This window comes from Prionailurus viverrinus, chromosome D2 (assembly GCF_022837055.1).
Source record: "Prionailurus viverrinus isolate Anna chromosome D2, UM_Priviv_1.0, whole genome shotgun sequence".
Lineage (NCBI taxonomy): Eukaryota > Metazoa > Chordata > Mammalia > Carnivora > Felidae > Prionailurus > Prionailurus viverrinus.
The window spans coordinates 79,358,208-79,500,989 of NC_062571.1; the positions used below are offsets into that span (position 1 = coordinate 79,358,208).

Sequence of the window (142,782 nt, forward strand, 5' to 3'; positions counted from 1 at the left end):
AATCTCATGCTCTGTGTATGTCTTTTCGTAAGATGTTCAAAGGCATATTTGGCTCTGACCATCAATAATAATGAGGCCACAGTCACGATGACCACAGACTCCACCAATGGGTCCTATCCCAGCATCCGGTGTTGTGAAGAATGTAACTTGAATGCCAACTCGAACCCCCTGCCACCGTGATTCTGTGACGTAACCAAAAGACCTGGACTTGGCACAAAAATCTTCATTCGCGGTATTTCTTTCTTGGTAGAAGTCATTATTCAAGTCAGGTTCAAATCATGTTTACATCATGTTAGGTACCACATATTTCTGTACTTTTGAATAAATATGCAAGAGAAAAATAATCCTCTCTGCCTCTGGCATTTTTGTTGTTGGTCATGTACTTAAATTACTTAAATTTGTGTAGTAGTCACTTGGGGACTTGGGGCGAGTAAACTTGTAATATTCTATTGCAGTATAAGAAGGAGAGTTAAGAGTAATAGAGAAAAAGGCATGTTGCCAGTTGAACAAGAAGGGATGTTGTGCCAGATGCTTGGGGTGGAAAAATAAAAGCATCTGGAAACTAGGTTTAGACTAAGCTTCCCAGCATCCTAGGCTCAAAGGGAAACACAGCATCTCTGAATGAGAAACTTTTTCCTGGTACTTAATTCTGCTTGGATCGTATTACACGGAGCCCTCTCCTTGAGACTCTGAAAAAAATGGACATCCTCCTTTGGGTTTAACCAAGCCTCAGAACCAGTTTTCAAACCCTGGCAGGTGCTAACATCTGAGGGCACGCCGTCAGTCCAGACGCTGATTTCTTCCAGACCCCTGGGCACTATGTTGGCTCCGAGGACGTAGGGTTTCTGCAGGGCGATTCTCTCCCACAGGCGACAGCAGACGCTTCTCATGGAGGGTACCAGGGCCACAGCAAGGTCCTCGGCAATGCAGGACCCTGAAGGTAAAGATGGGTGAGACGCCTGGGGGCAGAGCAGGAGCCACGGATGAGGCACAGGGATAGAACCTGGGCCAAGGCGGGCTCACAGGCTTACTCCCGGTAGTCTGGGCTCCAGGCCGCTTTCTGCCACCTTGCAGGCATCAGGGGTTAGTCACAGGATGCGCACACTCGGCAAAAGAAGTGATGTGGGTGAAAGTCCTTGTGGGTATGACTTACAAAGAATTTGCTACAGAGAAAACAAGCCCCTGTAGCCTGCACGAAAGTTCAACTCGCTAATTCTGAACCCAAGCTGCTCCCCGTTCCTCTGTTACATCTCCAAACTTCATCACTGCCAACACTCCCAGGTATCATTAAACGTGGATTGCCGGGAAGGTACTTTTAGGACATAAAATGAAAAAAAAACCCAGCCTCTCCCTAAACTGCCTGCAACTGAATTTCTTTGCAGGCTTTCCGGCACAGAGCCAGAGCATTCTAGCTCACAGAGCCAGAGGGACCGGAATGGGAAACGAGAACCTTTCTGAGGGCTCACAGAGGTTAGGTGGTGGAGACAACTGGACTTGGTCTGGGTGAAGGTGAGCGAGGTCACAGAGCCAGGCCCTGGGATCTGATCTGCCCTGACTTGCAGTGGAGAACGGAAGTCACTTCTCCCTGAGTGTAGTTTCCGCTTCAGTTACAAAGTGGTTGGAGCCACTGGAGCCACTGAGCTCCACTGGAACTCAGAAAGATACTTCCCAACACACCGATGGTAGTGAGGTCAGTACCTGAATGTGGGTGATTGAAAGAGCCATGTTAAAATATTGTTTTTGAGACAGCACGAGCAGGGAGGGACAGAGAGAGAGAGACACACAGAATCCGAAGCAGGCTCCAGGCTCCGAGGTGTCAGCACACAGCCCGACGCGGGGCTCGAACCCACAAACTGCAAGATCATGACCTGAGCCGAAGTCCGTCGCCTGACCAACTGAGCCACCCAGGTGCCCCAAAATATTCTTAATAGATCGAAAGAATTTAACACAGGGTTTGTTCTTGTGTCTTGAGTTTACTGCTGTGTTTGAATTCAGAGGTTTGGGCGAGCGAAGCTATGACCAGATTGACAAAATTCATCTAGGGCTCATTGTCCATGACACCTAATAGATTCCAGCCTTTCTGTTAGGCACTTATTCCGGACATAAGACACAGTTCCCGCTCTCAGGTGCTCAGAAACACCTCTGAAAAGAGAAAGCCCACAGAGCACCACACCCTCCAGGATTTATCAAATAGAGCAATCAAGTCACGTTGGGCATTGTGGGGCCCAGGACATGAGGCGATCAGTTCCAAAGGAAGTAGGCCCTCGACCTGGCTCCTTCCCAGGGACAGCGCTCATGCAGGCCACATCTGTGGCTTCCGTGGTGCATTTTCTCCGCCACACTGAAGCAGCTGGCTTCACGGGCTGGTGGAGTGGCCTTTTGAAGTCTCAATTACAGCACCAGCCAGGTGGCCGTACCTTGCAGATCTGGGGCAAGGTTCTCTAGAAGGCTGTGGATGCTCTGAATCTGGGCATCCAGTCTGTGGTACTATTTCTCGTAGAGTCAGGATTCCCAGTTCAGGAATCAAGGGCCGGAAATGGGAGTGGTGCCACTCACCATTCCCTCTAGCGCTGTTAGTTACCCCTAGCAAAATAAATTTTGTCTCCTGCTCCCACAACTTTTTTGCTCTGCTGGCCTAACCGGAGGCCTTAGCTCCAAGGAAGGAGCACTTCTACTGGGACACATGACAGTGATTCCCCTGACCTGGAACTCAGGACTGCCACCACGGGCTCCTCGTGTCTTGGAGTCAACAGGCCAAGAAGGGAGTCAACGGGGGCCTGGCTGGGGTGACTGATCCAGACTTCCAAGGAGAAACCAGACTCCACAGTGGAGGTGAGGACTATGTGTGAAAAGAGGGACATCCTTCAGGGCCCCTCTTCATAATACGAGGCTCCGTGATTAAGGCCGATGGCAAACTACAACAACCCAATCCAGCCAGGATGACTCATGGCCTAGATCCTTCGGGAATGAAAGCTGGTGGCATTCTGCGGGGTAAGGAATCACAACCAGCTGAGGTTCTTGATGAAAGCAGAGGGAATACAGAACGAGCAGTTATACCTAACTACCTGCTACTACCATGGGACCAATTATAGAAACAGGGACTGTAATTATGATTATTTCCTCCTTACCTGTTATGAATACACTGGTGTGTATACACATACACGTATGGACATATGTATACATATACATAATATACACATATCGAGCAAATGTCCTTGTTTTCTTTCCTCTCTCATTCCCATTTCATATAACATGTATTGTCTTCGAGTCAGTGTCTAAGTAGTAGTTAAAATCTTTTTTAAAAATCTACTTTATTTTATTATTATTTCTCAATTACTGTTTATTTTCGAGCGAGAGAGCGCAAGCAGGGGAGAGGGGCAGAGAGAATCTGAAGCAGGCTCCATGATCAGGGCAGAGCCTGACGCGGGGCTTGATCCCATGACCCTGGATCATGACCTGAGCTGAGATCAAGAGTTGGGCTCTCAACCGCCTGACCCACCCAGGTGCTCCGTAAGTGGTATTTAATTTTATATTACAGTATTTCAGTTACGGGATATCAGGAAAATAATCAACATCACTCAAATATTTGCGTCCTCTTCTGGGGAAGGAATTCGTGTGTTTTCCCTCTGCCAGTGTCCCTCTCCTCCTGGAGGAGGGACCCTAAGGCTCTCACACGCAGTGATGGCAGTTCAGGGAGCTAGGAGATCGCATCCGTAAGAGAGAGAGAGAGGTGCGCTAAGAAAGGCCAGGGGTGGGGGTAGGAGTGAGGATCTGTGGACACAGCTGAGGGTAAGCAGCCCTTAGTGACCAGATGGGTCCTCACCACATAGGCATGCCCCCTGCTCGCTCCCACACCAGGACACCACTCCCCACCTGGTATGTGGCCGGCCCCAGAAGTCTCTGAGCTGACAGGACCTGGTTGAGTGTCCAAGCTCCTTGGGAGCACCACTTCCCCATGTCACAGGTGCTGGTCTTGCCACTATGGCACCGGTGTGAGGCCAAATGCTTAGTCCAGGGACCTCGCTAGGAATGGCTCCCCTTGAGTCACAGTATAGGCTTGTGTCCTCCCCAAGAACCTCAACATCCTAGAGCCCAGTGATGGGTTCTGGGCTGCAGGACAGTCAGGATATCACAGAGGGTTGAGGGCAACCAGAAAGGGTTTCCACCTAGAATATCCGGTCTCTGCCTACCTCCACAGAAAATTCTGTAAAAATTAGTCACATCTTTCTCCTGCTCAGCCAGTTCCAACTGAACTGAGAATAAAATCCAAACTCCTTATCTGACCTACAGGTCCTTCATCTTTTCCTCATTATCTGCCTCTCCTTACCTTCCCTGCCATCGCCTTCCCTTCAGTGACACCCACCACACTGGCCGACCGCCCTTATTTTGTGGACGTGTTAAGTAAGCTACTTGCTGCTTCCTCGGGGCCTCTGGACTTGCCCTTTCTTTTGCCTTCATGTACCCCTCCAGCCCAGATCACACATGACAGCCTCCCCCTTATCTCTGTGTTTGCTCAGATTTCATCTTCAACATGCACTCCCTGGCCACTCTAACATTGCCCCGCCCCACCCCCACTGAGGCAGTCACTCTCTAACCCCTCGTCCTGCTTTATTATACTCAGAGCACCTCTCACTATTTGAATTTTTCATTTGTTTTTGTCTCCCCCACTTAGAATATGAGTTCCATGAAGGTAGGGCTGTGTCTCTCATGTTCAATTCAGCATTCTCAAAACCTAAACTATTAGCTAATGGATATCTGTTGAGAGAAAAAAAGAAAGGAAGAAAGGGAGGGAGGTAGGGAAGGAGGGAGGGACAAGGAAGGAAGGAAGGAAGGAAGGAAGGAAGGAGGAAGGGAGGGAGGGAGGGAGGGAGGAATGAAGAAGGAAGGGAGGGAAGAAGGAAGGAAGGAAAAAAGGAAGGAAGGGAGGGAGAAGGAAGGGGAAGGGAGGGAGGGAAAGAAGGAGGGAAGGAGGGGAGGGAGGGAAGGAGAAAGAAGGAAGGAAGGAAGGAAGGAAGGAAGGAAGGGGAAGGGAGGGAGGGAAATAAAGGAGGGCAACTCTACACTCTCATACACTTGTTCTTGTTCATACACTTGTTCAAGGACACCAGGATTCCTTTCTATCGTCTGCAAAATAGTACTTAAGGGACTTTAATTCCCCTACTTCCGGCTCTCGGGACATAATGGTTTAAAATTCCTGGCAATTGAACCTGGACTCACACTTTCTTTTTCCTCCTCATCCTGTGTCATCGCTCTCCTTGCTGTCAGCACCCTGGCAGGCATCTGGCAACACAGCTGGAACCAGAGTATGCCCGGGTGCCACACTACCTGCCTCGCCTGGCTGATCCTTTAGAATCCAAAGGCGTTCATTTTTAGAGAGGAGCAGTGAAGGCTTACGATATCAGCGGTGCTACCTGCTTCGTGATCTGAACAAATAACAGGGCGAAGGAAGGCTCAACTCTAACTCGGTGCCGTGATGAATTACTCAGTGCCTGCTGCGGGCCGGGGGCTGGAGATCCCCTGCGAGGAAGTTTTTAGCTGGGAACTTTCTGTAAGCTTTCCAGGAATGAGCCGGAGAGGGAACACTCAAGTTGGGGCTTGCTGATAATACACCAGTCACACAGCTGCTCCATTCCCACATAAATTTAGTCCTTGGCTGGTCACACTGACACATTTCCCTGAAGGTGGCCAGAGGGCTCATGCAGCCAGCCGGTTATGAAACACCGAGAAGTATAAAAGCCTGCTAGCCCTCTGGGCTGTTTTTCCCCTGACAGAGATGGAGGCTGTGAGCAGGCTTGTCCCCTTGGCCCTTTTCATGGTGCCGTGTTTGGCAGAGTTCAACTGGACCCAGTCTGAAGGTAAGAAACTTGAACGAGTTTTTCAATCAACACAGGGATATATTAAGAGGCACCTGCCAGAGATTGTTCGTTTTAAAACCTTCTGTTGCTCTCAACATGGAAAAATAGTACTCATATATATTTCAGGGGGTACTAAATTGGTACCAGTTTATTCTAGATGATGTGACAATATATATAAAAACATAAAAAAAATGATTCTACCAAGTGTTTTACTTCTAAAAACTTATCTTTAAAGAATTAATATCAGTACTTCCCAAACACTTCCAAAAAACAGAAGAGGAAAGAATACTTCCAAATTCATTTTAGGAGGTCAGCATGACCCTGATACCACAGCTAGACAAGAACATTCAAGAAGAGAGTAGGGGTAACTTTAATTATATCAGACAAAATAGATTTTAAGTCAAAAACTGTAACAGAGACAAGAAGGTCATCACAATGAAAAGATGAGTTAATTCTTCAAGAGGATATAATAATTGTGAATATATATGCACCCAACATCAAAGCACCAAACATATAAAGCAAATACTAACAGATCTGGAGAAACGGACTACCATACAAGAATAGTAGTAGAATTTAATACCTCACTTTCAACAATGGATAAATCATCCAGACAGAAAAGTACTAAGGAAACGTTAGAACTGAACTACGCTTTAGACCAAATGGACCTTACCAACACATACAGAGCATTCCATCCAAGAGAAGCAGATACACATTGTTCTCAACCACACATTGAAGATTCTTCAGGACACATCATACGCTCGGTCACAGAACAAGTCTTAACAAATTAAAAAAGACTAAAGTCACATGGAATTTCTGGCCACAATGGCACGAAATTAGAAATCTATAATAAAGGAAAACTGAAAAATTCACAGAACTATGGAAATTAAAAAACACAATCCTGAACAAGCCATTGGTCAAAGAAAAAATCCAAATGGCAAGTAAAAAAATACCTTGAAATAAATAAAAATGGAAACAAAATATATCAAAATTTATGGGATGCAACAAAAGGCAGTCCTACTAGGGAGGTTTACAGTGATAAATGGCTTCATTATGAAAGAAGAAAGCTCTCAGATAAAGAGCTTACCTTTACATCTTAAGAAACGAGAAAGAGAGGGGTGCCTCGGTGGCTCAGTCGGTTGAGCATCTGACTTCAGCTCAGGTCATGGTCTCGCAGTTCATGAGTTCGAGCCCCTTGTCAGGCTCTGTGCTGACGGCTCAGAGCCTGGAGGCTGCTTCGGATTCTGTGTCTCCCTCTCTCTCTGCCCCTCCCCTCCCCACCTCTGTCTCTCTCTCAAAAATAAAATAAAAACATTAAAAAAAAAATAGAGAAAAACAGGCTAAACCCAAAGAGAGCAGAAGGAAGGATGTAGCAAAATCAGAGCAGAAATAATAAAATGGAGACCAGAAAAGATCAGTGAAACTAAGAGTTGGGTTTTTTCCAGTTTCGTTGCTGTAACTGAGATACAATACTGTGTACAAGTTTAGGATGGATGGCGTAAGGATTTGACTTACATATATGGTGAAATGATTATGGTAAGTTTAGTTAACATCCATCATCTCATATAGATGCAAAAAAAAAGGGTTTTTTTCCTTTTGATAAGAACTCTTAAATTTACCTTCTTAGTAACTTTCATATATACCATATGGCATATGGTATATATGAGAGTGTTAACCAGAGTCATGGTGTTGTACATTACATCCCTAACACCTATTTATCTTACAACTGTGAGTTTGTACCTTTGGACCACCTTCCTCCAATTCCCCCTCCCCTCACTCCCACCACTGGTACCCATGAATCCAATGTCTTTTTCTTGAAGCTCGGTCCTTCCTTCCTTCCTTCCTTTCCTTCCTTCCTTCCTAACTTCCTTCCATCCTTCTTTCCTTCCTCCCTCCCTCCCTCCTTCCCTTTCTTTCTTCTTTTTCTTTCCTTTCCTTTTCTTTCTTTCCTTTCTTCCTCCCTCCTTCCCTTCCCTTTTCCCCTTCCCTTCCCTCCCCTTCCCTTCCCCCTACCTTTCCCCCTTCTCTTCCCTTCTTTTAGATTTCACATATAAGTGAGATTATAGAGTATTTGTCTTTCTGTTTGACTTACTTCACTTAATATAATGGCCTCAAGGTTCATTCATGTTGTCACATACGGCAGGATTTCCTTTTTAAGGCTGAATTGTGTGTGTGTGTGTGTGTGTGTGTGTGTGTGCGTGCACGCGCGTGTACATCTATTCATCCATCGATGAATGCTTATGTCATTTCCGTGTCTTGGCTATTATAAACAGTGCTGTTATGAACATGGGAGGGCAGATTCTCTTCAACATAGTATTTTTCTTTCCTTCAGATATATTCCCAGAAGTGGAATTATTGGATCCTTTGGTAGTTCCATTTTTAATTCTTTGAGGAACCTCCATACGGTTTTCTACAGTGGCTGCACTGATTTACAATCCCACCGACAGTGCACGAGGGTTCCTTTTTCTCCACATCCTCACCAACACTTGTTATTTCTGGTCATTTTGATTTTAGCCATTCTGACAGGAGTGAGGTGATACCTCATTGTGGGTTTGATTTGCATTTCCCTGATGATGGGTGATGTTGAGCATCTTTTCATGAGTCTGTTGTCCATCTATATGTCTTCTTTGGAGAAATGTATGTTCATATCTTCTGGCCATTTTAAAATTGGATTGTTTGGGGGTTTTTTTTGGTGTTGAGTTGAATAAGATCTTTTTTATTTTTTAGGTAGGCTTCATGCCTAGTGCAGAGCCCAACACAAGGCTCTTGACCCTGAGATCAAGACCTGAGCTGAGATCAAGAGTCGGATGCTTAACCTACTAAGCAACCTGACTATGCCTCTTCATAAGTTCTTCATATATTTTGGATACTAACCCCTTATCAGTATGTCATTTGCAAATATCTTCTCTCATTCCATAGGTTCCATAGTTTTGTTGGTTGTTTCCTTTGCTGTACAAAACCTTTTCATTTTGATGTAGTCTTAATAGTTTATTTTTGCCCTTGTTTCCTTTTCCTTAGGAAACATACCTACGAAAATGTTTCTATGGCGATGTCAGAGAAATTACTGCCTATGCTCTCTTCTAGGAGTATTACGGTTTCAGATCTCACATTTAGGTCCTTAATCCATTTTGAGTTTATTATTCAGCCTTAAAAAAGGAAATCCTTTAAGGAGCACAGAGTAGTATGCAGAGTTGCTAAATACTACATTGGTACATCTGAAACTAATGTAATGCTGTATGTTAACTATATGGAATTAAAATTAAAAAAAAAAAAGAAAGAAAGAAAACCTGCCATCTGCAGTAACATGGATAAACCTGGGTGATGTTATGCTAAGTGAAATAAGCCAGACACAGAATTACAAATGCATGATCTCACTTATATGTGGAATCTCAAAAAAACTTGAACTTACTGTAACAGAGTAGAATGGTGGTTACCAGGGAGTAGGTGTGGGGGAAATAAGAGATGTTGGTTAAAGGGTACTAATTTTCAAGATAAGTACTTAATGGGTACTAACTACCAGATAAGTTCTAGATTCCTAATGTAGAGCATGATGGCTACAGATGTCTATACTGTTTACTTAAAATGTGCTAAATACATAGATATCAAGTGTTTAATGGGAACTATTTGAGGTGATATGTTAATTTGCTTGAGTTGGGTAATCATTTCACAATATATAGATATATCAAAACATCATGTTGTACAACCTTAAATACACACAATTTTTATTTGTCAATCATATCTTTAAAATAACACCTACAAAACAGTAAGTATTAAGCTACACGGCCGTATGGGGATCCGAGGCAGGAGGTGAAGACCCACAAAGCCCTGGTCCTGCAACTCAATGCCATGAGGACTGTACCTGGACACTTGAAAGACCAGAACATGAAAGCATCAGACTCACCTTTCCTGCTTCAAGTAGAGACTTTGGTCTTCTAAAAAGGATGGCTGAAGACTCTGGCCATACTGACAAATCTCTGTGGAAAGATGTCAGCTGCGCCCAGAAGTTGTGGTAGGAAAACCCACAACCCAGCTGACGATGGGAATGGCTGACAGCCCCTGACCGGACTGTGCTCCCCGACTGGCTCACATGGAGGCTGAGAACTTGTCTCAGGTCACATAGTAAGTAGAATGATCAGCATTAGTACCCGGCTAGTCTAGTTCCAGATTCTAGGCCCTGAAACACTAAACTTGGCAGTTCCAGACTTTGCTGTGCATCACTCAGCAGGGGAGTTTCCCAAATCCCAGAGGCACAGGCTGAACACTGTGCAGTTAGCTCAATATTCTGGGGGTGGTGGGGAGGGAACCAGGTACCAGTGCTGTTTTTATTTTAAATTTTTTATTTTCACTTTTTTAAATGTTTGAGAGAAAGACAGAGAGAGAGAGGAGAGTACAAATGAGCGGGGGAGGGGCAGAGAGAGAATCCCAAGCATCTCTGTGCTGTCAGCACAGAGCCCAAGGAGGGGCTCGATCTCATGAACCATGAGACCATGACCTGAGCTGAAATCAAGAGTCAGATGCTCAGCCAACTGAGCCTCCTATGCAACCCCCCCCCCTAATTTTTTATTTTGAAATAAATATACACCCACAAGCGTTTTCTAGAAGTGCCCAGGTTATGGCAGTGCGAGGCCAAGCTGAGGACGGGGCGCTGCCCTACCAGACTCTCTCAGGGCTTCGTGAGAACTTCCCCAGTTAATCAGTCCTCTCAACAGCCCTCTGGGGTGGATGCGATCTAATCCCCACTCGGCGGGTAAGAAATCCCAGAGAAGTCACTTCACGTGCCCAGAGTCACGGACCGATACAGGCAGCAGAGGGACCGGATCCCGGCACCCTTGCTCCAGCGCCCCTACGCTCCCCCTCTGCCCGTGGTTCTAAACCGGAGAGTCTCAGAAGCGCGGGAGGGTTTTGCAGAAGCGCGGCTGTGGGACCCTGGGCCCAGATTCTGACCCGGACGGGGGTGGCCGGGGCCCGAGAACGTGCACGGGTAACAACTTCCCAGGTGCTGCTGGTGAGGTCAAGGTGCCACACTTTTGAGACTCGTGGCCTTTCACCAGGGAAGTTGGAATTCACTTCTGTTTGGCCCTGAAGGAAAAAAGAAGGGGCGCTTCCGTATTTCCCAGAATTCAAGGGCTATTAATTAAGAATCACATACATTATCCCTGATGTGTCGAGAAAGAGAGGACGGCAGCGGGGCAAGAGCGAGGGAGGGGGGACGAACATTTCCCGTCTTAGACACTTCTGTGTGCCGGGCCTGTGCCGGTGCTCCCTGTTCAGATGATTATAAACCTCCCACAGGATAAGACGAAGGCTGTGATATCCCCATTTGCAGAAGGGAGAGTGAGGTGAAATCCTGAATAGCTCAGCCAAAGTTACGCAGCAGGGAAGGGGCTACGGTGGAAGAATTCAGGTTTGTCTACCCTCGCGGTGTTCCCTCTAAGCCATCTTGCAACTGTGTCAGGATTCGGGGGCCATCCGGAGAGACCCTGTCAGCATGGGCAGAGGACAATGAATCATCCGGGTCTGCCCTGTCCAGTGCAGGGCACGGACCGTCCTTATGGATGAAGACCGGGGGATGTGAGGGAAGGAAGGGGCGTCTCGGGAGATGCTACATGTCCCTTACCGTGAGCGAGGCGGCCGTGGAGGAAGAGTCGCTTCCCGTTTCTACGGCCTTGGGTTCCAAATGTCAAAGGGGATGAATTCTAAATAAGAAGATCCCACCCCACGGTTCGCACTGGGGCACGAGGAACAGGAGAGATGGAGACGGGAAGGAAAGGAGTCCTGGACCCGAGTCCCACCTCCCCCCTGACTGTACAGGATCGCTGACAAAGCAGTTCAGTTCCCTGAGCACTTGTGAAGAGACAGTGGATGCTGCGTGGTTGACAAGAGCGGTGGTGATGGTGGCTGTTAATGGTGGAGAGGTTTCGATGAGAACAGGTGTTTTACTACTTTGTAAAGTGTGATGCTAATGTGAGCAGTGGACCACTTTCCTAGTGAGACATGTTTCTCCCGAATGTCAAAGGAAGTAGGAACATATAGCTATACGTGTTGTGAATGTCCCACAAATCAGAAAAGACTAGAAAAAGTGATAGGCAAATTCTCCTGTGACCACGGTCAGAGCGTGTTCCACATGCTGTATTACCTCTGTAGTATATAAAAATGAGTAGCATGGGGCGCCTGGGTGGCGCAGTCGGTTAAGTGTCCGACTTCAGCCAGGTCATGATCTCGCGGTCTGTGAGTTCGAGCCCCGCGTCGGGCTCTGGGCTGATGGCTCGGAGCCTGGAGCCTGTTTCCAATTCTGTGTCTCCCTCTCTCTCTGCCCCTCCCCCGTTCATGCTCTGTCTCTCTCTGTCCCAAAAATAAATAAACGTTGAAAAAAAAAAAAATTTTTAAAAATGAGTAGCGTTATCTAAATTAGCCCTTTTTTAATTTTTTCTACAGAGAGCACGAGTAGGGAGAGGCACAGAAGGAGAGGGAGGGAGAGAATCTTAAGCAGGCTCCATGCCTAGTGTGGCTTCTTGGGGGCGGGGCTGGATCTCATGACCCTGAGATCATGACCTGAGTCGAAATCAAGTCGGACGTTTAACCGCCTGAGCCACCCAGGAGCCCCTAAATTAGCCCTTATTCCAAAGGATAAATTCACCAAAACACTGAATGAGTGTGAAATACCCCGTTTCCATAAACATACAACATTTTTGGCAAAGATTCACTGAAAATAAAACTTTACTGTTTCCTTGAGACTAGTAATTTCCAAAGTGGATAGGTTTATTTTTAAGGGCAACTAGATCACTCTTGAACACACATACGATAGTTATCATACGTCTGCCAGAGAGAACCGCAGCCCCCTTGATTCACACGCTTTCTTCCTTCAATGCAGACCGCAGCGCTTCACACCGGAAACACACGAGAGAAGGCCTCTGGCAAGAACCTGTATCTACTCAGGAAAGGAGGGGACTGTACACTTTCTGGGTTTACTGAGATCAAACAGGATGAATTCTCTCAATTTACCTCAAACGCTAAGTCTAAAGTAATAATCCCAACAAGGAACAGGCCGGTTCTGATGTTTACTTTCTACCTACTGCTACACTTTATTGAAACAGATAATAACGGCCCCGGTGCATACGTACCCACGCCAAACACAATGCCTCAGCCGTTATCCGAGCATAAACACCACCTGATCAGTGATCTGAATGAAAGGCTTTTAAGTCTTAGGTATCTAATTTTCCATGAACAATCAATTAGAAAAAGAAAAATCATCAAATACTCTAAGCATTCTTCTTCATACTCCTAAGACCATAAAATAAGCCCTATGATAAATAAAAAATGTACTTCTATCAAAAACATTATACAACACAGACTCATGGATTGCATTAAAAATCCTTAACATGTTTCAACACTGAAGCCAGAAACACACATACATTTCTGTCAGAGTGAACAAGACTGTAAACAAAAATAATTTATAACCCTATCGTGTTGTTAAATCTTAGCGCACAGTACCGGATTCACAGTAACAAGGAGAGCTAAAATGAACACTGAGGTCACCGTACGTCAGATGGTGATCCTCAAATGCCATTAAATACTTGCCTTGAACTTGTGGGGTTTTGGCTTTCTAATAAATACGTAATAAATATCTGTAGCGCACGGTCCGTGTCGAGCACTTATCTTTCTCCGTTTGAAAGTCTTTCCCCAGAGTCCCACTGTCGGAGGGCCATCCCGGCGGGTGGGGGGCAGGGACTCTGCAGCACGTCCATCAACAAAGCCATCTTTGTATCTATGTGCTTCTGCAGTTTATGTATCCGCTGATCAATGTAGTCCACAAGCTTCTTTTCCATCAGTTCCATATTTTTAGTAAGGACCTTTTCCAAGTAGGAGCACACAGGCTGCTCTTCCGTGCTACAAATAAATTAAAACACACACACACACACACAATATAACAATGATTCCTGATGTCATCACAAAAGCAACCAAACTCTACTAAAACAAGCAGCCAACACACATTGCCGAAATCTGCCTCCACAGCTGTGCTGTCTTCGTACAACATATTTCCAGGTTCCAAAAATACACATGGAACAGGAAACCACGACCCTGAGTGCCCAAAGTATTCTGAATCTTTAATTCTTTAACCATCTAAGCATACAACTGAAATGAGAATATAAAAATGAAGAGAATTTCTACCCTCAAAGAAGAAATCTTTATAAAAGGTCTGGAATCAGCAAGTTGTTTAACACTCCTGACACTGGGGAACAGTGAGTGGCTCAACTGGTTGGGTGTCCGACTTCAGCCTAGATCATGATCTCACCGTTCCGGAGTTCAAGCACTGCATCAGGCTCTGTGCTGACAGCTCAGAGCCTGTTTCAAGATCTGCGTCTCCCTCTCTCTCTCTGCCCCTCCCCCACTCGCACTCTGTGTCTCTCTCTCAAAAATAAATACTTAAATAAAGTCATACAGTCGCGCATATACTAAAAATACAAAGTCCATAATTTTCTGGAATGTCCTTCATTACGATGATTTGTAACTTTTTATGTAAAAACACATCTATCACCCTGCACCAAATGTTCCTTCCCAGAACACTCTCTTCTTTGTGAAGACTACATAACCCCCGCAACTATCCTAACTTGGCATCCAAGAAAATTCTTTTCCTTTCTCTATAAAATTTTGAAAAAGGTTAGCTCATTTCGCATTGACAGAGCTGAGAGGAATGGAGACATTCAATCTCACCTGGCCCCAGAGCAGTTTTTAATCTCAACTTAATTTTTTTTGGTTTGCTTTGTTTGGTTTTGTTTGTTTAGCCACATCACATACCAACTAGAGTTCACTGATGTAATCTATCAACAACTAAAGAATAATGGTTTTTCTCCTTACCGAGAATCCTTACTAAAAAATATTACTAAGTAATAAATATCCTTACTGAAAACCATACTTTTTTTCCAATAACTTGCTAAACTCCTCAAATTTCAATGCTATTGGAGACTTTAAGAAAATTTCAACCAATAAAACTACCTCATTTTACATGTGAAAAAAATCTAAGCCACAAGATTTAACCAGTAAGGCAAAAGAGTTAAGCCAGAACTATGACCGGAGTCATGAATTTCAGTCTAGCGCAATATCCTGACACATTACATCAACATGAAGGATGGGGAAACATACCAAATACTTAGCCACCCATTCATCACACCAAGGCTGCAAAAAAATTAGAATTATGAGATCAGCAGATAAGGGTCTGTACACTATAAACGATTATAAGCTTTAAAATGTCATTGATGACCAGACTAAAATTAGCCTATGGCAAACAAGATCTACAAAGAAAATCTACTATGATGACTCAGTGATTATAATCAGGCACAAATGTTTATATTATGGTTTCCACGGCCCCTCCCCATTTATACAGATAACTTTCTACTCCAACCCTTATTTGATGCTTGTACCCCTTCCATAAAATGCCTAAGAAGTGATCAACATCTTCAGTTTTAGACCCCTCTTTAAAAGTAATCCATTCTCCCCTACAGAATATTTATTCCCTATAAGTATGTTAATGTGTAAAATGCAGAAGCTGCTAAAATGACCTCGGGAAACATTTTCAGGCAGTAGTTAGTGAAACAAATGTTTTCCTCCAACTGATTCTTCCACCTATGAAATCTAAATCACACTTGCCTTAAATACTTACGCAACACCAGTAATGTCTCCACCAGCCTTAGGGACGGTTTCCTGCCACTTGGTGTTACGTCCCACGCGGAGATGGCTAACGTGACTACATAAACTCTGGAGAAAAGGCAGCAAGTCAGAGTTAGGTATATTCGAGTTGTCACTTGCTTTCTTTGGTAGGAGAGAAGAAACCGCATTTTTGAGGTCATTCTCAAGAAGAACATGGCTTGGTGACACAGTTTTATACTCTTGGAGGCTCGTAGCCTTTCCGCCACCGGGTGGCTGCAGACTTTGATCGGTGCAAGCTTTCAAGTCTTCAGTCACGTTTCCAGAGGTCAAGCCGGTTCTGAAAGGAAAAGGCGTGGACGGGGACTTGTCTAAGGCCCCCGAAGTAGATGATGACTGCAGGTCAATCCCACGTCTGTAGCCAGGATTTCCCAAAACCGACTGAAGCTGCTCGCCAACGGGAATACGATTCTGAGCAAGGTAAAGAAATACACGTCTCTGTTAACAGTCATGACAGCTAACTTTGGGGGTAATGACTGTGAGGCAGGCAACGTGCATTCTTTCATTTGACCCTCAAAACGTCCACACGAAGCAGGCTACGATTACTACCCCCATATTGAGTGGAGGAGACCCAGGCTAAAGGTCACTTGTCTACGGTAACACAACTGGTTAAGTGGCAGAACCGGGCATGAACCTGGGCCACCTAACTCCACAGTCCAGGCTTTTAATGATTTCTCCGTAGTTTCTCCCTAAAGGAAATATTAAATATCACCATGCTTGGTAAAACTGCATTAACATTCACGTCTCCGCTACAAAGGCCTCCTTAATTTACGGTAATAAAATATACTACTCAACTGAGTCACGATAATTGATAGTTTTCTTAGAATTGAGTATCATCCATCAAGTTTCACATATAATAAGCTAACCTAAGGAAATCTACTACTAGCTTATCACAAAAGACACGCCAGATAGCTTACATGCTCTAAGGTACTGATGATGTTCCATCGGTACATTTGTGACATCTACAATGACTAAAATGAGCAAACTTTTTGGCTATGTCTGCCTTAATGATTTGCGGCCTCAACTGGACTGGTGCTATATTATTTCATGACAAGATCCTGGCTCACTTCTGTGATGAGGTTACATGATCTCCCATACAGGGCCTGTTTGTGCCGCACTCTTGGATTCTTCCTCAAGAGAAGAGCAGAACTACCTCTAGCGAACTTGACTCTTAAGTTTTAGGGCTCTATCCTAAATTCAAAATACAGAACTCTATTACACACTCTTATCGGGGGTATCATCTCATACTTACTGTTGCTCAATACCCGGTGAAAGAGAATGAGAAAAGTATTATTAAGGTTAGCTAAAGAAACTCAGTATATACATCTTCCAGATATTCTAAAAAAATGATTCCTGGATCATGCCAACCCCAAACTCAATTCAGTCAACAAATATTTACCAGAAATTGACTTTGTGTTTCAGGCATAGGAAATGAGACAGTGAACAAAACCAATGAAAATCACTGACATGTGGAACCTATAAGGGAGTAGGAAACAATGGAAGGAAGGAAGGGAGAAAGGAAGACAATATATCATGTGGACAGAGACAGTGATAAATACTTAGGGATAAACAATGCAGGAAAGGGGAATAATGAAAGCCAGAGAAGATGTAGGAGTAGGGGAGTCTCCACAGAACTTCTGTTACTGAAGTGAAGAAATACTCTAGAAAGAAATGTGTTCTTCTATTCAATCCAAGTTTTGAATAAGCCTTAAATTAAATTATTCCAAGAAGATGAACTGTATACAATTATGTTATATAACTACATGCATATTATATATACAAATTATGTGTAAGTTTTATATAAATTTGTATATAATTGCATGTAATTATATGCAATATAATTTTTCTATATTTTGTATAGAATTACATACATATTATATATATAGCATACAATTATACAAATGTATATATATAAATTACGTATGTAATTCTATACAAAATTTTTAAAGTAAACAACTCTCCTCTGATGGAAACGAGCTTTACTCAATCATGATGACAAAGCTAAATGATTTTTGGTAGCACTATAACAGAGCAAAAATACCTTAATGACAGAAAATTGAAAAGTCTACATAAACAGCAGTGAAATCAACGTCAAAATTGCATATGACAATTACTTTGGCAGAAATGTTAATTATAAAAATCCAAATGTTAATAAGGTATTTGCTATGCAAGGTTTTCTTTTCTGATATATCAAATTTTGACTATAAGAAATTCACTGATTATAAAAATTCATATTTTTTTCAAATAAAAGCTCTTTAGGTGATTTACCTTTCCTCTTTGTATTAACTATCAAGGAATTCAGAGATAAGTCTATGTGGCAGTGCAATAAATAAACAAATTTTAAGTGCTAGTGGCTATTCTATTTCCTGTCGTTTGATTTCACTGAATTCTTAATTTTCTTGTACATTGGCCTTACAAGGTACAACAAGCCCTTTTAAAAGCAGGCAGAAGGGGGTGCCTGGGTGGCTCAGTCGGTTAAGTGTCCCAACTTCAGCTCAGGTCATGATCTCATGGTTCATGAGTTTGAGCCCCGCGTCGGGCTCTGGGCTGACAGCTCAGAGCCTGGAGCCTGCTTCGGATTCTGTGTCTCCCTCTCTCTCTGCCCCTCCCCTGCTCATGCTCTCTCTCTCTCGCTCTCTCTCTCTCTCTCTCAGAAATAAACATTAAAAAAATTTTTTTAAAGCAGGCAGAGGGATATGTATGAAATAATTTCTAACAATGGATCCATGTCATGTATATGGAAAACAATTACAGAGTAGCCTAAAAGAACATGAAAGCATTCATGTAGAATTATGTCTATACATATATATGAATATGCAAAAAACTATTGTGTATACATAACTTCATATATGCACATGTATATACCTCCAGGCTTGTGAAAAGTTGTTTATCTCTGAATATCCTGTCAGATATCTGAAAGGATTGACTAACTTTAGTTATCACCTTGAAAAAGCAAGAAAAAAAGATATTTGTATTTCAAAGGTGAGAAAAGTAAACCGTGTAAATCTTGCACACCTGAATTTGTTCTTCGAGAAAATGGGGCACACCCTTTCACTCAGGTAACATTAAATGAAAACTACATGCTAGGGCACTTTGATATAGTATCCCATTCAATTTTTCCAAACGGTAAAGCAAAAACAAATCAAAGCCAGCAAATTTGAACTTCAAATGTAATGAAATAAAATACGACTTTAATAAAACTTTCAAGAACACAAGCAACCCCATAGCCCAGGTGAAGCAGGGAGAGGCGTAGGACTCCTAACAAAGCTTCCCAGGTTGTTTCTTTCCCCTTCAGGACAGGCCCTGCCCAAATTAATGTAGGAAGGTGTGTGCGGTTATACAACTTCCATAGAAGGAATAGTTTTGGTCATGAAACATCCCTACTTCATTTATTTATTTTTTAAGATTTTATTTTTAAGTCATCTCTACACCTAACATGGGGCTTGAGCTTATAACCTGAGATCAAGAGTCGCATGGCTCTACCAGCTAAGCCAGCCAGGAGCCCCAAAATATCCCTCCTTTATACTCAACAAATAGTTGATACATGACAATAGCTTACATGACATTTTCCCGGGAGACATTCCATAGACTCTGGTTTGTTAATAATATGCAATCCTAGAAATCCAGGTATATCATGTAAGAATCATCCCATAAATAGAGCCTCTTCACTTGGAAGAAGTCTTTTATTAGCATGTTTAAAAGAAGATTTAACTGGATCACTTTTTGTCTTCCCCAAATGTCCTCATATACAATGATTTAGTGGGGGGAGGGGGGAGGGCACAGCATGTGTGTTGGATGGAAGGACGTGCACATATTTCTACAAGTACAGAAAACTCCAGGATACACACCAGGCAGGGAACAGAAATGAGAGCTGGGAAAGCACTTTTATGATTTACTTAATGCACTTTTTGTTTAATAATATAAATTATTGTCCAATTGGCTAAAATACAGTGTGTAAAGTGTGCTGTTGGTTTTTGGGGTAGATTCACGTGGTTCATCGCTTACCTACAACACCCAGTGCTCATCCCAACAAGTGCCCTCCTCAATGCCCGTCACCCATTTTCCCCTTTCCCCCACTCCCATCCACTCTCAGTTTGTTCTCTGTATTTAAGAGTTTCTTATGGTTTGCCTTACTTAATTTACTTCTGAACAGATTGAAATTCAAGGCAAAGAAAACATGTATCTTTGGAATTAAAGAAAACTTAAAGACATGGCCAAAAAAAATCTATTATCCATGTTATCCCTTTTTCCAAAGCTAAGTTTTGAAAACATAAAAATTGGTCCATGAGCTGACTTTAATTCCTTAACCCTCTCTGATGTTTCCAAAGTCTTGCACACACAAAAAAATTTCTTCTTGTTTTTACATTTTCAATCTCTGTCTCCATAGAATCCTTGTCCTCAATCATTTGTTTTTAAAATATACTATGCATAAGACTCACCAGAGGATGCCTGCTTGAAATACTGATTCCTGGAAACCACCTTCAGAGTTTCAGGTCACCGGCGACAGCCAGTAATCTGTATTTTATAAATATCACAAGGAATTCTGATACAGGCAAGTTCCTTATCTCTACCATTCTTCAAACAAACCCATATTACCCTGGGACCTCAACATTCCAACTACCCCCATTTAGTGCCTAATCCCTCAAAATCTGGTTTCCACCTCATGGTTATTCAAACTGACCCCTGAAGATCTCTAAGGAGTACTCAGTTGATAATCCAAATCCTATATATCGTATACTTATCTGAAGCCTTAATCAAGACAGACCAGGTGCCTGTTCACATGAAGCTTACATTTTAATGAGATAGACCAATATAAAAATAACAACAAAATGATCAAGAAGGCTCTGATGCAAATATGATACAGATTTGGAGGAAAAAGCTATTTTAATTATTTAGTTTTCAGTTTAATTTTTATTCATTTTGAAAGAGAGAGAGAGGGAGGGAGAGTGTACACGCACGGGGAAGAAGTGGAGAGAGAGGGAGAGAATCCCAAGCAGGCTTCATGCTCTCAGCACGGAGCCCGATGTGGGGCTTGAACTCATGAACCATGAGGTCATGACCTGAGCCAAAATCAAGAGTCAGACGCTTAACTGACTGAGCCACCCAGGTGCCTGGAAAAGGCTATTTTAAACTGGTAGTTGGGGAAGGTCATAATAAGGATGTAACATTTAAGCTGGTATCTTAATAAAAAGAAAAAGCCAGATTTGCCAAGGTCTAGGGAAAGGGCTTCTGGAGAAAGAGAAAAGTTAAGAGTGCGAAGGTCCCGAACACATCTGAGTATCTGAGGAATACACACATCAGCATGTCTGGAGCAAGGTGTCCAAGGAAGATTTGTAGGAAGGAGATGAGGTTAAGGAGTCCAAGACGCCCAGATCTTAGATGCCAAGGTAAAGAATCTGGGTTAATTCTGAGTGTGAGAGAAGCAGTCAGAGGGCTTTACACAGGGGGAAGGACAAGTCTGATTTACCCTTTGAGATTATTCTGCTTGCCCTGTGGAGCATGGACTGTGGTGGAGCAGGAGGCCCAGTCAGAGACTTCCTGCGGCATCAAGGTGAGATAATGGTACAGGAGAAAGAAAAGTATGAACCTGGTATTTTTTTGAACCCCTCCTTTCCAAGGTTCCTGTGATCACCATCAACTTTGCTAGTCTCCCTTTCTTGCCCATTGTGTCGGTGACACCTGTACTAAATGAATATTGGTTGAGAAGCCTCGCTGGCTCAGTCAGTTAAGCATCCGACTTTGGCTCAGGTCATGATCTCATGGCTCATGGGTTCGAGCCCTGCACTGGGATCTGTGCTGTCAGCATGGAACCCGCTTCGGATCCTCTGTCTCCCTCTCTCTCTGCCCCTCCCCCAGCTGCATTCTCTCTCTGTCTCTCTCTCCAAATAAATAAACTTTAAAAAAATAAATAAATTACTATTGGTAAATCTCGCGAGAAACGCACAAGTTGTTTATTATACTATTTGTTTTAAACTTTCCCATGAATCCTATGATCTTAGCAGTATTATCACTTAGATTTTGAACCTGGGGAAATTTATGTCAAAAAGATGAAGCAACACCAATAGCACAAGTACAAATGTCAGCACCAGAACCTGCCATCAGGTCTCCTGACATCAGGTCTTTCCTGCTGCTACTCGGTCGCACCGCTGGTCTTCCGCTCTCCTATTCCTTTTCCCTCTCCCTGTGTCCTTCCCAAACACAGCTACTCCTCATGGACCCTTCTTCCTTGCTCTGGCTCTCTCTTCATTTCCTTCCCCACCCTCTGCTGGGGTGCCCCTCGCAAACCTCCCTTCTGCTTCCCGCCACAGGCACTGTTGGATTCACACCCATGACTCAATACTCCCCAAATCAAACTTCCTTTCTCCCAAGTAGCCTCCTCCCTTGGGTTCCATTTATACTGTTGGGAGCCCCATCTTCAAAACCTCAATTTCACTTTTAACTCTTGTATCTTTCTCCAGCGACACCAATATCAAGTTAGCTGTCAAGCCCTGACGGCACCGTCACCTTAGCAACTCACAACCCAGCATCAGGTTATACGTCCAATTTCAGACCCTCCTTAACTCTCACCTGGATGAGGGCAGGAACAGGCAGCTGCTCCCCTTGGGGTCCCACATCCTACTGATTCACCGTACCCTCTCATTCCTCTTATGTATAGCTCTGGGTTCGAATTTCCCAAAACACAGGCAAAACCACCTATGAACTTTTAAGACAGCATTCAAAGCCCCCTATGATCCGGCCCCAAGCCCAACTCCCCCTACCACTTCTTCACCCCAGAGAAGTGAACTTCTATCCATTTCCTAGCTATATCCCGTTCCTTCTAGCGCTGAAGAGTTAATCCATGTTATTTTCTCTCCCAAACCGCATCCCTCCAAATTTACTTGCCTGGTCCCCTCCTTCTTTTCTAAAGGCCTAGATAAAATGAGACTATAAAGATCCTTAAAGATAGGCTACAGACTAATCTTTGAACTTTCTAAAGTGCTCAAAAACACTGCCTCACTCACTGAGAGGGTGCTTAATAAATATTTGCTGAATGAATGAGTAAATTCATGGAAAACTGTGAAGATATGTAACAAAAATATTTTGGAAGAGGGTAAGTCCATAAAATGTTATTTTACAAAAGTAAATAAAGGTACGCATTAAATCAATGTCTTTTCAAAACATTAAATCAGGGGCGCCTGGGTGGCGCAGTCGGTTAAGCGTCCGACTTCAGCCAGGTCACGATCTCGCGGTCCGGGAGTTTGAGCCCCGCGTCGGGCTCTGGGCTGATGGCTCGGAGCCTGGAGCCTGTTTCCGATTCTGTGTCTCCCTCTCTCTCTGCCCCTCCCCCGTTCATGCTCTGTCTCTCTCTGTCCCAAAAATAAATAAAAAATGTTGAAAAAAAATTAAAAAAAAAAAAAAAAAAACATTAAATCAATCTTTTTCAAAGAAAAAGCCACATCAATACATGTCCTTAAAAAAGCCACCTTTTTGAAATTTTTAACAGTTATCTGGAGAGAATGCATTTCTACCTACCTGCTGCTGAAATCTAACCATATCCATCAGTTGCTGAGCTCCAGGTGACAACTTTGACCCCATGGACTCCATGATAGTCTGGACCCTCCGGAGGTCTATCCTTGATCCTAGAGCAGGAGAGCTTGTTGAAGAACTGGCTGAAACCCGCCTCATGTGTACCACAACTTTACTGATGAACACACACTGCTTTTCACCAAAGGAGAGCAACTGTTACAAAACAAAGATGTTCCAGAAAATAATGATATTAAACAATAATCGCTATTCAAGGTGACTTTTTAACATAAACTAGCAACAGTGATGTATTTAAGAAAACAAAACATTAAATACATTTTCATTTTTTAAAGTTTTCCTGAAAATTGTAGTGGTCAGCACTTCTAATTTATTATCAGGCTCATAGGAACTATTTATATAAAACAGTATCATTTGAGGGGTGTCTGGGTGGCTCAGGGTAAGCATCCAACTTCACCTCAGGTCATGATCTCACGGTTTATGAGTTCAAGCCCCGCATCCGGCTTTCTGTTGTCACCATGGAGCCTGCCTCAGATCCCCTCTCTCTCTCTCTTTCTGCCCCTCTCCCATTCTCTCTCTCAAAAATAAATAAACATTAAAAAAAAAAAAGATATCATTTCAAACTGAAAAAATATACAGAATAGCCAAAAGGGACTATAATAAAGTTCCATTCACTTAAATTAATGAATAAAAATAAACTATGCCAATCTGAGAATTTAACATAGCACAGCTAGCTATAATACTATTTAATACAAAAGCACTTCCAAAGTATTTACTGAAATCCTAAAAATAAGTCAGTCTCTTAGAATTTAGAATTATAAGGGAAAGTTAAAATGGTCTAACATAACCTGCTAGTTCACACACAAAAATGATGAGGTCAGGGGTGATTTTCTGACTTGTCAAAGGGCTACCCAAATTAGTAAGAGCAAGCTTGGAACACAGCCCTTCTGGCTTCTCTAGTAGCATCCTGCTCAACACTTTATGCTGCCTCATTTCATCCATGTTTCTGAACCAAAAGACATTTTATGTGTGATATGGACAACACAGTAGCACGTGGAAAGGAAACAGAATCAGACAGAACTGGGTTCCATGATGACTCTACTTAGAGCCTGTGTGACCCTGGGAAAAGGCGAAAACGTGAATCAGGAATAAAACGAGGAAGGGTAATAACAATGATTTCACATGTTTGTTATGAAGATTAGGTGTTAAAGTTCCCAGTACCTACCACTGAGTAAGTGCTCAAAAATATGCATCAGGAACCATTAACTTTCATATGTTATTGCTCCAGAATAAGCTCTAGTAGGTGTAGGATCTCTCTAAATCAACCTAGCCTTTGCACTCCCACAGTTTCCAAAGAACAGTTACAAAAAGCACTTACCTTCAGAGACACACATAAAACCACATGTAACATAAAAACGCAAGTCAAACCAGACCCATGATCCAAGCACTTTGGGTGTGGCAGCAAAGAGGTGGACTGTCCTCAACAATCAAGGAATCTCCCCATTAAATTTCTACACCTACCCTCTAACCTCCCTACTATCCCTTTTCTGCTTTTTCACCCTCATTGCCCGACCACTGAATATGGGACACATTTTACTCATTGAGTTGGCTTATAATCTATCTCATTACACTAGAATGTAAGCAACATAAGGGCAGTCATTCATTGTATTACTGCTAATTCCTACATGCCTCACACAGTATCTAACATCAGCAGGCATTCAAATACTTGAATGAAGGAATCACTTTAAATAAATCTGAAAGTTATTAATATATACTAAATAAAACAATATCTTGGAATAATCAGTTCTGTTAATTTGCCACCAGCAGATAATGAAATTACTTATTTTGTCTTATTCTAAAGTCTTGTAACCCTGTATAAAGTAATGTGGAGACAAAAAGATTGCAAGTGTTTATTTCCTTTTTACAAAATTTAAAAACACAGGGAGCCTGCATGGCTCAGTCAGTTAAGCATCTGACTTCAGCTCAGGTCATGATCTCATGGTTCACAAATCCGTGCCTCGCATCAGGCTCTGGAGCCTGAGCCTGGAGCCTGCTTTGGATTCTGTGTCTCCCTCTCTCTCTGCCCCTCCCCAACTTGCACGCACACTCTCTCTCAAAAATAAACATTAAAAAAAAATTTTTTTTAAGTATCTTTATAGAGATATAATCCACATGCCAAACAATCGAGTTAAAGCGTACAATTCAGTGGATTTTAGTATATTCATAGAGTTGTGTAACCTTTGCAATTTTAGAACATCACTCCAAAAAGTAGCCCTTTACCCACTGCCAGTCACTTCCCATCCCACCAAGTCCCCCAACCCTAGCCAACAATAATCTTTAGTCTCTATGCATCTGCCTATTCCAGACCTTATATATATATACATACATATATATTCCATATATATATGTGTAATCACACATACATATATTCCATATATATACATGTATATATACATATATATTCCATATATATATATGGAATCACACAAATATACATATATATATTTATGGAATCACACATATATATATTTATGGAATCACACAAATATATATACATATATTTATGGAATCACACAAATATATATATATTTATAGAATCACACAAATATATATATATATTTATGGAATCACACAAATCTATCTATATATATATATTTATGGAATCACACAAATCTATATATATATAGATTTATAGAATCACACAAATACATATATGTATATATTGTGTGATTCCATATGTATATATATACTTATGGAATCACACAATATATGGCCCCAAATTCTTTCACACAGTATAATGTTTCAAGGTTCACCCGTGTCTGTAGTATGTTTCAGTAATTCAATGCTTTTTATGAGTAAATACTTTCCCATTGTGTGGGTATACTATACCATATTTTCATTACATTCATTAGGTGACAGACAGTTGGGTTGTTTTCTTTGTAAGCTTTTAGCTATCAGGAATGATGATGATGAACATTCATGTAATACCAAGGAGGGTTTTTTTTAGTCCTCTAATTTTTATTTATTTAAAAAAGTTTTTTTAATGTTTATTACTTTTGAGTGAGAGACAGAGACGAGAGAGAGAGAGTGTGTGTGCAAGTGGGGGAGGGCCAGAAAGAGAGGGAGACACAGAATCCAACCAAAGCAGGCTCCAGACTCTGAGCTGTCAGCACAGAGCCCGACGTGGGGCTCAAAAATCACGAACTGTGAGATCATGAGCCAAAGTTGGATGCTTAACCAACTGAGTCTCCTAAGGTATCCCTATTTATTTATTTTTGAGAGGCAGAGAAAGAGAGAGAGAGAGAGAGAGAGGAAAGAGAGAGAGAGAGAGAGAGAACACACACGGGTGAGCAGGCAGAGGGGCAGACAGAGAAGAAGAGAGAGAATCCCAAGCAGGCTCTGTGCTGTCAGTGCAGAGTACGGCTTGGGGCTCAATTCCACAAACCATGAGATCATGACATGAGTCAAAATCAAGTCAGACACTTAACCAACTGAGCCACCCAGGTGCCGTTTAGGTCCTCTAATTCATCCATGAAGTACTTCCAAAGAAAGAGATTTGGCGAGGGTCACTTAACTAGTCAACAAAGCAGAATTAATATCCTGGGCCTACGGACTCCGGTTTGGTACTTTTTCTAGGCTCTAGTTTTCACTTCTGTATTTTTCATACTTAAGACATCACTCCAAATCCCTGATTTTTGGATGCTCTTCTCTAAACTTCTCCAATTCCCTTCCACCTTTCTTGATATAATGAAACCAAAACTGCTTGCAGTTATCATGACACCATATTTTTATATATAAAGACAACCAGGAACAAAGGTAGATGAAGCATATTACGAAACCAACAGAAAAGAAGCACAAATTACACAAACCCATTTGCAGTTGGCAACTTAGTTAAAATTTAGTGATGACTTACCTTTATTTTACAAGCATGGCTGGAAGACTCCAATTTTAAATATTTTTTGTAGAAAATAATTTCGTGCTCACTAAAAATAAAATTGAAGTTACTTTTACTTTATGACTTTCAATAACCTTAAAAACAAATTGTTTCAAATGAATAAGCAAAAAAAAAAAAAAAAAAAAATGAAAAAGCAGAATCAGACCTATAAACACAGAACACAAACTGATGGTTGCCAGAGGAATGGGCAAAATGGATGGAAGGGCATAGGAGATACAAGATTCCAGTTACGGAATGAATAAATTATGGAAATAAAAGGTACAGCATAGGGAATATAGCCAACGATACTGTCTGGTAACAGATGGTAGTTACACTTGTGAGCACAGCATAATCTATAAAGATGATGAATCACTATGCTGTATACCTGAAACGAATGTAACATTGCACATCAACTATACTCGAATTAAAAAAAAAATTTGTTTTAGTTGTTTCTAAGCCATTACTTAAATCCTGAGATTCAATTAGGGTAGAATCTTTGTAGAAGAACCTAGAGAAAAATCAGGGACCCTGGGGGCCAATGTTGCTTGAGCCACCAAACTTGATTTTGGCCCAGAGTCGTGGAATCAAGCCCCACATCAGGCTCCCTGCTGAGCATGAAGCCCGATTAAGATTCTCTCACTCTCTTCCCCTCTTTCTCTCCCTCTGCCCTTCTCCCCCACTCACATGCTCTCTCTCTCTCTCTCACCAAACATAAAAATAAGTCTTTAAAAAAAAAAAACCTAGGGGCGCCTGGGTGGCGCAGTCGGTTAAGCGTCCGACTTCAGCCAGGTCACGATCTCGCCGTCCGTGAGTTCGAGCCCCGCGTCAGGCTCTGGGCTGATGGCTCAGAGCCTGGAGCCTGTTTCCGATTCTGTGTCTCCCTCTCTCTCTGCCCCTCCCCCGTTCATGCTCTGTCTCTCTCTGTCCCAAAAATAAATAAACGTTGAAAAAAAAAAAAAATTTAAAAAAAAAAAAAAAAAAAAAAAAACCTAGAGAAATAGCAAAGTATAACAGGCTGAATTGTGGGTTACATAGGCTGGGGAGGCACCGTCTTGGGCCTGTCTGCTACTTACAATAGACTTCCTTCCAGAAAAATGTATGCAGTGTTCCAGACTAACTGCCCAATTATCTTTGGAAGAGACACGTTGTACGTACATGTAGAAAAAAGGCCAAGAAGAAGAATAAGGACTACACTGTAGTCTGCACAGTTTATACAGTCTGACTCCCTAGTATGACCCTCTATCTAGTCAGCTCCCTCAATTAGCTCTAAATTTCCACATTTATAAAAATTGAAAAAGGTGACCTAGACTATCTATCTCCAAGATCTTTTATTTTTTTAATTTTTTTTTTTTTTAACATTTATTCACTTTTTGAGAGACAGAGACAGAGTGTGATGAGGACGGCAGGGGGCAGAGAGAGAAGGAGACACAGAATCGGAAGCAGGCAGGCTCCAGGCTCTGAGCTGTCAGCACAGAGCCCGAAGCGGGACTTGAACTCACGAACTGTGAGATCATGACCTGAGCTGAAGTGGGACGCTCAACCAACTTGAGCTACCCAGGCGTCCCAATCTCCAAGATCTCTTAAAAGGAGAAAGTTCTAGGGGCGCCTGGGTGGCGCAGTTGGTTAGGCATCCGACTTCAGCCAGGTCACGATCTCGCCGTCCGTGAGTTCGAGCCCCGCGTCAGGCTCTGGGCTGATGGCTGGGAGCCTGGAGCCTGTTTCCGATTCTGTGTCTCCCTCTCTCTCTGCCCCTCCCCCGTTCATGCTCTGTCTCTCTCTGTCCCAAAAATAAATAAAAAACATTGAAAAAAATTAAAAAAAAAAAAAGGAGAAAGTTCTATTCCTGCTGGTATGTTTTTCTCTTCTCTCCCTTAGTGTCTGGCCTCAATGTCAGAGAATCAGTAAATACCACAAACGCTGGGGAAAAACAACACTGCTTGGGGGGAACACTTCTGCACGAACAAGTTACAAACCTGTTATCCAGATCACTACAAACATTCTTGCCCCTACTGGTTCCACAGTACTCCTCTCCTAAGTATACTTCCATATTTCTTGCGGAACTTAAAATGCCAATAGAAACGATCTCTTCACCTCCGTTAGGGTCGCATCTCAGGTAAAGGAAGCAGGGGTTTTCATCTTGGTCACTGTTGAGGCTTCTTTTCAAAATCACCAGATCTTGGCTGAAAAGAATTGTTCAAACTGTCACACAGTGCACCTGTCCGAACGCTGCTCACGACCCTCCTATTGGGCCACCAGGACTTCTTCTAACTCCCTCCCATTGACCACGGCGGTCCCCGCACCCTCCCAAGCACCCAACAGACGCTCAAGACAGATTCACAAGGAGATGGGCACGCCACCCACCGGGGTTTTCCCCTCTGCTTTCTCCTCGGCTGTGGATTCAAGCCTCTGCAGTCCTTCTCCTTCAACATAAAAAGTTCCCTGGGCACCTACTGTGCGCACAAGAGGGGAGAGCAGAAGGCAACAAAAGGCCAACGCGGCTCTTTCTCATAATTAAGCGGATGGGGATTCTCGACAGTTCGTTTTTCTAACGCCCCCTCGGGTCGACAACAGAGAGGCCTCCGTCGGGTCGCCTGGGGGAGGGAGGCGGACCCCGGGGGCGAGCCGGCGGAGATGCGGGGCCCCCGCAGTCAGGTCCTTCCCGCACCCCGGGCCCCCCACCCTCTCTCCGCTCGGCCCCGCCTCCCCTCCCGGCTCCCCCAGGAGCGCCACCACCCCGGCGCCGCGGCCCCGGTCCCCGCCGGCCCTGCTCACCCCGGGTCAGGCGGCGCCAGCAGCTGCTCCCAGTCCAAGTCCGGGGCGCCGACACCAGCCCGGGTGAGATGGAGACTCCGGGCCAGGGCTCCGCAGGCAGCATCCCAGGAAGAGGCCAGCATCGGGCGGCGAGTCACTCCCGCCTCCTCGGCCCGGGTGTCCATGCTGCAGCCGCCAGCCGAGGCCAACCCCGGAACCTCTCTTCCACCGCTTGCGTTTCCGCCAGAGCAGACGGAGGTGAAAAAGCACAGCGCCTTCCGGCTCGGCAGGCTTCAATTCCAAGACCAGCCGCTCCTTGTCCAGTGGGGAAAGAACCAGGTACCGGAGACGCGCATGCGCGCGCCAGCCAGCTTCAGCAACACGATTCCAAGCCTGCCCGGGAAGAGCTCAAGGACAGAGCATGCGCTCCGACGGCCCCTCGGCCTACGAAAGGAGCTGTGCGCAGGCGCGGGGCGAGACTGGCGGGAACGCAGGCGGATCTTTCGACGTTGGTCCGAGGAAGTAGCAGGTGGTGTGGACGACGGTTGTCTGGCCGCCCGGGAGGGTTGGTCCTTCGAGGAGAGTCCATCGTCAGGTAGGAGTGGTGCCGTCGCTGCCGGCGACCTGGAGGCCCTGCTGCCGAGCCTCGCTGTGCCTGCGGTGGACGCCGTGGCCTTCCCGCCGACCGCAGACCCTGGGCGGTGGGTCGGGCCGTGCAGTTGGGGTTTCTTTGACCCCCACGCGGTCCCCCAGCACGTCGTCCCCGCGGGCGGCGGGTGCGCGGATGCCGGCAGCTGGGCTTTAGCAGGCGGAGGTTTGCACGGTGTCACCGGGCTGCAGTGCAGCCGGGGCGCCGTCCGGACGTCGCCCTGTGGGTGAGCCGCTGGCGCCAGGGCGGGACGGCGGCGGGGTGACGTGGCGCCCTCCAGCCTCGGCGCTGGAGGGGAGGTGTGGAAAGCGGCCAGAGGGGCGGCGGTGGCTGTGAGCAGAAACCTGTCCCGAGCAGAAGTGGGACCCCAGTGCTGGTGGAGTGACATCTGAGCTGGGACTTGAAGGACCTTTAAGCTTTGATTCCGGGAAAAAGGAGCTGATGGAACTTTCTAGTTGCCCCATGGGATAGGAAGGTAACTAGTGCCTCCCCACCACCTCCACCCATCCTCTTCCTGGAAAGGCTTGTTCAGGTGAGTTTTTCATTTTTTGAAAGCAAAAAGGAAATTAGGTCATAGACAAATGGAGCATCAAGTTCAAAAGTGCTTAAATGTAAAGGTACTGGTTTGCAAAGATTTTTCAGTATTCCAGATTCATTCTAGGTGGTCTACATCAGTGTTTTGATTCTAAATATCTTGTTTCCTGTGGTCATACATTAACTTTCACTCATGTTAACATTTTGGGCAGTCCAAAGGAAAATACGCTTTTCTTCAAAAATCCCAATTCTGAATTTAAGGAGTGAAATGAATGTTATCTACTGGATTTTGACTTCCTTAAAGAGGCTGAATGACCAGGAGCCAAAACCTAAAGACTCCCATACATTCAGGAAATCACCAGGTCTTGTTACAGAGCTGTAGTCATCCAGACAGTAAAGTACTGTCACAAAAACAGATGCAGATCAAATGGAACAGAATAGAAAACCCAGAAATGGGCCCATAATTGTATAGTCAACTAATCTTTGACAAAGGAGGAAAGAATATCCATGCAATGGAAAAAAGTCTTTTCAGCAAATGGTGTTGGGAAAACTGGACAGCAACATGCAGAAGAATGAAAATGGACTGTTTTCTTACACCATACACAAAAATGAATTCAAAATGGATGAAAGACCCTAGACGTGAGACAGAAAACCATCGGAATCCTAGAGGAAAACAATAGGCAGCACCTCTTTGACCTCAGCTGTAGCAACTTCTTACTACGCACATCTCTAGAGGCAAGGGGAACAAAAGCAAAAGTGAACTTTTGGGGCTTCATCAAGATGAAAAGCTTCTGCAGAACAAAGGAAACAACAAAACTAAAAGGCAACCTATGGAATGTGAGAAGATTTGTGCAAATGACATATAAGGGGTTAGTACCCAAAATCTATAAAGAACTTATGAAACTCTACACCCCCAAAATAAATAATCCAGTTAAGAAATGGGCAGAAGGGGGCACCTGGGTGGCTCAGTTGGTTAAGCACCTGACTCTTGATCTCAGCTCAGGTCATGGTTTCGAGTTCCTGAGATCAAGCCCTGTGTGGGACTCTGTGCTGACAGCACAGAACCTGCTTGGGATTCTGTCTCTCTGTCTCTCTCTCTGTCTGTCTCTCTGTCTCTCTCTCTCTCTCTCTCTCTCTCTCTCTCTCTCTCTCTCTCTCTCTCTGCTCTTCCTGTACTCCAGCAAGCATGTGGGTGCTTTCTCTCTTTCTCAAAATAAATATTAAAAATAAATGAGAAGACATGAATAGATACTTTTCCAAAGAAGACATCCAGATGGCTAACAGACACATGAAAAGATGCTCAGCATCACTCATCATCAGGGAAATACAAATCAAAACCACAATGAGATGCCACCTCATACCTGTCAGAATGGCTAAAATTAACACAGAAAAAAAACAGATGTTGGCAAGGATGTGGAGAAAGAGAAATCCTCTTACACTGTTGGTTGAAATGCAAACTGGTGGAGCCACTCTGGAAAACAGTATGGAAGTTCCTCAGAAAAGTAAAAATATAACTACCCTATGACCCAGCAATTGCATTACTACGTATTTACTGAAAGGACACAAAAATACTGATTCAAAGAGATACATGCTCCCTAGTGTTTATGGCAGCATTATCAAGAATAGCCAAAGTATGGAAAGAGCCCAAATGTCCAATGTCCATCAACTGATGAATGGATAGAGATGTGTGGCGCGTACGCGCACACACACACACACACGTGTGTGTGTGTGTGTGTGTGTGTGTGTGTGTATGTGTATATATATATATATATATATATATATATATATATGTAATGGAATATTAACCATCAAAAAGAATGAAATCTTAACATTTGTGACAGTGGATGGAGCTAGAGTGTATTATGCTAAGTGAAATAAGTCAGAGAAAGACAAATACCATACGATTCCACTCATATATGGAATTTAAGAAACAAAACAGATGAACATAGGGGAAGGGGAAAAAAGAAAAGCAAACCATGAGACCCTTAACTATAGAGAACAAACAGGGTTGATGGAGGGAGCTGAGTATTACGGAGGACACTTGTGAGGAGCACAAGTGTTGTATGTGAGTGATGAATCACCAAATTCTACACCTGAAACTAATTTTACCATATATGTTAACTAGCTACAATTTAAATAAAAGCTTGAAATAGAAAATAAATCACCAGGTCTTGATTTTCTTAAAGGAAATCTTTCTCATCTTTCTTCATCTCTGCTTCTTATTTTCAAGCACTAGCTTTCATCTGAACAATTCCAGGAGTTTCTTTACTGTCATTAGCCTTCTCTGTCTTTTTTAAATGTTTTATATATTTTTGAGAGAGCACAAGCAGGGGAGGGACAGAGAGAGCAGGGGGTACAGAGTATCGGAAGTGGGCTCCACCACTGATAGTGGTGAACTCAACTTGGGGCTTGACCTCACAAATCTCGAGATCATAACCTGAGCCAAAGTTAAGCACTCAACCAACTGAGCCACCCAGGCACCCCCTCTCTTTTTAAGTGAGCTCTATGCCCAATGTGGGACTTGAACTCGTGACCTCATGATCAAGGGTTGCATGCTCTACTGACTGACCCAGCTAGGCATCCCTAGCCATCATTCTCATACCCTCCATTTCATCCTCTACACTGCCCTCTGTCCCTTCTGATGCTTGATGTCACCATCACCTTTTCTGCTTAGCACAGCATAAAAAGCCCTTGGTACTGTGACTGTGACTCCTGCCTGCCTCTTTCCACATACTGCCTCCTCCTTTTGCACATACTTTTCCCTCTATCTAGAATCCCCTTTCTTTGGGTAGTAGGGAATGTCCTCTTTATCATTCAAAACCAAGCAGATATCCACTTTGCTACGGAATTAAACTGATTTCTCTGTAGTATGCTTACCCCTTTTAAGTATGTGAAGAAAAACCACAGCTGGATGGTAAAAAACAGATTTTATTTAGAACTGTTGCAATAGGAGATAGACCTCTATATACAACCAGGCTCAATTCTCGCTCTCTCTTTTTAAGTTTATTCATTTTGAGAGAGAATGAGGGATGGGTAGAAAGAGGGAGAGAGAATCCCAAGCAGCCTTGGCACTGTCAGCACAGAGCCTGACACATAGCTCAAACTCACGAACCGTGAAATCATGACCTGAGCCAAAACCAAGAGTTGGGTGCTCAACCGACTGAGCCACCCAGGTGCCCCAAACCAGGCTCAATTCTGAATATATCATGGACAAGTGGGAATTTATAGGCAAGGAGCAGGCGGGGGAGTCTGTAATGGAAAATTATGAAGAGGAAACATCAGGGGTCCGGGGAATTCTGGCTAAAACCAGCCTAATAGAACATTTGCCAATGAGAGGCCAGGATGGTCAGCACTTGGGGGATGGTGGAAGATGAGGAACCTGATTAAACATCAAGGGTGATCAGATATGGAGGATGGGGGACTCTTGCTAAACTGACTTGGCAGCAGATCTCTTACTATAACTAGATTTTACAAGGAAGTGCACAGATGAGCCTAGGAGTAGATTTCAGGATCCTGAGTGATCAAGCAAAGAGTCTTTGTTAGATACGATAATTCTGCAGTTTCAGACTTTATCAGTTTACATAGTTGTGTTCTCTACTATCTGTAGGCTTGTCAAGATTAGCAATTATTTTATGCCTTCTAGAGGTGTTGAGCACATGTTTGTTGTATGGAATCGACAAATTGGCAAAGGCTGGGTGACAGCTTTATCACGAACTAAGACACCGAAAAAGGCAAAACGAGTAAATTCAGTCATATGCTTTTTTCTTCAAAGCCAATGTGGTGGTTGTTCAGAACTGATCTCAATCTTACTATGAAAAATTACTTTTGTCATGAATTGCAACTTTTTTCCCTGTTTTCCCCTTTGAAATAAATCATAAAATGTATGTCAATACAATACAATTCCCACCAATATCACTAGGATGAACTATGCAATTTTTAACTCACCTATTTTAAAGTTTATTACAGCTTATTAAAATGTAAGAACTCAATGTGCTCTTTAGGAGCATTTTTCCAGTCTGTTTTCAGAATATAAGCCAATGCATACTGAAAGGTACATTTTAGAAAAAAAAAGTGAGTTAGAGTATTAATTTTCCTGAACCCATTCATTTAGTAATACAACAGTTTAAATGTTGACCATCTTAATTTTAAGTAGAGTTACTTCTTACTGTATATGTCCTGCCTTTTAGCCAGGAGTATACTCCCCATGAAGGTGGTTATAGGAACTTCTCTTCCTTCCCAACAAGTACCACTTGGATTGTGCCTCCTTCCATTTCTGGCTCTTGCAAGGTCCCACAATTGCCAGGAATTCCCTTCCTCTCACCCTGCCTCCATATGGGCCTGTAATTAAGGAAGGAGTTGGGAAAGAAACAATGACTTCCCTGTCCTTTCCCCCCCAATTCTTGTTTATAGGTATTTCCCACCCCATCTCATTTATAACCTCTCTTCTGGTTAGCAACATTGCTGTACTCTATATAAAGATTTTAATACAGCCTGACTTCAACCTTTGTGAGGAAATGTGGAAATGATGGGGAAGCTCTTGATCTAGAGCTGAATCTGTGCTCACATCCATGATGTTGACTATGTAACATCTTCTTATACTAAAGTTGCTTTGTCCAGTAAAAGGGTTAACTTGTTCGAAACGTGCACATTCCAAAAAAGACCTGGCTCTTACCCAGCTCCTGGAAATACCCTCTAAGCTGTTGGCATATCCTGCTTAATAAAATTGTCTTTTAACTAGGGGCCCTGGACCCCACCATCTTGAGGTTACGCTAACAATTGGATTTATGGTGAGGGGCCACATTCTATCAGTTTGACCCTTGAAAGGGCTGAAGACTGAGTAACTAACGTCAGCACATGGGTGCTACATGCCTACCTGACTGACCCCCAATAAAAACCTTAGACACCAAGACTCAGAGGAGCTTCCTTGGTTGGCAACACCCTGCACATGATGTTGCACATCATTGCTGGGAGAATTAAGTGCTGTCGTTACAACTCCACTGGGAGAAGACAACTGGAAGCTTGCACCTGGTCTCACCTGGATTCTACCCTATGTGCCTTTGCTTTACTAGTTTTAATCTGCATCCTTTCATGTTTAAGAATCTGTTATAAGGCACACACAGGAACAAGACATGGTTATATCTCACAGCCATGTTAGATTTGTAACCATGGGTATAACAGCTTTTCTGAGTCCTAACAAATCATTGAGCCCGAGGATTGTCTTGGGGACTACAACACAGTTGTGGTCATCAGTATATGTCAAGAATTGGACAGGGGCGCCTGGGTGGCTCTGTCGGTTGAGCGTCCGACTTCAGCTCAGGTCATGATCTCACAGTTCGTGAGTTCAAGCCCCGCGTCGGGCTGTGTGCTGACAGCTCAGAGCCTGGAGCCTGCTTCAGATTCTGTGTCTCCCTCTCTCTCTGCCCCATCCCCACTCATGCTCTGTCTCTCTCTGTCTTAAAAATAAATAAAATATTAAAAAAAAAAGAATTGGACATTCTTCCATTAAGTAACAGCATTTAAATTCTAAATGGGGAAAATAGTAGTTTTATTAGGAGATAGTGTGTATGGTTTCTAAAAAGAACCCCACGCTACTGTTCAATGATATTCTTGCTTCCCTACCTCTACCCACACATCACTATCCTAGAGTCTTAGTAAAGAGAATAATTTTAAAATAAAGTTAGGGGAAAATATTTGAAAATACAAATAGAGGTGTTAGGGGTGAGGTAGGTAGGAGTCACATAACTGTGTCTTGTTGCTGTGTGTGCCTTACAACAGATTCTTAGACACTTTGATTTAGGACCCCTTTATACCCTGAAATTACTGAAAACTGCAAAGAGGTTTTATTTGCATGTGTTACTTTTGTAACTTAAAAAAATTAACAACTTGTTCTGCTTGTATCTACAGCCGTATATACTAATGTGAATGAATTCAGTAAAAAGACTAGATTGAAAAGGTAACCAGCATGAGTAACATGGTATCTATGGAAAAATCCACTCCAGCTTCAGAATACCTGGCTTAAAATGAACTTTCGTAATGGACCCGTTTCATGGGATTGTCTTATCCTGCATTCTTGGGAACTCGGCAGTGACCGAGGTTGTTCACCTAGAATTTTAAGATCTGGGTGAGCCAACTCTTCTTTTGATAAGTTCATAATGCAGGAAAGTAGCATCCGAGCTAAATGAGTTGTAGGATGTATTTTGTGACTTTTTGTTGTGTTTTTGTGACACTTGCGCTTTCTGAAGAAGTAACCCATCAAATATTCTACATAATATGCTCACAACCCACTTTGAATATTGTGTGCTTCCTAAAAAATTACCCATATTTATGCATAATTACAGAATTTTGAAGTATGTTTATTAATGTCCCCCCCCCACAGGGATAAGTTATAATATTGGACTTCAGGAAAAAGGGAAACTATAAAATCCTTGTAGGATTTTTACCTTTGATAGCTGTGTTTTTGTATACAATACATATGAACAGCCAAGGTACATTTTCTTAATTGGTAGTTATATTTATCTCTACATGCTGTGGACATTTTACTTTTCTCACTTTCCTCAAATATTCTTTTTTTTTTTTTAACAGCAGGGGAGGTCTTTATTTATGTGCAGATATCTAATATTTAACACAGTATCTGATACACAAGTACCAAGTGAACATTGAGTGAATAACTTTCAGTGTTAAAATACATGGCTCACTAGACTGTTGAGTTTGTTTTAAACATCTTTGTAACTATTTTAAGCATAGAACAATGGTAGGAAGGAAACAGTAAGAAAGCCCATTAGAAATCTCTAGGAATTGTTTTCTTCCAAAAGAGTTGTTTAGAAAGTTTAAGAAACCAGGAAATTGAAATGTGTAGCATCACTGCTCCTATGAACTAGAGGTTGACAACATCCAGATCCTCCATTATCTTAGCAGAACTGCTTCTCGTACCTGTGATCTTTCCTCAGACACTTTGCTGGTTCTTAGGGTTGAGATTAATGATTTTTCTGGCACGGAGTACCCACTGTCAGCACGGTAGAATGATTGACTCTCTCACACTACCAGGGGCAGAGCAGTCTTTGAGAAATCAGAAAAACACTACATATTGTAAAATTACGTCAAGATCTGGTAACATTTCAGTATCTGGCTCACATTTTGAGATACCTTTGTTAGGATTTTTAAAAGCTCAATGAAGAGATAAGATTGGTGACTTGAAGATGATTCAACTGAAAACGATATTGATAGTGTTGGAGAGGAGCCAGTAAGCTTACAAAGTTTTATGCCAGCCTGAAATTTACAGGAGTTTTTGAAACGGGTATGAACAAATACCTCACTGGAGAGCAAAGAAAGGGAAGTTCGTTTTCACAGGCCCATGGGGAGATGGCAGCTAACGGGACAAGCACTTACTAAATGTCTACCAGGCTACGGACTCGCTTGTCTTAATCTTCTCAGCAATGAGGAGTGAGAAATTGGAGAGGTTGTAAACAATGCCATGTTTGGGTTAAGGTAAAGATTGTAAAAAATCTGTAGGGATCCAGAAGGCTTAGCTCTGGGAATTAGTAAAGAAAAATGAGCAAAAGAGGTGAGGAGTGAGGTTTTATATTACTATTGCTGTGACTGAGGAAATCTGGGCTTTGGCAAGCTAGATTGTTAGCAGTTTGTTAGCAGCTGAAGAACTTGAGTGCTGAGTTGGCAGAAAACAGCGTTAGTGACCGGAGGAGAAAACCTGCTTCTGAAGATACTGGGGATGTCAGAAGGTGGAATCTCGGGGCGTCTGGGTGGCTCAGTCAGTTGCGCGTCCGACTTCGGCCCAGGTCATGATCTCGCAGTCCGTGAGCTCAAGCCCCGCATCGGGCTCTGTGCTGACAGCTCAGAGCCTGGAGCCCGTTTCAGATTCTGTGTCTCCCTCTCTCTCTGACCCTCCCCCATTCATGCTCTGTCTCTGTCTCAAAAATAAATAAAAATGTAAAAAAAAAAAAAAAAGGTGGAATCTCTGATTTTGGAAGTGTCCTTTTGAGCCCTTCACTCACAATCAGGAAACTTAACCCCAGAGCTGTCACACACTGTTTTGTGTTCACTTGCTCTCAGCCGAATACAGCTTCCCCTTCAGGACAAATTGACATGTTTGCAACGGGCAACTGAAGCAAAGCAAACTGGAAGCGCTCGTGAGAAGAATGAACAGCCTCCAACATGGAAGACTTAGCCGAGGCAAAAACCGGAATCCGGAGCTGGGCACCCCCCCACGTGGTAGTCAGGAGACCTTGGCCAGGCAAGAGTCGGGGAGTGCCTGTGGCTCTGAGGGGCAGAACTGAGAGAACAGAACTAGCAAGGTTAGGTCTGTCAAGCAGCCTCACTACAAGTTCAGAGCAGAGTGACTGCTCCAGCAGGAAGGGTTACTGACCCACACCCCCTTGCTTCTGAGAGGATCAGAACGGACAGAAGGATGATAATTGGGGTGCACTTAGTGACAATGCCCGTGTGGCAATCAACTTAAGAGCGATTTAAGTCAATTTGAACAAACCCTAAGCAAGAGTGACCTGTGCCCCTTCAGATTATGTGTTTGTATATGAGTCAAAAGGGCCACAAATGTCTCTCGAGGATGGGCTTGCTTTTTGGTCACTGTGATTACTGCAATGACACCAAAAATAGATCAGTCTGATTATGGATACTAGAATCCAACAGAGCAATGAAAGTTTGGGTCCTTTCCCTCCCCTAAGTTCTTAGCATACTCAGCTTTATCCTTTTTTTTTTTTTATGTTTTTTGTTTTGTTTTTAATGTTTTTACTTTTGAGAGCATGTGAGTGCGGAAAGGGAAGAGAAAGAGGGAGACACAGAATCAGAAGCAGGGGCGTCTGGATGGCTCAGTCAGTTGGGCTGTCAGCACAGACCCTGATGCAGGGCTTGAACTCACAAGCTGTCAGATCATGATCTGAGCTGAAGTCAGACGCATAAAGGACTGAGCCACCCAGGCGCCCCTTAGCTTCATCCTTAAATCAACTGACATGGGAGGGAAGGGGAAAGGAGGTTCAAGGGAGGGCACTAAAGGGCAGAGACACCCAATGTCACTAAGCAAGACTTTTTAAGTTCCAAGCAGCTACCTGCTTAGGCTGAATAGAACGTCTAAATTTCAGCTCAAAGTTCTGTATCTTCATTGCTGACACCATATATTTGAGTTCAGGGCAGTCTGCAACTCAGCAACCACTGCCATACTGCCTTTTGGTTGGGGACCTTGAGCTTGCTGCCCCAATGTCATAATATTCCTTCCTCATTCTTGCACTGGACCAATGGCAGAATGTCATGAAATTAAGAGTATGTTTAACTCGTGGCTCAGCTTCAACAGAAAAAAGAAAATGTACATACACGTGCCGTGTCAATTTATACCAGATTTAACATTGGGTTACCGATTGTATTTTGCCCCTGTATGTGGATTCTAACCTCACTTGTTCACATTTTGAACATACCACTTTACGACTGAGAAGTAATCCCCTTTAAAATAAGGTGTAAGTTAGAATCCGAATTCAACTTCTCTACACTACATCTGCACACAAGGAGTTTGTCTTATACCTCTCCACAGCTTAGTATTTGAACACTAAAATACCTACTGTCCTCTGCATGAAAGCATTGGAACTGAGGTCTAGGGATGTTCTATCCGGCCTCCACTTCCTCACACTTGCTGTAACTCAGGGCACAGTAACTATTTATTTTTCCCTGCCACCTGTCACATTTACGAGGGGCAGTGGAGCGCGGCCGTGGGACTGTCAGCTTCGCCTGCTATGCTGACCTCCAGCACTTGACCTTTCAAAGACCGCTAGAGAAAGACGCCCAAAGCTTCTTCCGGGATCTTCCAGGGCCCGGTCCTTGGTCGTGGCAAGACCGAGGAGCACTTCCTAGTGGCTTGCAAGTTTCCAGCGGGGAGGACAAATCTAACTGAACACTGAGGCCACCTCTCTGACCCTTTGGGAAGTGGCCGGAGGTTAGGAAACGCATCACCGCGGCCTGCCGAGCCCAGAGGACTCGCCTCACAAACGGGGGCCCTCGCAAACAGGCGGGCCGCGCACGGGGCCAGGATTGGAAGACCCGCCGGGTGCCCCCTCCCGGCCCCAGGCGGCGCGGCGCGGCAGGGCTGTGGGAGACTGCGCGTGCGCGCTGGGCGGCCGGTTCCGGAGACGACGTCCCCAGCCGCCTCCCGTCTCCCGCGACAGCATGAAGACCGCCGAGGACGCCAGAGGAGTGCATGGCGAGGGGCCGCGGAAGCTAGGCCTCTGCCTCCTCTGCGGCCTGCCCGCGGCAGGAAAATCGACCTTCGCGCGGGCCCTAAGCCCCCGGTTACGGCAGGAGCGGGGCTGGGCCGTCGGCGTGGTCGCCTATGATGACGTCATGCCGGACGCGTTCCTCGAGGAGGCGAGCGCGCGGCCGTTGGTCAGTACGGAGGGGGCGGGGCCTAGCCTGTGGTCGCAGAAGGACATAGAGGGGCTCCACCTAAATGCTGGACTGCCCCTTGTGTGGGAGGTGCGGCCCTGACGGAGAGGGGGAGACTGGAGTTCGAGAGAAGTGGCGTTGGTTTAACGTAGAATGTGTCGACTCCGTCTTAGAAGGATTCGTCGCAGAGATTTATATTTGGGGCCTGTACGGATTGTGTATTGCATACAGTGAGTCTTAAGACGGCGTTAGGTTTTGTCGGCGTGCAGGATGGTAGCGTTCCCCCCCCCCCATCCCCATCCCCATCCCCATCCCCATAGACAAGTATGCTTTTGAAAAGTCCTTTAGGAAGATCGTACTTAGGAGAGGCACAGAATCTCTTAAAAACCAAAGCCAGTTTAACGTCCAGCCACCGGTGAATCCTTGTGGGTCTTCAAGTTTACACAGTTGGGGACTTTTTTTTTTTTTTTAAGATAAAGGATACAAAATTATGAATAACAAAATAACTAGGTTCCCTCCCATGACAATAGAAAGCTGTACAAATGAAGGGGCTGGTGTCTGAAGCTCTCTCTTCACTCATTTTCGGGTAAATCTGCCTCTGCCAGCATTAGAAAAAGACGGCTGTTTCTCAGGTGACCGCCAGATGAAGTAACGGGCTTGTGTTTAGGCACCTACTTACATAGAGGTACTTACAGATTCTCTTGAAGCCTTCAAATCACACTCTGTGCAGCGAGATGCATCCCCTTGGAGAAGCACAAGAAAAGTGCGACCTCTGGGGAAGAGTGGATTCATATCTCCCATCTCGTTCTCCCCCTAGACTAAATACTCTTCGACAGATTCTGAAAAATTGAGATAGATTTGTCGTTCAGTACCTGTGTGTATGTGGAGGCATCTAAATAAAATACGAATATGATGTGATTCCACTCTCTATGTATGTAAAATTATAGTACGTTCGGTGGCTGGCAACTGTATGTATTCTGTCCCGTTCTTGTTCTAATTGTGAGATGACTACAGTATCAAGTCCCTGGTAGCACTAGATTTAGTTGGATGATAGTATTTTCGCCACTTGAGTGAAAGCTGAAAGTTGGTGAGATGTATGGTTGTATTTACTGGGCCATTTCCTTACTTTTATTGTTACAGTTTTTCCACTCCTCCCTGTAGACGGAGACTGTGGGACTCACATGAGTAGGAAATCTCACCTTTTAGGAAGTGATCGTGTTTTCCTTCTCCGTAGGTTTAGCTGATGTATTTGTTGTATGTGCTGTAATGTCAGTGATGTGGGAAGGCATGGACAGGCAGGAGAGGGACCCTTATCTCCTGTTCCTATGTTTTCTCTCCAGACTGGACCTGCTCTCCACAGTCCTTGAATGGCACAAGATTACCTATGTTCTCAAGTTACTTATTCTCTTCCCTTCAGTCTAGCTTTCCCCATCCCATTCCAACTCTGTTGTGAGCCTCAAGGCTTTTCACCCTGACCCAGGCGCCTTTCAGCAGATCTTTTCTGTCCACAACTTTTCTCATCTCAAGGGCAAACCGGCGTTGCTTTGTCTAAGCCAATTTTATTTTGTCAGGATATTGATTTTGGCTCATTTCTCTTGGATGGTAACAGCTTTTCATTCTTCCATTTATTTACTCATTCAGTCATTTTCTGTACTGGAGCACCTCTTACGTGCCTGACCGTCTGCTGGAGGCCAGTTAGACCATGGACTATCGATTGAGCAGAGAGTTAGAGATGTGCAAACAAATGCCTAAATAGTGTAAGCCCCGTTAGGGTGGAGACCCCGTCTGTGCAAAGCAGGATGTCATGTAGGCAAGGGAGGATCTGAGCTGCCTCCTGCGTGGATGTGTCTGTGGAGACTTCAGAGGATTATCCTCAGGGAGTAGGAGTTTCGGGGCAGAGGAAACAGGATATCGGAAGACATAGGAGGCAAGATGAAACAAGTTGTGCTCAGAGAATTCCACATGGTTTGGCTCTGTGAGCTGAGATGTTCACGTGGGGTGGAAGGCGATAAGCGGGAGCACCCTGTTGACCAAAGCCCAATATAAATTGTGATTTTTCCCTCTTTTGTAGCCATCCCAATGGAAGTTGCTTCGACAGGAACTGTTGAAGTACCTAGAACACTTCTTGTTGGCTGTCATTAACGGGTGTCAGATGTCTACCCCACCCAACAGGACTGAAGCCATGTGGGAGGATTTTATAACCTGCTTAAAGGATCAAGATCTGATATCTTCTGCTGCCCCGGAGGCCCGGTCTTGCTATCTCTTAACGAAGACTGCTGTTTCTAGACCTTTGGTTTTGATTTTAGATGACAACTTTTATTATCAAAGTATGAGATACGAAGTCTACCAACTGGCTCGGAAATGTAATTAAAACATTTCTTTTTCTCACACACAGACACTTGTTTGCATATCAAAATCACGACTGCTTTTAGTGAGAATTGAATTGGATCAGGAAGTTAGTATAGATTTACTTAATTTTCAAAGCTAGATGTTCAGTATTTTCCTGCCACAGCTGGGATAATTTGCCTGATTTGTTTATTTTGCATTTTGGAAAAAATAGTGCACCACTGATTTCATGGTTTCACATTGCTTTCAGATTCATTAGGCTTTTGCCAGCTTTTTTTAGATTGTTCTCTGGAGACCTGTTTACAGAGGAATGGCCAAAGACCCCAGGCGCTGCCTGCCGAGACCATCCACCTGATGGGAAGAAAGCTGGAAAAGCCCAACCCCGAGAAAAATGCTTGGGAACACAACAGCCTCACAATTGAGAGTTCAGAATGTTCTTCTGAAGCCAGGTATCCTACGCAAAGCTGACCTTAGCTGGTGCCTCCCTGAGGGAGCACTGTGCCCTTGGCTTTACCCAGGTCCACTCGGTTAACCTTTACACAAGCATGGAGATTGCTCTCTCTCCTCTCTAGAGAAGAGGCAACTGAGTGAGAAAGTTAGTTTGCCCAGAGTCCCCGAGCTCGTGGTAGCTCAGATGTGAACCCAAGTTTGCTGGCGCACATGTGCTCTTGTTAAGACTATGTTCTCCCAGGGGCGCCTGGGTGGCTCAGTCGGTTAAGCATCTGACCCTTGGTTTCAGGATCTCACAGCTTGGGAGTTCCAGCACCAACATCGGGCTCTGTGCTGACAGTGCAGAGCCTGCTTGAGATTCTCTCTCTCTGTCTCTCTCTCTCTCAAGATACATAAATAAACTTAAAAAAAAAAAAAAAAAGACTGTTCTCCCAGAGATCAGAGCAGGCAATGCAGAGTTGGACACATCTTTGAAACTCTTGCCACAGTAGCACAGTCTAAATAGGTTGCCCAGTAATTTTCTCACAGAAAGCAAGAGAGTGGAAGTGGTCTGGAGTCCTAATTTTGCCTCAGACCCCCTTGCAGTTACACCACCGCGTATATGTGATGCCTGTGGGCTGCAGTGCTCATGCTTTCGTTTGTGATATATGTCTTGAGAGTTCTACAGCCGCACATTTCTAATGGAATTTTCGCAGATGATGGAAATGTACTACATTTGTACTGTCCAGTGTAGTAGCTGCTGGCCACATGTGACTCTTGAGCACTTGAAATACAGCCGGTGCATCTGGCGGCCTGAATTTTAAATTTTATTTTAATTACTGTAAACTTAAATAGCCTCATGTGGCTAGTGGCTATTTTCTCAGACAGCACAGTTCTAGAGCTATTTTGCCCTCATTTTCTTAGGTCCTGCCTAACTGTTGTCCACAGGGGACCAGCAGTTTTTAAATGGCTAATTTTTAAAACTCACTTTGTTTTCACTTATCCACTTGTCACTGTCTGAAATTATACATTTTTCCTGATTCAATTATCTGTCTCCTAATGGAGATGATGTAACCACTGCTGGACTTAGAAAGTGTAGGGATCTTGCTGTACCCCCAACTTACAGCACATAGTTTCACATACATAGTAGTAAATGAATGGATTCTACCTGAACCCTCCATGGCCCCTTGACCAGCGAGGAACTTTGCTAATCCCCATCCAGTAAATAAGAAGCCAGAAAGAAGTCCCTTCTTGAGGAAATAAAGTAGAGTTATAGTAGCACTTAATGAGGGAAAAGAGAGAATTTCTTTTCAAAGCTTATTGAAATGAGTCTTAGAAAATTAATATTTTTTAAATAGGGGGAGGGATTCTTTTGCCTTATAATTTGTTTTCAGCTTCTCCATTTGGATTTTGTAAGTAGAAGGTAGCTTCCAAATCTTTTCATTTTTTACCCCTTTGGCTTAGGATCCTTTGGATTATAGCATGTTTATTCCTCTAGAATTCAATTCAGTATTCATAAACACAGGTTCTTTTTTAAAAAGATGTTTGATAGAAGGATTCATTTTATCTCACCTTCTCTTCTAGCCTGAAGTTGATCGATTTATTGCTTACTGCTTTGGAAAATCCAGTAAAATATATTGAGGACAATGTGGAACAAAAGGTAAATCTTCCAGTACAGATGTGGTATAAATGGCAAGGTACAACTGTTTGAAGGAAGGTCTTTCTGAGCTGAATGTAAAAAAGAATATGAGTAAAATGTGAAAAATGCCTTTGTCACCGCCTTGGCATCTCAGCAGCACTCTACTCATGACAACTGGCTGCAGTGGCATCCTGGTGGCCACGTGCAGCAGCTGGTCAAAGCCGACTGTCACGTTTTCCGAAATATTAGGGCCTGTTAACATATGTTGCTGTTGGTAGCTTGAGACGGACAAGGACAGGAGCACTTGCACCGCACATAGTGACAAACGCTGTAGATGGAGAGCCCATTATTGGACAGATTGTCAGCCCCCGTCATCTAGATGGGGTCTCGGGAGGGACAGCTGGAACAGAAAAGCCACCGTAACTTTCCTTGTAGTCTCATCAGAAACACATCACAGTTTAGCCACCTCTTTTATAAAACTACCTAACTTCCAGTAACGATGTCTGTGTTGCATAGGAAGCAGACAGAATCATTTGTTCAACCAACCTTCTTCATCAAGCCGATCAGATGCTCCGAAGGACTGTCTCTCAGACGATGAAGGAAGCAAAAGGTATGTTGAGCAGTCGTGTGGGGTTTAGTTGATACAACTCTCCTGCTGTTCTTGTTCCCTTGGGTAGTTGGTTAGCTTTCCGTCACAACGTTGACATCGTTTTTAGTTTCACCATGCAACTGGATTATAGAAAACTAAAAATTCTACCCCCAGAACAGGGTATTTATCCATCCAATACATTTTTATTGAGTGGCTACTCTGTACTAGGCTTTATTCTAGATACTGGGGTGTCAGCAGGGAGCAGAACATTACTTTGAGGAGACAGACAGATAAATACATGAGTCTCTGCTGGTGCCCTGAAGAAAAATAAAGTAGGGTAAGGCAGTGGAGGGTGATGGGAGAGCTTTTTTTAAAAACTGTTTTTTAATGTTTTTTTGTTTTGTTTTTATTTTTGAGACAGAGAGAGACAGAGCATGAGCTGGGGAGGGGGAGAGAGAGGGAGACACAGAATCCGAAGCAGGCTCCAGGCTCTGAGCTGTCAGCACAGAGCCCAACGCGGGGCTCGAACTCACAAACCGCGAGATCATGACCTGAGCTGAAGTCGGATGCTCAACCGACTGAGCCACCCAGGCACCCAGGAGAGCTTCTTTTAAAGGGTAATCAGGAAGGCTTCTCAGAGGTGATATTTAAGCAGAGATATGAATAACGGAAAGAGTCAGCATGCAGATATCTGGAGATAGATCATTCCACGCAGTGGACACAGGTGCAGAAACCCCGAGGTGAAGTTATTTGGTAGGTCTTGGAGCAGAAAAGAGGCCACTGAATCAGGTGAAATAAGGAATGGGGAGAGGTGGTCAGGGGCCACATGTCCAGTCAGCAAGCTCAGTGGATTGTCAGTCTGAACTTAGATGGCATGTGTGGTCGTTTTATAAAAGAACTCCTTTAGGGGTGCCTGGGTGGCTCGGTTGGTTAAGCGTCCAACTCTTGATTTTGGCTCGGGTCATGATCTCATGATTCATGGGATCAAGACACGTGTCAGGCTCTGTGATGACGGTGCAAAGCCTGCTTGGGATTCTCTTTCCCTCTCTCTCTGTCCTTCCCCTCTCTCGTTCTCTGTGTCTCAAAATAAATGAATATTAAAAAAAAATTACTCCTTTCGCTTTTAAATATTGAACTCTACACTATATTTAAAATCTGACTTAAAAACTAATAGCCTACCGTTTCTTTAGCTTTTACATGCTAAGTGCCTTATACATACTGTTTCCAGTCTTGACAGCCTCATGAGGTAGGTGTTATTTTATAAATGGGGAAATGAAGGTTCTGAGAGGATCAAGTAACTTACCCAAGGCTGAACAGCTACTAGATACGTGGACAACCTGGGTTCAGAGTCAAGTCTGACTCTAGTTTATGTTTTCTGTTACGCTCCCTGCATCATCAGCATCTATTATTAACACCTTTACAACAACATCTATTATTAACACTTTTACAACAGTTTCTTGGAAAAAGAAACAATACACTAACCATATGGTGTGTTTCATACTTTTTTTTTTTAACCACGATCCAGAAGCAGATTTTATCTTGTACCCGAGACTGTAGCTCAGTACACGAACACACACGTGCATAGCAACAAGTTTCACAGAACCCTCACGTTTGGTGAGCTCTCTATGATCTTTTTGATTCCATTTTAGATAAACACAATTTGCAACCTGCATCTCACTTGTAGGTTATAATCCAGAGTTTGAAAAACACGGGCCTGGAACAGAAACAGCAGCATAATTAGAATAAAAACAAAAATAGTTGCAAATAGTTGCAGGAGCTGGGGCTCAATCATTTGCCTGCCTTGTCTTCTGTATAAAATGAAGAGAAGGGGAGGAGATAGGATTACACTCAAATCACTCTTATTTCCCACCCATTAAAAAAAAACTTTTTTTTTTTTTGGTGAGGGAGGTGGTCGTAGCATCTAGATCTATGCTTAAATGAAATTAGAAATTCATTTCTCCTACCACCAAGAAAATGAAAAGACAACCCACAGATCAGGAGAAAATCCTCGCAAATCATCTATCTCATAAGGGACTTGCATCCAAAACAGATAAAGGACTCTTACCACTCAATAATAAAGATAACCCGGTTTTAAAAACGGGCAAAGGATCTGAATAGACATTTCCCCAGGGAAGATACACAAGTGGCCCACAACCACAAGAAGACACACTTGACATGATTAGTCATCAGGGAGACAGGGAGACGCAAACCAAAACCACGAGCGGCCACTGCACCCACTCACTAGGCCAGCCAGAATCAGAAAGTCCAAGAGGCGGTGAGCACGTGGGGAAATCCGAACCCTCGTCCGCTGCAGGTGGGAATGGGAAGCAGTGCAGCTGCTTTGGCAAACCACCGAGCACTTCCTGCAGCGAGTAAGTGTAGTCACCACGGGACCCAGCAATTGCACTGCCAGGAGAGAGAAGTGAAAACGTATGTTCATATAAAAATGTGAACACAAATGTTTGCGTCAGCATTATTCATCGGAGCCAGGATGAGCCTTGAAAATGTTAGACTAAGTGAAAGAAGCCATCACAGAAGTCCACATGTTGCTTGAGTTCAGTCATGTGAGAGATCCAGAAGGGAGAAATCTAGAGGCACAGAACCCAACGTGGGACTCTATCTCCTGAACCTCGAGATCATGACCTGAGCTGAGACCAGGAGTCAGACACTCAACCGACTGAGCCACCCAGGTGCCCCCTGAGTTGGAGTCTAAATTAATAAAGGGTATATAGTATGCAAATTTATTTCAATAAAGCTGTTTAATATAAAAATCTAGTTCCTCAGTCACATTACCCACGTGGCCAGTGGCTGCTGTATTGAAGAGGGCAGATCCAGGACATTTCCATCATTGTAGGAAGTTCTATGTTGGACATCTGCTCTAGAGACTATTTACAACAGTTTCAACCACACTGTCATTTCCTATTCCTGCTTTTTTTGCCTTACTACCTGTTAGCTCAAGAACATTCTAAACCAACCATCTTGTCAACAACAAAAAAATCCCCTTCAGGCTTATCTTTTCTGCTCATGCATCTCATACCAAGTTATTTAAAAGATTTGTTATCACGTCAGTGTGACCTTTTGTCTACATAGTACACCAACTCAACTGTGATTAATAAAATCTGATCAGTTTGTCAGAAGTATTCAAATTAATTTCCTATGTTGTTAGACAGCCTGGCCTGATTTAGTTTACACAAATAATTTGAGAATGTCTTTTCATTTTAGAGGAACGAGTGCTTCCTTTCAACTTGAAGCTTCTAGCAGAAGAACTCAACAAGCTCAAAGCAGAGTTTTTGGAAGACCTAAGACAAGGAAACAAAAAGTACCTGTGCTTTCCAGAAACCACCAATGTATCAGACGCTATTGCTTTTTTTCATCATGAGAAAGATAATATTGTCCAGAAATATTTTTCAAAGCATTAAAACTTTTGAACTTACAATCAAATATCCGATTTTGGTTGAGTTTGCAAAATAAAACCATTTTGCATTACTGGATATTTTCTAGGCCAGTGGTGTGAATTGCCAGACTTGTTTAAAAAAAAAAAAAAAAGTCCATTCTAAAGATCCATTTGTCATAACATAAACTACTTCAGTTGGTGGCTTGTCAGATGTGACGTGGACAATTGAGTATCGGCAGCAGGCTTCCTCATTTACGTGCCAGAACCCTTAGGGTAGGGCTGGTGGGGACAGGAGTCTTCGTCAATAAGGCAGAGAAGGAAGAAGACAAGACGTGGATACATGGAGCTGTTTTTGTTTTTAACTCATGTGACAGATCTTCTCATGGGTAAGGCATTCTACAAATTCAAACCAACGTAGCCATAACCCCCCCCCCCCCGCCTTTTTTTTAATTAACAGTTTACATACGGGAAAATTACTAAAAACCTAACTGGACCCTAGTTTTCAAAGAAGAAAAATCGAGATCAATAGAAGTGTTATTTTTTTATTCATGTATTACAAAAGCAAAGCTTAATTCACAATATGAACTACAGACTAGATATGGTTATTTCGGCATCAAACTGCTCTCTGGAATCCCTAAACAATGTAGTGTTTTGCAACCATACTCAGGTTTTATGTTTTGCATATAAAATATGTTCTTTACATCAAAGTACATATGAACAAAAACAAGTTGTAGAAATCATAATCCCTCTAATAAGATCATTTAATGAAAAAGTCCTTAGCAGGGAATTTCTTTAAAAATAATACATCCACTTGATAAATATCTTTGTAAAACTTAAAATGAAGTTTATCTCAACATTTTTAAAGGAATATCCCCTTTGTCAAACAATTCTGCAGATAAATGGCAAACACTTATTTCTAAAATGAAATAGCAGTGGCTAATATTCAAAGTAAAAGTCTAGCCTTTACTTGAATTTCAAGAAGTTGTAGCTACATACTAGATTAGTAAAATCTGAAACGAAATTATTCCCTGTTAATCGCTTCACAGTTTCTTAAAAAAATATTAGTGGAGATAAATTATCTATGAACTTTAAAAATCTAAACTTATGTTCACTGAACAAAAATAATTTTAGTTTCAGAGCATTGCCTGTTCACAGCAAAGTACTATAAATAGTTCACGTTCAACTTTTCCTAGCAGCTCATTTCTATAAAATATTTGATTAAAAATAAAATGGGAGAAACATATTCAACACTTAATGGAAGATAGTATCATCTTTCCATGTATAAAATTTAACTCACAGAAAATTTAAATAAAATCCTAAATCTTTTTAAAAAATACAATACTAAAAAAGTTTCTAAGGTAGATTTGATTCAAAAACTTTAGTGCATTTAGAATTAATTGTAGCGCTCAAGCACTGACGCCTTTGGAACACGGACTGTGCTCTTTTAAGTCCTAGGAAAATTAGATTTCTAATTCTAGTTTATAATTATGAAAAAAAAGATATTCTCTGTTTAAGTTAAAATGTACCTTCAAAACATCTATCTTTAGTTGTCAGAAAAAAGTGTTTGTCACTATTGGGCCCAGAATATAGAGTTGTTAAACTGGTTTTAATGAGAGAGTCCTTCCTCTTTCTTTAATGAAATCTCTCATTTTCTATCTCAGAGTATTGCTTTCGTTTGAATTGCAAAAGCTTCCAAATGACGGCAACCTGTTTCTCCTGGCAATAAAAAAAATACTAGAGCCAAGTCAGATTTGGAAATGGTTGCATGAACGTGGATCTGAGCGGTGAGTGAGTGAAGCTACAAGAGAAATACAATCGTAGATGGCACAAGCCTCAGATCTGACAAGGAAGAGAGTTATTGACAGTTTGGACAGACTCCTTGCTGCTCTCTCAACAATGCTGCTGAGATTAGTTTCAATTGGACATTAAACCACAAGAACTCCTTTTACTGGCTTTCTAGCATTTGGAAGGGAGGGCAGAAGATTCATTAAGTTGGCACTTGGGGGTTCTGGGGACATACACTGTCCGTGTTTCCCTTTTAGTTACTATAGATGAGCTGAGGTCTTTTTTGCTTATTAAATGCTTAGTAGTTAGGATATTCTCCTTAAGAAGCCAATTAGTAACACTTTGTAAGATCTGAACCAAATTAAAAAATCAAACTTTTGCAAAGTACACAGAAACCAGCAGTTAGTAACAATATATTTTATTGTTTGACCAAGCCCTCTTCAGAGTAAGCTAGTTATTACACAATATAAAAACAATAGCCTCCTATTCAAAATTATTCTAGATTTAGCAAGTCTTATTTTTGTAAACAAATTAAATACCACATTTAACTGCATCTTCTATTTTCCTACTTTTTGTACCCTTTCCTACTAAGGCGGCGATTCAGTCTCCGTATAGTTTTGTCACTGTACACGAAAAACTGGCAGGACCTGCAAATAAGCATTACAACTTGAATTCACAGCAAATCTTTTACATGGGCAATTCTGAACGAAAAACCAGAATTTGCTCTGCACACACGTTCTCATTTTTTAAGTATTATTTCACCACCACATTTTCCCATGTGTTACTATACCACCTCTTCTCAGAAATTATGGACGATGAATGGACAGAGGGCAGGAAATGGACATTTCAGAGATTCTGTGTGTGTGTGTGTGTGTGTGTGTGTGTGTGTGCGCGCGCGTGTACATGTGTGTAAAGGACTGCATTTCTGAGGATTGAGATGGATGAATTCCACTGTACCTCTTTGGTCATCAAAGGAATAGAAGGAATAACAGAGTCTCAGTATATTTATCAACCTCACCTGACAATAATGATGTCAGAATGGAGAATTTAAATGAAAGGTTCAAATTAAAAGAAACAAAAAGGCATCTTTACAGATAATCCTCTTATATTTCTAGCACTCTCCTGTATTTACCTGTGGCTTTTACAATAAACCAGCATAAAAAGATAGGTGTTTAAACTGGAAATGGAATAAACAGGTATTTTAAATATTAAGCCCATTTTCAATTTAAGTTTCATTTCTTTTCAGAACTTTTACCTCATGTTTTTATAGCTTTAATTTGAAAGGAATGCACTATTACATTTCCCCTTATGGAAAACAAAATCTACACAAAGTAGTTCTGTGATTATCAGTTGAAACGAAAGCACGGCTTCAACTTCAGCAATGTGAACTAAACAGCATGTCAGTTAAGAGTGTTGTTAAAGGCAATTCCTCTCTGAAAACACTGAAATAAGCTGTTAATAGACTTTGGAAGAGGCGGTAATTTTACCATGCTGATTCATGGCAGAAATTACCTAGCTGCAATGTGTATGTTGAAATACCAAGAGTAGCAATAAGCTTTGAAGATTTTATGGACCATAAATATGGGAAATTTAAATGAATACCTGTTAGGATTATGACTGCACTCCAATTCTCAAATGTCTAAATGAAACAAGAAAATAGACCCCAATGTGTCTAACTGTTCTAATACATAAGTGACCCTCACCAGATTTTTATGGGGAGAAGAAAAAAAAAAGGAGAAAGTTTTGTTTCCACTGTCAAACTTACATTCTATAAATATGTAGATAGACTTTAAATTAGCAGACATCTTATTAGGAATGACCCCACCCCCAGAAAAACAAAAACAACAATAAACAAAACTATAAAACACAAAGGTAAAACCAAGGAAAGCATAATGTGATTACTTTCAATCAGTGTTGGTTATGTTGTCCCCTTGCAAAATGACAGGCAAAATCATACTTGTTTTTACATTTGCAGCCGCATATGTTACACTGGAAAGGATTTTCATACCCATGACATCCCATATGAATAGTGTAAAGGATGTTGTCGGCGAAGTACATATCACAGTGCTGGCAGTGGTGCAGGAGCTGAGGGTCCTGGACCGGCAGCGTGGGAGCCGGAGTGCTCGGCTGGCTGTTCCCTAGGCTGGGGGTACTGGTGTGGGCACTCGGTTCGCTGCTCGGACCTGCCACCGGACTGTAGTTCCTCTGGCTGTGGGGCGGCCGAGGCTCAGGGCTCGTGGGGGAGGAGCTCTGAGGAATACTCGCGGACACGGCGGCAACGACCGCTTGGGCAGAGGGCTGCTGCATCATGAAAGGCTTCTCATCGGGGCAGGGGACCACGTCGGGGGAGGCGGGGTTTTGGTTCTCCGGCGGTAAACTGGACAACTGTCCTGCCAGAGTCGAGAGCTGATTTAAAGGGTTGTCAACCATGAGTTCTTGTGGGTCCCTTGGCAGGCCACCCGTTGGTGCGGTTTTTGCCATACTTTCATACGAGTCGGTCTGGATATTTGGGATTTCATGGGTAAAGTCGTTAAGGTAGTCTGGCTTCTGAACCACCATGGAAGGTGGACTTAAGTTGATTAGTGCTCTTCTGCTATAGCCCAGATTGCTTGTTTTCTTCTGTAAAACTCCCCACATTTTCTTGCTGCTTAAGGAAGACCTAGTGCCTTTAATTGGTACCATTTTATGCTTGCGCCTTCGATGATGGGACAGGTTACTTCGATCACTGCAGCGGAAGGAACATAATTCACATTTGTATGGTTTTTCTCCTGTATGGGAACGCATGTGGGCTTCCAGATGGCGCTCGTAAGCAGATGCAAATGGACATAAGTGACACCTATGAGGTTTCTCACCTGTTTAAAAAGAAAAATGGGGGAGAAACTGCAAAGGTAGCTCATTTGTGGAGAGTTTCATGTTTTGTCCGTTCACTAGATTTAGAAATTGTTCACGTTTCTTTGCAAAGAAACCTGTACGCTTAAATAAAGCTTAAGAACTCTTCAGCCACAATTTGAGACATAGAGATCCATTCTCTTAGTCAATATCATGTAAAAGTTGTTGTGGCTGCAGCTGGCATTTTGGGAAAGAAGAGCAAAACTGACAGTACCCTGTATAACAGTGACTTTACCAAAAGTACTCCTCAGTTATGTTTATGTACACACCTGTACACGAGCACTTCTCCATACATACTCATACACACATACACACATACCCCTTCCTCAGAAAAAAAATACAAAAAGCCTTTCTAAAAAGTCCTTCTATTAAATAGAAAGCTCAAAATGGAAATGAGTTTCCTAGTCCAAGTATGAGTTATGCCAAGTGTCCCTTCAAAATGGCCAGTGCTTTACCTCTACCTTCCTCCTTCTCCTCTTCAGCTGCCAGAGGGGACAATTTGAGTTAGTGCCCTTAGCTGGAAATAGTGTAAAATAAGTATCTGGAGTATGAGATTTGGAGTCATTAATTTAACAAATTAAGTACTGAATACTTACTATGTGTCAGCTGCTCTTTTAGGCTCTGTGGGCACCAAGAGGGCCCTGCCACAAACCCTGTCCTCAGAAGGGGTCTAGGTCAGCACCACATAGCATGAGAAACCACAGGCACACAGCTGGGACACGTGACCAGGGCTTGCCCAGGGCAGGCACAGCTAGGAGGGTTTCTCAGGAAGTGGGGTGGCTACAGCAAGCCCTGCAGATTAGCAATGTAGTCTGTGACTGTATAAATGCCTTGTCCCTGGTCGGCAACTGAAACATACTAAGGGTGAAGATAAAAACATTTTATCACTTCACATACCATCAGCATTAACCTGCCCAGCCTGAGAAGCAGATAAATGTTGAGAGATTACTTGGAACACGAAGAAAGATGGCTAAGGAGGGGGAAGCTCTAGAAGGGGCCTTACTTCCTCTCATTATGCTATTGTTTTGAAAAAATAGAGTAACTTCTCCATTTATCCATACCTTGTGATCAGCCATCAATGTTAAACTATTAGAACTATTTATAGGACGCATCAACCTGCCTTCCTTGGCCCCTCTCCCACCCCCAAACAAATGCCTTCTCCAGCTGTTTCTCCCTTACCTGTGTGGATTCTAATGTGTTCAATAAGCCGGGCTGTTCCTTTGCTGGCATAGTTGCAGTACCGACACTTGAGCTTCCCATCAAAGGTCCTTTCAAACCCGTCTACTAACATTCCTGAGTTTTCATCCAGAGAAACTTCAACAGATGGGTGATCGAGTCCATTTTGATCACCATCTGTTCCAGCTATAAACAAAGTATAGCAAAAGAAATTATGCATCTCAGAATCAACGCAATTTAGCATTTTGGTTTTGAGTGGTAAAAAAATCATAAATTGATAGTTAATTTAGCACAAAAGCTAAACTCGTAAGCTACAGACTTTCACTTTCTGAACTGAGGTTAATTTCACACAAAAGCAGTATCCTGTTTTTGAGAACCTTTTATAGGGGGATCTCAAATTACTTACACATACATTTTATCAGTCCTCCACAGGCTTCTGAAGAAGAGAGCTGAGTATTATCCTAATGTGACAGGTGAGGAGACAGAGGGGAGTAAGGAGTAATGGCAAAGTTACACACGTTTAAGATTCTAGCCACTTCTACAAATACTATAACTGGCAGTCACGGTAATCTCCCCAATCCTAACTCTATTTACTGTGGTCTAAAGCAATTAATGTTGAGTTTTGCACTGTTCCACTTGGTTTATGCACATGTTCTAGAGGCTGGGATGCATTTAGGATCTTAACATTCTAAATAAGCACATAAAGGAAGATAGTCTATCTGATACCTCTGAATGTTAGAACTGCAAGAATTTGAAAGCTAAAAGGTATCGGTCTGGCTCTTTGTTTTTAATGTGATCCGACTACTTCTTTGTATCTATAAAGAAACTGAAGGGGCAAGTGCTCCTAATCAGGAAGACCAGAAAGCAGTGGGGACTACAAGCCTTTTCTCTTGGATCCCAGTCCAGGAACCTATAAACTCAAGTGTCAGAAGGGACATTTTTGGTGCTGCAACTTCATGGGCAAAGCACTTCTACTGCATCCCCAGGAAATAGCAGTACTATTTGTGTGAACACGTCAAGCCGCCTCCTCCACTGTTTCCTCCCTGCTTCACCAGGAGAAAAGTGATCTTGCTGGTCGGTGAAAACCCAATATCCAACAGTGCCACGGCATGGGAGGGACAAGGCTGTGTCCCCCTCTCTGATTTCTCTCTCGAGTCGGTGACTCCAAAGATTTAATGTGCATGTGTATGAATCACATGAGGAGCTTTTTAAAATACAGACTGATTCAGTAGATCTGCACTGGGAACTGACATTTTACACTTCTGACAAGCTCCCAGATGATGCCTGGCCACTGCTGTTGGCCCCTAGACTACAGGCCACAGACCATCTTCATCAGGGGTCAGCAAACCTCCCATAAGGATCAGAGAGTAAATACTTTGTGGCTTTATGGGCCACATGTTCTCTATCACAACTACTCAACTCTGCTGTTATAGCACAAAAACAGCTATAGAAAACATGTAAACAAGCAAATATAGCTCTGTTTCGATCAAATGTTACTTACGGATGCTGATGTCTGAATTTCATATAATCTGCACATTAGAGTATTGTTTTGGTCCCCCCCCCCCCCCCCACCATTTTCAAATCTAGAAATCTCTCTTAGTTTGCAGGTCATATAAAAACAGTTAGCAGTCCAGGTGGGGTCCGTGAGCTGTGGTTTGTTGACACCTGAGCTACGTTCAGAAATAAATTCCAGTGTGTTTGGTAAGCAAACAAGATAAAGTCTGTCTGTAACAGGCCCAAATGGGTTGCTTTCTCTATTCCAGTTTGCTGTCTAAATGGGTAAACAGGTCAGCGCTTTCTTCATTTTAAGAGAGAAAAAACAGAAACCCCCATCATGTCTCTGGTCTAATCCAGATTTCCTAATGGCCAAATCCTTTGTGTAGTGAAGCTGATGTTCGACCCCCTTGGGTTCCTTGTGTCGACAGTTAGCTACTAGAACTTATAAGATGGGAAAGATATTTGGAACTCCTAACCTTCCAATGAGACCATAATGCCTCTCTAGACCATGTTAGGCCCTTGGGGAAGCCTCATTCTCCCTCAACAAAAATCTGACATGTGTAAAGAGGAAAACAAACTGTACTGTATCTTTCTAAGTAAAGATGGAATGATTCATATTAGTCAATAGTGGTCTTCATCATATGCACAGCTATATACAAACATTAACGTATTTATGAAAAGTGAATTAATTAATAGTATTAAGATGAGTCTACCTCCCTGAAGAGCCTCTGCTTCTTTATCCCCACTAACTGATCCAGAAATCATATTCACATGATGAGTCTGTTGAGTCAGATATTCCTGGAAATCTTTCACGAAGTCCAAAGGCTCTGGTTTCTTTTCACCCATCTTTACTTTTTTCTTTTTCTTTCTTTCTTTTTTTATTTATTTTTATTTTTTTGAAGTTTACAGTTCGTTATGCCTAGGGGGAAAAAAAGTGAAATAATTTCACACTATTTAGTGAGATCCAATATGTATTAAAACAACAGTGACAAAGATTACTATGTTCAAGGAACTAAACAAAGCTACAAAGAACACAGTACCTGCCTTTCAATATCTTACTATTTTCTTGGTGAACTAGATAAGACATACAGAAAATGTTGAATATTTAATATATTTAATATTTAAATAAACTAGGATTCAAACTTAGTCTTAAAGGATGGAATGAAATTACAAAGACAGAAAATAAGAGAAAATAAGTCCAGATGAAAGAAACAGGCACATCAGCAGGATTATCAATGGAGACAGTAAAAAAAAACCAAGTGGCTCAATCAGGGCCAGAGAGAATTTTCTGGATGATGGACATATTACATATCTGCATTGCCCAATACAGTTGCTACCAGCCACACACAGCGATGAGTACTTAAAGTGTGGTGAATACAAATGACCTGAGTTTTTAATTTTATTTAATTTAAACTGAAATAGCTACATATGGCTAGTGACTATCATTTTGGACAGTAAAGGCTCTCAAATCATAGGGTTCACATGGATGAATACTCTAGAAATAAAGGTGATCTAGAACAAGGGGTGGTAAACCTTTTCCATAAAAAGGCAAGACAGTAAGTATTTTAGGCTTTGTAGGTCATAAGGTTTCTGTCGCAACTACTTAACTGTCATTATAGCTGAAAGCGGCCATAAAAAACGCGAATAAATTGAGTATGGCTGTGTTCCAAAATAAAGCTTTATAGAGGCAGGCCTTAAGCCAGGTTTGGCCTACATGCCATAATTTCCCTGACCCCTGCCCTAGAAATCCAAATCACCACCTCTGCCGCTACCCATCATGCTATGAGAATGGAGGGAAAAAATTAAGAAAGAAAACAAAAAATCTGATGCTCATGTAAAGTATCATATAAGATTTTGTAACCACAAACTAAACCGATCCTCACATAGGTATAATTATGGCCCAAATTCAGAAATCAAATAATGAAAAAGTTTTCTAGTAAAAACAAGATAAGGAAGTCTAGCACCTAGGAGACAAAAGTCTTTTCTTCCAGTAAAAATATTTTTATGCAAATGTCTAAGGTCTTGTTAAATAGATCTTCTGCTAAGTTTTTTTCCTCATTAAATATTCCAACTATTTAATGAGTTATTTCTATCTAAAAACACTTATCTTTGAAAGCCAGATGATTCATTCAGTAGAATCAATCTAAAGATTAGTCACTTCTCAATATGTAAGTTTAACATTTTCTCAAAGCCCGGCATACACACAGAAGAGCACATAAATCCTAAGGGTAGAGCTCAATGAATTGTCATACACTGAATGCATCCATGAAGTCAGCATCCACATGGAGAAACAGAAGGCCACCCACATCCTGGTAGCACCCCGGCACACCTTCCTGTGCTGGTCCCTGAGTCCCAGCAAGAACCCTGCGACCTCTGAAATTGCTATGGCACAGGGTTTGCAGGTATCAGCTTTAGATAGTGCAAAATGGTTTTTCAAAGCGCTTAAACCAGTTTACACTCTCACCAGCAGTGAACAAGAGCTCTCTTGCTCTACATCCCTGCCAACACACAGGTATTTATTGCTTTTTTCATTGTAGCCATTCCAGCGCATATATGGTGGGATCACACTGGTTTTAATTTCTATCCCTTGATGATTAATGAAGTTGTGTACTTTTTATGTTAATTAGCCATGAAGACACCCTCTATTTTCATACCCAGTGATAGCTTTCAAGTCTTTTGCTTATTTTTCTAATAGGTAAGAGTTCTTTGTAATATTCTGGATATGAGCTCTTTATTGGATATGTGGATTTCAAGCGTCTTCTCTCACTCTGTTTGCCTTTTCACTTTCCTAAAGATAACCTCATGAACACAAGTTCTTAATACAGTCCAACTTCCCCATTTCTTTCCTTCACATTTAGAGTTGTGTCCTTACCAATATCTTACTTGAGGATGTTCTTCTGTAGTTTCTTCTAAAAACTTCACTAGTTTTTTTTTTTTTTTTTACCTTTCATATTTCATCTGGAATTTGTGTATGTATAGTGTGAGGTGAAGAGTCAAAATATACTTTTTTCCCAAAGAGATGTCCTAGCAACACGCATTTCATAGACTAGCCTTTCTCCACTAGATTCTATTATCACCTTTCTAAATCAGGTGATTATATATATGTGGCTCTATTTCTGGATTCTCTATTCTGTTTCACTGGTCTATTTTTGTCTATGCTCACACACCACGTGGTCTTTTTCTTTTTTTTTTTAACAATTTAATTTTTATTTTCTTTTGAAAGTTAGTGATGCGTGGGCAGAGACTACACATACATATTTGCATTTGGCTGATGAAAAGAAAAGTTTCAAGAAAGTGCACAAGAAATAAAGGGCACCAAGCACAGATGGCAACCACATTAAGAACTAAACAAACAAACCTACTCCAGTGTGATTCAAACTGCAGTGGTGGACGGGACCGTCAAATCCATAGAATCTTAAGAGCTGGAAGAAAGTTTAGAAATCGAGTCCTCCCCCTCCTCCTTCATGATATAATCCCCCCTCTATGATCTTATGACCAGCTAGATCCTCTTCATTACATCCCTAGTCAGCAATTCTCTTCTCCTCCCTATAGCTAACATGTCTGCTGAACTCAGTCATCCCTTAAATGGCATGATAATTTTTTTTAGATTCCTTCTGAATTTTTTCTAGGAGGTGTCACAAATTATGATATCCGCTCCTGCATTAAATATCAGAGAATCTTCTAAGGATGGAAGGAGCAGGGGGCATGTAAACAACCTCCTTTGACTGCTATTTAGATGTTTCAAAGAGCTAAATATTTCAAAAGTTATTTCAACCAAATGGAGATTTACACAATACATGTATGTCTCCAAACAGTTTTTTTTAACTAAATGGGATTTTTAGTAGATATTCTGATAGTTTTACTATATTAGGTATTTATACACACACACACACACACACACACACACATTTTTAGTGATTCATCACTTACATATAACACCCAGCACTCATCCCAACAAGTGTCCTCCTTAATACCCCTTGCCCCTTTAGCCCATCCCCTCACCCAACACTCCTCCAACACCACTGTTCTCTGTATTTAAAAGTCTCTTATGGTTTGTCTGTTTTTATATTGTTTTCCTTTCCCTTATGTTCATCTATTTTGTATCTTAAATTTCATGAGTGAAATTTGTCTGAATATTTGTCTGACTTACTTCATTTAGCATAATATACTCTAGTTCTATCCACGTTGTTGCAAATTGGAAGATTTCATTCTTTTTGATTGCTGAGTGAGATTCCATTGTATATATACCACATCTTCTTTATCCATTCAGTCGATGGACATATGGGCTCTTTCCATACTTTGGCTATTGTTGATAGTGCTGCTATAAACATTGGAGTGCATGTGCCCCTCTGAATCAGCACTCCTGTATCCTTTGGATAAACACCTAGTAGTGCAATTGCTGGGTCGTGGGGTAGATCTATTTTTAATTCTTTGAGGAACTCCATACTGTCTTTTGGAGTGGCTGCACCCATCTGCATTCCCACCAGCAGTGCAAAAGGGTTCCTCTTTCTCCACATCCTCACCAACATGTTGTTGCCTGAGTTAATTTTAGCCATTCTGACAGGTGTGAGGTGGTAACTCGCCGTGGTTTTGATTTTTATTTTCCTGATGAGTGATGTTGAGCATCTTTTCACGTGTCTGTTAGCCATCTGGATGTCTTCTTTGGAAAAGTGTCTATTTATGCCTTTTGTCCATTTCTTCATTGGATTATTTGTTTTTGGGGTGTTGAGTTTGGTTAGGTTCTTTATAGATTTTGGATACTAACCCTTCATCTGACATGTCATTTGCAAATATCTTCTCCCATTCCGTAGGTTACTTTTGCTGTTTCCTTCACTGTGCAGAAGCTTTTTATCTTGATGAGGTCCCAATAGTTCATGTTTGCTTTTGTTTCCCTTGCCTCCAAAGACATGTTGAGTGAGTTGCTACAGCTGAGGTTGAAAAGGTTGTTGCCTGTTTTCTCCTGTAGGATTTTGATGGATTCCTGTCTTATGTTTAGGTCTTTCATCCATTTTGAGTTAATTTTTGTGTATGGTGTGAGATAGTGGTCCAGGTTCATTCTTCTGCATGTCGCTGTCCAGTTTTCCCAACACCATTTGCTGAAGAGACTTTTTTTTCCATTGGATATTCTTTCCTGCTTTGTCAAAGACTAGTTGGCCATACATTTGTGGGTCCATTTCTAGGTTCTCTATTCTGTTCCAGTGATCTATGTGTCTGTCTTTGTGCCAGTACCATACTGTCTTGATAATTACAGCTTTGTAATACAGCCTGAAGTCCAGAATTGTGATGCCTCCAGCTTTGGTTTCCTTTTTCAGGACTGCTTTGGCTAACTGGAGTCTTTTCTGGTTCCATACAAATTTTAGGACTGTATGTTCTAACTCTGTGAAATGCGGGTGTTATTTCGATAGGGACTGCATTGAATATGTAGATTGCTTTGGGTTGTATCAACATTTTAACAGTATTTGTTCTTCTGATCCATGAGCATGGAATGTTTTTCCATTTCTTTGTGTCCTTTTCCATTTCTTTCATAAGCTTTCTATAGTTTTCAGCATATACATTTTTCACCTCTTTGGTTAGGTTTATCCCTAGGTATTTTATGGTTTTTGGTGAAATTGTAAATGAGACTGATTCCTTGGTTTCTCTTTCTGCTGCTCCATTATTGGTGTATAGAAATGCAACTGATTTCTACACATTGATTTTATATCTTGCGACATTGCTGAACTCATGAATCAGTTCCAGCAGGCTTTTGGTGAGTCTTTTGGGTTATCCACATAGAGTGTCATGCCATCTATGAAGAGTTAGTTTAACTCCTGCCTTGCCAATTTGTATGCCTTTTATTTTTTTGTGTTTTCTGATTACTGAGGCTAGGACTTCCAAAACTATGTTGAATAACAGTGATGAGAGTGGATATCGACTTTAGATCGTGTTCTTGACTTTAGAGGGAAAGCTCTCAGTTTTTCCCCATTGAGAATCATATTCATGGTGGATCTTTCATATATGGCTTTTATGATCTTGAAGTCTGATCCTTCCTTCTATCCCTACTTTCTGGAAGGTTTTATCAAGAAAGGATGCTGTATTTTGTCAGATGCTTTTTCAGCATCTATTGAGACAATCATGTGGTTCTTATCCTTTCATCACAATGTGATGTATCACATTGATTGATTTGTGGATATTGAACCAACCCTGCATCCCAGGAATAAATTCCAGCCGATCATGGTGAATAATTCTTTTAATGTATTGTTGGATCATGTTTGCTAGTATTATTGAGAATTTTCCCATCCATGTTCATCAGGGAAATTGGGTCTGTAGTTCTCCTTTTCAGTGGGGTCTTTGGTCTGGTTTGGTTTGAAATCAAGGTAATGCTGGCCTCACAGAATGAGTTTGGAAGTTTTCCCTCCATTTCTATTTTTTGGAACTGCTTCAAAAGAACAGATGTTAAGTCTTGTTTAAATGTTTGGTGGAATTCCCCTGGAAAGTCATCTAGCCCTGGACTCTTGTTTGTTGGAAGATTTTTGATTACTAATTCAATTTCTTTCCTGGTTATAGGTCTGTTCAAATTTTCTACTCCTTGTTTCAGTTTTGGTAGTTTGGATGTTTCTAGGAATTTGTCCATTTCTTCCAGATTGCCCAATCTGGTGGCATATGATTGCTCATAATATTCTCTTATTATTGTTTGCATTTCTGCAGTATTAGTTGTGATCTCTTTCATTTGTGATTTTATTTATTTGGGTCCCTTCCTTTTTCTTTTTGAACAATCTGGCCAGGGTTTATCAATTTTGTTAATTCTTTCAAAGAACCAGCTCCTGGTTTCATTGACCTGTTCTACTGGTTTTGTTTTGTTTTAATTTCAATATTATTGATTTATGCTCTATTCTTTGTTATTTCCCATCTTCTAGTTTTGGGCTTTATTTGCAGTTCTTTTTCCAGCTCTTGTAAGTGAAGGCTAGGTTGTATATTTGAGACCTTTCTTCCTTCCTTGAGAAGGCCTGGATTGCTATATACTTCCCTCTTATGACCACCTTTGCTGCATCCCAGACGTTTTGGGCTGTCATGTTTTCATCTCCACTGGCTTCCATGTACTTTTGAATTTCCTCATTAATTTCTTGGTTAACCCATTCATTCTTTAGTAGGGTGTTCTTTAATCTCCCAAGTATTTATGGTCTTTCCAAATTTTTTCTTGTAGTTGACTTCAAGTTTCATAGCATTTTGGTTTAAAAATATGCACAGTATGACCTCTATCTTTTTGTACTTGTTGAGGGCTATTTGTGTCCCAGTAAGTGATCTATTCTGGAGAATGTTCCAGGTGCACTCAAGAAAAATGTGTATTCTACTGCTTTAGGATGAAATGTTCTGAATATATTTGTTAAGTCCATCCAGTCCAGTGTATCATTCAAAGCTAGTTTCCTTGTTGATTTTCTGCTTAGCTGATCTGTCCATTGTTGTAAGTGGGGTGCTGAAGTCCCCTCCTATTACGGTATTATCACCAATGAGTTTCTTTATGTTTGTGGTTAATTGATTTATATATTTGGGTGCTTCCACATTGGGGGCATAAATATTTACAACTGTTAGATCTTTTTGGTGGATAGACCCCCTTAATTGTGATATAATGCCCTTCTTCATCTCTTGTTACAGTCTCTATTTTATTTTAAAATCTAGTTTCTCTGATATAAGTATGGCTACTCCAGCTTTCTTTTGAACACCATTAGCATGATAGATGGTTCTCCATCCCCTTACTTTTAATCTGCAAGTGTCTTTAGTTCTAAAATGGGTCTCTTTTAAGCTGCATATAGATGGGACTTGATTTCTTACCATTGTGATACCCTGTGTCTTTTGATTGGAGTTTTTAATCCATTGACATTTAGAGTGAGTAGTGAATAAATTCAGTACCACCGTGTTGCTGTTTCTGGTGATGTTCTCTGGTCCTCTGTAGTCTTTGTTGTGTCCAATCTTTTTTGTTTCATTTCATCTTTTATCCACTCAAAGACTCCCCCTTAAAATTTCTTCCAGGGCTGGTTTAGTGGTCATGAACTCCTTTAGTTTTTGTTTGTCTGGGAAACTCTTTCTCTCTCCTATTTTGAATGACAGCCTTTCAGGATAAAGAATTCTTGGCTGCATATTTTTCCAATTCAACACATTGAATATATCCTACCACTCCTTTCTGGCCTGCCAAGTGTCTGTGGATAACTCTGCTGCAAACCTGATTGGTCTTCCCTTATAGGTTAAGGCTAATTTTTTCCCTTGCTGCTTTCATAATTCTTTCCTCATCTGTGTATTTTGTGAATTTGACTATAATACGCCTTGGTGATGGTCGGTTTTTGCTGAATCTAATGGGAGATCTTTGTGCTTCTTGGATTCTGAACTCTGTGTCCTTCCCCAGATTAGGAAAGTTTTCTGCTATGGTTTGCTCACATAAACCTGCCCCTTTTTCTCTCTCTTCATCTTCTGGAACCCCTGTGATTCAGATGTTATTCCTTTTTAATAAGTCACTGAGTTCTCTAAATCTTGTATCATGTTCTTTTGCCTTTGTTTCCCTCTTTTTTCTCTGCTTCATTATTCTCCATAATTTTGTGGTCTACTTCCTCCATCCTTGCCATCATGGCGTCCATTTGAGACTGCATTTTGCTTGCAGCACTTTTAATTTCATCCTGACTAGATTTTACTTCTTTTATCTCTGCAGAAAGGGATTCTATGTTTTTTTCAACCCAATCTAGTATTCTTATTATCATGGTTCTAAATTCTAGTTTAGACATTTTGCTTATATCTGTGTTGATTAAGCCCCTGCCTGTCATTTCTTCCTGTTCTTTCTTTTTGGGTGAATTCCTTCATTTGTCATTTTGGAGGAATAAGAAAGTTAATGAAATAAAAGTTAAAAATTAAAAACAAAACAAAAAATGAAATAAAAGAAGTTTGATCCTAGGTGTGTTTTGGTCTGCTTGTTGAAAGGTTGATAAAATAGTGTAAAAAAAAAAAAAGGGCAAGAAAAGAAAAAAAGAAAAAAAGGTTAAAAAATGTATTTTTTATAAGCCCTAAATATTTTATTTATTAGATTTTTTTTAAACATTTATTCATTTTGGAGAGACAGAGAGTGAGTGGGGGAGGGGCAGAGATGGATGGAGACACAGAATCTGAAGCAGGCTCCAGGCTCTGAACTGTCAGCACAGAGGCCGACACAGGGCTCAAGCTCATGAAGCATGAGTTCATGACCTGAGCTGAAGTTGGATGCTTAACCAACTGAGCTACCCAGGAACCCCTAAAAATTTTTAAACTTAAAAAAAAAAAATTTATATAATAAAATAAAACGAAATAGAATGAAAAATTTTTGAAAATAAAAAATAAAGTAAAAAAACAAAAAAAAGAAAAATACATTTTTTTTCTTTCTGTATCCATGCAAAATAAAATGAAAAAAAAAAAACCAATTTACACAAAACCAGAAGCAGAAAAACAAATAAATGAACCAGCAAACAGAATTAAATCCAAATGAAGTTACATCCAATTACCCCTAGAACTCAAACTATGACGTACTCTATAGTCTGTACACTAAGCAGGTAGAGGGACTTGTTCTAGGAGATATGCTCGGAGGGAGCATTTGGGCAGGGCTTGGTGTAATGGCTCCATTCTCCACTAGGTAGCGCTGCTTAGCTTACTGAGGTGGATCGGTGTGGTGCCCATGTGTGTGTGCAAGAGATAGAAATGGCTTTACCCAGCTCCCTAGTCTCTGGCACAGGAACTTCATGCTCTCACCAACCCATGATCAAGCACCCCTCCTTTGTCTCAGGCCTCCGTCCACTCCCCACCTCTACTCTGTCCATGTCCAAGCTGTCCGCCTACCAGGCGGCACCTCCCTCCAGAGTTTTGATCCCAGGTGGGGTTGTGTTTCAAAACCCCACACTTTGGGGTGCCTGGGTGGCTCAGTCAGTTACATGTCCAACTTCGGCTCAGGTCATGATCTCGTGGTCCGTGAGTTCGAGCCCCGCGTCAGGCTCTGTGCTGACAGCTCAGAGCCTGGAGCCTGTTTCAGATTCTGTGTCTCCCTCTCTCTCTGACCCTCCCCCCGTTCATGCTGTGTCTCTCTCTGTCTCAAAAATAAATAGACGTTAAAAAAAAAATTTGTTTTCAAAACCCCACACTTTGAGAGAACCCTGTGGCTTGGACCCACTATGACTCTCTGGGGGAAGGTCTTGCTGCACAATGGCCAGTTGCCTGCTGGCCCCAGAAAACGTTTGTGTGATCGTGCAGCCACAGGGATTCAGAGATTGTGGCAAATCACAATACCCAGCTGGCGTCAGGCTTCACTACACTCTGGCACACCAGCAAACGTGTCTGCTCTCCAGAGTCCACTGGGACCTTTGTCTGTGGGAAGGCCGTATGGCCTCACCAAATGCTCTCCAAGCAGGGGAACCATTTCTCCCCATGTGGCATGCGGACCCCTCAGACCCTGCTGCCTGCTCCTGGGGATTCGCCCTATTTCCTCACCAGAGCACCACCAGCCACTGAGCTCCAGAACTTCAGACTCTGTGCTCCAATGTTTATAGAATCCTGGTGGTATTGAAACCCTCTCCTTTCTTCCTGTCAATGGTTTTGGGGAACAGATTTCTTGTTCAGTCCCCTGTGTTTTCACTCTTCCTCTCTCTTTCTCTAGCTACTTTCGAGGGAGTGTTTTTCCTGCACTCTCCCAATGCACCACACTCTCCACCTTTCTCTGTCCTCTCTCCACAAAAACAGCTCCCTACCCTCCGCTGCTTTTGTCTTCCCCAGTTCACCTCTCTGCACTGCATACCTGCCGAGTTCTGTGGCTCAGGTTATGCAGACTGTTGTGTTAATCCTCAGATCAATTTCCTAGGTGTGCAAAATGGTTTGGTGCTAATCTAGCTGCACTTCAGGGATGAGACAAACTGAGGATCTCCATGCCGCTTGCCTAATAATAATTAGGCAGTCCTACTAATAAAAATCTTAATAACTCAGGTACTAAGGTCCACCAGTACGTTTTTCTTCTTCAAGAATGTCTGGACTAGTCTGGGTACTTTTCAATCTGTTTTCCAAAGCATGAACTGTGGAGTTGAGAAATGAGAAGGCTCCATGACAGCACATTTCCCAATTAACAGCAGCTTGATTGATATTTTAAGACCAAAACTTCTGTTTTAACTAAAGAGAACTCTAATAGATATAGACTAACCCTTAACTATGTCACTCCTGTAGCATGCTGTACTATACAATACTGCAGTGATATTTTAGGAACTAATGGAAGGACACAGGGCAGTTTTTGGTTTCCCTTATTTACTGGCCCCAGAATGATTTTTATTTAATATCTGTATTTTTTGTCTTTCTATCTCCTCACATCTAACTTGTTCTTTATTCTGAACATATCTATCCAAGTAAGGATGTGCAAATGACCAAATTTTCACTGTTCTTAATGCAACATTTGTGAATAGTTCTTTTCCTCCCTTCTTAGAAGATGTTTAGGGGTTTTTAAAAGGTATTGTTATTGCTACATCTTTTCATTGTTTTCTAGAAAGTTGAGGCCACTGAAAGTCTATCCTCTAGATAAACAGAGTATTACGGTATTAGGCCAAACGTACTAACTCGAAGACTCTAAACAGAAACTTCTCTCAGCCACAGTTTCTTATTTTGTAAAATGGGATAGTACCAACTGGCAATGCTGTTTTAAGTTTTACAGGTATGTATACGTAAAGTATCTCACAACCTGTGTAGCATACGGCATGTTCTCAGACAACAGTAGCTATTTTGCAGCAAAAAAATGGTTATACCCGAGGTCAAAAAATTCTTCCTGTCCCAGATTTTTTTTTCCCTTTTTCTCAGTTCATCAACTGAGCATCATAAGCTATCATTTTATATATATGTTCTTTAGTTACAATGAAACACACGTGGTCTACCCTCGTCTCATTAATTCCCATAGCCCAAATTGCGATTTCCCAAACTCATATCTTATTTTACTCTCTTAGGCCACCTCTTTAAATCATTTGCTTTAGTCTGGCTCAACTTTCTCAGTCTTAAGGATCATTGTTGGTTTCTGAACAAGTTTGTTTCAGTTACTTTTTCCCATCTTACCATGCTTATCTAAACTGGTTCTCTCTGCTTCCTAATCAGTGTATTACTAATTGTTCCATGACTATTGTTGATTCTGCTCATTTGTCCTTTAAAATTTAACCTTTGAGGGGCGCCTGGGTGGTTCAGTCGGTTAAGCGTCCGACTTCGGCTCAGGTCATGATCTCGCAGTTCTTGGGTTCGAGCAGCGCATCGGGCTCTGTGCTGACAGCTCAGAGCCTGGAGCCTGCTTCCGATTCTGTGTCTCCTCTGTTCCTCCCCTGCTCACGCTCTGTCTCTCTCTTTCTCAAAAATAAATAAAGATTAAAAAAAATTTTTTAATTTAACCTTTGATCAGGGGCAAAAAAAAAAAAGTGAGCCAGTCAGCTCCAATGAAAAAGGTTATTAAGAATAAGATCAACAGGGGCACCTGGGTGGCGCAGTCGGTTAAGCGTCCGACTTCAGCCAGGTCACGATCTCGCGGTCCGTGAGTTCGAGCCCCGCGTCAGGCTCTGGGCTGATGGCTCAGAGCCTGGAGCCTGTTTCCGATTCTGTGTCTCCCTCTCTCTCTGCCCCTCCCCCATTCATGCTCTGTCTCTCTCTGTCCCCAAAATAAATAAACGTTGAAAAAAAAAAAAATGAAAAAAAAAAACAATAAGATCAACAATAATTGGTAGTAAGATGATAACTCAATAAAAGGGAAAGGGAAAAAAGGACAACAAAACACACACGGGTGGGAAACAGTGTAAAGATATACATAAAAAGGTATGAAATACAGCAGACAGATTAATCAAATGAGTTCCAGAAAAATAAAAAGATAAGCCAAGAGAAATGTTTTTCAAAAAAATAACAATCAAGAAATTCCAAAATTAAAGATGTCTTTCAGACAGAAAGGGATCATAGAGTGCAAAACAGAACCTATGATAATAAAATAACAGACACATTTTGAAATTTTAAAACCTCAAAGAAGATAAAGAGAACATAAAACTACTCAGAGGAAAAAAAGGCAATCTACCCACGTAAAAAAAAAACCAATCAGACTGATATCTGAGTGTCAAACAGTAGGTGCGAGAAAACAGCAGAGTAATCATTCACTCAAATTTAGAATGTTTAAAATTCCTCAAGTTGATATAGGGTATCTTCCAAAAATCTACATCACAATTAACAGAAAATTTAGTTGCATTCCCTTTGGAATCAAGAACAAGACAAGGATGCTTGCTATTACTACTGCTACTCAATAAAGTACTAGAGGTAGAGGCCCCCCACAATAAGAGGAAAAAAGAAATAAAAGGGATGAGGATTGGTAAGGCCCTACAGATTGTCTGTATCCTAATTATAAAAGTTGTAATTAAGAAAGAAATCCTGGTATTTACATTACAACTTAGCATCACTTCTTGCTAATCAGTTCATATGAAAACTGAGATGTGTCCACTGGAAAATATCTGAATATGCTTTGATAGTCTTCAAAAAGCAAGATAAATCTTACCAACTCCTGATTAGAAGGCCTAACATTGCTATGGTACAACATGTGACCATGCAGAAAAAAAAATGCGTGAGATTGCCAGTAAGCAAGCAGAAGAAAATGGTATTTTTATACATGCATCTCAAGTTTTAAGAACACAAATGAACCTAATTACAGAGGATGGCTGGCATATTTTGACAGTCTTGGCTATTATCACATTGTCACATTATAAATTTCACTGCGTTCTCTGCCATAAATTGTGTGATTTTCAATCATAATGCATGATGGACTTTAAAAAAAAAAAGAATGCTGGGGCGCCTGGGTGGCGCAGTCGGTTAAGCGTCCGACTTCAGCCAGGTCACGATCTCGCGGTCCGTGAGTTCGAGCCCCGCGTCGGGCTCTGGGCTGATGGCTCAGAGCCTGGAGCCTGTTTCCGATTCTGTGTCTCCCTCTCTCTCTGCCCCTCCTCCGTTCATGCTCTGTCTCTCTCTGTCCCAAAAATAAATAAACGTTGAAAAAAAAAAAAAATAAAAAAAAAAAAAAGAATGCCTATGAAAAAAGGGAAGATCACAACACTGTAAATATGGGGAGAAAACTGTTCTTAAATTAGAGTTTTAAATATATTGATGAATTTTAACCTCTGATATTTCTGCAATGATTCAGAAATTACGTGTCATTCCATCCCTAAGCATTTTTTATGCTCCCTTGACCTATATCACATCTATCTCTCTCACACCCTCTCTTACTTTCTCTCTCTCTTTTGCACACGCGCATGTACACACACACACACACACACACACACACACACACACACACACACACACACGACAGGCCCTTGCCTAAATCTGAATGGAGTCTTTGGTTCAAAATCCAGCTCTCTCCATCTCAAGCCACTATTTCTAATCAACAGTAAATAGAAAAAGAACAATAACTGAAACTACGGAACACTTCCTAATATCAAAAGAAAATAAAGGTTTCATATCCAAACCCTCTTCCTGTCTTTAATAATCATCAGTCTCTGAAAGTTTAATCTAAGAACTTCACAAATTAACTGAAATCTGGAGATGCCCCTAAGACACTGATAAATTTAAAAACCTCTCCAAACATACCATAAAAATCTACTTTAAGAAATCAGCAAACTATAATGTTTTTACTGGAGGTATCTTTTCCACAAGCCATGAATTCAACACCTTGGGACTTGTTAGCCAAAATATAACTTACACAAAATTTCAAAATGGAAGATCATGTCATCAGAAAAAGAAACATATTTGAATTCTCCAATTTTATTACAGATTTGGGTGGTGTATTCCTAACCTGACCTATTCTTTCTACTAAATGATATCGAATTATATCAACCATGGAAGAATTATTCCCGTTCCTTATGATACGGCAAAACTTTTGTGTCTCCCCTGTGATTACTCTGATAAAAGTTAAGTTGGGTCTAGTATGGTACCCCCCCGGGGTGTAGGTACATGTCTGTATAAACTGGGTAGAATGTACCTTAACCATTTTTATGCCAATAGTTTCTCCCAAATTACCCATTCGAGGCTCAAAAATAAGGTTCTTACAAAACAGCCAGAGGCTACCCAGTGAAGGAAAGAAGCATTTAAGAAACAAACTTTGGGATCCCAAAAGAACATGAAAACCTCTTCACCCTCAAGCAGGTAACTTAAAACGATTCTCCAACCTTTCTTGGTTTCTGATATTGGTGTATGAAGTTTTCTGATATTTGTTTTTCAGTCTCACACTATAAATGGGAAGCTGTTGATACACATACAAGTGCACACACATAAACCCTCTCTTAACCAGGAGCTAACAAAACAGGCATCATGATGTGAATTAGAAGACAGCCACAACCATGAAACAGCAGTGACATAAGAACCAGAAGAATTCTCTATGACCTACCTTCCCCCCAAAGTCTATCTTTTTTATGAGCTATGGGAAATTTTTGAAAACAACATGATACAGGAATAGAAATATCTATTTTATTCACCTACTCTTTGGGGGTTACTAACCATAAGGTAGAAAACTGAGCAACCAACTTACTTATACAACAGTTTAATTTGGTGGTTAGGTATGCCTCTACAAAAGTGACTGCAGCTTAATAGATGTGCTTATTTTTATGGCCTAATAATTACAGTCACTGAAAGATTTACTTTGCCATGGAATACACATCAATGGAGAAAGAAGCCTGACAAATGAGGACTGATTTGTAGAGAGAGTGACGCAGACTCTTCAAAGATAATTAGGACACATTTCCTTCGATTACAGAATCGTCCAAAACAAATTCTTTGAAAGCAAAAAGGGACATTATAAGGCTTTGAGAAATCAGAAAACATAACATAAAAGTAAAACATAAAGTTAGAAGATATCCAAAACAGGAGCTACACACTCTAACCTTTTCACCCCAAATCAGTTCCTCCTTTTTCTTGCCACTCCAACATTGATGAAATGAAGAGTAATCGAAATTTACTCTGGAGACACACCAAGGGACTCCAAAAGGCCATGGAGGGAATTTCAACTAAAATTGAAAAGCCATACAGAGTTCTGCAAAGAAAAGCACACCACAAATCAAAACCTTTATGACAAAAAGTTAACTAGCATCTACAGGTTTAAGCTAAGAAAATAACCTGTGCCAATTTTAAAATTCCCAGAAAACTAAACTAGTAGATAATGAAAGAACAAAGCAACAAGTTTATTTCAACAAAAGCTACAAAGAACCACCGAAGGCTAACAAGCACTAATTTGACTTGTTCCACCCACTGGTGGATTTCTTAAGATTTCGTTTTGGCAAATTCTCAATAATGTTTATTTTCTTAAACTCAACTTATGAATTTCATTTGTGCACAGTATTGTACACTTACAGAGTCAGGCTTAGTACTGCTGAACAACTACAGTTGCATAAAAATAATGCACTAGTCCTAGGGAAACATTTGTGGGAAAGGGCTAAAAAGGAAACCTCCAAGCACACCCCACAAGGAACGAACACTTGATTCCCCTCTTTATTATGCTCTCTATCGCAATCCCAAACACGTAGGGTTTTCTAGGACACGGTTTGAACCCGTAGGGGGCAAAAAAACACCAAACATCTCAATTCCCCATAACGATTTCCCAACAATATATTAATCAGTAGCTGTTGAAGGCATGTCATAAATTAAAATAAAATGCAATTTTAAAACTAACTATCCAGGTGTTTAAAATTTTGTTTTAAATAAGTTTTGTTTCTTCAAAACCGAATTTTCCTTAGATCTCACAATTTAAAGTACCTTTATTTCTTCTCCCAATTGTCACTTCCCGTTAGGGTTCCCAATAGTACATTAAGGGGACACTACACGGGCCACGTGGTCAGTGGTAGCTGGAACCGGTTTAACCTCAATTCAAATTCAGTTACAGAGCACTTAATAGTTGCACGGCTTGGTTACCCGCACTACAGTTTATTAAGAGACTTAAGCCTGCGTGAACTTGAATGGGTCTTCGCTGCAAAGCCGTCCCCAAACCTCACATCTCCCAAAATGAGAGTGCATAAACAGTAGAAACTAACCCAGGCAGGACCATTAGATAACAGAGGTTTTAAAAGTCCTCCCAAGGAGCAGCCCAGGACTGGCGTCGGGGCAGCATCCTCATAAGGATTCGGAACACTTAGGAGTCCCGCGCCTCGTCTAACCCCCAGGCCCTGGGACCCGGTGAAGACGCAAACCTCGGGGTGACCCCCGCACGACCACCTGTCAGAGCGAGAAGCAGCTCCCTACCCAGGAGTCTCCAGCCCCTGCCTACAGGCGCCGCTCCCTCGGGGCTCCCGGAACCGAGAAACAGCACATTCCGCACTCGGGCCAAGAACACCCTGGGTCGTGACCCTGCTGACCGACCAACCACGCCCAACCTTCCGCTGAGACTGAGTCCCGAGCGGGGTCAGCCGGCCCGCTGCGAACTCGACTCTCGTCTCCCGCCGCTCCTTCTTAACTGTCCCGCTCAGCTGTGTCGCCGCCTTCCGAGCCGGAAGCCTGCTACTTACCACCTGACCACCGCACCGAGTAACTCCCACCGCCTTGTTTAATGCCGCTACCGTCGCCGCCGCCGCCGTCTTCGTCACCGTCGCCGCCGCCGCCATGTTTGTTGTGTCTCCGACTCTCTTCCCGCCCCACAGCCTTGTCGAAGTCTCGCGTGAGCAGGGCTTATGGCAAAGGCGGAGAGGGAGCTGTGTGTCTCTCTTGAGGTTCCGTAGGCACTAGGGGGCGGGGCCAGGGAGGTGTGCTGGGGTGGGGGCGGGGCCTGACCCCGCCCTCAGGCCCCGCCCCTAAGCGCTGGCCCTGGGCCTGGAGGCGCTGAGAAAGGACTTCGCAGGATTGGCACAGTCGCATCTCCTGCAACACCCATGGAGGGAGCGGTGGTTCGGCTGCTGCGCGGAAGCGCGCTGGTGAGTGCGCTGGTGGCGGTCGCCCTGGGGGTCTGAGACGACCTTGGCCTCGGCGGCGGGGTCTTCTAACGGGACCCAGGAGCCCTCTCCACGTCCCGGGTCCTAGCCTCCTTCTCTCCTCCGGGTCGGTCTCAGACCCTTCACCGAGGGCCGACCTCCCACCAGGCCTCTGGGCGAGCCGGCCTCCGCTTCTGTAAGAAGGGCCGGGAGTAGCAGCTGGTGAAAAGGGGGCTGGGAGATGTTCTCGGAGCTTCTTTGAGGGAGCAGGCATTCTGCCCTGAGTCGGAGTGCCATGACTCCCAGATGTCCTTTGCAAATCTTTGGGCCCTGAGCCTCGGATCTTTAGGGGCAGTTTGCAGAGGTGCCCCCTCTCCGAGGCCAACTTTACCCAATTATTACATTTCACCACCACCCCCAAAAAGATTGTGAAAAATTGTCTCTTTCTGAGCGGTGCGTTTCCCCGTCTTCCCTAACTCAGCCCTGCTCCAGAGTTAGGAAGGGACCTCAGAGTTGGTCAGACTTCGCAACCAGTTAGAGAATTCCCTCAGCCCCTTATCTCATGACCAGGGCCAGAGCATCTCCCATGGGTGAGCTCAGCACTGCTCAGGGGAGCCCATTTCCCTCCGGCTTCCTCTACTTGAGCTGAAACCTGCCTCCCAGGAATATCCACCTGTTGTACCTAATTCCGCTCTCTGGACGGATACAAACTGTGGATTCTTTAAAAGATACTGTGTGGGGTTTTTCTCATTACATTAAATGTTTCTATTATTCAGCTTTTCCTTGGGTAGGCTTTCTAGAACCCTCTCACACTTGGATACATTTCTGTTTGTGAGAACATTTCATTAGGGACTTGACCTCTGCTTGGCTGTAGACCTTTGCATTTGCTCTAAGGAGTTAAAGGCTGTTCAGCTGCCACTTCAGTGCCATGCCCGGAGGCAGAACTCTCCTTGTGTAATTAGAGATAATTAATTTTATTTGACTGTCTTACAGACTTGAGGTATTAAGAAGATTTCTAAAGTCGTCTTAGTGTATTGTTGCAAAGAAATTAAGTCTCTATGGTACTATTTAGTACTATTTTATAATTGTTGTTTAGTAGTTTAGGAAAGACAGTTCCCAGGATTTCACAATTTGACTCTTGTGTTTGAGCCAACACAGTTTTAGACGACACGGGGTGTGGCAGGCACGTGTTCTTGGTGTTTTATTTGCGTCATTTCATTTAATTCTTAAAACTATCTTCCAGAGTACTAGTTTAATCAATCTTTTGGCTGCAGAGGCTAATGCCGGAATAGATCAAGTGACTTGCTCAGAGTGACTTGCTAGAAAGTAAGTGACAGAGCTGGTGTTCAGATTCTAGTCTGATGGGACACTTGACCTTCGTGCTCTGCTACCTTCTTCTCTTCCTTAGCCATGCCAGAGATCTCTTTTGTTTGGATTTGATGGTTTATTGTGACTGGTTGTCCTTGTTAGTTTCTAAAACTCTTTTGCATTAATCAGCTAATGTAATTGACGGGATGTTGACTATGTAGCAAGCATAGTGGTTGAGAATGTGGGGTTTGCAACCTGATTGCTTGGGTTTGAACACAGGCTCTGTCACTCCCTAGAAGTGTTGGACAGGTTATTGAATCTCTGTGGATCTTAGTTTCTCGATCTGTAATATGGGGAGAATGATGGTACCTATCTATAGGGGGATGTGAGGCACTTAAAATAGTGCCTGGCATAGAGTCAGCTGTCATTAAATGTCAGCTTTTATTGCCATGCGTGAGACATTGGGTAGTATGGCAGATATAATAAAGACCATGAACACTGACCTTTAAGAAGTGTATCTTTTAGTGGGGAAGTTAGAACTATATCCAACTAATCTGCTATGTAGGTGGCGTACAAATCCCAACAGGTCCACAGTCTGCCTGTGGGCTCAGAGGAGGGAGCGGTATACAGGACCATTAGGGGAGAGACAGCCTCTCCGGGAGCTGGGTTTAGATTTTAGGAGAAAAAGAGAATTGGGGAAGACACAGCAACGAAAGGGCCTGGGGAATTTTAAGGAATTTTGGAGTTTATCTTTTAGGTTGTTGAGGGGCCTTTGAAGGTTTTGAGCTTTGGAGGTACATAGTCAGCTATAATCTAGTGTTATTGCTGTCATAGCAAGTGGTACGGAGGGTAGAGAATTGCAAATTAGGGCTAATTTTGGTCCCTGATATCAAAGACAAATGGAAAGCCAGATTTTAGTGAGAATTTTCTATAGACCAGGGACAGCATCTTACATCCACCACCCTGTACACTGTTCCTATTAAGCAAGTCTTAGTGGCTTCATTTCACAGCTGAGGAACTGGGGGGTGGGAGGGGGAGGACGGTATTCAAGGTGCTGTTGTCACACAACAGTCAGGTCACAGCTTGGGCACTCAGCCATGCCTGCCTTCTCAGAAGGGCTCTCTTATCCCTGCACGTGCGTTAGAACTAACATGTCCATTTTGTTGGGGCAACCTGGTTTGTGGGGAATTGACCAAGTCTACCTGTGGTTCCAAAGCATTTTAGGCACCTTGATGTTTTTCAAGGGATCGTTTTAAAAACGTATTTTTGAGGCGATTCCGTGTTCAGTTAATCCTATAAAGGATTTCTAGACTTTCTAGGACTTCTAGAAACAGGCCTTGGAATCCGAGCACCGGAGTTTGAATCCTGCCTACCACCTCTTAGTGTGATGACCTGAACAAAACAAAAAGGATTCATTCTGCTTTAGACTTCAGACTTCTAAAAGTGTGAATTGAACTTCTAACTGGAAGCATTTTGGAAGCTGAGCAGGAAAGGGATCTGGCAACTAGCCAAAAAAAATGGGAGCAGAAACTAACAGAAAAATCAGATATAGGTCTGAGCCTTTGGAGTACATTACAGACCATGTGGGGTGAATGCTGAAGACAGGCAAAGTCAAGACGAGAATTAATGTGGGATATCCCTTAGGGGAGGATTTGTGACAAATGCACTTTATTCAGAGTAAGAGCAAAAACACAAGCACAGCTCGTGCCATGTAAAGAAAACAACCTAAAGGGAGCAGAGGTGAGATGGAACTCAGGACCAGCTTATGGAGATGCTGGAATGCACGTTGAGGCAGGGTGTGAACTGGGTCTCTTTAAGGCTAGAGAACTGCCTTAGGTTCGTAGGCTCCCTTCCCCCCTCTTACTATCCACCTGTCCCTGCAGGCATTTTAAGCGTGCAACTCCTGGTCTGGAAGTCAGGTCTGTTGATTCTGGTTTAACTGTTCTTTCTGCTACCCAACCTGGTTTCCCTGAAAAGGAGGGAAATTCCCAGTACCTGATAAGGTGTTGGACCCGAGTTAATGGCACAATTAAAAATTTTTAAGTTCATTGATAATCCCACCCTGTAAGATTTCTTTGGAAATACAGGCCGTTTTGGAAAGAGAACTTGTTGACCTGGCCAACAGGTCTCCTTTGTGCTGATTTCCCAGCACTGTGCCCTGTCTTGGTTCATTTCACCCTCTCCTGAGACAGTCTCTGTCTATTCTCCTAGAAAGCGGTGGCATTGTTAGGAACCTTTAGATACTGGAGGAGGCGGAGACCGATGGAAGGGAAAGGTTACCTTTTTAGTAGTTCTGGAGAACGCGTGGAACCGAAGCTGCTGTTTTTGGAGAAAGCAAGCAGAGGTTGAAGAGGTTCTGGTGTAGAAGCTTTGGCTCGGGGATACGAAGGCAAAGAAAGGATCAATTTAAAATCTCAAATGAGATATGTAGTACTTAGGGGCGCCTGGGTGGCGCAGTGGGTTAAGCGTCCGACTTCAGCCAGGTCACGATCTCGCGGTCCGTGAGTTCGAGCCCCGCGTCGGGCTCTGGGCTGACGGCTCAGAGCCTGGAGCCTGTTTCCAACTCTGTGTCTCCCTCTCTCTCTGCCCCTCCCCCGTTCATGCTCTGTCTCTCTCTGTCCCAAAAATAAATAAACGTTGAGATATGTAGTACTTAAATGAGATCTTAAAATAAATATCCTAGGGGCGCCTGGGTGGCGCAGTCGGTTAAGCGTCCGACTTCAGCCAGGTCACGATCTCGCGGTCCGGGAGTTCGAGCCCCGCGTCGGGCTCTGGGCTGATGGCTCAGAGCCTGGAGCCTGTTTCTGATTCTGTCTCCCTCTCTCTCTGCCCCTCCCCCGTTCATGCTCTGTCTCTCTCTGTCCCAAAAATAAATAAACGTTGAAAAAAAAATTTTTTTTTTTAAATAAATAAAAATAAATAAATAAATATCCTGGAGTTAGTTGGAATTCTCTAAGAGGTCTGCGTAGAGGAAGACGGGAGTCCTTGAGTTGTTACAAAGTGGAGAAGAAACATTGCATCATCTGCTGTCCTGAAGAATTGTTTTATAACCATTACTGACACAGTGGCATTAATAAGCAAATCCTCTTATCTCCGCGTCTTCTCACATTTTGCTGTAAAGGAAACTAGCTGTCTTGGAAGGATTCTCCCTCCGCCTACCACAGAGCCTGAGAAAAATGTGGCCAGCTGATTACATAATAGGGCCCTCTCTGTGTTAACTATTGTCCCATAAACCTGCAGAACTGTTTATATACCATGTTGCTCCGTCTACCCCAAGGAGCATCAAAACATCACAAAAATCACCGTTCTTGTTTTGATTAGGTTAATTAACAAGCAGTGAGCATAATTAAACACCTTGGCATTTAACCTTGAGCTCCTATTTATTATACGAGACCTTGGCACGGAGGACCTGCCCCTCTTCACTCCTACTTCCTGCTGGAAAACTTCTTAAATTGACATGTTTTAGAAACAGGTACAAATGATAAGAGGTTCAATGTTCAAATGTCTGTTCGTTAAATTCTTTTGAGTGTTGACATAATCTTCATAAGCCATGTGAATTTCTGTCATGGTAAAGCTATAACATTTGGTTTCTCTAATTTTAAAGTAATTTGCTTAATTTAATTTGGGGGGGAGGGCACTAGAATTTTTTAAAATGTTATTTTCAGTAGATAATTGTAGGTTCTCATGCAGTTGTTAGAAGTAACACAAAGAGATCCTACATACTCCTTTTTTCTTTCTTTTTTTTTTTTTAGAGTGTGTGTGTGCAAGTGGAGGAATGGCAGAGAGAGAGAGAGAGAGAGAGAGAGAGAGAGAGAGAGAGAATCTTAAGCAGGCTCCATGGCCCATCGCAGAGCCCAATGTAGGGCTCGATCTTACAACCTTGAGATCATGACCTGAGCTGAAATCAAGAGTCAGACAGTAACTGACTGAGCCCCCAGGTGCCCCTGCATACTCTTTATCCAATTTGTCCTAGTGGTAACACCTTATAAAAACTACAGTATAGTATCACAACCAAGATGTTAACATTGAGACAATCCATCACACTTACTCAGATATCTCCAGTTTTACATGTAATTTATATATTTTGTCCTGTGCAGTTTTAATCACGCGTATGTTTGGGTATCCACAACCACAGCCAAGCTACGAGACACTTTCATCCTCACAAAGATCCTTTGTGTTACCTTTGTTTAACCACAGGACATCCCTTAAGTCCCTGTAACTTAGTGGTTCTGTTTTCCATCTGTATACTTGTATCATTTCAAGAATGTTAGATAAATGAAATCATCGATTTATAACCTTTGGGATTGGCTTTTTGCATTCAGCATAATAGTCCTGAGATTCGAACAGGTTATTGCCAAGCTGTTGTCGACATGGAGAGCTTGCTTCTTTCATTGCTGAGCGATATTCCATTTTTCCAGACTGAAAAACTTTTCCTCTGCCCTCTTGGGTTCTGTAGCTGGAGTCTGGAAATTAAACTGACAGAAGACATTAACTCAAGGAAAAGGTTTATTTCGTATGAGTAGGGGAGCCAACAGAAGAACTAGCTGGCTCTTTCAAAGGTTAGTTAAAGGTTTCATATCTTAGGGAAAAGGAAAGGAGCAGAAACTGATCCTAAGAGAAAAACAAATAGGGTTCTTTTAGGAAAGACAGATGAGTTTTTAGGAGAACAGACAAGAGATAAGAAAGTTGGTGATGATATTTGTCTCTACAAGTATTGGTGGTCTTTCCATAAAACTCCCCCAAGAGAGGATTTCTGGCACCCTCCTTTCCCCAAAGTTACTGCTTTGAGCCAGATCAGGGAACCTCCAAGAAGACTTTTTCCTGCATTTGTTGAATCTCAGATGTCTTCAGATTAAAACAATCTTTCTGCCAGCCCTGGGGACCCATGCCATGAGCGGTATACCATTGGGTGCTTAACCAATCATCCAATGGAAGACGTGGTTGTTTCCAGTTGACTATTATGAATAAAGCTGCTGTATACATTGGTGTGCAGGTTTTTGTTTGAACTTAAATGTTCATTTCTTTAAAAAAAATTTTTTTTTTAAACATTTATTTATTTTTGAGAGACAGACAGAGTATGAGCAGGGGAGGGGGAGAGAGAGAGGGAGACACCAGAATTCAAAGCAGGCTCCAGGCTCCAAGCCATCAGCACAGAGCCCGACACGGGGCTGGAACTCACAAACTGCGAGATCATGACCTGGGCCGAAGTCCAGGAGCCCACCCAGGTGCCCCCTTAAATGTTCATGTCTTAAGTAAATAGTGAAGAACACAGTTGTGGTAATTGCATGATCGGAAAAAACTTGCTGAACAGGTTTCCAGAGTGGCTGTGTCATTTCACGTTCCTAACAGCAGTGTATGGACATCCAGTTTATCCTCATCCTTACTGTTAGGATGTCCTTGGAACCACAGTAGAGGGGACGGCCATCTTGCCAGTGCAACCCAACGAAAAGCCCCTAGTAGCTTGCCGGAACGAGTTGGAGGTCAACCAATCACCGAGCGACACCACGCCCTGACGCGAAAAAGGCCCACCCAGACCTAAACCTGGAACCGCTGCAGCTTAAAAACCCCACCCTACCACACCTGGGCACGACTTCCCTGACTCCTGTCTCCCTCTCTCCCTCTCTCCCTCTCCCCCTCTCCCAGAGTCACGGAACCTCACCCGAGACCTTAGTTCCCAAATAAAGCCTTTGACCGCTAAAATTTTTTGGCCTCTGACTCCTATCTTTACCCTGCCTTACGCCTGACCCTAACATTTACCATCAGCTGGTATTGTTGTTAGGGTTTTTATTTTAACCATTCTGATTATATCTCACTGTGCTGATGTACTTTTAAAATACTTTTTAGTTCCCAGCAGAATCGGAGAGTGGGATATTCTGGTTTGTTGACAGTTAAAAGATCCTTAGTATTACACATGTTTAATTGTATCATAAAATAATCTTATTTTACCCTTTCTTGATCTGTGAAGTTGAGTCAATGCTGTTAGAAAACCAGAAGCTAGGGGCGCCTGGGTGGCTCCGTCGGTTAAGCTTCCGACTTCGGCTCAGGTCGTGATCTCGCGGTCCGTGAGTTCAAGCCCCGCGTCGGGCTCTGTGCTGACAGCTCAGAGCCTGGAGCCTGTTTCGGATTCTGTGTCTCCCTCTCTCTCTGACCCTCCCCCGTTCATGCTCTGTCTCTCTCTGTCTCAAAAATAAACGTTAAAAAAAAAATTTAAAAAAAGAAAGAAAAGAAAACCAGAGGCTAAAAATGATGTCGCTTAGGTTAAGGGCCACACAGCAGTAAGCCAAGACTTAATACCTAACTTAACTGCAGTTTTCAACACCCCCCACACACCCCCACTCCCCCCACCAGCCAACCAGGAATGTAGCCTTTAACAGGTCAACTTGGAATTTCTTGGTCCAACTAAGAAATTTATTGATAGACCCTTTCAGCTCCCCTTAGGAGGGAGGGCAGCCTTGCCTAAACAGTACATTCCTTGTTAATAAATTACTTCTTTTCTTTTTAAATGCTTTCTCTGCTTTTATTTATTTTATTTATCCCAGTGGCACTCCCCCTTGCTAGATGGGATGCTTGCCTAATTCATGAATCATTGAATGAAGCCAGTTAGATATTTAAATTTACTTGGTTAAATTTTTTTAACGCAAAAAGGACAAGAAAGTTACCATCAAAATCTGCTTACCCAGGGTGAGCACCCTAATTATTTAGCTGTAGAATTACTACATGATTTTAATGGACTTGTATGTCAAAAAGGACTTAGTGAGTACCTGGCTGGCTCAGTCACTAGAGAGTGCCACTTTTTTTTTTTTTTAATGATCGTTGGTTTGTTTGTTTTGAGAGGGAGAAAGACAGAGCATGAGTAGGGGAGGGGCAGAGAGAGAGGGAGACAAAGGATCCAAAGCAGGCTCCAAGCTCTGAGCTGTGAGCACAGACCCTGACGCAGTGACCTGTGAGGGAGGTCGAGAAGTGGGCTGGATGAGGATGGGGCATCGTTCAAAAGCTTTTTTGAACCTTGTTATTGTTCAACACAAAAAACTGTTTAAAGCCAAACACATTGGGGGCAGACGTGGCAGGGAGAGCAGGGATGTTCATTCGTGGATCATTACCATAGACAAGTGAGTGGTTAGGCTTTTGAAAGGTTGCATTAAGAGGAGTTGAGTTTTTACTTTCCAAGTCATGCATGTTAAACCAGATTCCAGCTACACATGAGAATCATCTGGGAGAGCTTTCTAGAAATACAGAAGCCCAAGTTTCATCTTGAGCCCGTTGAATCAGTCTTCATTGGTATGGCTCTCTCTTTTTTTTGCTATCTCAGGGGCAACTCGACCCTAGTGGAGTTGGTGAATGTTCCCAGAATTGACCAGTTTCTTTAGTTTAATTACGTGCAACTATATTTGACAAGTTCCCAAGAAAGCCATAAAGTTGTTCTGCAGTATGATTTATCTAAAACCGAACGTAGCATTTTAAAGGCAAGCCTACTTCAAAAATCCAGAGCGTACATGGATTACACATCACATACTTTAAAAAGTCGTAACATTAACATTTCATCAGTAAATATTTCTAATACACAAGAAAGTGCAGGAAAACTGGCACCCATATGCCCACAACCCACTTTTCCTATAGTTTTGGAGGTTTGTTTATCTGTTTAAAAGTTTATTTTGGGGGTGCCTGGGTGGCTCAGTCGGTTCAGCATCCTTCTTTGGCTCAGGTCATGATATCGCAGTTTGTGAGTTCGAGCCCCTCTCTGTGGTGACAGCTCGGAGCCTGGAGCCTGCTTCAGATTCTGTGTCTCCCTCGCTCTCTGCCCCTCCCCCACTCACGCTCTATGTCTCTCAAAAAATAAACATTAAAAAAAATTTTTTTAATAAATGTTTATCTTTGAGGGGGAAGTATAGGGGCAGGGGCGGAGGGTGGGGAGGACAGAGGATCTGAAGCAGGCTCTATGCTGACAGCAGACGGCCCCACACAGGGCTCGAACTCACAAACTGTGAGATCATGACCTGATCCAAAGTCAGCTGGTTAACCGACTGAGCCACCCATTTGTTTTTTCAAGAAGTGAAACAAACATTTGACAAAAACGGTGCCATTTCCACCTTCTCCACAGAGGGAACATAATCCTGACGCTGATGTGTATGCGTCTTGTTCATGTTTTTAAAACTTTTACTGCATCCGTGTGTTTCCATGAGAATATATACTATCATTTGGTGTGTTTTTAGAGTATACATAAATGCTATCATCCCAAACAAATCCTTTTTGCAAATTGCTTTTTTAACTCACTATGATATTTCCAAGATTTATCCATGTTGCTATATGTAGCTCCCTAGTTCATTTTAACTGCTGTAAGCTATCCCATTGAATTATAGAGGAGGAGAAAATATTTTTCACTCTACCCTTATAGGTTCTTGGCTGAGATCCCTGTGTAATAAAAGACAGGTTAACAGGGAAAGACAAGCAAAGAAACAAATTTAATAACTTGGATACCTTCTGTATAAATGGGAGACACCCAGGGAGACTGAGTAACCCCGAAATGGCCCAAGCCACCATCACTTTAAATACTGTTACCAGCTAAATACAAAAGTGGGAGGGAGGGACGTGCAGTTGTGGGAGGTTGCCAGGAAAAGCACCAGTTAACAAGAGTGGGGCAGTTATGCAGATTTAAGCCCTCCCCTTTTCCCTGCATAAGTTTCTAGGGACTTAGTCATCCCACTCTTCCTGGTACAGAGAGGAAGACACCCTTTCACTTGAAGATCTCCCTTTTAATGTAGCCAAATGTCTCGTACAAAAGGGTTTTGTCTACTCAGTTTTGAGACATTCTCTTAGGTCTGCTATTTCTGAAAAAGAGCCAGCTCAGGGGGGCGCCTGGGTGGTCAGCCGGTTGGGCGTCTGACTTCGGCTCAGGTCGTGATCTAGGGGTCTGTGAGTTGGAGCCCCGCCTCGGACTCTGTGCTGACAGCTTGCTCAGAGCCTGGATCCTGCTTCGGAATCTGTGTTTCCTCTCTCTCTGCCCCTCCCCTGCTCGTGCTCTGTCTGTCTCTGTTTCTCAATCATAAGTACACATTGAAAAAAAAAAAAAAATAGCCAGCTCAAGATCATCCTTAGGTCAGAGAGGCATATTTTGTGATGGCAAATTCTTTTCCACTTCAGAATCAGTACCCCACAACTTATGCATTCCTTTGTTGACAGATAATTGGATGTTTAATTCTTCACCTTTATAACTGTCACTGCGTTGCTTGCAAGCTTATCCTCATGTGTATGAGCTAACAGGGAATTGCTGGGCCATAATGTGTGTCTTGATCTTTATTGTGATTTCTTATACCTGTTTTTACACTCGACCTACAGAGTTGAAGAGTTTCTTCGCACCCCTCCCCCCACTTTGTTAAAGAAAAATTATTCATGACCCTTGTTAAAGATGATGAAGAAGACTTTATCCAAGAAGGGACTACCGCAGGGGCGCCTGGGTGGCTCAGTCGGTCAAGCATTTGACTTCAGCTCTGGTCATGATCTCACAGTTTCCTGAATTCAGGCCCTGCCTCAGGCTGTCTGCTGTCAGCACAGAGCCCGCTTTGGATCCTGTCTCCCTCTCTGTCTTCCCCTCTCCGACTTTGTCTCTCTCTCAACAATAAATAAAAACATTAAGAAATAATTTCAGAATAAAAAAGGGCCTACATTGGATTTTGCGGTAGGGAGGGGAGATCAAGCCCAGTTCCAAATACAGCAAGGACAAGTACAGTGGGAGTCAGCAGATGCAAAATCACTAAGAAACATTACAGGCAAGTGGGATTCTTTTGTGGGGGCAAGGGGGCAGACCACCCAAGGTGGGCCACTTTGGCATGAACGCTAGTGTGAGTTAAAAGCAACCAAAACCTGGAGGGTTCAGGCAAAGCTCTATACTTCCCCCCTACCTGCCTGCTTATACCAAGAAGAAAGCTATTCACGGAGATTCCTCTTCACCTAAGAAACTCACCTGCATGATTGGGTGACCTCCAGACATCTTTCCCCTTCCTGCTTATGGCCTTGTCCCTTCTGTACGCTCAGATGTCTACCCCGTCCTTAGCTCATAAAAGCATCACGTCGCCTGACTGTCTTTGGAATTTCCAGGTCTTTGTGGATTCAACTGGACTTTCTCCTGTTAATCCTTCCCATCTCAGTTTGATTCTTAGTCCAGCTAGAAGGACCATGAAGGTTAGAAGAAATGCTGCCTCCCTGACACTTGGTAGAGTCACACTCACCAGCCAGCGAGGATTCTTGCTGGAGGCATGCTGTAGTGATCAGATACCGAGGGTGGGTGTTTTCACTAACCTGACCCGGCAGGATTCTTGCTAAAACTGGACTCAGCGGACCAAGGACAGCGCCCAAGGTCAGGGCCTAGTTGGAATGGACTCAGAGGAGCAGACTCATGTTTGGTTAAGGAGAGAGCCTTTGTCAGACTTCCCCAACAAAGTGAGAGAGAAGCTAAAACAGGAGACTGAGGAAAAACTGACCAGAAGGAACGGGAAGACAATGAGAGGGGAGCATTGGGAAGGAGGAGGGTGTGCTCACCTGAACCGAATCTGCTGACAGCAAGGAAGTTGAAGCCTGGAGAGCATAGAGATGTTGGTGGAGGCCCTCCAGGGAGAGGTGCCGGTGAGCGGTGGGGGCACTGAGGACTGAGGAGGCAAGGGCAAGTAGGTAGGGGAAGGGGGGGGGGGGGGATGGTACTCCAGGTGGATTCGAGCAGGGAGAAATGGAAAAATGTGACAAGACAAACATGATGGCTAAGGATCCCGTGAAGGTGGGGAGGGGTGGGATCCAGAGAGAGGTAGGGGGACGGGCCTTTCTTAAGAGGAGGGACAGCATTTACATTGTAAGAGGAAGAAAGGACAGGAGGGGTGGCCCATGCAGGGCCCCGAGTGGATTGGGTGGTGGGAAGTTGAGGTGTTTACTGTTTGTTGGCATTAATTTTTCTGGTAGAAGGTGAGATCGTTGGCTGACGGTGAGGGGCAGAGCTTGTGCGTGTCGAGGGAGGGTGGTGGTGGTGAGAGAATGTCATCGTTTCAGAGAATGGGAAAGGGCCTAAGTGGAGGTAGGTGACTATGAATTTAGTTTTGGATGAGGCCACACGTGTGTCTGTGTCCTCTGTGCCCTGGATGCCAGTGCAGAGAGGTAGCTCGCTGGAGCCATTCTTGGCTCGAGTTGTGATGGGAAGTGCAGTGCAGTAGATTGGGGAAGAAGTGGATGACGAGAAGTGGGGAAGAAGAGGTGCATCACGAGGAATTTGGGGGTGATGCAACCACTGTATGGCGAGCGGCAGTGGTGAGCACAGAGCTCTGTGCATCTGGCCAAACCCAGTGAACTGTATACTACAAAAAGTACATTTTACCAGGGGCACCTGGGTGGCTCAGTTGGTTAAGCGTTCGACTTTGGCTCAGGTCCTGATCTCGCAGTCTAGGAGTTTGAGCCCTACATCGAGCTCAGAGCCTGGGGCCTGCTTCAGATTCTGTGTCTCCCTCTCTGCCCCTCCCCTGCTCACACTCTGTCTCTCAAAAATGAATAAATGTTAGAAAAAAAATGTTTAAGTACATTTTACCTTATGTATAAAAGAAAAATTGAACCGGGCTCCTGGGAGACTCAGCCGGTTGAATGTCCGACTCTTGATTATCAGCTCAGGTCATGCTCCCAGGCTCGTGGGATCAGGCCCCCTGTCGGGCTCCACACTGAACATGTTGCCTGCTTAAGATTCTCCCTCTCTGCCCTCTCTTTCTCTCCCCCCCCCCCCCAAATAAAAAATAAAGTAAAATTGAACTGGGTATAAGGGGAAGATGGAATGTTGCCGTGGCAAATGTATCTAACGATATTACAAGTTGTGATACTGAGGTTTATAATAAACACATGCCGGGTCTTCCTTCGGGGTTCCTGGCTCATAGCTCCCCAAACCCTGGGAATTTCCTAGGCAAGAAGAGCAAAGAGCATCTTTCATGAAAATAATTGGGATCCTGTTTGCAATTCCTGAAATAGTTTGAGAGCCTTAAAGGTGAAGTGGGTGCCTTGTTACTCATACTGGACCCTCTTCCACGGCACTTGAGTTTCTGTCAATGAGATGACTTCTAGACTGCAGCAAAGGGTGGGGGCTGGGTTCCCCGGGAGCCACTCTCGTGATGAGATGGTTGGGCCTTTCAGTTTCACACCCCCCACCCCCTCCACCAGGCTCCTGGGAGGGAAGAGGGGCTGGAGGTTGAGTTAGTGGCCAATGGCCAGTGATTGAATCAATCTGGTCTACATAATGAAGCTTCCATACAAACCCACTGGAACAGGGCTCGGAGAGCTTTCCGGTCCATGAGCACAGGGAGGTGCTGGGAGACGGGTGCCCGAGTAGAGAACACAGAAAGGTGTGCCCTTTCCCCACACCGTGCCCTGTACATCTCTCTGTGTGGCTGCTCGGGAGTTACGTTCTTTGATAATAAATCAGTAATCCAGTAAGAAAAATGTTCCTCTGAGTTCTGTGAGCTGCTCTAGAAACCTTAATGAACCCAAGGTACTAGGAACCTGCAATCTGTAGCCAGTGAGTCTGAAGCATGGGATGGCCCGGGCTTGCCAACTGCTGCGTGAAGTGGGACGGGAGCCATCTTGTGGGACTTGAGCCCTTGACCTGTGGGGCCTGACACCGTCTCTGGGTTGGGAGAATTGCTTATTTGTGTGGGGAACACCCCCACGTGTTGGAATTGGTCCCAGAATTATTACAGGACAGTCACATCACCCCACACAGGGGGCGGGGAAAAAAGAAGCCGCAGAAACCATGTTTCGATTGCCAAAGACAAAAAGGCCTGTGCGTGAGCACAGATTTGTGTCTCGCAGTGGTCTGGGTTAGCAGTTCTGAAACTGTTGTAAGCGTGTGCTAGGTTTAAGCAAGTAAATCATCCTAGATCTCGAGAGCCAAGTTTCTCACTGTCGGAAAGAAGTTACCACTAAGAAAAGAAAACTGGAATGTGAATTCCGTGGTGCTGGAATGGAATCCAAGCAGGAAAGGGCATGTCTTCTTGCACACATGTGGGAAAAAGAGCTGGGGGCACATTTGGTGGGAACCTCTTAATATAGACATTTAAGGTGCAAAGCCCTCCACGTTGCATTGGAACACTTCCTCGGGAAGAGCCTAAGCGGGGCTTCGCAGGTTCGCAAACTTCTCTCACATGTCCTCCTTTTTACCTTTCACGAATTGTAAAAGCCCGTAGAACTGAAGCACTCTAAAAATGTTGGGAACGATATTTCATTATGCTGGAACACGACGGATATGTTCCATATATGACAGATGTAATGGATTTAGCAACAACAACAACAAAAAAAAAAACCTACCAGAACATTCCACAGTCAAGGGTTCTTCACCTTTTTGTGTGCCATAGATGAAAGGTACACAGCACTATAGTGAAATTTAATAGACCTTTTCTCAAAAGGTTTTAAAATATGTAAAATATACAAGACACAAAGGAAGCCATTTATGAGAAAAGTTATAAAGATATTTTTAATTGTGATACAGTAATACGTATTTCTTAAGATCTGCAGGGCACCTGGGCGGCTCAGTCGGTTAAGCGTCCGACTTCGGCTCAGGTCATGATCTTGTGGTTCGTGAGTTCAAGCCCCGCATCAGGCTCTGTGCTGACAGCTCAGAGCCTGGAGCCTGCTTCACATTCTGTGTCTCCCTCTTCTTTCTGCCCCTTCCCTGCTTATGCTGTGTCTCTCTCTGTCTCAAAAATAAATAAACATTAAAAAATTTTTTTAAAAAAAGATCTGGAAGCAGCTCTGTAGTTTTGAAGTAGTAAGGAGCATCAAGGTATTTGCACCAATTTATTTGATACGAAAATATCTGTAATTTCTTTTGGTGACAGAGCCACAGATAACTTGTAACTTGTTGGCTCCGTTTCATAACTGAAGGAAACGCTTTATTTCCATTAGAGGTTAGTGAGATAAAGATATAATTTCCCCCATGCAAGTTCATGGACTTTATTGTTCCGTCCACAGGAGTCTACAGACCCCAGGTCTGATCATCAGTACTTCTAAGGGCAACAGAACTCTGGTCAGCCGAGTAGGAAACAGATCAGACTCATGTTACGGAAAGTATTTGGCAAGGCATAAATAACTATTATTCCATTCAAGGAGCAATTGCTGCCCTGTACAAAAAAATGTGATGATGTGGTACAATGGGTTATAACTGTGGAAAATCATTTTGATGGAGTGGACACCAAAGCCGCACAGGCTGAGGTCAACACTGAAGGGCAGGGGACAGTCGAAAATCATCATCGAAACCTTGGGCTGTGCAGTTTAAAGGCGAGGCAAGGAAATGTTTCCTTTATTAAAGACTGTCATATTAAAAGGAACTTTTCTTTTTCTGCCAAAAAGGAGAGGTAATAACGTTCAATGCTTTGGTTCCTAAGGCATTCCAATCCCTTAGCACACAGCTACTATATTTTATTATCGCATCTTCCTACGTTTGTATGCCTACTTTGTAAAGGACCTTTGCCTCTGTTGTCTTGTGAATCTAAAATAATTGCTCTGTGTCGAACACTTTGTCGGTAGCAATTTTGAGACTAAAGCGGGTCACGGTTATGTCAGCAGGAAAAAAATGGGTATTATTGTCATACCTGCTGGCTTCTTAAGTTTCTCAGTGGTGGGCTTTCTGTTCAACTCCAGTACAAAGGTGATACATTGACTCAGAGACACAAAGAACTCTGTAGGGGGTCTGGTGAAGTAAATAATCTCTTCCAGAAAGAAGAGAGGTGAGCAATGTGTTGGGGTTTTAAAATGTAACAGGCGAGTTTCATGATCATTTTGTGGAGGAGATTAGTCAGCTCATTCATTCATTCCAACATCTCTGGACGGTCCCATTACAGGACTCGCCCCCCCCCCCCCCCCCCCCCCGCCCGCCCGCCCAACCACTGAGCAAAACATACCCTTCCACCTCCATAATTCCATTCCTTCTCCCAGCCCGTCCCTGGTGCCTGCTGTCACCGATCACGCTCTCTCCTGCTCCTACTTAGCACTCTGCTGCCCTCCTCAAGCCCCTGTGCACCTCCCTTTCTCAACCCCCCTCTCCTTACCCGTGATTCTTCATCTGTGTCATCAGGAAGAAGACACCACCTCATGTGTCCCCCTTCCTTCTTTCTAGTCCAAAGTTTTCCTCTCCCAACTGTGTCTTTTAATAGGAAGAAAACGTTCCGCGCAACTTCGCCCTAAACTATCTGCCTCCTGATTCTGAAAACAAAACAAATGAACTACAAAACTGAACCATATTTTTCTTCCATCTGGCCAATGTGTGTTTCCCCCCCTGAATCTAGAGCAGAGCACATCTGTACTTGGGCACATAATTGCAAAGATTGACCCCTATGTGGGAAAGATTAACAGTGGTTTCAAACACAGTGACTCTTTCTCCTTTTCTCTCTCACTCACTCTCCCGATTTTTACTACCCTTCTTTTTTAATCCTGCAAAACTTGACTTTTTTTTTTTTTTTTTTTTTTTTTTGGCCTGTTCCATGAGCCATATCATGCTCTCCCTTTTGCCCCACACTCTCAGGCAATTGGCAGGTGCTTAGAAAGTTCATTTTTAAATCTCACTGAGTAAAAGGAACACACTAATTCTTTTTTTAAAGCAGCTTAATTGAAGTATAACTTACATACCATAACATTCACTCCTTTAAAGTGTGTAGAGCAACGGGGTGCCTGGCTGGCGCAGTTGGAAGAGCATCTGATGCTGGATCTCGAGGTCATGGGTTCGAACCCCACGTTGGGTATAGAGATTACTAAAAAATAATAAACTTTAAAAAAAAAGGAAAAATAAAGTGTACAACGCAATGATTGTCAGTAAATTTACAGTTACAGAATCATCACCACAATCCAATTTAGAACATTTCCATCACCCCCCAAAAGATCATTGTGCCCTTTCTTATTTTGTTTTTTAAGTAGGCTCTACACCCAGTGTGGGGCTTGAACTCACGACCCTGAGATAAAGAGTCACGCGCTCTACCAGGTAAACCAGCCAGGAGCCCATCATTGTGCCCTTTGTAACCACTGCTCCTTCTCACCCCCCAGCCCTAGGCAGCCACTGCTCTACTTTCTGTCTCTGTGGATTTGCCTTTTCTGGAAATTTCATGTAGATAGAGTCATACGATCTGTGATCTTTTGTGGCTGGCTTCTTTCACTTAGCATGTTTTTACGTTCAGGAAAAGACTGATACCTTATCTGTTTCCCTTGCAATAGAATTCTACAAAATAAAATTGGAAAGGTATGGCAAGTATTTAAAATTAGATGACTTCTTTTTTGTACAAAATTGGAGCAAATCCGTTGTTTAAGCAGAATTGGCACGTTTGAAGGATTTGGGCCACTGCGGCAGGGAGATACACGAATGGCAAGAAAAGCCAGCCTTGCGGGTTAACTCTGTTACTACTGCCACAACCACCTCTGGTAGGACCCCCACTGCTGTGTTCTTAGGGGCCCGAGTAGAAATAGTCATCACTGTTTATTGAGCTCTTACTATATGGCAGCTGCTATGCTAAACCCTTCATGCAGATTGTCTCATGAATCCTCACAAAACCCAACGGACTATTATCTACATTTTGCAGGGAAGGAAACAGCCTCAGAGGTTTTAACTGAGGCTGAAATCACTTGCCCAAGACCACATAGCTGGTAAATACCAGATGCTGGGTTTGAAACTTGTCCAGTCCTTGCAGACTATAGAGCCCATTTTCTTTTTTTTTTTTTTTTTTTTTTTTTTTTTTTTTTTTTTTTAAATTTTTTTTTTTTCAACGTTTATTTATTTTTGGGACAGAGAGAGACAGAGCATGAACGGGGGAGGGGCAGAGAGAGAGGGAGACACAGAATCAGAAACAGGCTCCAGGCTCTGAGCCATCAGCCCAGAGCCTGACGCGGGGCTCGAACTCGCGGACCGCGAGATCGTGACCTGGCTGAAGTCGGACGCTTAACCGACTGCGCCACCCAGGCGCCCCTAGAGCCCATTTTCTTAACCCTTATGCCACATTGTCTCTTACTAATGAGAAACTGACAAAACAAAAGTAGCCTCAGGAATCAAGAGGCTGGCTTCTGCAGCCAGCAGGGCAGGGGACTCTCCTCCCCCACCCCTGGTCTGCTGCCCTGTGCAACCCACCCCACTCGAGAATGTTCTTTGCGCTGGTCACCCAGTAGTGCTTTTGTTTTCAGGTTTCCCCTTTAACAAAGTCCGTGGAATGCAACATTTTAAGAATGAGTTCCACCTACAAAGTTCTGTTTTCTTGAAGGTAAAAGGTAATCATCCGGGAAATTGCTTTAGTTAGAAGAGCTCATCGCTGGTTAAGGACACACACGTTAAACCAACTTGGGTTTTGGGTCCCAAGACTGTGAATTTTAAAATGCGCCAGCTCGCGTTCCCCTTCTTTGGTGACGCAAGAGAGGAGAGTGGGTTATAAAGTCATTCCCGAAGAAACTGATGTTCAGATACTTTTCTTTACCTTGTGTGTGTTCCCTGTTCCACGGGGGGACCGGTCCTACAGCTAAGAAGACATGTCCCAACTTGCCTGTCTTCTTGGAAAACTCCTCCCCGTGTCCTGAAATCTTCCCAGTCAGCAGCTCTGCTCGGTGTAACGGATCATGGGCCATCCTGCGCCCCTCTGCAGATGTTTACAGAGGAGGAGATGATGATTAAGAACACAGGTGAGTAGACGGCTCACTCACTTTCACCTCCGGACCCCTCTGGTCACCAGTTGGGTCCCTGGTGTGAAATTCCGTGATGTGCCTGGGGGATGTGTGCACCTCAGTTTGTGAATGCAATTTTTTCCCCATGAATTTAAAACTTTTTTTTGAAAACAGTGAAACCTGCTATATTAAGTAGAATAAAGACGTTATCAGTATTGTTTTTTTTCCCCTACAGTTAAAAAATTTGCCCAGGAACAGATTGCTCCTCTGGTTTCAACGATGGATGAAAATTCAAAAATGGAGGAATCAGTAATACAAGGATTATTTCAGCAAGGGGTACATACTTTGTAATTCTTCCCATTTCAAACTTTAAAAATACTGTACTTTCCGGCATTCAAATGTAGGCATGCTTTTAAATTTAGGGACTTTAATGATGGCATAACGAAGTCTTCATTTCCTAGTCAGGATTATCTGTGTTCTCATTCATTCATCCATTTATTTTTAAATGTTTATTTATTAGAGAGCATGATTGGAGAAGGAGAGGAGAGAGAGGGAGAGAGAGAATCCCAAGCAGGCCGCACACTGTCAGCACACAGAGAGCCCGACGCGGGGCCCGATCTCATGACCGTGACACAATCGTGACCTGAGCCGCAATCCAGAGTCGGATGCTTAACCGACTGAGCCATCTAGGCGCCCCTGTATGTTCTCTTTTAGATTGAGGTCCTAGTTAAAGATTTTCTTTTAATTGATTTAACATTTGAAATTGGAAATCCTGTACTTCTTAAGTAAAGGGCTTAGAAGCAAGTGAGAGTGATTTCTTTGGACCTGTGGTACTCAACTAGAGGCCGTTTTGTCCCTCAAGAGATATTTGGCAGGGTCTGGAGACGTTTTTGGTTGCCACAGCTAGGGGTGCCACTGACAACTGGTGGGATAGAGGCCAGGGATGCTGCTAAACATCGTACTGTGTACAGGACAGCTGCGTGACAAAGAATCATCCAGCTCGGTAATGCCCAAGATTAAGAAGCCAACTTTAGTTAGTGAAACTTCATAGTCAAGTGTATATTCTACCTGAGTCCCTCTGTCTGTACATGGTAAACTTAGAAGTTCAGGTGATATCTGAATTCCACATTAACCAGGGAAACCGATTTCCAGATTTCAAGTCACGTAGTCCTTTGATGGAAGCCCAGGATACAGAGCAGATAAAAGTAGAATTGTTTTGGGGCGCCTGGGTGGCTCAGTCAGCTGAGCTTCTGACTTCAGCTCAGGTCATGATCTCGTAGTTTGTGAGTTCAAGCCCTGTGTCGGGCTCTGTGCTGACAGCTCAGAGCCTGGAGCCTGCTTCGGGTTCTGTGTCTCCCTCTCGCTCTCTGCCCCTCCCCCACTCACGCTCCATCTCTGTCTCTCTCTCAAAAATGAATAAACTTGATGGGCGCCTGGGTGGCGCAGTCGGTTAAGCGTCCGACTTCAGCCAGGTCACGATCTCGCGGTCCGTGAGTTCGAGCCCCGCGTCGGGCTCTGGGCTGATGGCTCGGAGCCTGGAGCCTGTTTCCGATTCTGTGTCTCCCTCTCTCTCTGCCCCTCCCCCGTTCATGCTCTGTCTCTCTCTGTCCCAAAAGTAAATAAACGTTGGGGGGAAAAAAAAAAAAGAGAGACCAGCTTTTTAATATCATACATAGTAGTGATTTTTCCACCTTTCTTTAAAGCAGTGAAACGTCTGGGAAAATGGAATCTTCTCTGGAGTCCCAGCGGGTCAGATAGCATCCGTGAATCCAGTTTTTTGGGCAGGCTTCGTCTCCACTGTCTGCAGAACCTCTAAGCTGCTCTGAGGAGTCTTACTTAGTGTTTGCTCCACAGTTTGGACTCCGCTCTCCCCACCAGAGAGTTCTCGCTGGCTGGGTTCGCTGCGGCCCCAAGGCCTGCTCTTCCTTAGGTGGAGCGCCACCTGGAGGCTCTGCTTGGCTGCACACATCCTGCACAGGCCATTCTCAGCCTCCTCTCGTCCCCGTGCTGTGGTCACCTGCCATAATAGCTGACAAGTACGGTATTTCCAGTACTTGTAGGGAAATACTTTACAGTAGGGAAAATCGGTGCCTTTTTTGGAGAAGCAGTGTCTCTGACAGCTCTAAGGTATCACAACCAGATGAGTTATCACGCCTTCCTCAGACTTCAGGCACGCCCGAATCCTTCAGTTTTCCCTGGTAGAACATCATTTGAGTTCTCACCGTCTCAGTCTCCCCCCTTTGTGCTTCCACCTGCCCATCCGCTAAGCTTCCCATCAGCTTAACCATAGCAGTCGGAACCCAGACTGCACCATGCTGCAGCATTCCGGAAGTGTCTGCGCAGAATGGAAAGGAGCAGTGTTATCCTTTTACCTGTGAACAGCTCTGGGTCTTGATTTACACGTACACACATTCTCTTTCTGAAACGAGAATACTTAGAAGTAGGGGACTGGGGACATTTCATGTTCCAGACTTAGGAGTAGCTGCTGAACAGTCAGATGGTCACTGGAAAGCCTTGGCCAGAATCTGGTCATGTTCACCAGGCTCCTCTGCCTTGTCTGTTGTGGTTCAGGAAGAGACCACCAGATGTCCACTAGCCGTCCGGACTTGCCACAGTGCCCCCAGGAGGAATGGTCATTCAGTCATTATCTTGGCTGAATGAGTCAAGGTGGAGGCGGCTGACCAGAAGAGATTGTGACCCACTGCCTTCCTCCGTTAGTGTGCGAGACTTTCTCATTATTCCATTCCATTCCATTGGAAATGCTTCAGAGCATTTCACCAATTTTTGTGTTTTAGATTCCATAAGGAAGCAAATGATAGTTCTAGTGTATAACTACATCCTTTTCAAATGTATATAGTTACATATAGTTTTATAGTTTTTGTAACTTACAACGTAGTGAAGTAGCCATACCAAAGTAAAATGAAATATGTGATTTTAAAATTAGGAACTTATATAGTTAAACTTTGGTTTTGAACTTGTTCTTGCAAGAAACTTTCCCATATAGAAACTAACTTTCTTAATCTGTTTCTTTGTTCTTCCTTTAGTTGATGGGTATTGAAGTTGAAACAAAATATGGAGGAACAGGAGCTTCCTTTTTTTCCTCTATCCTAGCGATAGAGGAATTAGCCAAAGTTGATGCATCTGTGGCTTTGGTGTGTGACCTCCAGAACACCGTCATTAACAATCTGATTAGAAAACATGGAACAGAAGAACAAAAGGCTACCTATTTGACCGAGCTTGCGACAGAGAAAGTGAGTTGATAGTTGTTGAAATGAATCTGATCTCTTCCAAAGTTAGGACATCTTCAGCTGCAATGTTGACTCCTATCCAAGACCACAGCGCAGCACCATTCGTCAGTCAAGCAGTGCTCCATAAATTAATGCTATTAGAAAAATCTATTCTACCTCTCATTTCTGCTCAGCAATTCAGAGAATAATCATCACAGAAAAAAAAATTTTTTTTTTGGCCCCAATTATATTTTCGTAATACCTTTGTTGGTAGTTTCATTTACGGTGAGATGTCTAGAAAACTGCAGTTATTAGAACCAATTTCATTCAATTTAACATTGAATATACATGCTTAAGTCTTTAAATCTGTCTTCGACAAATAGTAGGGTATATTTTATGTTTAAAAAAAATTTTTTTAGTGTTCATTTACTTCTGAGAGAGAGAGGGACAGAGCGTGAGTGGGGGAGGAGCAGAGAGAGGGAGACACAGAATCGGAAGCAGGCTCCAGGCTCTGAGCTGTCAGCATAGAGCCCGACACAGGGCTCAAACCCGGAGCCATGAGATCATGACCTGAGCTGGAGTCCCAACACTCAACTGACTGAGCCACCTAGGCACCCAGTAAGGTGTATTTTAGAAAATAATCACGTGAAGATACCATTATTATTTTGATAAGTACAGGCTTTTAAAAGTGGCTAAAGCTTTCGTTGACAAATGTTTGCTTTACCGTATTTGTTATACTGAATACGTATACGGTTATTAACTTGGAATTTTTTTTTGCTTGCATATGTAGATAGGAAGTTTCTGCCTTTCAGAGGCTGGAGCAGGTAGCGATGCATTTGCTTTGAAGACCAGAGCTGATAAAAAGGGAAATTATTATGTCATCAATGGGTCAAAGATGTGGATCACCAATGCTGAGTATGCGGGGCTCTTCCTGGTGATGGCAAACATAAATTCTGACCTTGTAAGTTTGGAAGCAAAATTGCTTCCCTCCCCCGCCCCACCTTTTCTCTTTCTATCTCTTGCCTGCGTGCATTTCCTTTTTACAACTTTGTCTGAAATCCTTCCTTCTCCTCAGGACTAAAATGTTAGGACAATTGATTTCTTTTCATCCTCTTATTTACTGATCTTCCTGAATAAATACAGTTGATGTGATTATTACTTACATGGAGGACTATTTATTAATTGCCACCTAGTATGTTACATAGGAAGCTAATCTTCCATTCTGTAGGATTCCAGAGTTTCTATTTAATGATGAATGTAAGTACTGACTTAGTACATTTGTTTTTAAGAATATTTTGTGTAGTTAGAAAGTCAATACATTTTATCTTTTGTTCTTTCTCTGACCTAACAATCGAATTAAATTTTGAAACTTTAAAGTATTTAATAAAATTAAATTTAAAACATGGAAATTCTCGTGATCACACAATACCTTAGCATATCTTAATTTTACTAGCCATAATGGCTTTTGGAAAAGTCAAAGAACCTGTAGCATTCTTAACTCTGAATCTCCTGCTTTCCAGAACTTCTTGTGTCCTAATGCACATGTTGTAATTCTGAGTCCATTAATATTTAAAAAAAAATTTTTAATGATAATTTATTTTGAGAGAGCCAGAAAGAGAGAGAGAGAAAGAACACAAGTGGAGGAAGGGCAGAGATAGAGGGAAAGAGACAATCCCAAGTAGGCTCTGTGCAGTCAGGCCAACGCAGGGCTCGATCCCACGAACCATGAGATCATGACCTGAGCCAAAACCAAGAGTCAGATGCATAACCAGCTGAGCCACCCAGCTGCCCCTGAGCCCATTACTATTTAATGCTAAAGTTCAGTTTTAATTTTCTGGTAACTTTCAACTGTTGGAAACAAGGGATCTTCCCAGTTCGAGTGTGGCAATAACATTTTTTATTTGCATTTTAAATCTTTTTCAGGGGTATAAAGGAATTACCTGCTTCTTAGTAGATCGCGATACTGAAGGCCTTCACGTAGGGAAAGCAGAAAACAAAATGGGGTTGAGAGCTTCTTCCACCTGCCCATTAACGTTTGAAAACGTCAAGGTGGGTGTCTTAGAATTTCCAGTGAAAGACTGGTGTGAAATAATAAGCTTTGCACGGAATGATCGATGTGCAAGAAAAGTGTCACAATGTTGAGTGTGCGTAGGAGAGTATTTTGTAAAACTGGGATGATGTTCTTAGGTGAGACTGCGACTAAATGTACTTATTTTTTAAATAAGTATTTTTATTTTTTTTAAGTTTATTTATTTATTTTGAGGGAGAGAGTGTGCATGCAAGCGAGTGGGGGAGGGGCAGAGAGAGAGGGAGAGAGAGAATCCCCAGCAGGCTCCACACTGGCAGTGCAGAGCCTGACGTGGGGCTGGAACCCATGAACCATGAGATCATGACCTGAGCCGAAACAGGAGTTGGACGCTTAACCAACTGAGCCACTGGGGCGCCCCCTAAATGTACTTTTCACAAGAGTTTAGGCAAAGGATGGAAGCTTCTCCCCAGCAGCTGGCCTCAGAGCCAATGCTGAAGATTAATCCCATTTATCCTTAAAACAAATTTTTGTTGTTGTTGTTTACTTATTTTTGAGAGAGAGAGTACGCGTGCACACAGAAGAGGGGCAGAGAGGGAGAGAGAGAATCCAAAGCAGGCTCCTCGCTGCTTATACTCACGAACTGTGAGATCATGACCTGAGCTGAGGTCGGATACTTAACCGCCTGAGCCCCCAGGTGTCCCCCCACCCACCCATTTATACTTTTTAGTTTATATGCTTGTGAGCCATTTATACTTTATAAACTTGCATTCCGAGACAGGTGTGTGGTGTTGGATATACTAAAGGCCACAAGGTGGGGATGTTACTCAGCGAGCCTGGGAACCGACCTGGCATCGCCCCACCATTGAGTGGAATCTGTTCGAACCGAGGAAGAGAAGATGGCCAGAATGCTTAGTTAGAACTTGACTCAGGTGGAACAGGTTGTGACGGGTTTTTTACCACTCCTATTGCAACTCGGTTTTTCTGTTCATGAGTGAGCATGTGTTGTGTGTGCCCACGGGGTGACTGTACAGATAGATGTTTCAGCCTCACTAATTCCCCCGGACTGGCTTCTTTCCCGCTTGCCCTTTCTTCCTCTGTTCTGCCCACTTCCTCCCCCAGGGTTATAAAGCTAAGTGTCTTGTTTTATTGTTCCTAGTCTAGATTTTTTTTTTTTAATGATGAATAAACACTTTATTTCTTCTCTCCTTTTCGCCCTCCCTGGGATACACATGTATCTGTGTGCACACAACCTCAGTTGATTTTTATGGGAATAGTAGTCTTGGCAGAAGAAAGGTTTCACACCCTTGATTTAGGAAACCACTTGCCTATTTTCTGTAATCTCTAAAATGTTGTATCTCATCCTATAGCATACAGATAAAAATCCCAAATCTCATTTGGGATTGAGGAATCGTATGAGAGAGATTACCCTTTCTCTAGACCCATTCATTTGTTTCACACACGCCTGGGCTAGACGCTAGAGGACGCAGTAGCAAACAGCACAGACCTGAGTCCTGTGTCTCCCAGAGCCCGTGTGTGGGAAGCGGTGCAGAGGGAGAGATGGGTGTAGCTGACAATTTCCTTGGAATTTGCTAAGTCCTGGGCTGGAGTCCTATGACGCGAATTGGGAGTATTGTGCATGTAAAACTATATAATCAAAATGAACTCTGTAAAATTAAATGGAGAAATAACTACATTTTTCCCTTCAGGTTCCAGAAACCAACATCCTGGGACAAATTGGACACGGCTATAAGTATGCCATAGGGAGTCTTAATGAAGGCAGAATAGGAATTGCTGCACAGGTTAGTCACATTGTGGCCATTTCGTTTGACTCTTGCACAGTGTGGGTCAATTAAAACGTAGAAAGAAAAACAATGCAGTAAAACTGATGAATATTTGGAAGCATGTGAACACAAGATGGCGCCCTTCCCTTCCGTGAGGTGGGAGAATGGCGTCTGACCACCAGCTTGAAAATCCCACTTTTGGTCAATTATGTAATGCCCTGAGAGCCAAACAATGGCTTAGTGGTGACACTTTTTCTGCTTTGAGAATGTTAAGTATTATCTGATACCTGCATCAATCACTTCTCAAATATATTGTAAATTAAATGTGCATTTTTTAAAAAATCTTTTCAATTTTTGAGGTTCATGCTAGAAGAAATTTTTTAAATTAAGAATACGTAACAGTCTGTGTAGTAAACATCTCTAATCTATAATATCTTTTTTTTTAATGTTTATTTTTGAGAGAAGTAGACAGAGTGTGAGTGGGGGAGGGGCAGAGAGAGAGGGACACATAGAATCTGAAGCAGGCTCCAGGCTCTGAGCTGTCAGCCCAGAGCCTGATGTGGGGCTTGAACCCTCAAAAGCTCAGACATGACCTGAGCTAAATTCAGACGTTCAACCGACCAAGCCACCCAGGTGGCCCTCTAATCTATAAATAATGAAAAATTTGTTGCCTAGTGTTGTGCGTGTGAAAATCTGGCAATTTTTTGTGTGTAGTGCTTGATATAAAATAACCACAATAAAATAGGATATATAAGATGAGAACTGTTCCATTTTTTTTTTATCAAATTTGCCCTTTGTAATGCATATTACGTTTTTCTGTGAAGTGATACCAGTTTTCTTTTTTTTATTTTCTTTTTATTATTTTTTTTAACCTTTATTTTTGAGACAGAGAGAGACAGAGCATGAACGGGGGAGGGTCAGAGAGGGCGAGACACAGAATCAGAAGCAGGCTCCAGGCTCTGAGCTGTCAGCACAGAGCCCGACGCGGGGCCCGAACTCACGGACCGCGAGATCACGGCCTGAGCTGAAGTTGGACGCTTAACCGACTGAGCCACTCAGGCACCCCTCAGTTATTTTCTTGATTAGCAACATGAATAAAGTCTTGGGTTTTATTATAAATGTCGTTTGAGGGACACGTGGCTGGCTCAGTTGGTAGAGCATGTGACTCTTGATCTCGGGGTCGTGAGTTTGAGCCCCATGCTGGGTGTAGAGATTACTTAAAAATAAAACCTTTTAAAAAATATATCATTTTGTAGAATATATTTACAGAATTTGTAGAATTCATTTAGTCAGTGAATATGCAAAATTTACAAACTGACAGCTTTTAGGTTTTGAAGATGTTACATGTATTAGCTATTGGAATAGTAAATGTCATGCTATTACTCTAGGGGTTTTTGTGTTGCTGTTAATTTGCTGACAAAATATTCTTAGATCAAAACTTAACCCGTGTTTCCCACAAAGCTAGATAATGAGAGAATTGGCATATCTGTTGTTCTTAATGTTTTTCTGTGATTCAGCTTCATCAGATACGGTGTTAAAAACCATAGTCCAGGGGCGCCTGGGTGGCGCAGTCGGTTAAGCGTCCGACTTCAGCCAGGTCACGATCTCTCGGTCCGGGAGTTCGAGCCCCACGTCGGGCTCTGGGCTGACGGCTGAGAGCCTGGAGCCTGCTTCCGATTCTGTGTCTCCCTCTCTCTCTGCCCCTCCCCCGTTCATGCTCTGTCTCTCTCTGTCCCAAAAATAAATAAACGTTGAAAAAAAAAATTAAAAAAAAAAAAAACCACCATAGTCTGAATCTCCTTGTTCTCAGACATACAAATAATATAGATGTTCTGGCATTAAAATACACAGCCTGGGCTTTAGTCTAATTACTCTGAGTTATCTTATAACCTAATTAAAAGTTAAGGTCAGGTAGTTACTATTTCTTGGCTAGCATCGTGAATGCCTTTTAGAGCAAGAGTCACGCCTGACAGAGACCTGAAGGCATCAGTCCTCAAAACTGCGGCCGAGGACTATTTAGTTTTTCAGTAATGATAGTGAAAACATTGTACAGAGATGAAAAGCCTGTTGTGATTGACAGCCAGTGATTTTACTTTTCACGTCAATGTAGGATATTGTTAACATGCTGTGAATTTTAGTCCTAAGGGTTTGGTGACCGTTGGCTAAATCAAATTTAAATTTAAAAAAAAGTTTGATGACATCATCTTGACTCAGCCAAAAATGCATTGGGTCGCTGCCTCACTAAAATTTGGGAGGTTTTTTTTGGCAGGGGGGGGAGATCCTTTAATTTTTAGCACAATATTCTGTTCTCCAGAAAATTCAAAATAAAAGGCTAAAGGAAAATGTGAACACTAATGGAATATTAATAAGTCTATGGGCATTTGCCACAAAGCTTTTGCTATTGATATTTGTTTCCTTTTTCTATTTTTTTTTTAAATGTTTATTTTTGAGAGAGAGAGACAGAGTGTGAGCAGGGAGGGGCAGAGAGAAAGAGAGAGAGAGACACAGAATCCAGAGGAAGCTCCAGGCTCTGAGCTGTCAGCACAGAACCTGACATGGGACTTGAACCCATGAACCGTGAGATCATGACCTAAAGCCGAAGTCGGACACTTAAACCAACTGAGCCACCCAGGCACCCCTGTTTCCTTTTTCTAAAACCCACATAGTTTGGCATAAGTAGATGGTGGCTTAAGTGGCTACCTGATGTTGAAATTTGGAAACCATTTCTAAGCTTGAATAGTTCGATACAGAGCTTAGTTAGCAGTGGGACAGTTCAGCTAAGATTGTCACCACGTCCTGATTTGTTCAAGAGCCTAAATCCATGTTTTCACCAGGTGCTCTCGCTTTAGCCCTGCAGTGAACCATTAAGGTTTTAAAACTCTGATGCCGGGGCACCTGCGTGGCTCAGTCGGTTAAACGGCTGACTTTGGCTCAGTTCATGATCTCACAGTTCGTGAGTTCAAGCCCCGCATCGGGCTCTGTGCTGACAGCCTGGAGCCTGCTTCGGATTCTGTGGGTGTCTCTCTTCTCTGCCCTTCCCCGACTCGTGCTCTGTCTCTCTCTATCTCTCAAAAATAAATAAACATTAAAAAAATTTTTTTAAACACTGATGCCTAGGCCACTCACCCCCTCCATTCTCAAGATTTAGATTCAGTTGTTAGACCCTCATGTCGCTTTTTTCTTTTTTAATCAAGTCCCCACAAATGATCTTGATATGCCTCCAGGGTTGGACAACACTGCTCTTTTATGTTCTAGTGCCCTTTCCCCTGAAGCCCTTATTAATCCTGATCGTATGCAGAACGGACAGGAAGATAGAAGGTTAGGAAGTGACCTTCCATGCTTGCCTTCTAGAAGGACCAGAGGGAGCTGCTCTAGTCTTTGAGGCCAGTTCCGAGCAAAATTTCTGTGGCTTGCTTTATGCCTGGAGAATCAGAGCTTAGAGGAGAAGCTTCCTTAGAAGTAACCTGGTTGTACAAGCACAGCCAAGCCGTAGGATTTACCCTGCAAGAATTCAGTAGACTCATATGTATGTGAAATCTCTCGAATCTCCTCCCAGTTACTGGAAATTAACTTCTACGAATGCAGCGGGTGAAGGTATTAACACACACCTCGCCAGTCCTTCCCCTACCCCAGCTATTCAATTTGCCTGTAAAAGGGATTTATACCCTAAATAATTAAAAGTGTTAAACTTACAACAAAATAAGAAATTCTGCTCTTTTTTTTTTTTTTTTTTTTTTTTTAAACAGATGCTGGGATTGGCTCAAGGCTGCTTTGACCACACTATCCCATATATGAAGGAAAGGATACAATTTGGCAAAAGGATATTCGATTTTCAGGTACGTAATTCTCAGTCTCTTTCTAGCCAGCTATACTGTCGTGGCTTCCTATTAATGAAGAGCTGTGTCATAAAGCTGTGGAGGGCATCCCCTCGGGGGGATTTGAATGGGAGAGGTGGAGAGGAGGAAGGAATAGGTCTCAGGGAGCATACCTGTGAATGCCTTGACCTTCTCCAAGGGCAGAACAACAGTCCTTGAGGCCCGCCTTTGGCATGACTCCTGTCTAAAGATGATACTAGGGGTGACTTCAGGGTGACTTCGCATCCACTAGATGTGTAGAGTATTCAGCACATTTCCTGAGTCTCATGAGCGCTCAGTAAACGGTAACACTTGTTAGGAATCCCCTGCGCAGGTCAGAGCCATGCGGTAATCCTCAAAAGACGACACTTTGACCCTTCTTTCTTGTAGAAGGTACAGTGTGCTGCAGGGGGTACAAACGAGATGTTCTCAGCCAAGCGTATTGGGAAATAGGGGCCTGGTCTAATGATGTAGCTTCTCGGAGCTCCCCAGATAAGGGGACCTTTGGTGACGGTGGCATCTTCCGGTCCATGTTGAGGCCTTGCCGGGTTCGGGAAAGCCTGGAGTGACAGCTTACCAAGTTCGCTTAAGCACTTGACCTAAAAATCCCGAAAAATTGCTTTACATGTTCACAAAACCTTCTTGTAAGCAGGCCCCAAGTACAATTTCTTATTCCATTACCAGTTCTGTTGTGATGTGTTGTCTTCAGGTGCTGTAGTAATTATTTGTCGTTACGTGGGCACACACAGATTGCACGTGCATGGAAATACGAGGCACAGTCAGTTCTGGCCTGGGAAGTCTGAGTGAGCATGTCAGTCCTGGCCAGGGCCCCCCACAGCCTGTGCTGTCGTGGCGTCTCATACGTGGGAAGCTGAAGCATCTGGAGATTGAGTTCCCAAGGACATACAGCTAGTAATGTGTCAGATTATCAGATTATGTCCCAAGGACATATCAGCTAGTAATGTGTCAGATTCTGTCTTGGCTTCTGGTCTGACTTTCATGTTATTGTACTAGCGAACTCTCTCAGACCAGCTACCACACAGATTGCAAGGAAAGGGACAGAATACGAGACAATTTGAGGGAGATCTGGGTATGCCAGAAACTATTTTTGTGTCTGTGGAGTTGGTAAGGGAGGGAGACGGGGTCAGGTGTACTAATTGGCATAATCGTGGCACTTCCAGAGATGCCTCTTATGGCATTAGAAAACAGAAACACTTTTGGAAAACACTTTTGGAAATTTGATCTTGAAAAACAACATTATTTATTATATATGTTTATTTTATAATATATTTTTATACATACAGCCACATATATCTGATGCTTTGGTTAAAGGTAGAGTTTTCTCTAACTGCTTTAATCTCATTAGAATGGTTTGTGTTTTGCTTTGCATGTGATCATTCACATCTTTGTCTTGTCCAGACTACAAGCTCCTTGGGTAAAGATGAGGCCTCTGCATCCTCACTTCTCTCAGTTGTGTGTTCAGGATAGACTCATTGAATATGTTCTCCATGTCAGGCCCTGTGTTCACAGTGTAGTCAGGGAACCGGTATTCAGCAATCGTTAGTTCTTGTAGGGCAAGAGACATTGCCGGCATCAGCTTTATGCCTTTCCTGGCACCTGATGTGGTCATTGGAGTGGACAACCTAGATGGCAACTGTTGGTTTAACTGAACCGAATGTGCTTTTCAAAAATAATTAGAATCTGCATTCCACATAACAAGCCATAAACTATTTCTAGAATAGTGATATTGGCATAGAAATAGACACATTGACTGATGGAACAAAAAAGAAAGGCCAGAAATAGACTTAGGCACATATGGAAACCTGATGTAGGATAGTAGTGGTATTGCAGATCACTGAGTGGGGCTATTCTTTCCTTGTGGAAAAAAAATGAGACTGGATCCCTACCTCACACCATACATGGAAAATAGATTTCTGATATACTAAAGATGTAACATAAAAAATAAAATTTTAGGGGCGCCTGGGTGGCTCAGTCGGTTAAGTTTCTGACTTTGGCTCAGGTCGTGATCTCACAGTTCGTGGGTTCAAGCCCCATGTCAGGCTCTGTGCTGACAGCTCAGAGCTTGGAGCCTGCTTCGGAATCTGTATCTCCCTCTCTCTCTGCTCCTCCCCTGCTTGCACTCTCTCTCTCTTAAAAATAAATAAATGTTAAAAAAAATTTTTTTTTACGTTTTAGGAGAAAATAGAGAATATCTTTATGATCTCATGGTAGGGAAATTATTTTGTAAACAAGGCCCCAAAAGACTAATTGTAAAAGATAATAATAATGGTGAATTTGGCTACCAAATTTCTTTTCCTCAAAAGACGCCATAAAGTAAAAAGATAAATTAAAAGGAGGATGATAATTGCTGTACACATAGGTTAGTGAGTGTTCAATTTATTATGATGCTTTATAAGCTACACACATGTAACAGATTTTTTTGTGCATACCAAATATTACAGAAAGAGAAGGAGAATCTATTGGGTATTTTCGAACTGTTTTTAACTGTTCTCCTTGCTGGGCTATATAAGTCATAAGCACAAGGAACTCTGACTGTCATGTTCAGTGCAACATCTTCAGTGCTCAGCACAGTGCCTGGCATATAGTAGGTGCTTAGTACATATCTGGGCGGACAGAGATATTGGGCATGAGAAATTTCTGTTCGTAATAGACATACCCATGTCCATATTTCCAGGATATAGTTTATAACTATAAACTGCTAATACTCATATTCTCACTCACTGACTCACTCCTTTTCTTGACTAACATTGAGTGTGTGCCCCTCCATCCTCTAAAATTTGAAGTGGTAGTGATTTCTTCAGGGTGTTTTATTTTGTTTTGTTTTTTTAATTAGTCTTCTGTTGTCTATAACCCTAAAGAAACTGGTACCTGCTCATGAATATTGCCGTAGAGGTACTTTAATAAAGATACTTAGAGAAAATTGGAGCTTCAACTGTTCTTTCACTACTTTGCAGCTAACAGCATCTATTTATTTATGTATTGATTTACTGATTTACTGATTTATTAAAAAAAAATTTATTTATTTATTGTTGGGACAGCACAAGCAGGAGAGGGCAAAGAGAGGGCGACAGAGGATCTGAAGCGGGCTCTGCACTGACAGGCTAACAGCGGCGAGCCCCACTCGGGGCTCGAACTCACAAACCACAAGATCATGACCTGAGCCGAAGTAGGATGCTCAACCCACTGAGCCACCCAGGTCCCCCCTAACAGCATCTTTTTTTTTCTTTTTTTTTTAATTTTTTTTTTCAACGTTTATTTATTTTTTGGGGACAGAGAGAGACAGAGCATGAACGGGGGAGGGGCAGAGAGAGAGGGAGACACAGAATCGGAAACAGGCTCCAGGCTCCGAGCCATCAGCCCAGAGCCTGACGCGGGGCTCGAACTCACGGACCGCGAGATCGTGACCTGGCTGAAGCCGGACGCTTAACCGACTGCGCCACCCAGGCGCCCCTAACAGCATCTTTTTAATGCACCGAGGCTATATGCAGAATCAAAATTTTATGAATTCAAGCAGATGAAAAATATGTTCACACTTTTGCTTTGCTGGGATTTAGTTTAAGCTTAATTTTGATCATGCAGTGGGCTTAAGTTATTAAATGTAACAGTCAAATTTTGTTTTGTTTTTAATTTTTTTTAACATTGATTTATTTTTGAGAGAACGAGACAGAGCATGAGTCGGGGAGAGGCAGAGAGAGAGGGAGACACAGAATCTGGAGCAGGCTCCAGGCTGTGAGCTGTCAGCACAGAACCTGATGCGGGGCTCGAACCCACGAACTGCGAGATCATGACCTGAGCCGACGTCAGACGCTCAACCGACTGAGCCACCCAGGCACCCTAACAGTCAAATTTTTAAGCCTCATTTTGTGATGATTTCTTAAGTCTTGACATTTGTAATTACATGAATTTTGAAAGTTGTCTGAGAAATAATGTATTTCATTTTAGATTGCATATTTTAATAATTATTTTTTAGATTGGAGACTTTACAGTATTTCTACAAAATGAATGTAAATTCCTTTGCAGGGGGTGCATATTTTCAGTGTGTCAGCACTCCATGTCCAGGCAAGACTTTGAGGATAAGCGGTGTTTTCGTGAGTCCTAATTCTCTAACTTGGGCCTAAATATTACAGGGGCTCCAACACCAAGTGGCTCAGGTGGCCACCCAGCTGGAGGCTGCAAGATTGCTAATATACAACACTGCTAGGCTTTTAGAAGGTGGAAAGTCATTCATAAAAGAAGCATCCATGGCCAAATACTATGCATCAGAGGTAAGACAAACAAAACGTAATTCACCTTCCCCTCCCCGTTACTTAAAAGTATTAACCTTTCCACTTAGGAGTGTTGATAATTGGTTTGTTTTTCAAGTAAAATAACGTAGACTTTCCAGTTCCTGCAACAGAAAAGCACACTTGCAAACCTTGCGTAGGAAAGGGCTCAATTCTACGAGGTCTTGATGTCTTTACAGGCTCTTCTGTGGAAACCGAGTGGCCCAGTTCAGGTAGAACAGCCACCATAAATCCCTGGGTGAGCCTCAGTCTGAACGATGGCATCACACCCGTGGCTTCCAGTTGGGGCCAGGTGAATGCCATGGGAGCTCATGTGAAATAAAAACCCAAGAAGAGATTGTTTCTGCTTTAATTTAATGCTTTCTGTTGATACTTCTGCCTTCTCTGTTTAACCCATTGGACACTGGCTGGAGAACTTTGCCCGGTCACTGGCTGCTACGGCCCATCCTCGGCAGTATGCCTTATTCATTCCATAGCTTCCGGTAGCCACTTAACGTCTCAGCCCCCAAATTTAATCTCCTGCCTCAACCTCCCTTCTGGGTTCCAGACTAATCGATCCAATTTCCACTTCACCTGCCCAACCCATCGCACCAGTCAGATGCCTGAGCGTCATCTCACCACCCCCTTCCCCGTCGTCTCCACCTTGAGCCCATCATCCAGGTGCTGAGGATTCTGCCCCGAGTATTTCTTGCATTTGTATATTTCCCTCCCTTTCTGCTCTCCCCTATTGAACAAGCCGGGTGATTTCTTCACCAGACACCTCCACTCATCTTCCGACTGCTCCATTGGTCCTTGTTGCTTCCTCCAGTCCCCTCTTCCCTTTTCTTAGTGTTCACGAGGCCATGCCGTTCCAGCTTAACCTTCGTGGCTTCTCACGGCAAATGGAACAGTGCTTGTATTCATTTCCTATTGCCGCTTTTAACAAGTGACCAAAAATGTAGTGGCCTAAAACACTGCAGTTTTATTATGTCATGGCTCTGGAGGTCACAAGTCTAAAATGAGTGTCACTGGGATAAAATCAAAGTGTCAGCAAAACCGCCTTTCGGAAGCTCTGGGGAGAATCCATTTCCTCACTCTTCCCGCTTCTAGAGGCTGCTCACGTTCCGTGACCTGTGGCCCCGTCCTCCGTCTTCAAAGCCAGCGGTAGCGTGTTCAAATCTGGCTCGAGCCGTCCTGCCTCTGTCTTTCCCTTATGAGGACCCTTGTGATGCCATTGGGCCCACCCAGGCAGTCCGGAACCATCTCCCTCTCAAAGCCCTTAACTTAACCACATCTGTGGGTCCCGGTGGTCATGTAACGGTAACAAACATTAGTTTGTGGGGATTAGCATGCAGACAGATTGGGGGGCCATTACGGTATTAAACATGCTTGCCCTCAGGAGGCCCGCCTGCCTCTCCATTCTCTTCGCAGCTTGCCCTGACCCCAGCCCACTTCCCCTCAGGTCCTTGAGGTCGATAAACCCGTTCGCCCCTTGAAACCCTCCCACACGTTCCTCAACTTGACATGTCCCCTCGCTTGTCCTTTGGGCCTCAGCGAAGCTGTGATTTCCTCACACTTTTCTCCTTCTACATCACATCAGCTTCCCTGGCCAGTTCTCCTTGCCTCGTAGAGTTGATCACTTTCTGTAATTGTTGGTTTGATGTGGGAACCAAAAGAGCAGTCGTATACCGCCCCCCACCATCGTTTACCCAGTGGCTGGCGGAGTGCGTGACGCAAAGAAGGCCCTTTGTGTATATATTTGCCGAGTAACGATACCTGTCGGTGTGCATAGGTGTCTGAACAATACCCTAATGTTCTTAAGAAAACAGGAATTTTGTGAATAAATACGAGTTGCCAAAAATGGCATAGAGAATGGGGCTGAAGAGACAAGGCGATCTTACAAAGTAACTCCGATCGGCGGACAGCAGTGGCTCCACGTTACTAAAATATTCCGCAGGAGTGTTTATGGTGCATGAGTTGTGCGGTTTCAGCATATTGTTTGCTGCTTGGTTTTGGCAGATTGCAGGCCTCACAACCAGTAAGTGTATCGAGTGGATGGGAGGAGTCGGCTACACCAAAGATTTCCCTGTGGAAAAATACTTCCGAGATGCAAAAGTTGGTAGGTAGATTTTTTTACGTTTTATTTTGTTTTCTTTTATTTGCCTCTGTAGCTGTGTGGCCTGCTGTATATGTTTGGTTTTATATTACCGTACTTAGGCAAAGGCAATTGTAATCTCTTCACTATTGTGTTTATTGGCTCTCTTCTTTTCTGGGGCTGGGCTTTTCTCCCCCACCTCTTCCTTCAAGAAGAAGGATGGATTTATATTTTTTAAGACATCAAGTTGCCTTTATAAACGCCTCAACAGAGCCTTTTCGCAAAACTGCAACCAAACTGACTTGTCATTTTTCTCTTACCAAAAATGTTACTACGTTTGATTCGTTTAATGCCGTTCTTTGAAGCTAAGTTCTCATTTCGGAAGCCTAGCGCCCCATCAAGCCTGAGCCGTCTGACGCTCCACTACTAGGCGGGAAGACCAAAACAAGGAGCTTTGAAAGCTGCCTGTTTCAGAGTGACAATCCAGGCTCATGCGTTGATAGATTAGGAACAATGAACTTCAATCGTTTACTACTGATTCTGGAATCAGAATCCAATTTCCAAATGGAATATTTTCATCTCTTAGGCAAAATGACTTTGTCATATAGTACCATATTCAGGGGATATTGAATGATATCACTAGTGACAGTTTTATAGCAAATATACAGAGGTAATGTGTAGAAGCTATGTCTTAATGTAGACACGTAGTTATGGGTGCACTCCTAATTTTTTTTTTTTTTTTGCTCCCTTTTTATTTAAGGCACAATATACGAAGGAGCTTCAAATATCCAGCTCAACACCATCGCAAAGTGCATTGACACAGAATACTGATGTCCACAGGGACGGGCCTCTCCCCCTTGTCGCTGGTATAAAAGTCTGAACTATCGTGCCTTTTTGTGGAAGTAAACCTCCATGGCATTGAAGTATTCTGCTCAAGGTCTTAGTCATGATTCTTGGGATTGATCTTTTGTGTTTTATCTTTCCAGTCTGCATAAATTAGGCACCGGGAAATCATTTTTCAAATTTGGGAAGAAGGGCATCTGTGTTTTCTCCAAAACTGTTGTTAAAGTTGTACACGTGTAAATCACTTCAGCTTCAGGGCAGACAGACGTTTCACTCTGTCAGCATTTGGAGAAATGCATGTGAAGTATTACGTACAGACATGACTGCTTTATATTCCTGTTAAATCTTTATTTTTTGGATCAGAGAAACATTTGTTATAGTTGGCAATTTTATTGATCGATTCAATTCTAAGTTACTAGCCTAGGTAGGAACTGAAAATGTATTTAGAAAAATCTAAAAAAAAAGTTTTAAAAAAATGTTTATTTTGAAGGAAAAAGAGAGAGAGAGAGAGAGAGAGAGAGAGAGGGGGCAGGGGAGGGGCAGAGAGAGGGAGAGAGAGAATCCCAAGCTGGCTTCTCGCTGTCAGCACAGAGCCCAATACAGGACTCTTATCTCAAGAACTGTGAGACTATGACTGACCAGGAGTTGGAAGCTTAACTGAATGAGCCACCCAGGTGCCCCTAAAAAAGAAAGTTACTTTTAAAAAAGAAAAATCTGGGGCGCCTGGGTGGCTTAGTTAAGCGTCCAACTTCAGCTCAGGTCATGAGTTCGAACCCCGTATCGGGCTCTGCATTGACAGTGCAGAGCCTGCTTCAGATCCTCTGTCTCCCTCTCTCTCTGTTCCTCCCCAGCTCATGCTCTCTCTCCCTCTCTCTCTCTCTCTCCCTCAAAAATAAACATTAAATAAATAGATAGAAAGATCTGAAAGTTCTAGTTCTAAATGGAAGTGGGTGGAAAATAAGGGTATAATTCTGTAGGTCATATGATTGAAGACATTATTTTAACAAAAGAAAGCAATACGACTTGTTCCTATAATTGAGCTGCGTAAAAGATGCATTTCATGATGTTTTCCACAGATCATTTTAAAAACAAGTTCTTCTCGGGGCTCCTGGGTGGCTCAGTCGGTTGGCCGTCCGACTTTGGCTCAGGTCATGATCTTGCGGTTCGTGAGTTCAAGCCTCGCGTCGGTCGGGCTTGTGCTGACAGCTCGGAGCCTGGAGCCTGCTTCAGATTCTGTGTCTCCCTCTCTCTTTATCCCTCCCCTGCTCGCACTCTGTCTCTCTCAAAAATAAATAAACGTTAAAAAAAAAAACAACAAGTCCTTCTATTAGTTTTCAAGCATAAAGTTTAAATAGTTTGATTTAATAATCAGAATGTAGTCAGTATTATAATATTCATTGTATCACACACTGTTTTTCAGCAACATCATTTCTTTCTGTATTTGAACTGAATAGTATTTCCTCAAACTTAAAGTTATTGGGCTTGACCATGAATAGTAATGCAGATGCTGTGTTTTGGTTCAGTGGTTCTCAAGAGGGAGAGGTCTTGTCCCTGGAAAGAAGTATATCAAAATCTTATAAGGAATGAGTTAGAAGGGGCCTGTAGAGTTTGAAAAAGCATATTCAGTGATATGGAAAATAATATACAAATAATTTTATATCTTGGAAGGCAAAAATCTATTTGTTTCACAATACAAATTACAGAAAAGCAAAGCTCTACAAAATGTAGAGCTGGTGATGCCATCTCTTCAGTATTGGGGATTCTCAATCAGGAGAAAAGGACTCTCCTCCCCCTCCCCCAGGCCAGGATACATATCCTGCGTCCCCTCAGGGAAGTAGACGGCAGACGGATTAGAGTTTTGTCTCTTCTGAAAAGGTGGCATGGGTCAGAGATGTTGAAAAATGCTTCCGGGTTCATACTGCTGCTGCATGGGAAATATTTTAGTCCATAAATGAGAGGATCATGCTTATTAAGAAAACCTGACATTTTTAAAGTAATTTCGCTCTTGCACCTTCATGTTTCTTGAATTGGATTAATTTCTGTGATGCAAATCATAGTTAAATACTCAGAATTGGTAAATACAATTGAGATAGGAATTACTTTAAAATATCAGAAAGAAATAAAGACAAATACAGATCTTGGATCAAAAGAGATTACGTCTACGTGACTTTCAAATGGGAAGATGATAGAAATTCCTTCATTCAGTCTTTCGGAACAAAAAGGCAGTGTAATCTGATTAAAAAAAAAAAATAGGGGAATGGATGAAATGCCCTAAAACAAGGCTAGACGTCTAGTCTTTAATTTCTGTGATTATGTAAAAGGTGGACTTCACAAATAATGCAGAAGCCAACATTAGTACAAAAAAAAAAAAAAAAATCCCACTGGTTCCTGTGGAATTGTAAAGACGTGAAACTTCAAGAAACCTCGTGTTGGAATTAGCAGCATTGGAGAAACTCCTGTGTACGTCCAGACCTTGAATGTATATTGAGTGTTGACAAAGTTCTAATGATGTGTCCCTTTGTCCATGTTCACAAAAACCGGTTGCAAGTTAATTCTGTAATCTAGTTAATGTATCTACCTTCTTGTATTAGGGAATGATTGTGTTATTTTGCCTTTTACCAAAAAGGACGTCGTGGGTTTTCCCTGTAGTTCTTCCCTTATACCTTTTCTTAATAACCATGACTTTAGGGGCTTTAAAACGGTCTATCCCGAGTTTGTGTCTAATGGAGAATGAGCTTGTTCACCTCCTGAAGGCTGTCATTATTCTTCGTGAGTTTGAGGATTGGGCCTCCGTGGCTCTCAGGAGTTTCAGACTTGAACCCAAACACCAAATACGTCTTGGCTGTATTTGTGTGGAAGGAGCTGGGCTCAACCCAACTGCCAAGTCAGTATTGTTAGAGATTTCATTTTACAACACGAAAATGAATCAGTGTCAAAAGATTTTGGAACCACGGAAAGATAAACCTGGAAAGACCTTAGAGAACTATCCGGCCGACTCTTCGTTTTAAACGCGAAAGATTCATGACCCAGAATGTTTGCCCAAGGTCATCCCACCAAGGACAAAACAAGACAAGAATCCAAGTGTACGGCTCCCGATACAGTGTTCTTCCTCCTACCTGACATCATCTCTGTTCAGCAGATTTTGGATTTCATTCTTATTATATTTCAGTATGATTGTTGATTTATTTCTTTTAACTGACCAAGAGCGTTTCAGAAGTGTTGTGATTGATCACTGTCATGACTTACATACATTAATCTCCTGCCAAAGACACCAGCTGCCATCAGTTGAAGCTGGCATGTCACATGTGAAGATTATTGTGTATGATTTGGTTTAACGTTTATGACATATGTTAGCAAATGTGCCAGTTCTATCCTCACTGTTGTATTTTGCTGATCCTTCATGAAGGGAACGGTGTATGTCAATCAGACTACTCAGTGTCACAAAGTCCGTATTCTATGGAGAATGAAAAACTACGGCACTAAGTTAACTGGAGATTTTTGCCGCTCTGACAAAGCAAAATTGTTCGTTCCACATACAGATGAAGTAACAAAATGGTGTAATCTTCCTGCAAAATACATAACACTTTTGTTTGCCAGCCTGATAGCTTGCCTCTCCTGTAAGCCAATTTCGTTTTCAGAGAAGAGGTCCTATGATGTAGACCAAGTTTAAATTCTGATGCTAAAGAAAATTTTACTGGAGGACCCTTTTTTCTTTTTTTTTTTTTCTTTTTGCCTTTTTTTTTTTTCAGCAAAATAAGGAACTCTTCAGTTTGCGAGGTCACCTGTTTTGAGCACACCTTCACAGGATGGATCTCATCTAGCTGATATTTATACCTGTGCTTTCTAGTACTACTTCTGGAAATTTTATATCGTTGTGCCTTTTACTCAGTGATCTTCTATAGCCCGAAGCCGCAGGTTTCAGCCTATCTGTTCCCCGTTCCCTCCTATGCTACTTCAGAAATCCAGGTATCGGTCGTTCAGCGACCTGTGCCGAGCATTCACTGTGTCCAAGGGTCGAAAGTGCCCCACGGGGATGAGAAAGTAGATACTTAGTGAAACGTGTGCTGATCTCAGGGGTCATTTTTCTGTCCTCGTTGGTGCCTCCTCATACAGAGATTGAGTGGGAAACTACCAAGCCCAACCCTATGCAAAAGTACTTCTTTAGATCCTTTAGAATGATAACACTAAGCACTAACGTCTCTTGAGCTCTTCCCATGTGCCACCTGCTATTCTGTGCTCTAGATACATATTAACTCACAACAATCCTTTACAGTAGGTGCTCCTGTTAGCCCATTTTACGGGCAAGGAGACTGAGGCATGGAGAGGTTCAATAAGATGCTTATTGGTACATGACAGCAATGATTCAAACTCAGGCAGTCTGGCTGATGAAGGCCACCCCAGATTTCGTTCCTCCGGTCTTCCGGGTTTGCTCACCTTCAGGAGGCTTCCAGTAAAATGCCAGGATGATCTTTTCAAACAGGGAAGGGTAGCTAGCAGGCCTGCAAAAGAAATCATTAGGGGTGGTGGGAGCCTGTGTGTTTTGGGAGAAAGACTGGGGAGTGGGGTGGATAGGGTGATGGAGAGATGTGGCTGGAAGGAGGGCAAAGTACTAAAAAGGGCACTAAGGCAATACCAGAAAATGTCCTGCCCTCCAGAGTGATCTGGAAGTTTCCCTGAGACAGGAAGAATGAGCGAGCAGGATAAAAAGCTGAGTGGTGGTATAGGATGCTTGATGTGCAGTTATCTGTATGGATAGCTACAATATAAAGGGGAAAAGCTAACTTTGCAAGTTACTTGTTTTTAAAGAAAGCGTGGTAAGTAGGACACAAAATAAGGTAGGGGTACAGCCAAACATAATAGGTATACGTGGGTTAAACTCACCCATGAAAAAGAAAGGATGTTAAGATGGGACAAAGGGAAAATACAACTCCCAGCTACCTACGGTTAGAAACGCCAAACAACAGGAACATTGAAGGGAAAAGACCACACAACTGCTTCAAGAGGTACCAGCACCGAGTTAAAGGCACAAATAGTCGTAAAGAATATCCATGAGAAAATAGGAAGATTTCACCAAGAAGGCCCAATAGTCGTGAACTTTATGTCTCTAACAACATAACTGGGAACTATATAGAGCAAAACCAATGGAAATACAATGAAAACCATCGACAAAACCATCATCCTGGGCGCTGACTCAGAAATCAACCAGCCTGGTAGAAAAAGGTAAGAACAGATAACAGAGGATTGGGATAGCAGAAGTTACAATTGGTGTCAACGGGGGCAGGACTGTCCTTTTGAAATGCAAAAGAACGGCCCTTCTCCAGGAAATTGCTACAAATTCTGGGGGAAAAAAAAAAAAAACCAAATTTTACAGGCAACCTTCACCATACACGATGGTAAGTAAATAAATAACAAAAAGAATACAAAAAAGGGAACCATAGCTTTAAATAACTTTGGTTAATTACAACATGAAAATACAGGTTACGATTGTGGACAGAGGCGTGGGAAGCCCAGCTGTCTTGGTCGGGTGCCTAAGGGAGGACGGCCAAGAAGGCGGGTCCCAGACTCTTAGGACAGCAGAGTTTGTAGTAGTGAGAAAGTAGACACGTAGCGAGAGAATAAATAAACGATGGAATTACACATTGTACATCCCATGTGGCAGTTTAAGAGCCACATAACCTCGAATATTTGCCCAGAGTGGTACAGATCTATTTTGGTAAGTCCAAGCAGGCATAGAAGTTTTTAGAATGAGCTCGGGAAGTGTGGTGGCCACCCTGATAACTGCACCGAGGGCCTGTGCTGGCACGTGAGAAGGTAGCCCTGGGGGTCATTGGCATCGTCTATACTGTTGGAAGTTTTATAACGGGGTGTAATAGTACTTGTAATTAAATAAATGTAAGAGTAATTGTGATTCGAAAATAAAGCTACCTGTAGGGTTGCTGAGAATTTTCACTTTGGTGCATCATTTTACCTTTCACGGACTTTTCTGCTTTTCTCAACGAGCCACAGCCAAGTAGGCAGCTCTGTCCAGCCACACAGGACACTAGGCTGACAGGACCGAAAGGGATCTGAAACCTAGTCCCTTGAAGGGTTGGCCTCTGTGGGTAAGTCGCACCGGCCCAGTGTAAACAGCTGTCCCGCACAAAGCCTTGTACGTCTTGCTTTGCTGAACAGGACACTCCCAGGGAGGTTTCTCGCACTCAGCTGCAAACTGGGCCACCTGCACTGGCCTTGATGTTAGCATCTTGCCTCTTGTCGTAGTTTGATTTTATGTGATCGGACCTGAGATCTCCAAACCTAGTATTTATGACCTGCGAAGGAAAACTTTTTTTTACATTTTAGATGGCATATAAATATGTTCATAATATCCTCAGTTTTGCCTCTTGCCCACAAAATATTTACCGTCTGGCCCTTAGGGAAAAGTTTGCCAACCCCTGATTAAATTATTGCCTCTTAAATCAGATTCTACGGAAAAGGTCAAAGCTAGTCTGTTTGGAAAACACCAAAAAATAATAGTAATAATAAAGGAAGACACGATGTTCCCTGAGACCTTGGGTCATTATTCCCTTAATTTTATTTGTAGCCTATCTGGCCCCATTGGCTCCCTCTTTCAATCTCTAACGGCGTTCAAGTCTCCCATCTTTAAAAAAATAAAACTTCCCTGTGGGGCACTGCCCCATAGCACTGACAGATGGTCACATGGCCACAGGCCTCGGCTCAGGGCCTGCTCCTTTAATCTCATCTTCGCTGACATTCACTTTTGTCAGTGGGCTTAAACAATACTCTCAAAAATTATCTTTTTACCTTTAATTGGTGATCTATTATATCCATTCCAAACTATACTTTTGGCCACCCTCTTCTTCCTAAGGCTCTCTGCTTCCTTCGTTTTTTGTTTTTTGTTTTGTTTTTGACAAAACACCCAACTGTTGGCTGACGCTACTGGTTTCTTTTCTTTTAAATGGAAATTCTACCATTTATCAAGATTCTACCATTGTACCTCTTACCGTCCTCTGTTCAAAGCCTTCACTGAGCTCTAGAATAACTGAGTCTAAAAAAGGCAGACTGTGGAATGCCATCCCCAGAATTTGCTGGTCATTAGGTCCGATGCTTATTTTCAGATCTGCCCTGGCAGGATGTCCAGCAGGGTCTTGGAAATTCATGTCTAAAATGCCTGGAAGGATTAGGGTGGGAGGGAGAGACTTGGCAGTCTTCCGTAATTACTGATGGTGTAAAGACTGACGAAGTCCTCAGGAGAGTGGAACAGCCCTGTCACAGACCTTCTGCCCCTAACTCACCTGAGATCCTGCTCTACCAGTCAAATCACTGGGCCTGGAATCCGTTTCAGAATCCCTCGGGGGATTTTTCATTGCACACTAAGAATTGAGTGTTCCAGGGATTCCAGCCCCAGAGTCTATGTTCCTTTTCAACTTTCCAGCACCCCAATATAGCAGGACCAGCTAACAAAACCCCAGACCTTCCTTAAAAACCCACCTGTTTAGAGGGCCAGAGAGGCAGCAGGTGGAAGGGGCAGGACACCTTCCCCTTCATCCTACTGAGTTCAGAGGTGACTAGCTCATTACAGATTACCCTGCTTCTCTCCTCATGTGGTATTGAGAAGCTATGCACCAGCTGTTTTCCTAGTTCTGTGGAACCAAAAGCAATTTAGGGCAATGTGCTCATTGCATTTCTCCCACACCAAAATAGGAGGCTTGGTGGGGCTTGTTTAATGAAAACTTACCTTTATTAGCAAGAGAGTTAATGAAGAAACTACGGATAAATTACCTTAGATGCAGTGTTTTAAACCTAATAATTTTTCTTAGAGAGAAATGGATTTTTTTTTCTCTCTCTGTCTCTCTTGGCGATGTAAGCTAACAAGTAATTCCAGAGTCTTAAGGTTTTGTACCTTTGGAGGGTCAGGGAGGCTGGAGGGAATACATCTGGTTGAGTGGCTTTATTTTGCACGTGGTCATATGACAGAAACCTATCACTGTGTAACGTATGCGCAGTTCCTTTGCACATTAATACTCCGTCTTATCAACCCAATTGATTTTTCCAAGTAGACAAAGGCTAAGGATATGCTTATTGATTGCTGCTAAGTTCATTTTAAGCGTATTTTAATAAAGAGCATTTTGAAACTAAGACAGCCCTGTACTTATCCAGTGGGCAAGTCTTGGGAATTACTCAGATTGAAATGTACTAATGTGAAAACAGTTGCTGGATACAGAAAGGTGTGTTTTGTTTTTGTTTTGTTTAAGATTCCAAAAAAGAAAAAAAAGCAATTAGGCTCTGTCAACCGGTCATGTTCTCACAAACCAGGTTGTCATTTGGTGCAAGCATTTGTGTGGTCTTTGAGTTAACGCACTTCTCGACCTCAGTGGACCCCAAGTTTGTATAGATGTTCGACACAGGCCAGCTGATGTTTTTGGCCTGGAATTCGTTCTGGGCCTCAGCACGTAAGGGCAGTTTTCCAGAAGAATCAAAATTTCAAAAAAAAAAAGTTGCTTCATCACCTCTGACTGATAGATGGTGAAGAACCTGAATCCTACTCAAAGACTGCAACATTCATCACTGGCCCCTTGGGGGAAAGGGTTGCACATGATGATGCAAAAGCCAGAATGTTCCACAGGCATCTGAAAGGAGTCTCTTGAGAGAAAACCCTCATAGTTGTTAACAACCAGCAGAAGAGCATGCTCTCAGGGTGGGTTCTTTGGTTGGTTGGTTAGTTTTGAGTCTCTTGTGTGACTTCTCTCAAGACTCATTTCTCTTGTAGTCCTGTTATTGTCCTAGGGCCTTAACTCCTAACGGTTTTTCGGCCCCTAATTCCTCTATCATTTTTGCTACTATTTCAGTCAGTGGGTTTCCTCTGAGACCTGTGGCAATGTCCGCACGTCCTGTGGAAAGAACACAGGATCCCCCAGCATCTCTGCAAATGCCCTCTGAGGGTTGAACCGGCTGGTCCTGCGTGTTCGTGAGCCTGGAGCTAGCCTTCAACTGGGGGCTGAGCCGCAGTCTTATTGTTTTGTCAGTGATAACATCTTTAATGCAAAGGGGTACAATTGCAGGGATGTTAATTTGATGTGGATCCACTGAAAACGTTTTCACATACATTTTCATTGTTCTGATTGGTAAGGAAATCTTCATTCAGTAAAGAATGCGTAGGGGCACTTACTTGACTGGCTCAGTCCATAGAGTGTGCAACTCTTGACTTCAGCGTTGTGAGTTGGAGCCCCACGTTGGGTGGAAATGTTACTTAAAATTAGATCTGAAAACAACAAAAAAGAATGTGTAATGTCCTGTTTGTGATCACTTGGTTATTATGAGTTTTAAAAATGTGAGTGGATCACCTCTATGAGGATTTTCTTTTTTTTTTTTTTTTTTTTTTTTTTTTGAGAGAGAGTGCAAGCAGGGGAGGGGCCGAGAGAGAGGGAGAGAATATCCTAAGCAGGCTCTGAGGCAACAGTGCAGAGCCTGACTTGGGACTTGATCCCATGAACCGTGAGATCATGATCTGAGCCAAAGTCAAGAGTCAAACACTAAACTGACTGAGCCACCCAGGCGCCCCTCTATGAAGCTTTTCTATTTCTTATTTAGTTCGAGTTTTTGTGTTTTCTAACTTTTATATTTGTGTGTTCTACTTCTGTTAAGATCATATACATGCTCCTGAGCCACGGGAGTTTTAAAAATAATTTTATTCATAATGTACAAAACTGGAATGTATTTTCATTAAAAATGCAAATTAAAGTTAATGAAAGATTTGAAAATTATTTTTACCCGTTTTCCAAAGTTATTTTTAAAGTACTTAAAATCATTGATGTAAAAAAGCAAAATAACACTCTAGCTATAAGACATTTTCATTTTGGAAATTTGAACTATTAAATACTTTTTATAAAAAAGACCATTCACAAATCTAGCATCCAGTTACCATCGAGTGGGTATCATGTGCCATGCACGTTACACGTAGGTCACATAAATAATCCAAGTTCAAAGTCATGTGAATTATGAATATCGCATCATGTCAACCACCACGTAAAACTGTTGGGAAACCGTACCAATTCATGGAAAGTTCTGGTAGTGCCCACTGGAACACAGAGGAGCCAGAGAGAGGAAGCTCATCGCTTTGGGAAATGACCATGGACTCTGCAAGAATGTACTGCATTCTTGTTCTCTGAGAGGAACGATGTAACAAGTCAGTGAATTTGTCCGTTTCCTGAGCAAATCCTCCTTCCCCCCAGAGCAATATCTGAGAAGAGGCTGGGAGCCAGGGGTCATCAGGTCCTGGCTTTCAGGGGCAGGGTGGAAAGGTGCCTGTATCTTAAGAACAAGCAAGGAGGCAGCCTGGGGAACCCCCCGGGGGTGCTGGTGGGGGTGGCAGGGAGAAGCCCACGCAGAGGGAAGGCCTCCAGCAGTCCTGAGCCTGGGGAAGCACCATGGCGCCAGGGGTGGGTGGGGGGGTTCTGAGGGAGAGTCCAGGCAAGGATCTGAAGGTTTGCAGCTGAGCCTGAGTTCGTGAGGATGACTGAGGTCCTCTTTTTTTTTCTTTATGTTTATTTTTGAGAGAGTGGTAGCAGGGGAGAGGCAGTGAGAGAGGGAGACAGAGGATCCAACGTGGGCTCTGTGCTGACAGCAGAGAGCCGGAGGCGGGGCTCGAACCCACGAACTGTGAGATCATGACCTGAGCCCAAGTGGGACACTTAGCCAACTGAGCCCCCCTGGCACTCTGGGTGCCTCTTATTAGTAAGGGAAAAAAGATGGAGAAATACATCAAACTAAGTTGGAGGGATTAAAAGGTGGTTTGTGAGGTCTTCTGAAATTAGGGGATGCATTTTCTTTTCCGCATGAGGGAAACTTTGGGGATAGCCAGGGACAGAAGGGAGACGCCGGCCAGAACCATGAAAAGCTTTGGTGGAATCGCCCATCTTGGGGGACGAGTGAAAGAATCTTGCCCGTCTGATATTGGTCCTCGTAAATTCGCACGTTGAAATCCTACCCCACAAGGTGATAGCGTCGGAGGTGTGGCCTTTGGGTGGGGTGGGGAAGAATGAGATTAGTGCCCTTATAAGCGGGACCCCAGAGGGAGCCCTGACCCTTTGGGCCATGTGAGGACACACCAACAAGACGACCTTCATCTGACACCGAATCTGTGCCATGATCTGGGGCTTCCCAGCCTCTGTGAGAAATAAATTTGCTTATAAGACACTGCTCCCTGGGGCACCTGGGTGGCTCAGTCGGTGAAGCATCTGACTTTGGCTCAGGTCATGATGTCACAGTTCGTGGGTTCGAGCCCCGCGTCAGGCTCTGTGCTGACAGCTCAGAACCTGGAGCCTGCTTTGCATTCTGTGTCTCCCGCTCTCTGCCCCTCCCCCACTGCACCCTGTCTCTCTCTCTCTCTCTCTCTCTCTCTCTCTCTAAATATAAATAAAAACATTTTAAAAAATTAAAAAAAAAAAAAAAGATACTGCTCCTGCCCCAGCCTCCAAAAGAGCTGAGACCAGGTGTTGAGAAACCATCCATGGGATGGATGGCCAGGTAGGAAGAGCGAATTGGTCAGAGTAGCATCTTAATAAGTGTTTCCCCTTTCTTTTACTCATCATTTCTAATCAAGCAGGAGTTGCCACAGGAGCTGAAATATCATTTGGAAAAGCAGCCGGACGGGGCCAATGGTGTTTGCCAACACGGCTCTCTTTGGGTTTGTACTTTGTTAAGCCACTTGGATGGAGGAGGAATGAGCCTTGTGTCTGTTACGTCACATAGCTTGGAAAGCCCAGAGGCCCGAGGCCCCAGAGCCAGTTGAAGCAGCAGCTTACCAAGGCCAACAGGCTTAGACTCTTTCCATCTCTGTGCTCCGCCATCCTTCCCGGACATCATCCTGAGCCCGGGGCTTAGGTGGCTGCAGCCGCTGGAGGTGTTACCCACTGACACAATCATGTCCAAGGAGAGAAGAACATTGGAGAAGCCGTGCAAACAGATGGCCTCCACAGACTACTCTTCGGACCCTCCTGGCCAATTTTGGGTCACGTACGCACTCCAAAATCCTCCCTTGGAAGGAAGGTAGGATTGTCTCCAGATCAACAGCACCCACCCAGGAAAGATCGGCTCCCTGACATCCACGGCTACCGGGGAAGGGGTAGTTACCAAAACAAAATCTAGATCTGCTAGGAAGGCAACAGGGAGTGGATGCTGGCCCGGTGCATCTATGTTCCAGAGCTGCCGGAACAAACTACCGCAAATGAGGTGGCTGAAAACGACAGAAAAGCGTTGTCTCACAGTTCTGGAGGCCGGGAGTCTGAAATCAAGGTGTTGGTGGGCTCATATACCCTCTGGAGACTCTAGGAGAGGATCCTTCCTTGCCTCTTCTAGCTTCCGGGGGCTGCCAGTCACCCTTGGGGTCCTTGGCTCATGGCAGCACAGGCCCCAACTCAACCTCATCATCACATGGCCGTCTTCCTTCCGTGTGAAGTATCCGCGTTTCCCGTGTCTTCTAAGGACACCAGCCCTATTGGATTTGGGGCCCACCCTAATGCGGTGTGACCTCATCTTCACTTGATGACACCTGCAAAGGTCTTATTTCCTAGTAGGGTCACGCTCATAGTGTGGGCATGAATTGTGGGAGACACCGTTCGAACCTGTACATATGGTAACCAGCTGTGCCCACCACCGAAAGAAGACATGTCCCGGGTCAGGGGTCTCTGTGAAGCGCAATGAATGATTCAGAATGGGTTCCTACAGAGGGTGATCTGTTTAGAGGCCAGTGTGGTCTTGGTAGTGGCACATGGAAAGCCCAGTCGCCTGTGGGCCGCCTTCGCTGGTTCTGCCTCCAAAGTAACTCTTCATCTGTACATCTTTCCATCTCTACTGGCACTTTAGTCCAATCCAAGGTGTGATCTCAGTCTGGGGACAGTACCCCCTAATTAGCTCCCAGCTTCCTCTCTTCCCAGGATCCAACCCATTTGCCACCTATCCGCCGATGACAGTCTTTTAAACGTCAGTTGGATTCTATCTCTCCTCTTCAATGATTTTTCTAGACCCGTGCTGTCCACTATGATAGCTACTGACTAGCCCCGTGTGACCATTTCAATTTAAGTTAGTTAAAAATAAATAAAATGTGACATTCGATTCCTCAGGAGCACTAGCCATGTTCCAGAGCGCTCACTGGCCACGTTTGGCTGGTGGCCACCGTATTGGGCAGCACAGCTATAGAGCATTTCTGTTATCGCGGAAAGTTCCGTAGGTCTGGGCTGCTCTAGAGGACGCAGCAGCTGCTTCCTCCAAAGAACAAACGATGCCCAGAGTGCCTGACTAAGCAAACATCATCGTTCTCCGAGAACTTTTGGCTTTGAAGCAGTGTGGCAAGATTAATTTTCAGAGATTGTTTTGGTGTTCTTTTGGTATTTTCTCCTTTCCCTTCTCCCCATGCAAGGAGGTTCCGTGATCCTTGCCTCACACGAGGCTGGCAGCAGCCCTTCCTGACTTCTGTTCCTATTTTCGGTGGAAACAGAGTTTGAAGGAGAGGAGACACCTAAGTCCAATATGGAAGATAAGGCTTGAGGAGAGATGAATGTCTCCCAAATTAAAGAGGGGTTTCCCAGGTCAGGAGAGGAGAGAGAGGCCTTCATGCCTTACGTGTAGCCTAGACTAGCATCCTGGGAATGTGAGCCAGAGGGAACGGTGTAGGGGACACCAGGAGGCTGGATTGCAGGCAGAGCCCTCTGGCCTTGATCTCAGACATGTCCCAGACGAAGCAGAGAAGCCAAGCGAGGAGGTGCCCAGACAGTCCCAGTTTATGCCTGTTGCCTCAGAATAATTGTCAACAGGGCCATCTTTCACTTTCAGAAGGGCTTCCCAGTTTGGGCAATAAATGATAAGGTCGGCCTACCTAAGTGCCTCATGTTGTAAGTTCAGAAAGCCACCAGGGGTAGGACCACCTACCTCCTCACAGGCCTCAGAGAGGTGCCACGAGCCATGGTCCACGTGAGAGGAGCATAGGCTGAGAGGGAGGGGAGGGTGCTTTACTTCCCCGAAGTCAAGGTGGTTGAGGGTCCTACAAGGAAGGCAGCCTGGCATTTTGTTCACAGGTGGATGCCTTACTTGGCCCGTAGATTGATGCTTTGCATAAGAGCAGGAGAGGAAAGACCCAGGAAGCAATGACATGATGAAAGGACCCCCAGAGAGAGGCCCAGACCACCCTAACTTGAGTTCCTGGTTCCAAAAAGTGAAAGCACGTGGGTTCTGCACATACCGACAGGCCTGAGAGTTGGCTCAGGAGGTAAATGAGATCGTGTTATCCGATCTTTCTGGAATCCTTTATGTTGAGGACAAAGAGGTATGCACAGAAGAGGATGGAGCCAGCAGTAGAATGTAGCCACTCTTGCTAGAAGAGACCCCCAGGGCCCAGAGAGCAAGTCCTTGATAGCAGGACTTGGTGTCGCCAACACTCCGGCATCCTGTGCGTAGAGAAGAAGCCAGCACAACGAGGTCCGCGAGGGACCGCACCCCGCCTGGCCATAGGAGGAGGCAGAGTTCTCTTTGCTCTCCCTCCTCGCTCCCCGACTCCACAACCAACCCCAGCCCCAGATGAGGAAAGGAAAAAGTCAAGAGAGACCCTGCACTCTCCCCACCCTACCACACACACACACACACACACACACACACACACACCCAAGCTGTTAGAGCCCCAGACAGGCATGGCCAGTGCTGACATTCAGGGTACAGCTTCAAAATAGACATGAGACTGCAGTAACTAAGCTATTGTAGTGAGCTGAGATCGACTGTTGTCAAGGGACTTGTCCCCCTAGCAGGAGCCAGGGACTCGGTCCAGGGTAATTGGGGATGATTATTAGCAGAGATCCTCAACACTCTGACTCAATAATCTTGTACAATCAAACCTAAAGGAACAAGTGATTTCCTTCTTGCTCACCTGTGTTGGGGCACAGGGATCCACACCAACCACCCCCTGTCATTGGACCACTTCCTGAGATCTTCAGCCGCTGTGATCCCTGGGTCCCTGGCCTCATCCTCTCTCTGCAATGGAGACTACATAGGAGACCCCCCAAAGCAAACTAGCTGGTGGGACAAGATAACCTGAAAAGTCTTCTGAAAAATCTCAGAGTCGTAAGCTGTTGCTTGGGACGCTAGGGACTTGTCAGCTACCCTCTTACTCACCTTGAGAGAACCAGAGCCCGGGAGGGTGAGGGCCTTTGCTCCCATGATGGTGCAGTGGATGACCAAGGGCTTGGACCCGGATATCACACTGCCGGGATGTGGCTGTCTGCTCCCCAACTTAATTGTACAGCTTGGGTGGCTCAGTTGACCTCTCTGGTGTTTTATTTTCTGAGAGGTAAATAAAACCTCTCAGTTTTACAGTTCAGTCTGAACTGTAAAATGGAAATTGTGCTCGACAGCTTACCATTATGAAGAAGGTATACAATGCGTGTATTCCAAGCCCCTTAGCAGAGAACCTGGTATCCAGTAAGCCACTCTGTAGATGTTCGCTCTTACTCTACCGCCTAGTTTCCTGGCTCCTCCTGACTCATAAAGTCAAACCAACTGCTAACGAACAGGTCGGAAAGTAACGTTGAAAACTTCTGAAGTCCCATTTTTTTTTTCCCTCAAATTATAGCAAGTCCCTTAGCCAAGGGTGAAATACCCTGACCCGCTTGGTTAGAGCGGGCATCAAGGCCACTGCCGCATCTGGCGGTGCAGCCAGCAGAAAATGCGGAGCCTGTTCAAGCACTTTGGCTTCCGCTCCAAGATGATCTGCATGACATTTGGGTCAATCAATTTAGAGATAATGATTCTTGCCGCTGAGCTGTGCGTGTCCAATCACAAGAAATAGGGGTCCCCAATTGATTTTTGTGGACTGGTTTCATTTTCTCGGAAAGCTTTTCAGGTCAAACATTGGCCAGAGCTAGGGTGCTGATAGGAGGTGGCATATTTCCATCTACTTTTGCCCAGAAATGTCTGGCTATCATTGTGCTCTGTTGAATAAAATTGAAATCATCAAAGCCCTTTGAGGCATTGCAAGGACATTTTTCAAGCAGGACTTTTAATCGGGAATGGGGGCGGGGCGGGGGAGGGGGGGAAGGACACAGAACATCTGTGGAGACACACACACATATACACACTCACACACACACACACACACACACACATATATATATATATATATATTTTTTTTTTTTTGGTCTTTTCCAGAATAAATTTCTCACAGCAACACAGTGAGATTCAGGAACCTGGGGGGGCTCTCTTCCTGTGCTATGTTTCCCGCCCCCCCCCCCCCACACACACACAATGTGTGGACTTCATTTACAGCAATCTTTAAAAAGTAAAGTACAAGGAAGCCTAAATGAATAGTTAATTAAAAATAGGCAAATGGCCTTATTTCTTTCCTAAACTGGTTGATGTGTGCCCTGTTGTGGGTTTTTTGAGAACACAAAACTATTAATTTATGGGTGCAAAGAACAGGGAATTAATCCTAAAGAGCCCTGCAGCCTTTGAAGACCTGAATCATATGTTGAGCTCGTTTAAAACTTGCATAGGAAATTAAGGTAGAATAAAGCCCTTTAATTTGAAAAGTGCATCTATAGTTGCCATCCCTAGGATATCTGCAGGGTCATTATTCAGAAAGGTTAAGGAGGACTTTATTTTTTTATATTCACTATGTATTCCTCAGTCCCAGCTCACCATGGTGCATTTCAACTTATAAAGAGAAGGAGATAACAAAAGGGGGAGGGGAGCTTTTTATTCACTTTCCACTTAATTTCCTTGCCGCCACGCCAGTCCCAGCTTAATGAATGTAATTGCTACCTTTGATGAAAATACTATTATCAAGATCACACATTACATTGGAAAACAGTTTTTCTTTAAACACAGCTACTGCAGTCTCTAATTATGCATGTAACAAGTGTCTCCCGAACAAAAGAGCATGTTGTCTACAATTGCTAGGAATTGGAGCAAGGCAAATTCGAACAAAGGACAGATTAGATTTGCTCCCGCTCCACAAAGCCCATCCCTCTGATTAATTTCCTGCAAAAACTAAAACAATTCTCTTAAAAGGAGCTCACCCTTCTCCAGAATGATCCATATGCCATTTGGGTCTTTCTATAGGGTGATAATGGCCCCTGATTTGAACTCGTGTTAGAAAATAAGAAAGGGCTTTTATGAACTTCCTCTTTCATATGCAAATGAGCAGCACGAGATCTTGAGGGATAATGAGCCCCCCAAAAAGTGACTTTTCAGTGGCTGTGAAAGAGCTCGCTGGTAGGGGAAAGTCTGCATTGAGCATGTTCAACCTAATTATTTTATTAGTTCCAAGAAATGAGGCATCTTTGAGAAAATATTTCCCATGCCTGCTGAGACTGGTCGACAACAGCTTTTCTGGGGTCACCTTTCCTAACAGACAGACCGTTTCTCGACTTGTGCATAGACTTTTCTAAGCGGATTCATGACTACACATAATGTACACTTACTAGTTTAGGAGGCTCTGGGTTTTTATGGCACGTGGCTATGGATGTTGGAGGCCACATTTATCAAATGTGGGCGAGGGGCTGGACAATCCCATAACACCTCAGTTCTGCCCCCCAGCATTTTTCAGACCCAGAAGAAAAAAGGCGAGTTACTTTCCAACACGATGTCCGCCAGGAGTATGAGTTCTAGAGTCGGATCGTCTGGGTTCAAACCTCCATTCGCCATTTACCACTCGTGTGATGTGGAAAAAAAAATCATCTGTGTCTTTATTTCCTCAACTGTCAAACAGGGGTAAGACGGAAAGTGCAGTTAGCGTTAACTAAGGTAATACTTGTGACATGCTTAGTGCAGTTCCTGGCACATAGTATGCACTCAATAAATTTTACTTGTTGATATTCTTACAACCTGGAAGATCACTGGTGTTTAATGAAACATCCGGTCCGTGTTTGGGTTTCCCAAAGTACTGTCCATCGCCTCCTTGAGTCCTTAAATCCGGCTGCCTGCTGCCCCTGGGAAAATGGTACAGGATGTGTCATCTCAGATGGGAATCCTGTGCCCTGTCCAGGGAAGACAAGACTGCCAGAACCAGTTCGAGGCCATCCCAGTTAGGTGTGGAGCTCTCTTTTGCTGCAGCTCTGCTGTCTAGAACTGGCCTGACCCTTTTCAGAGGCATGGTCAGGAGCCCTTATCAGGATGAGTCTCAGACATGGTCCATAAAGGACCCGCAGGGACAACACAGGATGAAGCCGCGTCTTGTCCGGAGAAGGATCTGGATACATAAAAGGAGAACCACCATGCATGGATCATCACTATCCTAGGATCCGGTACCTGAGTCCTTGGGTCACGTGGCTTCCTTAGGACAGTGAAAGGGATCATCACTCTGTTCACCAAGGAACTCACCATCCGTAAAAGTCGTGCCCACCAGCACCGCATGTCCCTTCCTGCGGAGCTCCAGCGGCCATCTTTGCTCCCCTGTGCAAACCCGCATCTATCGATTGCAAGGAATAAATCGATCACAAAGGGAAACTGCAAATTGTGCCAACCTTGCAGATTTCGTGGTGTCGTGAAAATGGTGCCGGGGAAGCGTTCGTGTGCAAAGCTCTTGGCGAAGGAGGATCTAGCCATTCTTAATTTGAAGAGAAGCACGGGCAAGGGCGTGGGCACAGCAGACACCCCGGAGAGAACACTCTGAGGGCCGGGGATTAAGACGTGCGCTCATGAAGACGTATGGCGCCTCCGGATAATTTCACAAAAATGACCCTCTGTAAGACAGTGCTGTGAGGATCACCCACCCAGAGTGGCCCACAGAGTGAGCCATCACACAGTTTTGTGCTGAAAAGCGTACTTCCCCAAATCAACATTCGCTTCATTCTTCTCTCGGGCCAAGATTATAGATGCAATCATATCCTTAATTTCAAAAAAAAAAAAAGCAAGATACGTTTGTTTGAGTAAGTCATAACACAAATTTTAAGTGGTAAGACAAAGGTGAGTTTTAAGGCTAATTCCACATCAAGCCTCCTTTCTCATCACCATTTGCTAAGAAAGGAGTCCCCGGTTTTATTACATTACCTCTGTCGAGCACCAATGTTCCTAGAATGACGTGGGCCTTGTGTGGCCCAGGTGATATCTCGGGATCCCTAGGACAAAAGGCATACGTTCCAATATTAGGAGCTCAGAGCTGCGCAGCTCTTTACCTACCTCTGCCCGGAGTGATGGGGAAACACTCTCACACAGAGGAACTGGTACCCCCGAGATTTCACTCCGGGGCCGGTGGGGCGGGCTCTCCAGGTCTGTGCTATCCCGGCAGGGAAGGCTTCCCCCAGTCTGGATGGCCTCCCATGGCACCTGTCAGCACAAATCTCTGTGACTGTGGTCAGAGGGGAAGGAGCCCAGCCGGACTGGACTCAAGTGCACAGCACTGGGGCTGCAAGGCATGGACCTAAGAGGGATTGAAGGGTAGCCACAGAGGCTCGGCCTTGGCCTCAGGCGCCTTACACAATCTGAAAACCGCTCTGCAAACAACAGGCAGCCTTCTGGCCCCACCCTCCCCTGCCACCCCAGGAGCAATGGAAAAGGGCCAGCACGGGGCTGAGAGCAGGCAGACAGTGCAGAGGTGGCCCTTACTTCACCACAACAGCAATTCTGTTCTTTTCCAGGAGACTGATGGCCCTGGGGGCAGCCCGCCGGAGTCCTGGTCCCGGCCACAGCCCTGGGAGGGGGACCCAGTGAGCACAGGGGCAGAGGTGGAGGTGCCGGGGCGCAGGGCAGCCTGAGAGCAGGAAGGGTCCCCTCGAAGGTCCATACATCGGTCACCTGTCCCGTCCCTCCTGCTGCCCGCACCCCTGGAGACAGGCTGGAACAACTGTTTCTGAGGACCCTCAACAGGGGGACAGCGTTAAAGACAAGGGAGCTTTGAGGCAGCATCTCTGAGTCTTGATGGCGGTGCAAATGACCAGCCATTTCCTGGTCCACTGGTTAGCGGAATTAGCATACTGTGAGTGGGAACAGCCTCCATCTGTCTTCTGTGCTCTTCATCACCCGCGGCAAGGTGGAACCGGCACCTGACCTTTGAGTCCATGAAGGGTAATGCCCCACACTCCTGAGAAGACGTGCTCGTCTCCACTGGCCACATCATGGGACTCCAGAGCATCCTCAGCCTGCCGTGTAGGTCACATCTACCTCTGGGGGTGCTGGTGTTTACTGAGGGCTCCGGGCTCACCCAGACGAGAAAGGGGCGAGCGAGGAGCTCTGGCTTTGGAGTTGGGACGCCTGGCCTCTCTGCTGTGTGCCGTCTGCGGGTTGCTGGTCGTCTCCGGCCTCATCAGTCAATCAGGGGTTGTCAGAGCAGGTCTTTAGAGGTCTTCTAAACCCCGATTTTCTGGCTTCCCTCCCAGAAAATCTTTTCCAACCTTGCCCTCACCTTTCCCCCTAACCCGGGGACCCAGCCCCAAACCTGCCCACCCCCCACTCCCATAGTCTGCCATTGTTCCCATGGCAATCCCATGGCAACTGAATACTCTATCCCTAGGAGACTGCAATCCCAAATTCGCTCCCTCTAGGCAGCCTCCCCCTTAACTCAGCAGGAGATCTGGCCCTGGCTCCCTCCTTGTGTTTGCCTCTGCTCAAAGCCACGAGCTGGGTTGGAGGACAGAGTCCCTGCGGGAAGAAAAGGAAGATAAGGCTGGGAGAGGCCTCCCCCCATGCCCCCCAAAGCGGGGTCTCCAGGATGCCCCCACTGTCTGCCAGGGGCTTCTCCTAAGGTCAGCCAGCTCCTGGAGCCACAGTGCGCATCCTATAAGGTGGCTGGTGCTTCTGGGTAACCGCCACGCTGAGGGAGGGCTGGCTGTGTGTCAGGGGATTTGACCATCGATGGGGTGCCCCAAACAGTTGGTTGCAAGGTGTTATTTATAACTCTCACGGGGTAAAATTTCTGTCATCGACTGCACAGGAAGGACCTGTGTGGGCCAAGACGACAGGGAAACTGGGCTCTAGCAGAGCTGAGCTGGGTGTGACCTTGGGAAAAAAATTTTTTTTCCCTCTTTGCAGTTTGGTTTATTCATCAGTTAAATGGATGGTTGAACCAGATCATGGCTAACCATGGTTGAACCAGCCTTGACCTGGAAGGCTGCAAAAATGGCAGAGGGGACTGGAGAATGTGTATTTTTAAAAAATTTTTTAATGTTTATTATTTTTGACAGCGACAGAGACAGAGAGAGACAGAGGGCGAGCAGGGGAGGGGCAGAGAAAGAGGGAGACACAGAGTCCAAAGCAGGCTCCAGGCTCTGAGCTGTCAGCACAGAACCTGATGTGGGGCTCAAACCCATGAACCGGGAGGTGGTGACCCGAGCCAAAGTCGGAGGCTTAACTGACTGAGCCACCCAGGCGCCCCCTCATTTTGCAGAGTATTAAGTTATGGCCGAGGACACTGAACCATGTGACTCACACGCCCAAGTTCGGGCGTCTGCCCAAGCAGGTTCGGGATGTGACTGCTGTGTAACCAGAGGCAGACAGAAGCCATCTGGCTCCCTCACAGGGATCTGTCAGCCCTGGAGGGACCTGGAAACCTCCCTGGATCTGGCCTGCTCCCCGTGGGGAGAAAAGGAGGGGCCTTGGCTGGGGCCAGTCACAGGGTGGGGGCTGTCTCATCTGCTTGGCTGACGGTTGACGTCATGTACTTTCCCTTCCATTCACAGCTGCAATCACTTGGCACTTGCTTGGCGAGCTTTTATGTGTTCCTCCAAACCCCAGGCTATTGTGGGCTTGCCTTCTCCTCCGCTCCCTGTGCCTGTACCGCCATCATCACAGTCCTGCCTCCGCGCTGGCAGGAAGACTTTGGCGATGGGCAGTCAGGCTGTAAGCCCCTGGAGGGCAGGACCTTCTGTGCCCTGGGATGTGGCACAGCATGTGCTTAACCGGAGTTTGCGGAATGAAGGAATGAATGGAAAAAGTGAAAAGAGCAGATGTACGGGATGAGGACATCCCAGGATGAGGGGCAGAAGCCAGAGGTGGGAAACAAACCAGTGTTCAGGGGCCCGGGAGTGATGGGTATGGATGAGAATGGGGGTGGAGAGAACCTACTCTTGCTTTTTATTGTTCGTCTCACTGGTACCTGGATTAATTTCTGTATCACGCACTACACTGTGAATCTCATGGACACATTTGACAGTGTCCACACGGGCTTTTGCCTGAGACCTGGCACATCTGAGGTGCTTAAACAGAGCTCATTAAATGAATTACTTAGATATGGGGGGAGGGCAAGAAGGTAGACAGTGCTTTGCAGGCCTACAGGCACCAAGAACCCAAGTCCATTGCACGGTAGCTATACAAAATGCAGAATGCATTAGATTTGAATCTCAGATAAATAATGAATCATTTTGGGGGCGCCTGGGTGGCTCAGTCGGTTAAGCGGCCGACTTCGGCTCAGGTCATGATCTCGCGGTCCGTGAGTTCGAGCCCCGCGTCGGGCTCTGTGCTGACCGCTCAGAGCCTGGAGCCTGTTTCCGATTCTTTGTCTCCCTCTCTCTCTGCCCCTCCCCCGTTCATGCTCTGTCTCTCTCTGTCTCAAAAATAAATAAACGTTAAAAAAAAAAATTTTAAAAAAATAATAGTGAATCATTTTTAAATATAAGGATGTCCCAAATATGGCATGAGACATACTTATACTAAACTAATTATTTACGGTTTAGCTGAAATTCAATTAAACCGGTATTGTGTGGGTTTTTGCTTGGGGATCTGCTTGCTTGTTTTTGTTGTTTCTTTTCAGTTTTGCTAATCTGGCAGCCCACCCTGCCCTCTTTCCGCTTTACTGTACTTCTCTCTGGTTTTGTCCTCCAGTTGACCTCAGAGTCACAAGATGGTTGCTGGAGCACCAGCCTCCATGTTTGCGATTTAGAAAGCAGAAGGATAAAGGGAGAAAGATCTAAAGAACACCTGTCTCCCATTGGGGTCAGCCTCTTTTTTTTTTTTTTTTTAATGTTTATTTATTTTTGAGAGACAGAGTGAGCAGGGGAGGGGCAAAGAGGGAAGGGAGACCCAGAATCTGAAGCAGGCGCCAGGCCCCCAGCTGTGAGCACAGAGCCCGAAGCAAGGCTCGAACCCACAAACTGTGAGATCGTGACCTGAGCCAAAGTCGCATGCTTAACAGACTGAGCCACCCAGGCGCCCCTGGAGTCAGCCACTTTTAAATGGATATCCTAACTTAAACATGGGCTGATTCTTTGACGATAACAAGGAGTCATTATTTTACTAGGTATGAAGGGTATTGTGGATATATAAGAAAATGTCCTGCTTTTCTGGAGATGCATCCCAAAATATTTACATGTAAAGTGTCATGTAAATAAGCAAATAAGCAAACTGTTAACGACAGTTGAATCTGGGTGATGAGTATGTATGGGTGCCCATTATCCTAGTCCCTTTACCTTTCTTTTCTCTTTTTTTGGGGGGGTCATAGATTTTAAGATATTTTTCTAAGTGATCCCTATACCCAGCGTGGGGCTCGAACTCACCATCCCAAGATCAAGAGTTGCACGCTCCACTGACTGAGCCAGCCAGGCACCCCCCTCTACCTTTCTTTATGCTGGAAAATTTTCATAATGAAAATTTTATTTTTGGTGGTCCTGGCCTAACTTTTGTGTTTTCTCACTGCCCAAGCCTCGCAAAGAGAAGGCTGGGAAAAGTAGTCTTTGAGCTGCCATACTGATGCCTGGATCTAATCAGGCTTTTTGTCATTGAGGACAAAGGGGAGAATGGACAGTGTCTGCCCAGGGCACAATTTCTCAGCTCCCCCTGTAGGGCACACGGAGAAGCGAGGACCACAGTACCCAAATCTCTGCTTTGGCTTCCTTGTTGGAACCAGCCCTTTCTGGTCTTACTCGGCCTTCCGATGTGATTTCTACCCTTAGAAGGGTAGCTAAGTCACAGCCAACCCCTCACCCATGGGTGGGTATTCACAGGAGCCCTGCTGAACCCCAAATCTGCAGCTTTTTCACCCTGCATTATCTTTTCAGGGACCCTTGAGGCTGCCTTCCTGAAGAAAATGGAGCCCAGCTCCTTCCCTCCTGCACCAAGAGGAGTTGACATTTCCCGGGGCACTGGGCTGCCCCCACGGGGGATGTACCAATCATGTGCGGAAGAAAGATCCTTGAACAGAAGGCCACATTCAGAGCTATGCCCCAGGTAAGATGATTAGGCGGTTTGTTTGGCTTTCTGCCTCTGCGTCTCCATCTGTCAACAAACCAGGAGCTAATGGCTCTGGGTGTAGGGCTCGCTTACATCTCAAGAACTCAAAGCCATGATGAATACAGGCTGTGCTGCGTTCTACATATTTGGCACATAGTAAGCCTGCTATGAGGACTTGAGGGGGGAAGCTTGGGGGGCATTCTGGTCCATCAGCTAATGAATGGGTGAACACAACGTGGTCTATCGGTGCGATGGAATATTATTCAGCCATGAAAAGGAACAAACTACGGATAAACGCTACAACACAGGTGAACCTTGAGAAGATTATGCTAAGTGAAAGCAGGCAGTCACAAAGGACCACATATTGTTTGATTCCGTTTATGTGAAGTATCTGGAACCCGCAAATCTTCAGAGACAAAAAGTAGATTTGTGGCTTCCTAGGGCTGAGGGTTAAGGGGAACTGGGGAGTGACAGCCCGTGTGTTTTGGGGGGGGGGTGATAAAATGTTTTAAAATGGACTGTGGGGATGGCTGTGCATATCTGAAGTTGTAATAAAACCCATTGAATTGGGGGCGCCTGGGTGGCTCAGTTGGTTGAGCATCCAGCTTCAGCTCAGGTCGTGATCTCACGGTTTGTGAGTTCGAGCCCTGCGTCGGGCTCTGTGCTGATGGCTCAGAGCCTGGAGCCTGCTTCCGATTCTGTGTCTCCCTCTCTCTCTGCTCCCTGCCCTGCTCACACTCTGTCTCTGTCTCTGTCTCTGTCTCTCTCTCTCTCAAAAATAAATAAACATGAAAAAAAATTTAAACCCATTGAATTGTACACTTTAAATGGGTGAATTGTATCCTATGTGAATTATATCTCAATAAAGCTGTTTTTATTTTTTTTTTAATTTTTTTTCAACGTTTTTATTTATTTTTGGGACAGAGAGAGACAGAGCATGAACGGGGGAGGGGCAGAGAGAGAGGGAGACACAGAATCGGAAACAGGCTCCAGGCTCCGAGCCATCAGCCCAGAGCCCGACGCGGGGCTCGAACTCCCGGACCGCGAGATCGTGACCTGGCTGAAGCCGGACGCTTAACCGACTGCGCCACCCAGGCGCCCCAATAAAGCTGTTTTTAAAACAAAAAAAATAAAAAGACCTTCTGAAAAACAGGAGATATTTTTAAAACCAAACAAAAAAAAATAAAAAGACCTTCTGAAAAACAGCAATAATATCAAACGTTGACGCTGGGGGGTGCCTGGGTGGCTCAGTCGGTTGAGCGTCCAACTTCAGCTCAGGTCATCATCTCACAGTTTGTGAGTTCCAGCCCCGCGTCTGGCTCTGCGCTGACAGCTCGGAGCCTGGAGCCTGCTTCCGATTCTGTGTCTCCCTCTCCCTCTGCCCCTCCCCTATTCACGCTCTGTCTCTCTCTCTCAAAAATGAGTAAATGTTAAAAAAAAATTTTTTTTTTAAATGTTGACGCTGGCCAGGACTCAGTGCATCGTGGACGCCCAGGATGCCACCCTCTCTGGAAGATTCGCAGCATCGATTTGAATTCTAGAAGCCAAGTGGCACTGGACATGGCGGGGTGGGGGGGCAGGAGCCCTGGCTGCCCAGGCCGAGCCGCGAACGGTCGAGTTAACGTGCCTCCACTTACATATACCGATTGCGTACCTCCCTCTGTTCCCGGCGCTAGATCTATGAGCGAGAGGAAAGGAAAAAGGAGTTCAGGTTTAAACTCTTATCACTAAAGTGAGTCTCCCTCTACATTAAAAAACTATCCAGACCCCGTGGCGGGAATGGGCTCTGTTCTTGGGGCATAAATTTGTGTGTGTGGAAAAAAGACTTATTGGTGAATTTAGCAGTATTTTTCGTTCAACTGGCAGTTGCTAACCATTACACCAGTATTTATTTGATTCTTAAAGAGTACAAAACCATGGACCACAAATAAAGAAGATGGAGTAATAGTTTGTGGCTGGGCCACTAGCTTTAAACTTGAAATGAAGTGTCCAGTTTTGAGTTACTGTGTCCAACCACCATTTGTACAGTTTGAAAAGTGGGGGCATTTTTCCAGGCTGTCAGTGCGACTGTAGTTCATTCCCGTGAATGATATCGCTGAAGGAGCAGTTGTTCTGCTCCGAGCACTTCACTCATGACCAGAATATATTAAATGTATTAATCTGTGCCTCCCGGCGTAATTTAGGAAGGTCCTCTATTTGACACATTCCTGTGCATCCTTGTTTTATTGCTTGCTCTCGCAGGTAACAATGTCTCAAAAGTCTTGCTCCTGAATGAAGTTAAAATTACATGTCACCCAATAGCATATGCAGTTTGGTGGCTTATTTTGCTGTCAGAATTACCACCCTGCAACAACACGAGACGTTAATGGGGACGTGGCATGATTTACCTCGGCCGCTCCGGGCCCGCTGGCCGGGGAGGACTCCCCACGTCCCAGCGGCCATGTGCTTGGGGAAGCCTTGGCCGCCTCAGCCCTTCGGCTCTGTCTTTAACACCCAAACCGTGTCACCGAGCGGGGGCCGGCCCCTCCTAAGAGGAAAGTAAGTGCTGTGTGAGGCAACTCCGCCAAGTCAGTGGTAACTTGCCTTAAATGGCTGGGGGAAAACGTGTGTTTCAAGCAGAGAGGACTTAGCCCGTTTCGCATGCAGTCAGGCTGGTGGCTGGCCTGTTAAGAACGTGCCCCAGACATCGCGTAGACACGTCTGTCTAATTTTTAGGCGAGAGGGAGCAGCCTCGATTTACAGTTTGATGCCGTCTTTTTCCACCCTCCCAAGCCAGCATCTTTGGAACGTTTATCTCAGGTGACAAGACAAGGCACAAAGCCAGGGTATATATGCCTTTTAACGAGATTACGGGTTGTCCACACGGGAAGAGTATCGGATGCAGTTTGAAAACTCTCGGGGCTTGGACCAGTGGCTGCACTTGGACTTTCGTGGCTCCTACGGGCTTGTTGCCTTTGTGGAATGCTTCCCCCATTTTCCTATATATACACTTTCAAATATATAAAAATATGTAAATATGTATGATATATTTTGAAATTATATTTTATGGCTGCATTGGTATCGAGAACAAAATCTAGGCTGGACCCATTATTATATATTCTCAACTGCTATATTAACGTTTTTGTTTCTGCTTCTGATATGAAATGAGACCTTTCCAGCGGCCCTAGGCGCTGTGCCTGATGGGTACGTGAGCCCTGACCTAGGCTGCAGGACCCAAGCCTCCGATCTTTCTTTAGGAGTTTCTTTCTTTTAAAGCCAGAACAGCCTGGCTGTGGCAGCTCACAGGAGAAGGCTTAGGTGACCAGGATCTCACGTCCCCAAGCCTGGCCCGGATTGTTCCCCCTGCTTCCTAGGGCTCCCCACCTCGGGCGATGACATCAGATGCATTCTTCTTCGCTGGCTGCCTCCCCCTCCTGTTTATCCGTCTGTATTTGAAGCAAATAGGCCAGGGCCACTGCTGTGGATCTTCCGATGCATTCGAGCGCTGGGGACAGCTCCTGAGTACAGGATCAGAAGGCTCCACCTGCAGGCATGGTTGACGCACTGATGGGAAGGACACTGGTTAATGATGGGCCACCTTGGCTGACCCCGACCCCATCGACCGCGGCCTTCTCCCCAGACGAGCCTCTGCGGTCCGGTCAGCTGCAGAGAGTTGAAAGGGCAGCTGTCGTCCTCGGTCACCAAGCCCGCCATTAATAATGTTTTCATCCGTGACAGTGACAAACCCGTGGTACTCGAAGAGAGTTTATTAAGGTCAGTCTATAAATAAGAATTAAAATTTTTAAAAAAGGGGTTGACACCAATCAACAGACAGATGAAGAAAATGATTGGGAGAAACAGCAGATACAGGACAAGGAGTGGGAAGGCGAGGCCCCGCCCGCTGTCTGTCTCTGGCCTCGCCTGCCGTTCAGATTCCAAGAAGCGGCTTTAGGACTTGGAGGCTTCGTGAATCCAGGCCCTGGCTGATATTTTGTCATTTAGTGCCTGTTCTCTGGGCTGATAAAAAGGATTGCAGCCATTTCTCTATGTCAAGCCCGTAACTGAGAGCTGGTAAAATTTAAATGTCTCATCCGTCCTCGGGCTTGCATGCAAACAGCCTCACCCGAGGGCTCGGATCCAGGCCCGCAGGTGAGTGACGGTCAGTCCCTGCTTGCCTGGCCCAGCCCTTGTCTTGGGATGGACAGAGCAAGTGGCCACAGAGAGCTGTGAGCCTGAAATGTGTCTTCCTGCAGCCTGGTCCCCTGGCTCAGAGGGCAGGAGTCTCTGCGGCAGCCTGCGTGTGCGTGGGGTGTGGGCACAGACTATGTCGGGCTTTCTCACAACCAAGACGATTTAAAAAAAATTTATTTTTTTATTTTTTTATTTTTTTATTTTTTTTTCAACGTTTATTTATTTTTGGGACAGAGAGAGACAGAGCATGAACGGGCGAGGGGCAGAGAGAGAGGGAGACACAGAATTGGAAACAGGCTCCAGGCTCTGAGCCATCAGCCCAGAGCCCGACGCGGGGCTCGAACTCCCAGACCGCGAGATGGTGACCTGGCTGAAGTCGGACGCTTTACCGACTGCGCCACCCAGGCGGCCCTAACAAAAAAAATTTTTTAACATTGATTCATTTTTGAGAGAGAGAGAGAGACAGAGCGTGAGCAGGGGAGGGGCAGAGAGAGAGAGAGAAAGAGGGAGACACAGAATCCAAAGCAGGCTCCAGGCTCTGAGCCATCAGCACAGAGCCCGACGCAGGGCTCGAACCCTGAGATCGTGACCTGAGTCGAAGTCGGACGCTCAACCGACTGAGCCACCCAGGCGCCCCTACCACCAAGATGATTTTTAATCACGTACTCAAACAGCTGTTCTCCAAGCTCTTTTGCATGTGTTAGCTCATCGGGCCCTCACAAGAAGCCCGGGAGAGCCTCAGGACAAGTTGGATGATCTCTGTTTAGAAGATGTTCCAGGCACACAGAGGTTAGGCTGGTCACTCAGGATGTAGGCACAGAGCCAGGTCACTGTCCCCTAAATGTGGGGAGAAGAGGTGGAGGAAGGCTGTGGAAAGTCTAAGTGCTGAAAGGAAATGAGACTCAGCAGGCATTCTGCCTGGCAGGTCTGACCACGGGTACCAAAGCCCGCTCGTCTTGGCTTTGGTGATAACCAGGGAGCATCGCCATGGCCCTGCAGGGCTGTCAGGCCCTAAAGAACCTTCTGAAACCCCACATTGTTGGGATTGGGTCTGGTTGGTGCTTTGTTCCACATAAGGGCATGTCACCGTGTCCCCTCTTTCAGAAAACTAGACTGAAGCACTGTGGTCATTAATTCTGAGTTAAGCAGAATCATCGATAAATCAGAATGCCCCCAATTTGGAAGCAGGCAATAGAGCAGACGGTAAGTTCCTCTAAATGCCCTGTCCACTAGTCCTCAGATACCCCACGATCTGTGCATAAGCTGGAGCTACTCAGGGATACACCAGAGACCAGGAGATGTGCAGACAGAACGCCCACCCGGAACCCTGGGCAACGAGGAGAAAGACTTCAGAGCTTGGAGTCCAGAAGAGAGGATTCTGGCATTTAATTTGGTTTGGCAAATGTCTAGTGAGCCCGGCTTCCATGCCAGACCCCGAGCCAGGGAGCACGGAAGTAAGGCCGAGGTGAAGCGGCCCGGGCCCCTGAGCTTTAGGGGGAGAACAGGCTGGCATGTGCCCAGCTGTGAAGACCTCAACTGAGGGAAAGGAATTCTAGGGATGCCTCACAGAGGAGTCACCCCGACAGAATTGAGCCTTGAAGGACTGGTGGGACAATGCCACACGGGACAGGGAAGGGCGGGCTAGGTCACGTTATGGGCTGAATTGTGTCCCCTCAAATTCACATGTTGAAGTCCCTACTCTCAGGACCTCAGAATGTGACTGTATTTGGAGATAGGTCTAAGTTTAACTTTAAATGAGGTCATGGAGGTGTGCCCTAATCCAATATGACTGGATGGCCGCTGGGAACAACCATCTAAGCTCAAAGCCAAGGTCGTGTTGGAAGATGTTTTGGGTCCTCTCTGCTGACACAGCAGCCTCCGTGGTGGGGGAGAGTATGGTGGGCTGGATAATAGCCCCCGAGTGGATCGGGTCCCAGTCTCAGAAATTGCAAAGTTTCCTTGTAAGGAGAAAGGGTCTTTGCAGATGTGATCTTGAGATAGGGAGATTATTTCAGTGGGCCCTAAATACAATTACGTGTATTCTTATAAGAGGGAGACAGGGGGATTTTCCACACAGAGGAGAAGGCAGTATGAAGACAGAGCAGAGACGTTGGCCTTGAAGATGGGAGGGATGTGACCACAAGCCAGACAATGGTGACAGCCACCTGAAGCTGGATGGGCAAGGAACAGAACTCCCCCCTAGAGCTTGGAAAATGGTCCCGACCGCACCTTGGTTTGGGCCCAGTTACACTGATTTCAAACTTCTGGCCCCAAGAACCGTAAGAGAATAAACTCTGCTCTGTTGAGCCACCTCGTCTGTGGTGCTTTGTCACAGCCACCATAGGGAACTCGTGTGGAGAGTCAGGCCAGGGCTCTGGGCTCAGCCCTAATGCCTGCTAGGTGTCCGGCCAGGG

General features: G+C 43.9%; 4 protein-coding genes across 10 annotated transcripts; 2 read left to right on the forward strand and 2 right to left on the reverse strand.

Moving 5' to 3' along the window:
* Positions 1-12,551: 12,551 nt before the first annotated feature.
* Positions 12,552-30,125, reverse strand: LOC125147398 (ATPase PAAT-like). Of its 2 annotated transcripts, XM_047824320.1 has the most exons (7): positions 29,782-30,125; positions 28,983-29,189; positions 26,989-27,058; positions 23,067-23,273; positions 15,511-15,965; positions 14,994-15,026; positions 12,552-13,739 (listed from the first exon to the last, which is right to left on the reverse strand). In XM_047824320.1, exons 1-7 carry the CDS (start codon positions 29,943-29,945, stop codon positions 13,505-13,507), a joined length of 1,371 nt encoding a protein of 456 aa, XP_047680276.1. In that variant the 5' UTR covers positions 29,946-30,125; the 3' UTR covers positions 12,552-13,504. The 2 variants fall into 2 exon arrangements, with proteins under 2 accessions (XP_047680276.1, XP_047680277.1); XM_047824321.1 differs by lacking the exon at positions 14,994-15,026 and having other exon boundaries at positions 29,782-30,123.
* A 10,417-nt stretch (positions 30,126-40,542) lies between these two features.
* PSTK (phosphoseryl-tRNA kinase) lies at positions 40,543-49,835 on the forward strand. Of its 3 annotated transcripts, none has more exons than XM_047824327.1 (6): positions 40,543-41,431; positions 43,413-43,704; positions 43,938-44,136; positions 45,701-45,776; positions 46,272-46,365; positions 49,567-49,835. In XM_047824327.1, the coding sequence occupies exons 1-6, from the start codon at positions 41,126-41,128 to the stop codon at positions 49,761-49,763; spliced, it is 1,164 nt and encodes a 387-aa protein (XP_047680283.1). In that variant the 5' UTR covers positions 40,543-41,125; the 3' UTR covers positions 49,764-49,835. The 3 variants fall into 3 exon arrangements, with proteins under 3 accessions (XP_047680283.1, XP_047680284.1, XP_047680285.1); XM_047824328.1 differs by having other exon boundaries at positions 40,552-41,341; XM_047824329.1 differs by having other exon boundaries at positions 41,348-41,548.
* A 431-nt stretch (positions 49,836-50,266) lies between these two features.
* On the reverse strand, positions 50,267-74,739 carry IKZF5 (IKAROS family zinc finger 5). 4 transcript variants are annotated; one of them, XM_047824323.1, is made up of 5 exons: positions 74,599-74,739; positions 72,985-73,133; positions 57,799-58,004; positions 55,592-55,774; positions 50,267-54,375 (listed from the first exon to the last, which is right to left on the reverse strand). In XM_047824323.1, exons 3-5 carry the CDS (start codon positions 57,929-57,931, stop codon positions 53,432-53,434), a joined length of 1,260 nt encoding a protein of 419 aa, XP_047680279.1. In that variant the 5' UTR covers positions 57,932-58,004; positions 72,985-73,133; positions 74,599-74,739; the 3' UTR covers positions 50,267-53,431. The 4 variants fall into 4 exon arrangements, with proteins under 4 accessions (XP_047680279.1, XP_047680280.1, XP_047680281.1 ...); XM_047824324.1 differs by lacking the exon at positions 74,599-74,739 and adding an exon at positions 74,336-74,577; XM_047824325.1 differs by lacking the exon at positions 72,985-73,133 and having other exon boundaries at positions 74,599-74,733.
* A 108-nt stretch (positions 74,740-74,847) lies between these two features.
* Positions 74,848-112,597, forward strand: ACADSB (acyl-CoA dehydrogenase short/branched chain). Its single transcript, XM_047824322.1, has 11 exons — positions 74,848-75,000; positions 93,807-93,966; positions 94,184-94,284; positions 96,993-97,199; positions 97,966-98,136; positions 99,099-99,224; positions 100,911-101,003; positions 104,732-104,821; positions 108,988-109,125; positions 111,142-111,241; positions 111,978-112,597. The coding sequence occupies exons 1-11, from the start codon at positions 74,959-74,961 to the stop codon at positions 112,046-112,048; spliced, it is 1,299 nt and encodes a 432-aa protein (XP_047680278.1). The 5' UTR covers positions 74,848-74,958; the 3' UTR covers positions 112,049-112,597.
* The last annotated feature ends 30,185 nt before the right edge of the window (positions 112,598-142,782 follow it).

What these genes read in the sequence shown, in the direction of transcription:
- ACADSB (XM_047824322.1), top strand. Translation starts at nt 74,959, where the DNA reads ATGGAGGGAGCGGTGGTTCGGCTGCTGCGCGGAAGCGCGCTG. An exon ending in AAGGATTATTTCAGCAAGGG is followed by an intron (nt 94,285 to 96,992) that starts GTACATACTTTG and finishes TTCTTCCTTTAG; the next exon opens with TTGATGGGTATTGAAGTTGA. An exon ending in CCAAATACTATGCATCAGAG is followed by an intron (nt 109,126 to 111,141) that starts GTAAGACAAACA and finishes TGGTTTTGGCAG; the next exon opens with ATTGCAGGCCTCACAACCAG.
- IKZF5 (XM_047824323.1), bottom strand. Translation starts at nt 57,931, where the DNA reads ATGGGTGAAAAGAAACCAGAGCCTTTGGACTTCGTGAAAGATTTCCAG. An exon ending in AGCAGAGGCTCTTCAGGGAG is followed by an intron (nt 55,775 to 57,798) that starts GTAGACTCATCT and finishes CTTTGTTTATAG; the next exon opens with CTGGAACAGATGGTGATCAA. An exon ending in ACACATTAGAATCCACACAG is followed by an intron (nt 54,376 to 55,591) that starts GTAAGGGAGAAA and finishes CTTTTTAAACAG; the next exon opens with GTGAGAAACCTCATAGGTGT.
- PSTK (XM_047824327.1), top strand. Translation starts at nt 41,126, where the DNA reads ATGAAGACCGCCGAGGACGCCAGAGGAGTGCATGGCGAGGGGCCGCGG. An exon ending in GACTGCCCCTTGTGTGGGAG is followed by an intron (nt 41,432 to 43,412) that starts GTGCGGCCCTGA and finishes CCTCTTTTGTAG; the next exon opens with CCATCCCAATGGAAGTTGCT. An exon ending in AGGACAATGTGGAACAAAAG is followed by an intron (nt 45,777 to 46,271) that starts GTAAATCTTCCA and finishes TGTGTTGCATAG; the next exon opens with GAAGCAGACAGAATCATTTG.
- LOC125147398 (XM_047824320.1), bottom strand. Translation starts at nt 29,945, where the DNA reads ATGGACACCCGGGCCGAGGAGGCGGGAGTGACTCGCCGCCCGATGCTG. An exon ending in CTGGCGCCGCCTGACCCGGG is followed by an intron (nt 29,190 to 29,781) that starts GTGAGCAGGGCC and finishes AATTCTTTTCAG; the next exon opens with CCAAGATCTGGTGATTTTGA. An exon ending in GGAGACATTACTGGTGTTGC is followed by an intron (nt 15,027 to 15,510) that starts GTAAGTATTTAA and finishes ATTTTTTTGCAG; the next exon opens with CCTTGGTGTGATGAATGGGT.